The 101,310-nt window shown below is 44.5% G+C and overlaps 3 protein-coding genes across 15 annotated transcripts; 1 reads left to right on the forward strand and 2 right to left on the reverse strand.

The window, feature by feature from the left end:
- The first annotated feature begins 3,327 nt into the window (after positions 1-3,327).
- LOC124236235 (endonuclease 8-like 1) lies at positions 3,328-14,214 on the forward strand. Of its 5 annotated transcripts, none has more exons than XM_046655081.1 (10): positions 5,671-6,241; positions 6,467-6,923; positions 7,090-7,209; positions 7,307-7,370; positions 7,672-7,771; positions 8,186-8,313; positions 8,634-8,661; positions 8,841-8,902; positions 9,076-9,240; positions 14,110-14,214. In XM_046655081.1, the coding sequence occupies exons 1-10, from the start codon at positions 6,142-6,144 to the stop codon at positions 14,152-14,154; spliced, it is 1,269 nt and encodes a 422-aa protein (XP_046511037.1). In that variant the 5' UTR covers positions 5,671-6,141; the 3' UTR covers positions 14,155-14,214. The 5 variants fall into 5 exon arrangements, with proteins under 5 accessions (XP_046511039.1, XP_046511038.1, XP_046511037.1 ...); XM_046655080.1 differs by lacking the exon at positions 14,110-14,214 and adding an exon at positions 9,424-9,816 and having other exon boundaries at positions 5,672-6,241; XM_046655083.1 differs by lacking the exons at positions 5,671-6,241; positions 14,110-14,214 and adding an exon at positions 3,328-3,490 and having other exon boundaries at positions 9,076-9,819.
- Positions 10,262-24,278, reverse strand: LOC124236234 (alpha-mannosidase 2C1). Of its 5 annotated transcripts, none has more exons than XM_046655078.1 (26): positions 22,028-24,278; positions 21,652-21,754; positions 21,059-21,182; positions 19,552-19,622; positions 17,996-18,105; positions 17,500-17,689; positions 16,224-16,330; positions 15,927-16,037; positions 15,471-15,563; positions 15,225-15,341; positions 14,901-14,996; positions 14,656-14,801; positions 14,156-14,279; positions 13,663-13,784; positions 13,451-13,536; positions 13,169-13,324; positions 12,846-12,943; positions 12,574-12,668; positions 12,212-12,316; positions 11,955-12,111; positions 11,695-11,838; positions 11,227-11,336; positions 11,041-11,120; positions 10,763-10,911; positions 10,572-10,681; positions 10,262-10,488 (listed from the first exon to the last, which is right to left on the reverse strand). In XM_046655078.1, exons 5-26 carry the CDS (start codon positions 18,086-18,088, stop codon positions 10,362-10,364), a joined length of 2,616 nt encoding a protein of 871 aa, XP_046511034.1. In that variant the 5' UTR covers positions 18,089-18,105; positions 19,552-19,622; positions 21,059-21,182; positions 21,652-21,754; positions 22,028-24,278; the 3' UTR covers positions 10,262-10,361. The 5 variants fall into 5 exon arrangements, with proteins under 5 accessions (XP_046511034.1, XP_046511030.1, XP_046511032.1 ...); XM_046655074.1 differs by having other exon boundaries at positions 17,996-18,173; positions 21,629-21,754; XM_046655076.1 differs by lacking the exon at positions 15,927-16,037 and having other exon boundaries at positions 17,996-18,173; positions 21,629-21,754.
- Positions 24,279-24,418: 140 nt separating this feature from the next.
- LOC124236233 (paired amphipathic helix protein Sin3a) lies at positions 24,419-92,885 on the reverse strand. 5 transcript variants are annotated; one of them, XM_046655073.1, is made up of 21 exons: positions 92,867-92,885; positions 73,014-73,235; positions 69,208-69,384; positions 64,937-65,043; positions 63,995-64,277; positions 62,737-62,988; positions 62,016-62,168; positions 61,717-61,875; positions 59,828-59,917; positions 57,317-57,435; positions 56,518-56,728; positions 56,095-56,211; positions 52,564-52,802; positions 51,033-51,216; positions 49,229-49,802; positions 46,501-46,670; positions 42,951-43,124; positions 32,277-32,369; positions 31,298-31,392; positions 27,668-27,875; positions 24,419-25,499 (listed from the first exon to the last, which is right to left on the reverse strand). In XM_046655073.1, exons 2-21 carry the CDS (start codon positions 73,200-73,202, stop codon positions 25,269-25,271), a joined length of 3,825 nt encoding a protein of 1,274 aa, XP_046511029.1. In that variant the 5' UTR covers positions 73,203-73,235; positions 92,867-92,885; the 3' UTR covers positions 24,419-25,268. The 5 variants fall into 5 exon arrangements, with proteins under 5 accessions (XP_046511029.1, XP_046511025.1, XP_046511028.1 ...); XM_046655069.1 differs by lacking the exon at positions 92,867-92,885 and adding an exon at positions 92,553-92,626; XM_046655072.1 differs by lacking the exon at positions 92,867-92,885 and adding an exon at positions 90,573-90,596.
- Between the last annotated feature and the right edge of the window lie 8,425 nt (positions 92,886-101,310).

Raw genomic sequence — 101,310 nt, forward strand, 5'->3', positions numbered from 1 at the left:
TAGCCAAAGGTCTGGGAAAGGGGCAGTCCAGCGAGACAGAAGCTTACAGACTGTAACCGCTGTGCTCCAGCCACACACCACAGAGAAGCTGCCGCCCCTTCCACCCCTGCCAGCAAAGGCTAAGTGGGTGCCTAGACTTCCATGTGGCAGTAAGGAAGTGGCATCCCCCTTCCCCACAGGCACTGGGTCAGAGGAGGACTGCTAAAAAAGGAGATTTAAATAAGATCCAGGGTCTCATAATACCCCAAATGTCCAGGATAAAAAAAAATCTTCCATCATACCAAGAACCAAGAAAATTCCGAATGAAAAAAGATAGGTTCCAACACCAAGGTGAGTCAGATGTTAGAAATCTGTGCCAAGGATTTTAAAGCAGATCTGGCAAAAATGCCTCAAGTCTCAGCAAGGAAACAAGATATAAAGAACTGGATGAGAAATTTTAGAACTGAGAACCACAATAGCCAAAGTAAAAATCTCAATGGATGGACTTAACAGCAGAAGAAAGAATCAATGAATTTGAAGATAGATCAATAGAAATTACCCAATCTGAACAATAGCGAGAAAACAGCTTGGAAAACCAAAACAACAATAACAAAACAATGAAGCAGCCTCAGTGACCTGTAGGACTATACTGAAAGGTCTACCATTCAGAATAGTATCATCAAGAGTCCCAGAAGTTGAGGAGAAAGAGGGTGGGACAGAAAAAGTATTCAAAGAAATAATGGTGAAAAATGTCCCAAATATGGCAAAAGACATAAACTTACAGATTCAAGAAGCTGAATGAAGCCCCCACAAGATAAACCCAAAGAAATCAATGCCAAGGTAGATCATAATCAAACTTCCAAAAACTAAAGAAGAAAAAAGATCTTGAAAACAGCAGGAGAGAAACAGCCCCTTACCTATGGGGAAGCAATTCGAATGACAGCATGTTTCTCATCAAAACCCATCAAGGCCAGAAGGAAGAAGCACAACATTTTTGAGTCTCTGAAAGAAAAGAAGTGTCGGCCCAGAATTCTGTATTCAGCAGAATTTACCTCAAGAATAGAGAAGTCAAGACATTATCAGATGAAGAATCACTAATGTAATTTGTCACCAGCAGACCTAACCTAAACGTAAAAAGGCTGAAGGAGGATGTCTTCACAGAGAGGAACAGAAGCAATCTTGGAACATCAGGAAGGAACAATGGAAAGAGTGAAAATATGGATGCAGGAGACTTCCCTCCTCTTGAGTATTTTAATTATGTTAGGTGAAGCAGAATTTCTAACACTGTTGAATGTGGTTCTCAATGTATGTAGAGGAAATGTTTAAGGTTATTATAAACAGGAGAGGGTAAAAGGAGGTGAGGTTTCTACACTTCATTCAAACTGACAAAACGTCAACACAAGTGAACTGTGACAAGTACAGTGTATAATGTAATACCTAGAGAACCACTTCAAAGGCTGTATGTACAATGTAATCCACTCAAAAACAATATAGACAGGTCAAACTGGAATTCTAAGAAATGTTTGAGTAACCCACAGAAGGGCAAGAAAGAAAACAAAAATGAAAAACAGAATAAAACAAAAATAAAATGGCAGACAAAAGTCACAAGGAAAGTTCTAAGTCTCATCAAATGTATAATTCAGCTTGATTTCCCAAGCAGTGCTCCCTCTTCTGTGTTGTCACAGAATCCCGCAGACACTTCTCATTGTTGGTGTAACATTGTGTTGTAATCGTGTATTTACTTATTTGCCTCTTGTACCAGCTTGAGTTTCTTTTTTTTTCAAATTTTTTTATTTTTTATTTTTCCTTCTTCTCCCCAAATCCCCCCAGTACATAGTTGTATATTCTAGTGTGGGTCCTTCTAGCTGTGGCATGTGGGACGCTGCTTCATCATGGCCTGATGAGTGGCGGCGCCATGTCCGTGCCCAGGATCCGAACAGGCGAAACCCTGGGCTGCTGAAGCGGAGCACATGAACTTAACCACTCGGGCAAGGGCCGGTCCCCAGCTTGAGTTTCTTAAAGATAGAATTGTGTTTCCATGTTTGCATAGCCCCAGTGCCTAATAAAGTACTCTTTCAATGAATTGGGGGGAAGATGAGGACTGCAATGAATTTAAAGATGTTGAATGTAAAAAAAAATCCGTAAGTCCATAGTAGAAAAGAGTTCTTAAAAGAAAAAGCCCCCTCCCAAAAACCCCAAATCAATCCTAATTTGTCACCATTGGATGTTGTTATTGCACTGAATTCTTAGTCTGAAGTTGATAATTAAGGGGAAAGAATTCAGAATTTATCCTGTTTTTTTAGTATTTCAAGATAACCAAATAGCCTTAGTCAATGAGGTAAAGCTCTTCTTTACAGAAAAATACCAGCTAATGTAGAAGGATTGACAGAATTAGAAACTAACTATTTTGTAACTCCCAATTAAATACTTGGTTGAGGCAAGGATCATCAAGGATGCTAAAGTCATTAGCTGAAAGGTGGATGTGGTGTGAAACTGGGTATTTGCGTGGTGCTAAAGAATCACCTCCTGTAAAGAACCCAATGTCCCTCAACTGGTAAATGGATAAACACATTGGTACATCTACACAGTGGAATACTACTCAGCAATAAAACGTATTGAACAAAGGGGCTGCCCTGGTGACATAGTGGTTAAGTTTGCATGCTTGACTTCAGTGGCCTGGGGTTCACCGGTTTGGATGCTAGGCATGGACCTACACACCACTCATCAAGCTATGCTGTGAGGTGTGCCATACACAAAATAGAGGAAGATTGTCACAGATGTTAGCTCAGGGACAGTCTTCCTCACCAAAAAAAAAAGTATTGAACAGATAAGCATGACAATGTGGATGGATCACAAATGCATTATGCTAAGAGAAAGAAACCAGATTCAGAAGTCTACATACTAAAGATTCTATTTATATGATATTATGGAGAAGGCAAAAACTATAGGGACAGAAAGCAGATCAGTGGCTGCCAAGGGGTGGGGTGGAAGTGTTGACTACAAAGGCACATGGGCAAATTTTGGGGGGGGGTGACAGAAATGTTTTCTCTCTTGATTGTGGCAGTGGTTACATGAGTATATGTATTTGTCAAAACTCGCACTCTAAAAAGGCTAAATTTCACTATATGTAAATTATATCTTAATTTAAACAAACAACAGGAGACCAGCAAAACAAAGTCACCCCATAGATTACTTAGTGGTCACAAGGTGTGAAACATACCTTTACAACACAGAGGTCTGGCTGCCACAGCCCTATCCATGATCAATTTCAGCCTCACTAAAGTGGGACAACCAGATGCTAGGCGCCTCCTAATGTGATGCAATTTGGAGTGCAGAGCAGCACGTAGGAGGTATCCTTGAAGATACATAGCCAGGTATTCAGATCTGATTCCCAGTGTCCAGGAGAAACTACAGACAGAGGAACAAGTTAACACCACCTGAGGAAACATTCAGCTAATCCAGAATGTGATCGGGCATCTCAAAGGGCAGCTGGCTCGGACTCTTCAGAACGGTATGAAAACCAAAAAAAAGGGGGCGAAGTGGGTTGGGGTAATTCCATCTAGATTAAAAATTATTTGAGAGACATATAATCCTTGATTGGACTATACCTTGAACAAGCCAGCTATAAAAGACATTTTGGGGACAATGAGGGAAATTTAGCTTGATTTCCCAAGTAGCGCTCCCTCTTCTGTGTTCTGAATGTGGACTAGGTGTTAGATGACATTAAAAAATTATTAACTTTATTAGGTATGATAAAGGTATCATGGCTTTGTAGGAAATTGCTTTTCAGAGATGCATGGTAACAGATTAGGGATGAAATATCATAATTTGTCTAATTTACCTAAAAATACTCCTGCCAAAATAAATGAATAAATAGACAAAGCAGGGAGGAAGCAGAAGTAGTACGAAGGGGCAAATTATGGCTACGGGTCAGGCACCAGGCCTGCTACACTGACAATGACATGCAGACACCTTACAGAGGCCTGCCGAGCCTGCCCAGACCTGACCTTGGTTGTGTGTCTTTGATACTGGCTGAATACGAGGTTGACATAAGGGAAACCCTATTGTAGAAAAGAAACCATATTGTAACTTTGAAGGATCTCTGACTAACTAACCCAGCTGGATATGCACCGGCCAGGAGACCCACCTGCTCTGTAGATGTTATGACCTCTGCTTGTGCATATACCTCCCAGGGGCAATAAGATGATAACTTCGTTCTTTTGAGTTCCTTAGGAATGTGATGACCCCCGAACAGAGAGTCTACGCTGATAGCCATTATCAATGAAAAGTGAAAGATCCAGTGTGGCAACTCCTGGGTCAACATTTCTAACCCCTTCTCCTGTAACCCACTGGCCTATATAACTGCTTCAAGATTCTGTTCCCCCCTTGAGATGGTTCTTTTGGACATTAGTCAGCCATCGTCCCTCTTGCTAGCAAGCTGTAATAAAATGCCCTTTCTATGCCACCTTTGTGTGGTAACATCTTCAGGCCCCAGCACACCCCGAGGTACACTCCAGCCACACAGGCCTTCTTTCAGTGGGCCAATCGGTTACCTACCTCCAGGCCTTTGCACTGGCTGTCCCTTCCAGCTAGCATGTTGTCTTGTCCCCACTCTTTGCCAGCTGGCTCTTTCTGAAGTCTTAGCCTAAATGTCATTGCAGAGAGACCCTCCCCCACAGAAACACCTGAAGTGGGTTCTGCTTCCGAGCCTGTTTTTTGTTGCTTGGCTGCACTTCCCACCGGCAGGTGGTGGTGATGATTCTGTTTGTATGTTATGCCTGACTGTGCGTGGATACTTAGCACCACCACCGGGTCTCAAGTGCGCTCCCTGCGCACATCTGCAGGTGCCTCTGCATTGAGAGGTTGCCAGTGTTTCCTGCTGGCAGTGCCTACCCTGTCCCAGACTAGCCAAGTGACTTCTCCCAACCACGCAGACAGCTGCAACCCAGGACCTCAGACCTGACTCCACATCACACCAGCACCGGACAGCAGGAAGCCAGGTTCCTCCACCACTTCCCAGACAGGTCACTGCCCCAAAGCCTTTGCCATACCCCAGACCCCCTAGCTCGGGGGCCCACCCCGAACAGACCCTACCACCTGAGTGAAGAACTACACTTCCCAGTAGGCTCTGGAGGAGCGACCACAGTTCCCAGCATGCTCTTAGCGCACTCCCACCCGGGCATCATCCCTGAGTGGCTGCCGGCTGGCCCAGAGCAGCGCCGGGCGCAGGTACCCTGCGGCGGGGACGGGCAGTGGAGCAGTGTGCAGCAGAGCTGAGGAGAGGATGGGATTAGGGGGCCTTGGGGAGGAAGGGAGCCAGGATTAACCCGGGACGGGCGACGGGGCTGAGGGGCGGGGGCCAGGAAGCGAGCCACCAAGCGCCCGCCCTTCGAGAAATTAGAAATCTAGACTTTCACCTTTCCGGCAAAACAAACCCCTTGCGGGTGCCAGGCCCCAGGCGGCGCTGAGGTGGGGCAGGGGAGTAAAGGAGTTGGCCCAAGTTAAATGCCCCCCTCTGCCCGACACACACCTTCACCTTCGATCTCACAACGTCCTGGGGGAAGAGGAAAGTGACAAACTATCCGCCTCCGCCAGGTGAGGAGGCGAAGTATGCTAAACTCGGACGGAGGCGCCGACTTGGGCATTTCCTACCATTTCCCCCATCCCCCCCCCCCCCCCCCCCCCATAGCCTGGAGCTCAGGGAGCCCTTCTTGGCCCCTCTGTTCTCCTGCCTCAGAGCCGTGCAGACCTGGCTCCAGCACAGATGTACCTGGAGACCCCTGCATTCCCTCCTCCTTATCCTGGCTCTGGTTGGACCAGTGGCTTGTGGCTGAGCCTCTGAGCATTAGTTTTCCCTGCTCCCAGCTCCCAGGCAGGGTCAGGTTCACTGTCGCACGTGGTGGCAACAAGCAGGCCTGGTTCTAAGCGCTCTGGTGGTGAACAAGCAGGGTGTCCACTCTGGGGTGGGAGTGGAGGTAAAGGCAGATAGATAACTTCAGGTCCTGGGAATACCACGAGGGAAAGAAAAGGTGTGTGTGGGGAGGGATGCTACCTTGGATAGGGTGGTCAGGGAGGGCCTCTCTCAAGTGTTCCCAGACTGAGGGGACAGCAGGGGCAAAGTCATGGGGATGGGAAGAAGAGCAGTGTGTTTGGAGCAAGTGAATGAGGGGGAGCCTGGGAAGATATGAGATGACAGTGTGGGCCCAGGAAGGATCTGGACTTTCTTCTAAAAGCAGCACGCATTCTTGGAAGCCCTTCGAAGGTATTAATGATCAAGGCAGAGTCACAGTTCCCCAGTGCCCTGAGCTTTCCCAGCATTTTCAGTTGGGGGTCAGGGGCTGTGGCCACGCCAGCTGACCTTCCTGCCAACTCTAGCTGGCCATGGCTCCTTCTGACCCTCAGGGTTCTCCTCTGTAAAATGGGGATGGTAATTCTTCTCTCACAAGGTACATACCTGGCCCAACCTGCTGTCATCCACCCCCAACAGGGCCTGGCCACCCCTCCCACAAAATGCCTGAGGGCCCTGAGCTGCATCTGGCCAGCCGCTTTGTGAACGAGGCATGTGGAGGGCTGGTGTTTGGTGGGTGTGTGGAGAAGTCACCCATCAGCCGCAACCCTGAGGTGCCCTTTGAGAGCAGTGCCTACCGCATCTCAGCCTCAGCCCGTGGCAAGGAGCTGCGCCTGACACTGAGCCCCCTGCCTGGGGCCCAGCCCCCACAGGAGCCCTTGGCCCTCGTCTTCCGCTTTGGCATGTCTGGCTCCTTCCAGCTGGTACCCAGGGATATGCTGCCACCGCATGCCCATCTGCGCTTTTACACAGCTCCACCTGGCCCCCGACTTGCCCTCTGCTTTGTGGACATCCGCCGCTTCGGCCACTGGGACCTCAGGGGCGAGTGGCAGCCAGGCCGCGGGCCATGTGTCTTGCTGGAGTACGAGCAGTTCAGGTAGGGCCAACACCAGGTGTGATGAATGCAATACTGGTCTCTGGGCCTGGCTCTGTTAGTGCCTCTGTTGGCCATTGAGGGGTGAGTCCCAGCCCCTCCTAGGCCTCCGTCCCTTCAGGGGGTGGGCAGAATGGGTCTCATGTGCCCCACGGCTATGTCCCTCCAGGGAGAATGTATTACAAAACCTAGCTGACAAGGCCTTTGACCGGCCCATCTGCGAGGCCCTGTTGGACCAGAGGTTCTTCAATGGCATTGGCAACTATCTGCGGGCAGAGATCCTGTACCGGTCAGCAGGCAGGCCATGGGCACGAGGGCTGGGGTGGGCTGGGTGTGCCCACATTCCCCACTGCTTAGCATGGCTCCCTCTGTCCACCCCATGGCAGGCTGAGGATACCCCCCTTTGAGAAGGCCCGCACGGTTCTGGAGGCGCTGCAGCAGCGCAGGCCGGTGAGGGTGCAGGGGGGGATGTGCACACACCTGTCAGTGCAGGCCAACAACAAGGGTACGGGCTGGGTCAGGTGTCTCCAGCTTAGCTCAAGCAAGTCCATTCTGGGCTTTGGGCCTCAGTTTCCCCTTCTTTACAATACTGGGGGGGGGGGGGGCGGGGGGGAGGGGGGGTGGTGAATGAACCATCTCTGAGTCCTGCCAGGCTCAGAGGGGGTTGGGTCTGTACCCTAGAGGGTCAGCTGCCTTCTGGGTGACCCTGCCTCATGCTGAAAACCAGGTCCTACCCCTGCCCCTTCTCCAGAGCCCGGCGCTGACCCTGAGCCAGAAGATCAGGGCCAAGCTGCAGAACCCAGACCTGCTGGAGTTGTGCCACTCAGTGTCCAAGGAAGTGGTCCAGTTGGGTGAGGCCCGGGAGGCAAAGATGGCCAACCACCTCTGCCTCAGCATGTTGTGTAACCTGGGACAGTTCCTGCCCCTCTCTGGGCCTAGTTCCCCTCCTGGTGAAGGGAAGTTTCTAGACATAGTTGTTGCTAAATGGACTAGACCTCCTCACTTGTCAGGTGTGTATGTCCTCTAAGCTGCCCATGAGGCAGGCAGGGCAGGGATTCTTAACCCCACTCCAGGATGGGAAAGCCATGGCCCAGAGTGGGGAAGACACCGGCCTGAGGTCACACAGCTGGAGAAGGGAGAGCCTTGGACCCCTGACTCAGTCCATCAGCTTGTATAGCTGAGGTCTGGGCCAGGTCTTACCAGGCTCCCCCTCCTCTCAACCTGAGTCAGCCCTCTGATCTCTGCCTGGTTCCTGTGTCCCACAGGGGGCAAAGGCTACGGGCCGGAGATCGGGGAGGAGGACTTTGCTGCCTTTCGAGCCTGGCTGCGGTGCTATGGCATGCCAGGCATGAGCTCCCTCCAGGACCGGCATGGCCGGACCATCTGGTTCCAGGTTTGGGCCCTCGTGCTCACACAGGGTGGAAAGGCCTGGGTCACAGCAGGGCAGGAGCTGGAGTCTCCCGGGGGTCACACTGTCCCTTCCCTATGCTGCCCTCCCTCCTGAGTCCCAGGGTTCCAGCTAGAGGAGCAGCCCATGGCAGGGGGGACTTGTTGATGTTGGCTCTGACCTGGCAGGGGGTGGGGGCAGTCAGAGTGGCTTCCTAAGGGAGGAGCTACACTGATCTGGATGGATAGGTTTGAGTGCTGCCTCTCCAAGGAAAACTATCCTACCCCAACCAGGTTGATTCCAGAATTCTCCTCATTCCATTTTAGGGGGATCCTGGACCTCTGGCACCCAAAGGTAAGCTACTTCTAATGTAATAAGCTAAGAGAGCAGAAAGGACTAGCTGCCTGCAAGGCTACAGCACCCTTCTCCCAGTCCCTACCCCAACCCTGGAGTCACCCAGAGTGGGAGGGGGGAGTCTGGAGAAATGGGGCCAAGGCCATAGGACCCTGCACTCCAGTGTCAGTGTCCTGCAGGGGGCAAGTCCCACAAGAAGAAATCCAAGGGACTGCAGCAGGGACCTGAGGACAGAACGGAGGTATGGCTCCCTGCTCCTCCCTCTTCCCTGCACTGTCCCCTGCCCTGGCTGCACCTCCCAGGCCAGGCGTTTGGGCAGCTGCCTTCCATTGACAGTGGGGGGCAATAGTGGGTCCTAACCAACCTCTGAACTGCTCTCTGAGCCCCTCATTGACCTGTCTCTCCTCCACCCAGGACCCTCCACCCCCAAGCAAGGCCCCTTCTAGGACACGAAGGGCACGGAGAGGCCTCCCTGAGCAGACTACAGCCCAGCAGCCCAAGGGGACTAGCCTCCAACAGGACCCAGAAGCCCCTCCAGTCACTGAAAAGGGAAGAGGAGGGGGCAACCAGTACTCTCAGGTGGGCCTTCCTCAGCATCCTCCTCTGGAGAGGGAAAGGGCACCACTGAAATGGGCTCTCCAGGAGAAGAAGGGATGGCAGTGTAGGTGGAAGGAATGTGTGGACAAAGGTGGGATCCCGGAAGGCTGTCTGGGCAGTCCTTAGCCTGGGGTCTGAGCTGCCACCTCACCTGTCCCCCCCTAGACACCACAGACCCCAAAGATGAAGCCTGACACCCCACCCTTGGAGCCTGAAGGGACTTCTGCCTCTTAGCAGGAGGGTCTCTTTGCTTGCATCCACCCTTCCCACTGCCTTGCGCTGCATCTGGAAGCCTGTGTGGTTTCCTGGAAGCAGGTAGTGGTTGAAGGGGGCTGGATGACCCTGGCCCTATGGCTGTTCCCTGCACAACTAACTATGATGTTTTTAATTGTACCCCACCTTCCCCATTTTTAAAGCTGATGTGAAAAATGCTGTATTTTTTATAAACTGATAAACTTGAACTTCTTGGCACTTCTTGGGCTGGCTGCAGAAAAGGTCTGGGATGGCCAAGTTGGGAAGTCCATCTCCTCAGCAAGGCAAACTGAGCCCCATCCCAGTCCTCAAGGCCATTGCTCTCAGAGGACAGTCTGCCTCTGCAGGGACAGGCCCTCAGAGGTCGTGCATAGACCCTGGCCCAGGCAGTCCAGGCTCCATAGCTCCTGCAGTCTGGGATTCCTCAGGGCCTGTAGCTGCTCCCCCTGCCTGGCCCTGACTAATCAGTGCTCCTCTCCTAGTGGGGGCAAGCCAGAACCCACCCAGCCCCAGGCCCCCTGCCTGCTGACACAGGGGAGGAGCTTCTTAGCTCGTGGTCTTTTAGCCAGCTGTGGTCACCAGTATCCCCCATCTCTCTCATGGGGGCTGCAAACCAGACCCTGCACACACAGATAACCTTAGATTTTGGCCCTTACCTCAAATGCCTGGGAAAAAGCCTTCTGCCCTCAAAGCCTGAGGATGGGCGCTGAGGGGAGTGAGTAGGGGCTACCAGCAGGGTTCCTGAGCCAAGGATTTATTGTTCAAGAGGTGGCTCATCCTGCTTCAGGCTGGGGAGGCAGAAATGAGGAGACCCCAAAGCCTTCCACAAACAAAACCCCGCCCTCAGGGACTCAATTCGGTGGGGGCTGCAGCACGAGCAACAGGGACCGCACTTGGAAGGGAGAAAAGGTGAGCTTTAGGCGGGCGTCCCGAAGGGGCAGGTGGCCAGCAGGGTCGCGCCGCTCCAGGAGGTCGCAGCTGAAGAAGAGGAGGGTACCATGAGGGCCCCGCGAGGGCAGGACTCCCACTCCCACCCCCATCCCGCCCCGTGCCCCACTCACAGGACGGCCTCCTGAACCGGCAGCGACGTGTGCAGCCAGCAGTCAACGTGGCTGCCGTGGGCCTCGTACAGCCTCAGGACCAGCGTGCGGCCCTGGGGGCTGGTCTCAGCCTGCAAAGGGAGGCGGGCGGTGGGCAGGGAAGTGGGCGGGCCCAGCCCGGGGTCCCGCCCCCGGCGTGCCCCGCCCCTTGCCTGCTTGACTGTCTCCAACACCACCGCGGGCGAGGACACGGAGAAGGCGCTCCAGGCGGCGGCGGGCGCAGGGCCGGGGGTGGGCAGCGCCAGCAGGGGGAAGTTGACGCTGTAGGCAGCGCGGATAACGCCAGCGTCCTGGAAGGAGCCTGGGCGCGGACCAGAGAGGGACGCGTGGTGGAAAATGGGGGTGGGGAGCGGGACTGCGGCAGTTCTCCCCATTGACTGTTGGAAATCTAGGCTCAGAGAGGGCCGAGGCGTCGGGGCACGGTGCTCACCCTCGTGTGGCATCAGCGCGTAGGTGAACTCGTGGCGCCCCATGTCGGCAGTGGCATCAGGGGCTTTAGGCGCCCGCAAGCTGGGGTAGGGAGAGTGGTACAGGCCAGGCTGGAGCTGCTGTAGTTCTGGCCCGGGAAGACCCGCGCCCCACGCCACTCCCCAGCCCCGGTGGGCACCCCACTCACAGTGAGAGGCTGAGGACGCTGCCTCGCACCGACGCGCCGTACTTGGAGTCGTTGAGCAGGGCCAGCCCGAAGCCGTGCTCTGACAGATCCATCCAGCGGTGCGCCCACACCTGCAGGGCAGAGCCAGACCCCCTTGGGGGCCCTGCCTCCTTCCTGTGCTCCAGAGCTCCTATCACTAGAGTGAGGGCAAGCTCTGGGACGACAGAGCTGAACTCCAGCTTTCAGGATAGGAGGCCCTGGGCACCCCACCCACCAGTCTCAGCCTCAGTTCCTCATCTGTGAAATGGGGATCCAGTACTTACCCCACCAGCTGGGTCTGAGTATCAGACTAAACAAAGCATTTAGCACAATGCCTGGCATATGTTAGGAACAGCAAATATTGATCCTCCTCCTCCTCACCTCTTAACCACCAATTAGTCTCCTCCAGCCAGGGAGGATCCAAACCCCCTACCTAACTGGATGTCAAACCTCAAATCGAGCCCAGTCCCAAGAGGTGTTGTAGTGGGTGGGCCGCTGCAGATGTCCGAACTGGACCTCATAGGTGGCCTGGGGGCTCCGCACACGGGCAGGGAACTCCACCTTCAGGAACTTGTGGGCCTCATGCCAGTGCACCTGGGGTGGAGGTGGGGGGGGCGGCAAGGGGAGGCAAAGACACACACAGGCTTAGGGCTGGCCCCTCCTCACCAGCGACACCTGGGGAAGATACCTACCGCCCTGCTCCCTGCTACCTCAGTGTGGAAGCGGACATAGGGGCAACCAACATCTAGCACGACCTCCTGGCTGAGCCGACTGTTGGCACTGATCTGCAGCAGGAACCAGGCGCTGCCCCGCACGCCGCCCTCAGTGCCCACTGCCAAGGTTCCTGCCTGGCCCAGCACTGGCTTCCTGTGGGACAGGAGTGGGAGGTGCTGAGCCAGGGGAGGCTGATGGAGGAGCCCAATAGGCCTGTATTCCCACCCCACCATCAAGTCCTGTCCACCCGCACCGTGTCTCTAGGTGGTAGTCCATGACGTCCCATGCGTCCCAGTACAGGGGGACATCATCAAACAGCACAAACTGGTTCCCCACAGTGCCCTCAGCAATGGCCTCCCTGGAAGGACATGGGGATTGGTGCTTTATAACTGGATGATCTTGGTCTCTCCAGCTGCTTGAGGTGGGGTACGGCAGGGTGAGAGGCCCAAGGAACAGGGGGTACTCCTAGCCCAGCCTGCCCTGTTCCATGAGTTGGTCCCAGCCAAGAACCACTGTGGGCTCCTATGGGCAGTGCTGTAGTCAGGGAACAAGGGAATGGAGTCTGGGATTCACAGGAGAGGGCAGGCATGGGAGACAGCAGTGAGGGGTTGGCACCTGCCAGAGGCCACCAGCACCAGGGATGTCAGGCAGCCAGTCGGGTCCAGCCTCACCCGGATGATGCCGTTGTCCAGAGTCACAGAACCATCAGTCTTGGTGGGAGGGGGCCTTGAAGCTGAGTCTGCAGGGTCTTTCCACAACCAACAGCACCCCACCCCAGCCCCGGCCCTGCCTGGCCACTTGTTTCAGGCTAGGGAGCTCAGAACTCCCTTGTTGTTAAGGTCAGCCCAGGACATCCCCTGGCCCCCATGGGATGTGCCAGTACTTACCTCTTGCACCACGAACACAGGCTGCTGGGGCAGCAGGGGCTGCAGTGAGGTGGGGGCAGGAGCAGGAGCATAGCCCATGCTGGGTACTGTCACCAGGGCTGGGAATGAGGCCTGGGCATCAGTGCAGCCTCCCTGACCTTCCATGAGCCTCGCTTGGGGGGTGAGGGCATTGAGAGTGGATACTACTACTACTCTCCAGCCAGAGTGGATGCTACTCTCCAGCCTGGGGCACCCCAGGACAAAGATCCCCAGGGAAGTATCTCCACCTCTCAGTCTGGCCTTGCTCCCTCCTGCTGCAGGGCAGCCCTTCTCCCAGCTCATACCTAGGCTGTGGGCCCCGCCAGGCCTGGGCAGGGCCAACACTTCAGTGCGCTTCCAGGGCAGTGTGTTGACAATGAGGAGGCCCTTGGGACCTGGCTCTCCAGCACACAGGGCGGCGGCTGCAGCACTGAGCAGTGTGTTGCCATGGGAACGGATGTCTAAGGAAAGACTAGTCAGTCATGGGTGGGCAATGGGCCTGGGATGACCCCTGAGTCCCCCACAGGGGACACCCTGGGCTCGGCCCTGGGTGTTAGAGAGAGCAATGGGAATGTCATGAGCCTAACCTTCATAGTGGCACACGGCTTCCTCCGCCACCAGCTGGATGCAGCTTCCAGTCACCACGTCATGGAACTGGTTCAGGAGCAGGAGCCTGCAGGGGCGAAGGGCAGGGATGGGGAAGGCCAGGAGGGTGGGAGGAAGGAAGGCTGGGAGGGGCAGCCACAGAGGTGTCTGGGGTGAGGTCAGGTGGGTGGCAGGAGGCAGAAGCTGGGCTGACCTCCAGAGGTCCTGCAGCTGGGCTGCCGGGTATAGGAAGTGGGCACTTCGGGCCAGGGCCAGGCTGCTGAGCAGCTCCACGTCGTGCAGGATCCGCTCACATTCCCGGTTCCCCTTCTTGATCTGAGCCCAGGGTGGGGGTTATCAGTCTAGAGTCTGTTCAAGCATCCCAGGACACCTTCCAAAGCCCTCCCTGCCTCAGAACCCCTGAGGGTTCCTCAGGGCCTCCTGGTTAAAGCTTCTCGTGGGGGACCTGTCCCAAATGCCTTCCTCCTCTCCCCTCATTCCAAGCCCCTCCTCCTTCAGGGATCCTCAGTCCTGGCTCCTCCAGGCTCCTGACCCACCCAGCTCTTGCACTTCTCTCCTCTCAGCTCCTCCTTGGAACACAAGCCTCTTCCCCAGGTCTGGGCAGGCTCTGACCCCTGCTTCCTTCTCTGACCCTCTGCAGATCAAGGGCACACCCTCCCTGCTCAGCTGGGCGACCAGTTCCTGACCTGGGCATGTGTGGTATAGGTGCCATTGTGCAGCTCCAGGAAGAGCTCCCCGACCCATGTGCACAGCTGCCCCGAGTCGCTCTCCAGCGCTGAGAAGAGTTGCCCCGGAGAAGACAGCTGCACTCTGAGGGATACCATCAGCCTGGGTCTCCCAGCCTTGAGGGGCCACATGGCTCACCCTTCCTCCACGCCAGAGTGGACAAGAGATTCAGCCGCGACAGAAAGGAGCCACCCCAGAAAGCTCCCTTTCCACACAAAGCCAGTTCTGGACACCCCAAGAGAGTTCTCTCTCTGGTAGGTTTAGGCCCCTTCCCACGCTCAGCTTTTTCCCCACCCCCACCCCCAGGTAGAAGTTGGGAGGAGCCCATGGTCCAGGATTGGAGCAGAAGAAGGCCCAGTGGAGGGATTGGGCCCAGTGGCTGAGCAGAAAGAAGGGCTCAAGGCAAGGGCTGGGGGCAGGACTGAGTGAGCACGGAGGGCTGCTGGCAGGCTAGCCTGACCTGGGCAGCCCATCTGTATTGCGCAGCCGCTTCAAGCGGTCCACCATGGTCTGGGTGGGGCCGCCACCTCCATCCCCAAAGCCAAAGAGAAAAGCACTGTGGTTGGTCCGCCCTTTGTCCTGATTTTTGGTCACGGTCTTCAGCACCTGGACAGGCAGGGACAGGTCAGCATGGGTCAGCCTAGGAAAGGATACCCAGCCTCTCCACCCTGACCCCCCTACCTCAGCTACTAGGTGCTCTCTCACCTCCTCCACACTGCCCTGCATTCCATATGAGTCACCAGGTGGGAAGTGGGCCAGCACACGAGAGCCATCCAGCCCCTCCCAGAAAAAGGTATGGTGCTGCAGTCAGGGAGACAGGGGCAGAGGAGAGAGGCCAGAGCCAGGGCTGAGGCAGAACTGAGCCCTCCAGACCTGCCCCTGCCTGGTGTGTGACCCTGGGGGAGGCATGTCCTCTCTGGGGGAGGTTGGGTGGTCTGTTCGGGACCCCACAATAAGCCTGGGGAAAGGTGAATGGGCCAGGTGGGGACCCAGGCCCACTCTGACCCTGACCCCCTGGGGCCTGCTTACCGGAAAGGAGTTCACCAAGTTCCAGCTCAGCTTTTGGGTCAGGAAGTGCCGGATGCCACAGCTGCGCATGATCTGGGGGAGCTGCGCTGAGTAGCCAAACGTATCTGGCAGCCAGAACTGTGGGGAAAAGGGCCTCTGGGGCATGGGAACCAGGACTCTTGGCAGAGCAGCCACAGCCTTAGCCCCTCATCACACACGTCAAGCTCCAGCCCCATCTGCCTACAGGTGCAGCAGCTCCCAGCCTACCTCGGAGCACATCTTCCCAAACTCCTGCAGGAAGAAGTTCTGGCCCTGCAGGAACTGCCTCACCATGGCCTCTCCACTGGGAAGGTTCCCATCCTGGCAACGAGGGAAGAGGGAAGTGCTTGGGGTCAGCATCAGCCGGCGAACAGGCAGGAACTCAGGCCCACCCCACCCCATCAGGAGAAGCCAGAAGCCTGACATGGGCTACCGCCAGTGCCAAGGCAGTATCCATCTCCTTATTTCAGGCAGGACGGTCTGTGTGCCAGAGGGGAAGTTCCCGGGACTGGGTCATGCAGATAGCCTGTCACATGCTTAAGACCCTCTTCCCCCTTGGCATCCCAGGCCTTAGGATTCCAGGGACTAATAAGGGCTGCCACAAAACGGAGGCAAAGGGCAAAACTGAGGAGGGAAGGCCATGACGCTATGGCCTGAGGCTGAGGGGGTGCAGACTGCACTTACCATCTCCACCCAGGTGCCCCCCACAGGCACAAACTGCCCACGGCAGGCGAACTCCTGGAGCTGGGCATGCAGCCCAGGGTAGTGGCTCTTCACCCACTCGAGCTGCTGTGCCTGTGGGGCAGGTGGGGTGGGAGCTGGGCCAGGAGTGATGAGGACCCCACCCAGGGCTGAGTATCTGGGGCCCAGTGGGCAGCTGAGGGTAGGGCAGAGCCATGACCCTCAGGCCTGAGAAGCCCTCGGAACCTCACCCTCAGACCTATTGGGCTTCAGGTGCCCCCACACAGCTGTCCCTCTGACCTGGGAGCAGACAAAGATGAACTCAGGGTTCTGCTCCATCAGCTGCACGGCTGTCACCCAGCTCCGGGCACATTTCCGCACAGTCTCTTTGAAGGGCCAAAGCCAGGCTAGACAGGGAAGAGGGTGGAGATAAAGGGTGGAGGGTGAGCAGCAAGGTCCCCAGCTCCTCACAGATCTCCAACCTCACCCCTGCCTCCCAGCACTCCAACCAGGCCAAGCCTGGGCCTCCAGAGGGTCATCCCAGCTTTCCTCCCATCCTAGGCCCTTTTCCCTGTACAGCCCCGTGGCATCCCTCCAGAGCTGTCACTTCAAGTCACTCCTGCAAGGTGGGAGGAGAGGGTGGGGAAAGGAGACCCACAGGGCTATCAGGTCAATTTTACAGCTCAGCAGATGGAGGCCCCAGGCCCTGGAATAGCCTCACCCTGAAGTTTAGATATCTCCAGAGAAGATCCTGTAAGAGGCAGCAGGGGTTAACTCTTCCCCTGCACACACGATGCATATCCCAGAACAGATGGGGCTGCCTGAGCCAGCCATCCTGAGTGAGACACAATAGCCTCTCCTGACCTCTAGGCCTCAGTTCCTTCCTTACCAGCCTGGAGTTCCCCCCAGACCTACCCACCCAGCCTTGGCACATCAGAGAAAGCCCTTGTTCTTGTGGCTCAAAAACTTTCGCTGCATCAGATTCAATACCTTGGGGAGCTTGTTAAAAATGTGCATTTCCCATAAGCCTCATAGGTACTGCAAACTCATCAGGTTCAAATCTGAACTCCTGATCCTCCCCAGGAAACCTCCACCTGCACTTTGAGCTCCCATCTCAGTAACTCCCATGTCACTCTTCTCTGAGGACTTGACACCCATGTCAAACTCTTACTCTATCCGCACTCAGTTCAAAGGTCACCTCCTCCATGAAGCCTCTCTTGAATCCCCCTGACCCAGCTGGGTTAAGCGCCTCTTCTGGGCTCTCCAGACCCCTATACTTCCCTCCATCGTGGCACCAACTGTGCCTGCCTATTTTGTGATCATCAGTCTCTATAATCCTACCCTCTATTATCTACCATGGGGCCACATGGGGCATCAGATTTTGTTGAAAGAATAAATGAAGCCACACCTAGCAAAGCCCACAGTCCAGTCCCTTTGCCCCATTTTACAGATGGGGAAAACTGAGGTCCAAGAGGAGCAAGAACTTGCTGAGGATCACGCAGTGCTTCCAGGGCACAACCAGGGCTTCAAGGGCACTCCTGCCTCCCCCAGCTAACCTGGCCAGCTGCTGACCTACCTGTATCAATGTGACAGTGCCCCATGGCGTGGATGGTATGTTGGCTTTCACCTCCACGTTGGCCAAAGAACTTGGAGGCCAGGGCCTGGGCCACGGGGAAGGTCTCAGGCTGGGCAGGGTCACACACGTTCACGATCTGGTTGGCTGTGTATAGGGCCTGGAAGCTGCGCTGGTTGTCTTCCCCGAGGCCCTGCAGGAGGGTTCTGCCCCTTAATCCCTGTCTCGAGCAAGCGGAGTCTACAAAACTAGGCCCTGGCTGATCTCCCAAGGGTTCTCAGCAGAGCTCCTCCCCACCTCCAACCTTTTGCTCCTGCTGGTCCCCCTGCTCAGTACTGTCTACCTCCTCCCTTTCACATAGGGAAATCCTCTCAACACTCAGGCAGGCAGAAACACTCACTATTCTGGATCCCCAGAGTCCAAACTATCTGACCCAAGAAACAATCTCTCTGCAGCAGGGCTCTGGAAAGTGACCGGGTGGGGTGGGGGTGTCCAGTACCTTGGCCATGCCCAGCAGCAGCTCCAGATCCACCAAGAGCTTGTGGACATCTTGGTGGAACACGGCCAGCTCAGCCCGGCTCACTTGGAACATCTTCTCTGGGTCAGGGGCTGCAATCATGGTTCCCTTACCGGCCCCCAGGAGGCCATTGCAGGCTACTTCCACATAGAGGGTCATGCTACAAATGTGGGGAGCAGCCTCAAGTCAAGGGACTGGCAGAGGACTCTGGGGGCTTAGAGTGAGAGGACCAAGGAGGCAACTAGCTGACCCCTCTCCATTCGCCTCCAGGATCCACCACCCAGAGTATCCCACTGCAGAGCCTCAGGTACATGTGTGAGAAGATCACGGTAGAAACACCAGACTGAAGGCATGTTCTGTGGATGAGCATTCTACCTCGGTCAGGGAGAATAAGTAGCCAAGTTTGGAACCGTGTGAATTATGCTGCTATTTAGCCTTTTATTTGCAAAAGCTGTCTTTACAAAGCACTGACCTGGTCTCAGAACCCTGTTTGCATATTATAAACATGTTTGGATCTCCAAGGTCCAACCTTTCAGAGAAAGATCCATCAGCCAACACAGGGCAGGCCACTCCTTGGAGCAGCATGTGGGCTGTGTGCTCTTCTACTCAGTCGTCAGAGAGCAAACGTGACTTCCTTGGGGAAGCCTTCCCTGACCCTCCTCTTACCCCTCTCCCAAGTCTGGAACAGATTTCTCATATCGAGCTCCTAGTATTTTCTTTCAGAGCCCTCATCAGTTTTGTAATTTTTTTTTTTAAAGATTGGCACCTGAGCTAACATCTCTTGCCAATCTTCTTTTTTCTTTCCCCTTCTTCTTGCCAAAACCCCCCAGTACATAGTTGTATATTCTAGTGGTATGTCCTTCTGGTTGTGCTATGTGGGATGCCACCTCAGCATGGCCTGATGAGCAGTGCCACGTCCACGCCCAGGATCCAACCGGCAAAACCCTGGGCCGCCAAAGCAGAGCTCGTGCACTTAACCACTTGGCCACAGGGCCGGCCCCAGTTTTGTAATTATATAAGCATATATGAGTCTCCCTTGATGTCAAAGACCACATACTCACCATCATACTCCTGGTGTCTGGAAGCATTGGGCACACAGCGTTCAATAAATATTATAAAGTAAAATAATGTCTAAGAGGAGTTTTTAATGATGTCATAAAATGCGCATGTTATAATATAGAATCAAAAAAATTAGAATGCAAAATAGCAAAGAAATACAACCTCAACTAGTAAAAACTACACCTGAAAGAATTCCTGAGATGAATGATGAGATGTTAATAATAGTCATCTCTAGGTGGTGGGATAATGGGAGCTGTTTACTTCTTTGTGCTTTTCTGTATTCACCACAAGAAGGCAAATATTATTTTTATAGTCAGGAAAAAAAAATCCTGCTTTTAAAAAACAAACTATGAGATTTGAGGATGGTTGTGTTCAAGGTGGGTATGTTTCTGAGATCACTCTGGGCCTCAGCTCCTCTTCACCCACTGGTGCCCCCTCCCCCACAGCACTGGTCAACCAGGGCACAGGGACTCACTCACCTCCGGGGGTCTCCTTCCCCCAGCCTGTCAGTCAGGACATAGCTGGTCTTCTCCCCCTCTTTGGTCAAACCCTGGTGGGGAATGGAGTGAAAAACACAAGGCCTGAGGCTTTTGGACAGTTCAGGTGAAGTATAAGCTGAGGGAGGCTTATACTCTGGGTCCCCAGCTCTGGCTCCTCTCTCCCAGGCAAGGGCAAGATTGACAAATCAGGGAACCCTGGAAGCAGGGCCCCAACCCCCTGGCAGCCAGTGCCATGACCACCAAATGGCACCTGTTTACCAGCAGAAAAGCCTCTGGTCTTATGGGAAGGGTCTTGGGCAGGCATCAGGAGATCTGGGTGTGGCTTCTGGTGAACTCTGTACCCCTGAATAAGTATCTGAAGGGAAACTCTATGAAGTCAAGTCAGGGACAAGTTGGCCTCATTCTCTGCTTTGTCCTCAGTGCTTAGTACAGGGCCTGGCCCAGAGAGGGCACTCAGGAGACATTTGCTGAGCCAAGGGAGCGAGGGGGCTAATGAGGGAGGGAGGGGGTTGCCATCTGTCCATACAGGAGGAACAGTCCTAACCTGAGACTGTGAGTTAGTCCAATTGGAATGGAAGCTGTGTGAACCTGAGCAAGTGAACTAACCTCTACATAACTCAGTTTCTTAATCTGTAAATGGCGTAAAGACTCACCATATAGGATTAAAAAGATTAAACGTGATATAGTTGGATAGATAAACAAGACATTTAATAGTGGTTATATCTGGAGAATTGGGGTTGAGGCGGTAAGGAGAGATCCATTCCTTCAGGGGAAGAGGACCTAAATTTTTACTTTTTTTTTTTTGAGGAAGATTAGCCCTGAGCTAACATCTGCTGCCAATCCTCGTCTTTTTGCTGAGGAAAACTGGTCCTGAGCTAACATCCGTGCCCATCTGCCTTTACTTTATATGTGGGACGCCTGCCACAGCATGGCTTGCCAAGCGGTGCCATGTCTGCACCTGGGATCCAAACCAGCAAACCCCGAGCCACCGAAGCAGAAAGTGCGAACTTAACTGCTGCACCATCGGGCCAGCCCCAAATTTTTACTTTATATTATCCAGAACTGTTTGAAAGTTTCCCCCTATAAGCATATATTACATATAATAAAACTTAGTTTATTAAGAACTAAAAATAAAAAGTGATATGTCCTGCAAAGCCACTAGTCTGGCACCTGGCACCTAGTAGAGTTAATAAATGCATCTGTTGTACTCAATATTACTATATTTGATTAGTAACTATTTCCAGCCCAGAATGGTAATGTGGTCAGTCAGTGGCAGGGCTGGTCTAGCACAAATTACGTTGAGACTCATCAGCTATCCATTTGACGTCCCAGTATGAGAGGGACCAGTTATACAGGGGCCCAAGCGGCAACTTCCCCATTTCCTGAAATTCTGATACCACCCTGAGGCAGAACCACTCAGCTGTGGCTTCTCCAGAGACCAGGGCTGAAATGTGACCATACCTGTCCCTAGGACAGGGCTCCTCACCTGGACAGGTTCCCCATCGCGCCACACCAGGCCTTCTCCATCACTTTCCCAGCGAAGGTGAACTTCCTGACCCACCCATGCTTCCGGGATAGTCAGCTCCACTCGGAACCAACAGGTCCACCATCTGCAAGAGAGCCACTGAGATGGGCCTAGGGATTGAAGCTCTGTCCTTTTGACATATTTCCTTGGATTAAAGGTTAGCAGGGGCTTGAGACTTTCTCCAAGCATCTGCAGCATCACAAGACATTCGGCTTTGATCCACAAGATAGGAGTAACGGGATGTGCAGCAAGGTGAGGAAAAGAGGCACAGTTGTCAGGGGTCCGTGATCCGTCCTAGAGTGTCCTTCCTAAGGGGAGTCCAGGGACTGGGAGGGGGGGGAATGAAAACTCCCATGAAGACTGAGGGACCAGGGAGCTGTTCCCAGCAGAGGGTGCTGCTCTGCCCCAAGAGGCTTAGGTCCAGGGCAGAGGGCCGACATTGGAGGTGTGGCCCTCGGGGATGTGATCAAGCCGGGAGGGTGACCCTCCCTTTGGCCCGCTGGCTCCGCCCTCCCTCTGAGCGTTACCCACGTGGGTCCGAAGCTGTCGCCGACCTGCGCGGGGCGGAAGTCTTGCTGGACGGCCTCCTGGTAGGGAAGCCTCTCCGGCGTCAAGAAACTGGAGAGCGCGGCCACCGGGCAGCTGTCCCCGAAGAGCCTGGGTGGGAGGGGCCGGTGGGCACGCTCGAAGCCGCCCCCTTTCCGCCCGTAGGCCAGCCGGCGGGTGGGGACACACGTTCCCTTGATTCACCGCCGAGAGGGCCGCCCCACACCACAGCACCCCCCCAACCGCTCCTCTCGGGCCCCTGGCCTGTCCGCTGCGGGCACTCTGTCCCTCAGCCCGGGTGGCCGCAGCTTGAGTTTCCCCCCGGAAAGCAAGGCTGAGACGCGCGAATGCGGCCTGCTGGCGCCCCAGGCGTGAGGGCCACACCTGCCGCGGAGGTTACAGTCGGTAAAGTAGAGCGGCGACACGAATTTCTCCACCCGCTCCAGCGTAGTGCGCCAGTGCTTCAGGGCCGGCGCCGCCGCCATTGCCATCGCCGGGCGCCCGCTCTTCTCCCCGGAAGGCCGCCGGCGCTGCCGGCGCGGTCTACGGCCTGGAACCAAAGGTTCCGGCGCCTTCCAGCCCCGGGCAGCTTTTCTTGGAACACCAGCGGCTCTCTGAAACTCCGCCGCTGTGAACTTTGAGCAGGGAGCTGAAAGCTAAAAGCCGCGCTGCGGAGGTCTTCCTCTATCTTGTCCGAGCTGGTGGCCACTGGGCAAATCCCTACATAAAATGGGAAGTTGGACGCTTAGATTCTCCGAAAGGCCCGGGCCAGAGACAGAGGAATATTAGACACGACGGGCAGAAGCCTCGGCTGCTGCAAACGCAGGTCACCCAGCCTCAGAAGCACGCAGCGGGTACCCCCTTGCCCTCCAGTCTCAGCCCGACCTCTGGATCTGACTACCTCCAAAAACCTCTCTGCTTAACATGGAAAGAGCGCCAGGGAGCGGTGCTTCCAAACTGATCGGCAGACACAGTGATAAATAGAGAGGGCTTTGCATCTAGTAACCTGCTTCCTCTACAATGTATTTTAAGTGTGTACCTAATTGTCGCACATCACCAGAAACTCTGGAAAGATTTTGTTTTGAGATGGCAGATCACAGCATAGCATTCAAGATCCTAAGAGAATAACATTTCACCACACAAGACTGAAGAGTTTGGAGACGCCATAATGCCAGAAACACCACCGATTTCAGTCTCACATTACCCTTATAGTCCATTGGCTGCTTTTCTTCCCTGCTAGGATTGCCAGGGAGTCCTTGTCTATAAAATCATCAGGAAGAAAAATATATACACAACATTAGCCCTGATATTTTAATGGAAATACTGACCAAGTCAAGTTTACAACATTTCATTGCAAATCACATGGAAAGGTGACTAAGTACAGAATACCAAATGTAAGTTAAAATAAAGGTAACTTGCTTCTATAATACAGGCTGGGTTTAGAGCTTGGAGCTCAGATGTCAGAAGGCAGGAGGGATAAAAATGCTGCTTGTGAAAATCCTGGCTGTAGGGGAAGCTCCCCCCGCTTTTTGGTTGCACTGGTGGGTTGGGTTTTCCTCCTGCCCTGCAAGCATAACTACTCTGGACATAACCCTGTGCAGATACAGCAACAGCTGGGGCTGCCCCTGGTCAGGCCCCATAAATCTCCCCCGTAATTCCAAGTCAACAAGATCTTTCTTGAACAAGCACGGAGGATTAGGTGAGTTATTGCTAGGAAAACCTGAGATCTTCCCCCCAAACAGTATGTAGCACTCTACCCCCAAAGTCAGGCACTGCCCACGCTTCATCCCAGGATCTCCTCCCACAAGGCTCTTTTGGACTCAGTCTCCTGGCCTGGATCGCCCTCATCTACCCACCCTCCAGCAACAAACAGTCTAAAATCAGAGAAGTCTGTGTGTGTTTCTAAAAGTCCAGAAGACAATTTGTGGTTTTTTGGTGGTAGTGGTGGCGACTTTTAATTAAAAAGCAAACAAAACCACACAAAATACTGCTGGTTACTTTACAACTATGACTAGGGTAATGGTTGCTGAAAAAAAAAACCCACCAGAGTACTAGGAGGGGCTCAGGTGGTCTTTGTTCAGAAAGTCCAGGCTGACCACATATAAAAATCCTAATCACTCATGTTTAAATGCCTGCCAGTTTAAATTTATGTCATTAAAAAATATTTATATATATACACACACATTCCATTTGTGGTTGCTAATGAAATGCGTCAAATCTTCTCCCTCCCAACTCCATTTATACCACACACCTTACGTACACTTCTTTTAAATACTGATTTGGTATTTAAGTTGTTCACCCCCATTTACAAGAAGGGTAAGAAAAAATAGAGAGACATAAAAACTACATAGCTGAACAACTTACCCGAATATAAAATATTTCCAAACAGTTGAAATAAAGGCAAAAAAAGTACTAAAATAATGAAGTATTCTATTTTAAAAATTTGGACTTTTTGACTTGGGCAAGTGCAACTGATTGCTAACTGAAGCAAAGTCCTGTTTGTGCCGTGGATGAGGAAGTGAAGCCCAAACCCTGCTTCACCACAGGGCTCTGCCGAGGGCAGGGGACGTGGGCTCAGAGTTTATTCCTTAAGTAAGAACCAAGCTTTATTTATTTACAAAAAAAAAAGAAAAAGTTGGGGCAAGGGGGAAGACAAGTTTTTCACAAAAGTACTACAATGGTAACTCCCTTTGGTAAAAAGTGTAATAAATGTCTTGTACATCTGTTCATAGGTACTAAATCTGAAGCCACAGAGAACTATGGTACACAAGAAGCTAGAGCAGTTATGCTAGCACATCAAAGCATATTTCTTTTAATAAAAAATTGACAGTATGTACATTATTTACAAAAAAAAGAAAAACCAAGTTAAAATTGTGTGTGTGTGTCAGAGAGTAAAGCTGGTGGATGGCACTAGGGTAGACTAGTAAAGAAGCAGGTACAAAACAGTTCCACGGGAGCTAAAAAGGACGACTCATTTGAACGTGTTGAGGTTGAGAACCAGAGGAGAGAGTAAAGGGTAGGCAGCAAGGACTCATCAGGAATCAAATCCACAAGATGTTAATCCCAAAGCCAAACTGCAGGTCCCAGAGAAAACCTAATGGGTGATCTAGATGTGCTCGCGTGACCAGGGGGAAAAAAAAAATCAAATCCAGTTTTTTTCCTCTTGGGGGGACAGGAGAGGAGCAGTGACTGTCCGAGTTACAATCCATCTGAGCGTTGAGTCCTTCTCCAGTCTGTCAATGCACGCCCATCCAGTCAAAATGTGAACAGCATCTGCTTCCCTCATTGAAGGTCAGGCCCTAGGAGACTCCAGTCCTAGCTCTGCTGGTGTGTGCAAGCAAGCTACATGTCTCCGTGCTTGCATGCATTTCCTTCCCCCTCCAGGGCAGGCTAACACCCAAAACCCTTTGGGAAAAGTTCCAGCTCCAGCTTTGTAAGGTATCCACGTTCCTTATATATAGCCCACTTGGTGCCAGGTTGCACCAGCCACACACAGATCAGGTGGCCATGTCCCAGAGAGGCCCAGTGAGGCTTGAAAGGCATCTTCCTTGTTTCTTCAGTGTGTGTGAGTGCACATGCCCTCACACACACCACCCCCCTCAAGTTATCTGCTCTGGCTTTGCAGTTATGGGGCTTTAAATACTGTGCCGTATTTGACACGGTACTTGTTAATGCTCACGAAGTGCAGGGTCTCTGTGTCACAGGTGGTGGTACAGGGCACCAGGCCCTCCAGCCCCTCACCCATGAGCCACTTGCTGGTCTCCGCTGCCATTTCACGGGGCACATGCTCCTTGGTCCATTTATCTACCCAGGCCTGGAACCTCTGATGTAGCCGCTTGCTAACACGCTCATGGGACTGCAAAACAGAACAAGGGAAAAAACATGAATCCAGGCCCAAAAAACCCTTCAAATACAAAGCCCAATTCTGTCCTAAAGAAGCAGAGGAAAGATGTGGGCTCAAGTCGCTGATACCACTGGTTAGATAAAAAAAAAAAAATTAATAAGGCAATAGGAGTCTCTGTTTAAAGAAAAGAATTGAAGGAGGTTAAGAACATAGAGCAGGTAAGGAGTTGGGCCCCTTCAATGCCCACACAGGTCTGGGCAGAACGAGCTCAGTGCTTCTCAGTGTGAGCATGCATTAGTATCACCTGGGGGACTTGATACTACGAGATTTCCTCACTTCCAACAATCTGCATTTTTAAGCCAGCAACCCAGCTGATTCTAATGTACCCTCAGTGAGATACAATGAGTTGTGGTTGTCGGTCATTTCTGCCCACATGGCAATCCACTTCTAATATGACAGCGCAAAGCAAAGGGTTTAAAACCCACTCTCCCTTCATGGTAGCACCCTACCCTGCCCAGTAGAGTGCCAGGCACGACAGATCTTCAGTGGAGGTTTACGTTCCTACCTGGATACCATATGTATCCAGCATATGTTTATCAGTGCCCGTGTGCAAGGCAGAGAAGGGGATACAAAGATGAACTGGGTGTTGCCCAGCTCCCCAAATAATTTGAATCAGAGACATACAACATACAGCACCACGAGAGAAGTACGTTAACCCACCCACCCAAACAACTGCCACTTGAATGTTCTGTAGTTCTTTCAAACGTAACCAGTTCAAAACAGAGTGCTTGATTTGCCCTTCAACCTGACAATCCTTTCGTATTAATAGACCCCTAAACTTCCCGTTTACTCAAGAAAAACAAACAAAACCAAAAACCAAAAACCACCAGGCACCATCCCTGATGTTCTCCTTTCTCTTGTCTCCCCACATCTCATCATTACCATATCCTGACAATTCTATCTCCAACCTGTATAATTCTTACAAGTCCACTGCCACCCTGTTAGTCCAGGTCACCAGCACATCTCATCTGGAGCAGAGGAGTCTTCTGAGTGGTCTCTGTCCTTCCAACTTTATGCCCACACTCCCATTCTCCTCACAGCAGTCCAAGCCATCTTTGGCCTCTGAGACTGAGTAATGTGGTCCCTGCCCGCCCTTCCAACTTCGGGCATCCCACTTTCTTTATGGCTCAAGCCACACTGATGTTTTCAGTTTCTGGAACATGCCAAGTCCTTTCCTCCCTTCTCAGCCTTGTACTTGCTTGTTTCCTTTGCTGAGAAAGTACCAACTCCTAACTCTTCAACAGGCTCGGTCCTTATCGTTATTCAGGCCTCAAGCATCACCTCCTTAGAGAAGTCTCCCTCAACAAAAGCAGGGCCTGCATGCCAGTTACCCTTGATCACTTCACCTAGTTTCTTTTGTTGATCATGCGTATCACACTGCCTTGTATGTTGTACTTCATGGTTGTGGTCCCATGGCCTGCATACCTGTACCAGGAAGCTTTCACAATTGAGATAGCATGCAAAAAGAGAATTCATACAAGCAATACCACTTGAAACATAAATGTTGGGAGTAGCTTTAGTGGAAGGTGCCATCAGGTTTTACGGTTTGAATTGTATCCCCCCAAATTCGTATGTTAAAGTCCTAACCCCCAGTACCTGAGAAGGTAGCCTTATTTGGAAATGAGGCCATTGCAGATCTAATTAGTTAAGATAAGGTCATAATGTAGTAGGGTAGGCTCATAATCCAGTATGACTGGCATCCTTCAAAAGGGGGAAATTTGGACACAGACATGTACATAGGGAGAACACCATGTGAAGGAGGAGGCAGAGATCCGCAAGCCAAGGAATGCCAAAAATTGCCACCAGAGGTTAGGAGAGGCATGGAATAGGTGATTCGCCCTCTCAGCTCTCAAAAAGTTCGTACCAATTCTGCCAACACTTAGTCTCAGAATCCTAGCCTCCAGAACTGTAAGACAATAAATTTCTGTTGTTTAAGCCATGCAGTCTGTGGTACTTTGTTACAGCCTCCTTAACAAACTAATATACTCGCTTACTCAACAATTCTCAAATCCAAGAGGAGGTTTTCATAAAGGAAGAAAAACAATCAGAAGCCTCTGGGGTAGGCCTGGTCCTGGCTGGGGAGGGAGATGTATAGAGAAATTCCAGTTAGTGGTTCTTACCTGATGAGCCCGGAGCAAGGCAGTCCTCCGATACATGTAGTCCTCTGACTTGATCACATACACCATCTTGTAGGAATTTAGCTTGAATCTACACTCCAGCTTATCCAGGCTATCCACATTCTCCATGGTCTTCTTGCTGTTTCCTTCCTTCCCTTCTTTTTCCTGCTGTTCTCGACCACGCTGACACTTCCGGATCCGCCGCAGATTCCTACAAAGAAGGAAAGCCCTGCAGGATGAGAGCTTGTCCAGACCCCAATTCCAATGATTCCCCCCTAAAAGGAGTTTTCCTTATTATACACTTTCACAGCACTTTTCACCATTTTATTTATATACATATAAAAAATGTTCAATGGTTTCATTGTTAAAGAAAACCAAAATCTTAAGTGCAGAGATACATGGAATACAAAGTAGAAGTCTTCAAGCATCCCCTAACTCCTGATTCTCCAAATCCCACTTGCCTTGGCAGAAGTAGCCAGTTAGTAGTTTTGACTTAAAATCTTCTAGCCCTTTCTAATTAACATATATAATCACTTGCTACAGTTCTGCTTTGGGATTGTTCTTTAAGACACTATAAGATCATACTATAAATATTTATATTCTATTATTCTCAACTTTTCACTTAATGCCATGAAGATTTTTTCACTTCACTACACACAAATTTGTCTCATTCTCTAACTGCTGCAGAGGAACGTGCCTTAATTTAATCATTCCTTAAAAGGAATCAATCAGGGCTCCTCATCTGAACCACATAGCACAGAAAATTATCTGAATGCTTATTTTTCCAATTCTCCTAAAGATGGTACACAACTACTGCTATCCTACATACATAGGAAAGAAAGGCGGTCACCTAGAGAATTACATTGTTTCCAATACTTTGCTATTAAAAACATTGCTTCAGTGACTATCTTTATATACATGTTTCCTTTAGAACAGCAGTTCTTTGGTCCAAGGATCCTTTGGGGTGCCCAAGACCCTTTTCAGGAGGTCTGTGAGATCAAAACTATTTTCATAATAATACTAAAACATTATTTGCCTCTTTTTCACTGCATTAACATTTGCGCTGGCAGTGCTAAAGTAACAGTGAAGAAAAATGCTGCTGGTGATACTAAACTATCCTTAGAAATCTTTGTATGCTTCTCTGGCCATGCACTGGCAATTAAAAAAAGAAAGCTGGTTTCACTTAAGAATGTCCTTGATGAAGAAATAACATGTTTTACTAAATGCCAGCCCCTCAGTTCACATCTCCTTAATGTGCTGTGTGATAAATGGGAACTACACACACATACAGCACCTCTGTGTGCTGAAATACAATGCAATTCTTGAAGAAAAGCCCTTGAGCACTCGAGTCGTAAGTGGATCACCATTTTTACCTGAAAGAACGACTGACTAGGTGGACTAGTCACCCTGGGGTGTTTGCCAGATATTTTCTCAAAAATGAACAAAGGATGCTGGCAATTCAAGGAAAACAACTGAACATATATTGCCAATGGTAAGATTTAAAGTTTCAAGTAAAACTTTTGAATTTTGGTAAATTGGTATTGGTCACCATGAACTGACAGCTTCCTACTAGTTAAAGATGTGTTTGATGAGCTCAATGAAAATATTAATAAATGTGATTTTTTTGGATATTGCAAAATGAAAATGTGTCAACATTTGGTAGGTCTGCATAACTTAGTTAACTAACATTTTTAACCAATCACAAGAAGTTATAAAACGATGCATGAAAAAAATTCATTCAAAGTACAAAATAAACCAATGGATTTTCACATAACTATGTGAAAAGTTCATTGATATTTTCATTGATACTGCAACTAACCTTTAAGAAACTATCACTTTAGAGAGTTTTGTTGTCATACCAAAGAATATCCACAATTATCTGAAAGGATATGGAAATACTTCTTTTTCCAGCTACATATTGGAGTAAGGCTAGATTTTCTTCACATATTTCAACCAAACAACATAGTGCAAACAGACTGAATTCAGAAGCAGATATGAGAACCAGCCGTTCTATTAAAGCCAGACACAAAACAGATTTGCAAAAATGTAAAGCAATGCTGCTTTTTCCACTAATTTTTTCTTTAGAAATAGCTTTTCACTAAAATATTATTTATAACATACAATGGGTTTCAAATTGTTATTGTGAAAATGAATTCATAAACATTTTAAACACTTCTCAGTTTTAATTTCTAATACAGTGAACATTACTAGATACAATCTACAGAAATAAAAGCTTTTTGGAATACTCAATCTCTAAGAGTGTAAGGGGTCTCAAGGCCAAAAAGACTGAGAACCTTAGCTATAATAGCTATAAGGCAAATTACTAGAAACTAAAGTTCTAGGGTAAAGGTCCCTTACGTTTTAACTGCCCTCACCCCGGAATGATTGTATCAATTTATATTTTCCTCCACAGTATTTGGAAGCGTCTCCCTTTCCCACACCCTCTATAACACTGACTAAAAAACTTTTAAAAACTTTGCCAACCTGGTAAGAAAGAAACACGATACTATGTTTATTGTACTGTTTCATAAGCAGAGACTAAGTGTTTGTAGAGAGAGGGGCCTGGCACAGAGCAGCTGCTTGAAGCCCACTACATCAATCGGTGAATGGAAGAACCTGGCAGGGCCCTTCTGCTGCCACGCCTTTCCACACTCTGATTAGGACTAAGTCTAATGATACTGGGATAATACCTTTCTGGAAACATAAGACATGAGATTTCAATTTTAAACTTTTGGGAAGGAAGAAAGGCACTCGACTAGAGCAAAATCTATTATCTACTTCTGAAACTCTGTTTTCATCCTCAGATAGAGGACCAGCATTACAACTTGCCCATATACTAAAAAACTCTGTGAAGAGAGTTAACATAGCAGGCCTAAGACTGCTATCCTTTGAAAGGCCTGCTTACAAGGTTGTCCCTTGGCTTGAGTTCTGGGATCTTGGATTTTGGGAGAGTCTTCAACATTTCCTAAATGATTAAGAGTGGCTCACTGTACCTAAACTATTTGTACAAAATATACAGTTTATGCTGAAAACCTGCTTTCCTTCGGGGAGTCTGGAATTTTGGTACATGCTAGGCAGAGGGTGCCCACATGACCAGGATCCAATAAAAGACCCTGGCACTGAGTCTCTAAGGATTCAGTGAGCATCCCTAATGAGCTTCCCTGGTAGACAGTATTTCAAACATACTGTCAGAATCCAGTGCTAGAGGAAATAAGAGTGTCCTGTGTGACTCCACTGGAAGAAGACTCTTGGAAGCTTGTGCCTGGTTTCCTCCGACTTTGCCACAGGCACCTTTTCTCTTTGCTGACTTATCTGTGTATCCTCTTGCTGTAATAAATCATCACTGTGAGTATGACTATATGCTGAGTCCTGTGAGTCTTCCCAACAAATCATCAAACCTTAAATCACATTCCTATCCAACAAAGGGAAGTTATTGCTGATTCTCTAAAACTTTCATCTTCCTGATGCTTAGCACACGCACCAAGTTCATGGTATAAGAGCTATATAAACCTTGATTTAGTGTCCTCAGAAAACAGAACAATGAATAGAAAAAGTGAAAACCAAGTCATTTAAGCCTCCATTCCTCAACTGTGCACAAGTGTGTACTGCTGAGACATAACTTGGTTCACTCACCTTGGGAGAAATACTGGTTTCCGTGCCAGATGCTCACGAAGCTCAGGAGAGGTAGTATCAGAATTCATGTATCGCTCCACATAGTCTGACCAGCGCTAGGATTACAAATACAAAATACGGGTAGGGAAAGAGCACAAAAACTGAACTCCATCCTCATTAGCAAATTCCATGAATGTCTGAAATCCTTAAATTTCAACATCAAAAAAATCTTTCCATAATGACAAGTTTATTACTTGGTACTGAAACACAGCTTAAAAATTCTGTTAGATAGCAAAACCCAAAGTTTCTCTAAGATACTTAAAAGTTATCAGAAATCATAAATTGGTAGAAGCTGGCTCACTGACAAGTTTTATCTCCCCATAGAGGGTTTTGTTAAAGAATGAAATGTATGGTGGCAAATGTTTGGAAATCAGTATCTTTCAAATTAAAATCTGGATTTCTGGCATCTCTTAAAAAAACTGGCAACCATAAGCCAATATTCCCACAAACCAGGCCTCCCCTCGATATCCCAACATCATCCATGTGGCTTGCAGCTCTCATTCACATTACCTGCTAGACCAGGCCACGACAGTCAACTCACTCTGTCTACTCTGTGGGGTTGAGAACTCCTGGCTTCATTTATCCCAATAAAAAGTAAACATGACACAGGGTCAAGATGATACTGGGCACATGGCACCTCATTTGTTTCGTATACTTTAGGAGAAAAACAGGAAAGCTGCCAACTATGAGATTTCCTCTGAGGAGACTGCTTTACTCAAGAGCTGGATGAGGCTGCCACCAACCCTAAATATCTACCATCAGGCTGCCCTTCTCTTCAGCTAAAGACAGGGCTGGAATGACCTGTACTTTAAGCATCCAGTCCTGACCCTTAAACAAGCCTAAGGACTACCTTGGCCTTCTATAAGACAGTCACTGGGCAGATTCTCAGAAGAGGACAGTTCTCTCAGCATGCAGTTTCTGCAATATATTTTGTCCATACCTCTGCTTCCACAGGGTCATCCGAGTTCTCCTCTTCTGTGTCCAGAAGCTCTATGGTCAGCTGAACCTGGCCTTGGCTCTGAATGAACATAAGCTGCAAATAAGAAATCTGAGTATAAACAAAAGACCAGCTCCACAGCTATAACCTAGCTGCTCAAGGGTTGGGAGGTGGGGAGGCAATAAGGTCCTAAAGCTTTGCTCCAATCAAAGAGATGAGGAAGATACTCAAAAAGGTTAGGAAGCAGGCGATAAAAAAGGCAAAAGTCCAGGTGACATCAGCATCAAGGCAGAGAGTTCTCCCCATAAACTCCCCCTCAAAGATACAACAAAAAGGACATTCATATTCCAACAGAGGACATCCACACAACACAAAAGATGTCTGAGAGACCCACACAGCCATAGTCGGAAGGTGGATGTGTTGGAGGCCCCCCCGAGGAAGTAGAAGGAGGTAAGAGAACGTCTCTTTTCCTCCCTGAAGGATAGCAACCCAGGGACTGCATGAAGCCTCCAAGAGGAAAGAGAGGAGGGAGTGGCGGCCCTCTGCGGGAGCACCATAGATCTCTCCAAGGTCCCTCACAGCCCATGAGAAAGTGGCCCCACCCCACCAAGAGATGACTAGCTATCATGGGGGTGTCTTCATCAAGCCAAGACCCCAGGAAAGCAGATAGTAAGGGCAGACCAAGAAGCCCCCAAGATCCTGCAGGAGAAAGAGCCCCTCCCCACCGGCCGGCACCTGGGAGCTGTCCCTTGGATTGAGGGGGGCTCAGAATACACAGCTCTTGACCCCCACCCAGTGGCAACAAGTGGAAGTGGCAATCAAACACTACCACAATGCAGAAGCATAAATCTATGCTGTCTAGCAGTATGAAAACATATCTTCAATCTCAGACCAGAAGGAAAATGACAAGTATGCAGAAATCAATCCTGAAGACACAGAAATCTATAACCTAAATGACAGAGAATTCATAATAGCTATCATTAAAAAACTCAAAGAGTTAAAAGAGAATGCAGATAGACAATTCAACAAGTTCAGGAGCTACTTCACAAAAGAGATTAAACTACAAAGAAAAACAAATCAGAAATATTGGAGTTTAAAAACACAATGGATAGGACCAAAGCAGAACATGGATTCCTGAATGGTAGAGCTGATATCATGGAGGAATGAATCAGCAACACTGAAGACAGAAATATAGAAATGCTTCAGATGGAGGAGAGAGAACTAAGACTAAAAAGAAATGAAGAAACTCTGAGAAATATCCGACTCAAATAGGAAACACAACATAAGGATTATAGGTATTCAGGACAGAGGAGAGACGGAGAATGGAGCAGAAAGCTTGTTCAAAGAAATAATAGCAGAGAATTTCCCAAACCTGGGGAAGGAGATGGAAATCCAGGTGAAAGAAGCCACCAGATCTCCTAACTATGTCAATGTAAAAACACCTACTGCAAGGCATATAGTTGTGAAGCTGGCAAAAGTCAACGACAAGGAAAAAACACTAAGGGCAGCAAGGCAGAAGAAAATAACCTACAAAGGAAACCCTATCAGGCTTTCAGCAGATTTCTCAGCAGAAACCTTACAGGCTAGCAGAGAGTGGAATGAAATATTCAAATCTTTGAAAGACAAAAACTTTCAGCCAAGAATACTCTATCCAGTGAAAATATCCTTCAGTATCATGGAGAAATAAAAACTTTCCCAGATAAATAAAAGCTAAGGGAGGGCCCGGCCCCGTGGCTGGGTGGTTAAGTTCAGGTGCTCTGCTTCGGCTGCCCAGGGTTTTGCCAGTTCGGATCCTGGGCGCGGACATGGCACCGCTCATCAAAGCCATGCTGAGGCGGCATCCCACATGCCACAACTAGAAGGACCCACAAGTAAAAATATACAACTATGTACCGGTGGAGGCTTTGGGGAGAAAAAGGAAAAACAAAATCTTTAAAAAAAGAAAAAAAAAAAAGCTAAGGGAGTTCATTGCGACAAGACTCCCCCTACAAGAAATCTTCAAGAAGGCCCTAATACCTGGAAAAAAAGGAAGAAAGGGGTTACAAAGCCATGAGTAAGGAGATAAATAGGTAGACAAAATCAGAAAATTATACCTATTCATCAGAACAGGCTAGCAAAGGCTCAAGCAAAACACTAATGATAAAGGGAAAGAAAACACCAAAAACAAAGATAATCTTGTCATTTTAACCACAAATTCATAAGATGGAATAAGATGTGAGAAAAACAACACAGGAGAGGGAGAGGAAAGGGATTCACAAAGCTTAGTCTAAGGAAATAAGAGGTCATCAGAAAATGGACTATCTCATCTATGAGATTTTGCATAGAAACCTCATGGTAACCACTAAACAAAAAAGTAGAATAGAGACAGAAATAATAAATAAGTAGAAAACTAAGAAATCCAGCATAAAAAACTACCTAGTCAAATTGGTAGTCTGAAGTACACAGGACGAAAAAAAAATGAAATGCAGAAGAACTGGAAAACAAGCAGTAAGATGGCAGCATTAAGCCCCGATATATCAATAATCACTCTAAATGTAAATGGATTGAATTCTCCAATTCAACAGACAGAGAGTGGCAGGATGGATTAAAAAAACAAGACCCAACAATATGCTGCCTCTAGAAAACACATCTCAGCTCCAACAACAAACACAGGCTCAGAGTGAAGGGATGGAAGCCGATACTCCAATCTAATGTGGCAAACAAAAGAAAGCAGATGTTGCAATACTTATATCAGACAAAGCAGACTGCAAGATAAGACAGGCAAAGAGAGACAAAGAGGGGCAGTATATAATGATCAAAGGGACACTTCACCAAGAAGACATAACACTTATCAATATCTATGCACCCAACACAGGAGCACCAAAGTACGTAAAGCAACTATTAACAAACCTAAAAGAGACATTAATAACAACACAATAGTAGGGGACCTCAACACTCCACTCGTATCAATGGACACATCACCCAGACAGAAAGTCAACAAGGAAACAGTGGAATTAAATGAGAAACTAGACCAGATGGACTTAATAGATATATATATAGAACACTCCATACAAAAACAGCAGAATACACATTCTTCTCAGGTGCACATGGAACATTCTCAAGGATAGACCGTATGTTGGGAAACAAGGCAAGCCTCAATAAATTTAAGAAGATTAAATAACAACAAGTATCTTTTCTGACCATAATGTTATGAAACTAGAAATTAACTATAAGAAAAAAGCTGAGAAAGGGACAAACATGTGGAAACTAAACAACACACTTCTGAACAACCAATGGATCATTGAAGGAATTAAAGGAGAAGTAAAAAAATATCTGGAGACAAGTGAAAATGAAAACATACCATACCAACTCATATGGGATACAAGAAAAGCGGTATTAAGATGGAAATTCATCACAATACAGGCACACCTTAACAAACAAGAAAAATCCCAAATAAGCAATCTCAAACTACACCTAACTGAATTAGAAAAAGAAGAACAAACAAAGCCCAAAGTTAGCAGGAGGGAAATAATAAAAATCAGAGCAGAAATAAATGAATTAAAACAAAAAAGACAAAAGAAAGGATCAATGAAACAAAGAGCTGGTTCTTTGAGAAGATAAACAACACTGACAAACCCCTAGAGCCAGACTTACAAAGAAAAAAGAGAGAAAGCTCAGATAAATAAAATTAGAAATGAAAGAGGAGAAATTACAAGAGATACCACAGAAATACAAATGATTATAAGAGAATACTATGAAAAGCTTTATGCCAACAAATTGGACAATCTAGAAGAAATGGAGAAATTCTCAGATGCTTACAACCTCCCAAAGCTGAATCAATAAGAAACAGATAATCTGACTAGACAAATCACAAGTAAAGAGATGGAAACAGTAATCAAAAGGATCCCCCAAAATAAAAGTCCAGAACCAGACGGCTTCCCTGGTAAATTCGACCAAACGTTTAAAGAGGATTTAATACCTATCCTTCTTAAACTATTCCAAAAAATTAGGGAAGACTGAATACTTCCTAACACATTCTATGAAGCCAATATCACCCTGATACTAAAACCTGACAAGGACAACACAAAAAAGGAAAACTATAGGCCAATATCACTGATGAACATAGATGCAAAATATTGGCAACCCGAAAACAGCAATACATCAAAAGAATCATACAACCATCATCAAGTGGGATTCATACCAGGGACACAGGGATGGTTCAACAGCCACAAATCAATTAATGTGATACAACACATTAAAACCACAATGATCATCTCAAGAGACACAGAGAAAGCATCTGACAAGATTCAACAGCCATTTATGATAAAAACCCTTAAGAAAATGGGAACAGAAGGAAACTACCTCAACATAATAAAGGCCATATATGACAAACCGACAGCCAACATCATACTCAATGAGGAAAAACTGAAAGCCATCCCTCTGAGAACAGAAACAAGACAAGGGTGCCCACTCTCAGCACTCTTATTCAACATCGTACCAGAGGTTTCAGCCAGAGCAATTAGGCAAGAAAAAGAAATAAATGGAATCCAAACAGGAAATGAAGAAGTGAAACTCTCACTGTTTGCAGATGGCATGATTTTATATACAGAAAATTCTCAAGAATCCACTGGAAAACTATTAGAAATAATCAACAACTACAGCAAAGTTGCTGCTACAAAATCAACTTACAAAAATCAGTTGTATTTCTATACTCTAACAATAAGCTAACAGAAAGAGAATTCAAGAACACAATCCCATTTACAATCACAATAAAAAAAAGAAAATATCTAGGAATAAATTTAACCAAGGAGGTGAAAGACCTATATACACTGAAAACTGTACGACATTATTGAAAGAAATAATGATGACATAAAGAAATGGAAAGATATTCCATGCACATGGATTGGAAGAATAAACATAGCTGAAATGTCCATACTACATAAAGCAATCTACAGATTCAATGCAATCCCAATCAGGATCCCAATGACATTCTTCACAGAAATGGAACAGAGTCCTAAAATTCGTATGGGGCTACAAACGACCCCAAAATAGCTAAAGCAGTCCTGAGAAAAAAAAACAAAGCTGGGGGCATCACAATCCCTGACTTCAAAAGGTACTAGTAATCATAGTAATCAAAACAGCATGGTACTGGTACAAAAACAGGCACACAGATCAATGGAACAGAACTGAAAGCCCAGAAATAAAACCACACATTCACAGACAGTTAATCTTTGACAAAGGTGCTAAGAACATACAATGGAGAAAAGATAGTCTCTTCAATAAATAGCATTGGGAAAACTGGACAGACATATGCAAAAGAACGAAAGTAGACCATTATCTTATGCCATACACAAAAATAAACTCAAAATCAATCAACGACTTGAAGGTAAGACCTGAAACCATAAAACTTCTGGAAGAAAATATGGATTGTACACTCTTTGACATTGATCTTAAAGGATATTTTCAAATACCATGTCTTCTCAGACAAGAGGAACAAAAGAAAAAATAAACAAGTGGGACTTCATCACACTAAAGAGCTTCTACAAGGCAAAGGAAACGAGGATCAAAACAAAAAGACAACCCACCAATTGGGAGAAAGTATTTGCAAATCATACATCCGACAATGGGTTAATCTCCATAATATATGCAGAACTCATAACTCAACAACAAAAAAACAAACAACCCAATCAAAAAATGGGCAGGGGATATGAACAGACATTTTTCCAAAGAAGATATACAGATGGCCGATAGGCACATGAGAAGATGTTCAACATCACTAATCATCAGGGAAATGCAAATCAAAACTACACTAAGATAGCACCTTACACCTGTTAAAATGGCTATAATCACTAAGACAAAAAATAACAAATGTTGGAGAGGCTGTAGAGAAAAGGGAACCCTGATACACTGCTGCTGGGAATGCAAATTGGTGCAGCCACTAAGGAAAGCAGTATGGAGCTTTCTCAAAAAACTAAACATAGAAATACCATATGACCCAGCTATCCCACTACTGGGTAATTATCCAAAGAACTTGAAACCAACAATTCAAAGAGACTTATGCACCCCTATGTTCACTGCATTATTATTCACAATAGCTAAGACATGGAAGCAATGCAAGTGCCCAGTGACTGATGAATGGATAAAGAAGATATGGTATATATATACAATGGAATACTACTCAGCCAGAAAAAAAGGAGAGAATTGTCCCATTCACAACAACATGGATGGACCTGGAGGATATTATGTTAAGCGAAATAAGCAAGACAGAGAAGGACAAACACCGTATGATTTCACTTATATGTGGAAGATAAACAAACACACCGACAAAGAGAACAGTTCAGTGGTTACCAGGGGAAGGGGGATGAGGGGTTGGGCACAAAGGGTGAAGGGCAGCATTTATATGGTGACTGACAAGAAATAATGTACAACTCACATTTCACAATGTTGTAACCTATTATGAACTCAATAAAAAAAAGCAAAAGTCCAATCTTGCTACCAGCAAAATGAAATGTTACAGCAAAAAAGCACCATCTCATGTTTCATATATCTTGAATTAGCTAAAACTATAATCAATGTTAGTAAGAGTGCTTTAGAAGTATTTTGTTCATTAGAAAGAAATATGGCATAAAGCCAGAACCATAAAATGTCAATGTCATTTCCCACTTGACAATACCATTTCCGGGACTTAATATACAAAGATGTAAACTAAGTCTACAGCTTTAAAGAAAAAAAGGGAAATTTCTCATATCAAAAGTGAAGAGGAAAACATCAAACACAACAGAGAGTAGCAATCGCATTTCCACCCCAATAAAGACCACCCAAGATACCACACACGCCATGGGGTAAGAAACACACAACAGCAACATACTTAGAAGTGATGTGTTGCACCGGTATCAATCATATTTGAAGCTCTTGAAATTGTGAGTTCTGCTTATTTGTGCCATTTTTTAAAAATTCATATTTAAAAGAAATACGCTGATAGAGGCAAAATCAAGTCATATTTTGCACAAAACAAATGTGTGATGTTGCACAACATCAAATGGTGATGGCACATGGAACTCCCCTTTAAGAACCCAGATATTTTCAATGCCCTGATCCTAACTAAGGGCTTGCTGCAGAAAAGACCACTATCCAAATCATGGGGAGAAGATCAGAGCTTAGAAGGAAGCTTGAGAATCATTTATTTCAACCTTGTTCATTTTTCACAGAGAAAAACCTAAAATTCAGAGTTCTGGTTTCTCAAGACCACATAGCTAGTCAGTAAGCAAACAGCACCAGAAGCTCATTCGGTTCCCAGTATCTTGTGGGGAAACTTTAAAAAATTCCTATCTGCTAGTAAAATGTAAAACATGACAAAAAGTTAATACACACACACAAATAAAAACATAGTTACTTCCAAAACAGATTTGAAAAAAACTGCCCCTAGGAGTCTGCTAAAGTCCCTTGGATCTAGGACAACCTAGAGTATCAAGATTTGTCCTCTTGCTGTAAGGAAATCTCCCTTCAAAGCAATATTGAGGAGACAGTCTCCTCTCTACATGCTTAAAACTGAACTCAATTTCATCCCAACAGGCTCCTCCACCTGTCACCTGTCTTGTGAGGCCCTTTAGCACGTGTTCACCCCAGCTCTCTCTTCTGCAAACACTCTCCAAGTCTTGACTAGCTTCATTATAAGACAGCCTACATCTATCACCCACATTTGGTAACTGCCTCCAGTTGTAAACAGGCTTCTGGTTCCTCTACTCCTCCTTATTCAGTGCTACCAAACTGATCTTCCTGAAAGCTGAAATCCAGTGGGATATTTAGTCCTTAAAAATGCTTCACTGCTCACCAACCACAAGAAAATTCAAACCTTTCTCTTACACGGCTATGAAGATCCTCTACCATTTGGATCCCCTTTCTACACATCTCCTTTGCCAATATCCTATATTTCATTCACTCAACACACAGTCACTGAATGTCTCCTATTTATCAGGCAGGGGCACACTCACAAGAGAAGATGATTTCTTGCTTGAAAGAGCTCAATTTAGTAAAGGAAACAGGAACGCAAACAGCTATATTTACATTACAACTAAGTAATCACAAATGTACTATTCTAGAGACATGGTTAATATGCTGTGGGAATAAAAAATCCCTCCCCAGTGAGCTGAGAAAGATTTCACCTCACTAAAGTGACATGCAGCTGGGCAGTGAAGGACATAGGAGAAGACCAATCAATTTCAGAGAAATTACGGCAGAGAAAACCGTATTTAAAAAGTACGTAAGAGCCAGCCCTGATGGCCTAGTGGTTAAAGTTTGGCACTATCTGCTTCAGGGGCCTGGGTTCAGTTTCTGGGCATGGAATCACACCGCTCACCTGTCAGCAGCCATGCTGTGGTGGTGGCTCACACAGAAGAACTAGAAGAACTTACAACTATACACAACTATCTACTGGGGCTTTAGTAGGGGAGAAAAAAAGGAGGAAGATTGGCACAGATGTTAGCATAAAAAAAAGTACATAAAAAGAACTACACCCTCCTCACCAAAAGAGGGTGAAGGACATGAATAAGAAATACAAAGAAGAGGAAAAAGCAATGGGCAACAGTAGGAAACAGGGAAATGTGAATTAATGTAATTTTCTAAGCATCTAATTGGCAAAAATAAAGAAGTTTGATAATACCAAGTGTTGACTAAGGATGGCAAAAAAATGCTCTTATGAAAGCATACAGTGGTACAGCCTGTCACTTCAAAGACTGAAATGGCAATATCCATTAAAATTTAAATTTTAAAAATATGCATATCCTTTGACCCAGGAATTTCACTTCTTTCTCTCCACCCTGGACAGCTACTAACACATGCACACAAGGATACAAGTACAACAAAACGCTATTCAACGCAGCACTATTTGAGAAGGTAAAAAATGGTAGTTGTTTCAATGTTCACCTACAAGGGAATGACTTTTTTTAAAAACCACAGCACGTTCATACTATTAAGTATGACACAGCAGTTGAAAAAATGAGCTGGATCTATATAAACCAAAATAGAGCAAATTCTTAAGATGTATTCAGTGAAAAAGGCAAGACGTAGAATACACACAGTCTAATATCATTTATTTCTAAATATATATGTACGTAAATGCACAGAAAAGGGTCTTAAAGGGTATACAGAGAGCTAAACATGCTTGATTTTTAAAAAGCAGTGCAGAATTTGCATAGAAAAAACACAGGGAGAGGAGGCTAGAGGCGGGGGTGGGTAGGGGATTTGAAGGGCTGCTTAAGTTTAGCTTAATACTAGCACGATTGAATTTATTCTATATGTAAATATTTTAAAGAAAAGGATCCCTGTGGTGACACAATATCCTGGTTATTAAGCCTTTCTTCCTGCTATTCCCTCTGTCACTCTGATAACTCTTCTTATCTATGGGGTGAGTCTACCCATTCCTTCACAGGCCCTCACCACACAATTTAATACGTTGTTAACTCATTGTGTGTGGAGGGGATGGTAATCCTGTTCGCCATGAAACTAAACACACAGTAAACTCATACTAAACATTTATAGTTTTAAAACCCCGAAAAACTCAGGAAATCTCTCCTGTAGTAAGAAAGTCCTCAGGCAGTAGAACGTCAAGATCCTGAGAGAGAACTAGAAAACTCACTTTCAGTTCTTTGATTCTAAATTAAGCAAATAGTATAGCTGATGGATTAGAAACTTGAGAAAAAGCTGAAAAAAGAAGCACATAACTAAGTGAACAATTTGGGGTCAGATCATTAAAGTACATGGAACATACCCAACGAAGTCAAACTTTTATTTAGCTTAGTTCTTTCTGCTCAGCCAACTACAAACCTTATTCCAGGCTACCTGAACCTGCCCTTCTTATATAAATACATAACAGGTTTTGTTCAACTATACACATTTATTACAGAGCTGCAATCAGTTCACATCTTTATCATTTTTTTTGCTTCAGTATTTTTATAATTTATAATTAACTTTTAAGGGCTGCAAAATACACCATCCAGTATTCACACAATAGGCTGCCATTAACCATTCCCATAATGGGTTGGACCTCTAGGTTGTTTCCAATTATTTGCTTTTCTAATTAGCTATTATAATGGTGGAAAACTGGAAACAACCTAAATGTCCAACAAGACCCACATAATCCTCTATAAGATGAAACATCAAATTGTCTTAAGAATATGCTGAAGACCCAGAGGTATTGCTAATTGAATGAAAGAAGTTATGGAACACTTGGCTCAGTATAATTTTTCAAAATATATAAAAGCATAGAAAAATCTAGAAATGTCAGCAGTGATTATTTCTGGGAAGAATTATAGGTGACTATTTTTTCTTTTCTCTGAAGTTCCTACCTTTTCTACAACGATCACAGATTACATGTATAAACATTTTTGAACAATAATATTTACAAAGCACTATAATATGAAAAAATGTTCAGAGGAAAAAACCAATACAAAATTGTAAAAATCATGTATAACAATTTTTTTAAAGGTAAGAAAGTTTACTGTCCACGAAAGACTTTACTTCCACTTTTCCATGTTTTTTTGTATTTCCTCTAAGTGACCTCACAGGAAGTATAAGGAGTTCCAGGAATGGAATCACTGGGTCGAACAAAGTACCTTGATACGTCTTTGACTTCTGGTAGAGACAGTCCCAACAACTTACACTGTCACCAACATGGTCCTTGACTAAATGAGTAACTCTCACCTTAAAGCAATTCTCATCTGACATGAGTTGCTCAGCCTTCCGCTGATATGTTGACTCCAGGAGACTCCTTGAAGTCTGTGTGTTCAGCTGGCCTCCAGTGGCCCCATTATTGTTTTCTGCCAAGTAAAGGTCAGTCACCTGTACACAGATCTCATCACTCACAATGTGCTGCAGCTGGAATCAAGCAAAGGCAAGTCATCAGTGAACTAAGAAACTATTTCTCCCTGTCATACAGTCAACCCTCCTTTGGTAGTTCCAGTCACTCAGCTCAAAAAGTTTTTTCGGTTGTTAATTTTAGAAAATTAACCACATAAAACCACTATTTTATTTTCTTAGAGAAAAACCAAGCTGAAATCTTCACCCATATCACTAGTCCACGAGTAACATTTTCAAATCTGTTTAAAAGCAAAACCATAGGCAACTCAGGTTAATATGCTGCTTTATATTTAAAGTCCTAGGGAACTTAAAAAAATTTTTTTACATGAAAGAAAATTTCCACAGCTTCCTGTTTTTATGGTGCTGCTTCATCATTTACAATTTGCTTTCACACATTCTCATTTGATCCATACAGCTACCCTAGGAAGCAGGCTGGAGGGGGTGCCCTGTTATATATGAGAAAAATTTACCTGTTAGATGAGAAAAATCACTGTGTGCCAAGGCGAGGAGAGGGGCCTTGGAGAACCATGAAAGCAAGATCCATGTCTATCTTCCCAGCCCTAGTACAAAGTCTGAAACTCATTAGGTATTTAAGAAACTGTGGCTGAATTAATTGTCCAGGGGCACTCAGCTGAAGGAGCAGAGTTGGGACTAATATTCAAGTTTCCTCACCCTAGACCAATATTCCTTCTAATACAGCACCTATTTTTTCACATCTAATAGGAAGTATAATACTTAAACTGTATATAATGTTGATTAACTTATTTTTAACATAGGTCAATCAAGATTGACTATTGGTAACTTTCATGACTATCTTATTAAGCTATCTGATGACTACAAAGTTGAACCTTTCAGAGTTTCCATTCTCATCAAGCCATGACAATATTAGTATTGGGAAATAAAAATTCCCTCAAATGAAACTTTACCCATCAAAATGCCCGAGAATGTGAAAAATAGATACAAGATAAAAGCAAAACATTAATGGCAATATTAGTTTGTCTATTTTACTTTAAAATTCTCATAACCACTAAGTCATTCTATTTTTAGGAAGATACATTCTTTTTGAAGTGCTAGTAACTATGACAACTACTTATTCTTAACATTTTAAAAAGTCTTAAATGACAACTATGTGTATTTGTAGATAAATGGACACAGTGCAAGGTTAGAAGGGTGAGTAATTTGACAGCAGTAGAAAAGCCAGCAACAGGAGATGGTTAAATAAATTTCAGTTAGTCCAGACAACGGATTCTAATGTCACCATTAAAATAATGCTTACAATAACTTGATAACATAGGGAAAAGCTTAAGATACAGTGTTTGAGAGAAAAAAAGTACTGTTTAAAAAATGTATATCCAAAGCATAGTCTCTACCAGGAAGACACTTCTGCTCTCTACCTTCTTATGGAAGTAGACCATGTCACTGAGTCCCCCACCCACACCCTCTTCTTGGATATCTGGCCCTTCCTAGAGTCTCTGGAAAAGGCAGCACCACAAATCCAGGGACCACTAGGCAACTCCCACCTCCAAGCTAGGCTGGTCAGATTCTCTCTCCTGCTAATTTGAAATGACACAATGAGCATTTGGTAGAGTTTTTTACAGAGGAGCATCTGGATGGAAAGATCAGGTAATACCGTGGGGCCAGATGCACTGCTGTGGCAAGCCAAAGCCTCAGGGGGTTGGACAAGCCCTGAGTATGTGCCAAATGTCCATCAGCACAGGGAAGCATGAGAATGGTGCAGGTGTCCAGAAAGGCATGAAGGAAACCAAAAAAACCTTCCTAGTCCAATCCTTACATGATCTGGCCTTATTTTGAGTTCTGTACTAGATGTCTGTGAGATACTCTATTGTATTCTTAAGACAAATCCCTCAAACTATTCTGGAAAAGGTAAGATAAATATATGGCTTCACCTTGAAATATATGTTCTACTTCCAGTTAGCAATGAACTCCGGGAGAATACCAAACGAGATGCGGAGAAGGAGAGAAGATATGCCCCCAATTGAAAAATTAAGATGAAAAGAATGAACATGTTTTAAAAACACTGGATTTAGGTTTCTGGATGAAATCTGTTTCCATAAAAAAAGACTGGACATTACATATTATTGACTCAAAATCAGTCATAACCAGGTAATCCAGTAAATGGACTAATCATATGTATTGTTTCAAAAACTTGGGCTTACAAAAAGCTAGTTTCATTGGATTTTTAAGGTGGTTGTGCCAGCAGTATGAAAGACTTTACATCTAGCTATAGCAGCAGCAAACTTGTAAGTGAAACATTAGCACATGGTAACCAGTCTTTACTTTATATAAATTTAGGGAACATTAACAGGGGTTAGTCTCTCAAAAATTATGACTACAGCAGATTGTATCCATATAATGATTTCTGTCAGTCACCATACAGATCCCTTAAGGAAAGGCCTAATAACTTCTTTGACTTTCAGGGAAAAAATGGTCTGCCTGACAGCTTTCCTGAAGATGCCAAGATTCAGTTAGGTTAAATGTTTTTTCTTGACTCTAGTAGATACTGTGGGAGGGGTGCAGAGCCATGCATCCTTCCAAATTCAAGGCAAAAGCGTGGATACTTTGCAGAGGATTTCATATTTTAGCCCAAGAAAGCACTGAGCAACAAGCTTTTCTTTCCACAGCAGCACTGTGGACTCCAGAATTAGAATTTTCTTTTTACAAGTTTTCACTTTAAAGGAAGTAGTACACCACCACCAACAGACTCTGATCCCTTCAGGAGTTCAGAACTCAAGGCACATGAGTAGAAACCTATCTGTAACATGCTATTTGCTACAAAATTATCATTGTTGCAAAGAATAACAAATTTACAAACTGCCAGGGTGCCACAGGAACAAATCACAAACAACCACAAATCTAACTCAGAGGGAACCTCAGACAATGAAGTGGGCAGAGTATTATAAAAGATGTAAACACTTCCTATAAAAAGAACTTCAAATATTAAATGAGAAAAGTTCATAGAATTACCAACACCTATGGAAGAGGAAACACTACCCACTGAGAGCTCACTCCTGGCCGATGAGGTAAGAGCTGGGCCAACAGGGCAGGCAGCTACAGTCAGGACCAATGTCTGCTCCATAGGCAGTCAGCAAGAAAAGGGCAAAACAGCAGGTCTGAGGTAGGCTCATATGACTGTGAGGGCAAACCCAGCAAAGCAAAGGAATCAAGTATGCGGCTGAAGTACTCCTACCTCGTTAACAGGAGAAACCCGACATCACATTAGCCTCCCACTCCCCTCTATAAATCATATGTTCATAAACCGTTAGAGAAAACTGCCTTTCCTCTTCCAACAGACATCTGCCCTGTTCTCTTTGTCTGATCCATCTTTAGGTAAGGACTTCTTCCCTCACCACCCTAGCCTCCACTGTGCCCTCACCTGTCTGACAATGCTCTGGATTAGTTTGTCCATGGTGAAGGCAATGTAGGCATGAATGGTGAACATCTCTCTCAGCGAATCTTCATACTGTGACGAGTCTATATTACCATCCAGCAGGCTCCGCACCATGTCCAGGAAAGCTGGGTAATAATCTTCTACATCAACATCCACTGTGGGAGAGATGGGACAGGTGAGGCCTTACCCTGCTAAGAAAAGATTAGGAGAGAAGGCAGGGCAAATCCCACTGATGGCCTAAAGAGCATTTGAAAGAACAAACCCGAGGTATTCAGAACATACCCACTCAATCTGCTGCAGACAGAGATGAAATCCGACAGGTGGCTACAATCACCAGCGCTGTCTATCAGAGGAGAGTGACTCTGCAACTTTAACAGCGGCTTCTGACACTCTGACTGACCATGCCCAACTTATTTACAGTACAGCTGGCCTCTGCATGATAGGACAGCAAAATATCCCAGGGAAGAAGTTTCTTCAAAAAGTTGTTGGCTCCCCTGCTGAGAGAGGATCCTGCTCTCCCAGCCTGCAAAGAGCATTCCTCACATGGGTCACTTGTTCATAAAGCTATTCTAATGAAGCGTAAAGTGCAGACGAAAAAAAGGCAGACAGAGCCATACTCTAGCACTGGGAAACCTCTTGGGAACAGAAAAATAGGAGCGCAAATTAACCCTCTATGAATAATGAAGTGATCTGCATTTGTCAAAGTCCTTTTATTTAAAAATGGATTCCCAATGTTGTACTTAGCAAACTGCATTAAATGATCTCTACTTGTTGCAACATGAATCACTTCAACCACCAGCTAGAATCTTATCCATTGTCAAACAGACGTTTGGCAACTAGGAGAGAGCACGAGGAGCAGTGAAAGGACCCTTGCCTAGAGCTTACTAAAGACAGACATTTACATAAGGCTCAAAAACAGGTAGCTCTGATCTCCAGTGTCGGCAATCAAGACAGTGGCACGAGGGGGCTGTGGGGGTAGTGGTTATGCTGTTTCTTGAGCAGGTGCTGGTTACACAGGTGTGTTCACTTTGTAAAAAGTCACTGAGCTACACAATTCGGATTTGTATACTTTTCTAGATATATATATTGCATTTCAATAAAATGTTCATTGAAATGAAAAAAGACTACAAAAAGAACTCTTTGTCATCATTTGGTTACCTGTTTGTAAAGTTTACACAAGGGAAAAAAGGCTGAGAGCAAAAGCTGTTTGTCTTCATTCATCTGCAGTGTGATGGACTCATTAAAGACAAGCAAAACAGGACAGTTACTATTTAAAAGAAGCAACTGGCTGGGGGCTGGCCCGTGGGCATACTGGTTAAGTTCGCAGGTTTGGACCCGGGCACAGACCTAGCACCACTCATGGCGGCATCTCACATAAAGTAGAGGAAGACTGGCAGAGTTAGCTTGGCGACACTTTTCCTCAACCAAAAAGAGGAGCATTGGCAACAGATGTTAGCTCAGGGCCAATTTTCCTCACAAAAAGAAAAGAAGATGCAATTGGCTTGAGTTTCATCACAGAATTTCACCTTGTTCAGACCCACAGCATAGGCATGGGCTGTGCTACTGCCGTGAACAATGCCTTTATGCCAAAATAAAGCTGCGAGTGCAAACCACGGATTTGTGCACACAAGCTATGATCAGTGTGAGGCTTGGCATTATCACTTAAGACCAAACTAATAAGCCTCAAACCAGGTTAAGTCAGTGGTCAAGCCAGGATTAGGCCATTTTCTCATTTCTATCAAGCAGATGGAATCACCACACTGAAGTCCAAAAGCTGTCTTTCTCAAGCTAGGATTAATCGAGATAAAGGCTTTTAGAATTAATTCCCAGTGTCATTAGCTCTTCAAGAGAGAAGGTTAGGGCCACACATGGGCTTCTTACATCTACAACAGTTTGAAAATAAAAAAAAAGGAAAATTCACTCCACAGATTGGCTATTTCCTCAAAAGCACAGAAGAAAGGCTTCACGAAAAGGCTTTTGGCTCACAGTTCAAGTACCTAATTTATGAACTCAACAGTTATCTAGAAGCAGCTGGCACAGAATTACTTAAAGCACGTGGTGGCTTCCTTAACCCTCACTGATCTTTCTTTTCCTGAGTTCTCTATCTTCATTCCTATTCTGCCTATTCTACTGTCTCACACCGTCTCTTGAGTTTCAATCTCCCTTCCATAAAGTATTTCTATTTATTAGGAATGAGCCATGGACCCTATTGGTTAAAGAAACGTCCTGCCCAAACATATCTGAGAAAATATGCACCTGTCTTAGGCATGAACAATTAGGAATTTCTAATTTATCATAGAGTGAAACCGACTGTGATGTTTTAGTCCCTCTCTGTCCTCTGAAACATTTGTGATACCCAGAGATCTGCCATTTAGGAAACTGATGGCAACTAACACCCCTTCCCTGGTGTCCACAGTACCAGCAATTGTGTCTCCATGATCCAAGCACTGCACAGGGTGCTGTGCATATTTTCTCCAATTCTCCCAATAACCCCACATGGTAACAAGGAGCACCTCCATTTTACAGGTAAACAAGCTCAAAGAGTTTAAGTAATGTCACACAACCAGTAAACTGCAGAGCTAGATCTGAACCCCGGTCAGGCTCTAAGGCCTGCCTATGTTCTATGTATAAAAGAAAGCAGTCCCAAGTCCAATTAGGCCCTGAGGTCCCCAACCCCTCACATCTTCTGTGAACCAACAGCCTGAGCACTCACTAGGTTCTTTGAGACGTAGCTGGATGGCAGGGCTGTCACTTTTGTCTCGCTTTATGCCCAGCACTTCCCGTTCCCACTCCCTCTCTCGATTTTCTTCTTCAATTTGCCGTTCAGCCTGGGAACAGATCCGCAGCAGCCTCAAGCAAAGAATCTGGTGTAGTCGCATAAAGATATACCAGTTGTTATTAACATAGAAGAGGTTGTATACTTCATCCATTCCTCTTAACTTTTGAGCTGCTGTGTTACTAAACAGTAGCTTGGACTTAGGGGGACTGCCCCCAACACCATTGTGCTTCTTAGTCGCCCCTGTGGCTTCATCTACATCCATCTCTTCTTCTTCCTCTTCCTCCACATCTGAGAGATCCCCTCTCTGAGCAAAGAGCAGATCTGGAATAAAATGATGCATGATTTGCTTGATTTTGTACTTGTCCTCTTTCTGAATGCCTGTCTGCCTCTTCACATGGTGGATAATCAGAGCAGCGGCATCTTCCAGGATCTGTTTGTCTTCATAGGCAAGCGAAAGGTGTGGGCCAATAGGTACACCAGCATTGTCTTCTGTAGCCTGCTCTTGCCTCTAACAGGAGAGAGACACATAATAACGTGACATATCTACAGCAACAACAAACCGTCCTATGAGACTACACCAGCAGTACATTCCATTATTAACCATAATGGCTATTATTTTCCAATCCAAAACTTCTGGAAACAAAAAGGTAATGTGGGAGATATGGTTTGATCCTGAAATATTGGTACCTTCTGGACTCTGAAGATTTATAGGGGACAATGGGACAGAACCGGGATCATCTTTCAAAATTCTGGATTAGTATTTACAGAGTTTACGATATGAATTTACAATATTTTAAAATACTTCAGTGGGAGTGTGGAAAGTGACAGATGTAACAAAATCAGTAAAACACGGATGATTATTTAAGTTTATGGAAGAGCTCATTTTACTATTTTCTCCCCTCTTGTGTATTTTTGACGTTTTCATAATAAAAAGTTTTTTAAAATTCAAGATCACACCACTTTGAGGAGTTCTCAATCACTGTATTTATGTTTCTAGCCTATCTAAGACTGTAAGCTCAAAGAAAGCAGGATTAATTTCTTATTCATCTCTATATCCTAGGTCCAGTACTATATACAATCCTGGTTAAGTATGCTAAATAAACAAGGATTAGGAAAAGTTTGGGGATCAATGATAAGTGTCTAAGTTGTGGGAAGTTAAGATGAGCTATATGGGGGCCGGCCCTGTGGCTGAGTGGTTAAGTTTGCATGTTTCAGCTTTGGCAGTCAAGGGTTTCACCGGTTCGGATCCTGGGCATGGACCTGGCACCATTCATCAAGCCATGCTGAGGCAGCGTCCCATACAGCTCAACTAGAAGGACCTACGGCTAGCATATACAACTATGTACTGGGAGGTTTTGGCAAGAAGGAAAAAAAAAAAAGACTCGCAACAGATGTTAGCTCAGGTGCCAATAAAAAAAAAAAAAAGATGAGCTGTATGAATGAAACAAGGTACCACCTGAGAGAAATAAATGAGGAGAAAAGTGGAAAAGAGAGGTGGTGGGTGTAAACTGAAACCAGGATGGTAAATTGGGAAACCGGTAAAACACCTTAGTGTAAAGGGGAGGCTTAGATTTACAATGAAGAATAGGGGAATACAAGTCTATGACGGTTAAAAAGCAAGAAGCAACAAGTCTTGGAGGGTCTCACTTTCATATAACAAAGGTAATTTCCAGGAATCAAAGCTATGCTGAACATAAAGACTAGAATCCTCTCACAGATGTAGAAACCTCCAGCTTACCTCATCATAGATACTCTCAATCTCATTGAGTAAGCTCTTAGACCTCAGGACCTTGGTGTCATTCTGTTTAAAGTTGATGCCCTGGTGGTCCAGAGACTTCAAGTAGTATTTCTCATTTTGTTCTCTCCACACCTTGTTAAAGCCTCTCTGAGCTTCTCGCCATTCTTCCTCTTTCATCTTCAACCTAGTGGGATGTGATGGGGAGGTGGAAACAAGACGGGAATTCAGATGTAGGAATTATAATGTAGGGAGTCAAATTCCTTGGCTAGGAATCCTGGCTCTGCCACACTAGCCATTTATTGTTTCCTTATCAGTAAAACAGGGATAACACCACCCACTCTCACAAAGGTTTAGAAATGAGAAATACGTCAGGCTTACTTTATTTCAAAAGCCAAAACATATAATAGGTCTGTCAAAATTACTGGCAACTTGGGATAAATGTTATTCAAACCAGTCTTGAACTCTGTTACATGAGGAAATTACTCTCAGGACTTACTCTGGGGAAGTAATTTGTCCCAAACCCAGAAATCTTACCTAGAACAGTTATTTCTCAAACAGCATTCCACAGAATACCCTTAAAAAAGGGGTTCTTTTCCTTGGCCAACTAAAACAAAGTTAAACACCTTTCTTTGCTGCAAGACTTCTAAGAACATTTACTAAGCTAACATAAATGCAAAAGTCCAAGAGCAGAGAACTCGCACAGTATGATTCCTCTGGACAGTTTGGGGAGTTCTGATGAGAATAACTGATCCTAAGTCTCCAAAAGAGGAGAGGAGAGTAAAACCAAAACCAGCACTCAAACTGGAAAATATCCTACATCTTAAAGCCAAAAGTTAAATGCTACTGGCAAGAAGGAACATAAGCTGTGCCAGCTCTTGAGGTCAAGACTAGGGAGGAAAAATAACATCTGGGCATTATGAACTGTGCAGCAGAAAAGAATTCCTTTTCACCAGGTGATAGTGAGAGGAGCCAGCCCTTAGTTGGGATGCAGTGTGGTCCAGAGTGCCATGGACTTGGAGGAGCCTGGGGCCCAGCCCTGGCTCTGGCCTCCTCCTCCTTAACACTTGGCCTTAGGTGGGTACAACAGCCCCTCTACACCTCAGGCTGCAGGCTTAGGAGAAAGAAGACATTCTTGTTACAAATGGCACGCTGTCTTTTTAAATAATACATATCAATTTTACAAAGACAAAGAGTGATTTTTCTTATTAAAAAACAAAGATGTCAACAACACAATACTGAGGGGCAGGAACACGGGTAGTTTTCTTCTTTGTTCTTTTCTATATTTAAAATATCCCATCAAACACACTAAGCATTCCACTATGGACTTTCAAGGTTTGTCTCTACTGCTGGTGACCAAGAACGCCATGAAGAAGCTCCACTATCCCATGATATACCTGATTTCCAACAACCAGGGTCAGGGAGAAATGGAAGTCTCATGGGATAACCAGGTTGAAATGAGAACCTTATTTAATGGGCCACTGAATCTGTCATGAAGCACACTAAAAAATGAAGGGCACATTCGCTCAGGTACCTTTTAAGGACAATTGGGACAGCAATGGAGGGGTTCTTCCTCAGCCCATCAATGATATCAGCCGCTTTGTCAGCATATATCCTCTGGAGGGCTTTTCGATGAATGACTTCTGATGTGCCCCCAAGTGTGTTGTCCAGGCGAAATTTGGCTTGTTCCTCAGCAGACAAGCGGGAAAGCTTCTTCTGTATTGCTTCCAGAACCCGGATTGTTGCCAGATTGGTCTCTAAAACTACATCAAGCTAAAGAAAAAGACGAAGTGTGCTCAGGACCCAAACCAGAATAGAATAGTGGTCAAGAATATAAGGTCGGGGGCCGGCCCCATGACCAAGTGGTTAAGTTCGCGCGCTCCGCTTTGGCCACCCAGGGTTCGGATCCTGGGTGCGGACATGGCACCACTCATTAGGCCATGTTGAGGCGGCGTCCCACATCCCACAACTAGAAGGATCCACAACTAGAATAGACAACTATGTACTGGGGGGATTTGGGGAGGAAAAAAAAGAATATAAGGTGGGGAGTCAAACTACCTGGACTGGAATCCTAGCTCTGCCATACTGGCCATAGTAAGACTGCTTCCTTGTCAGTAAAACAGGGATAACTCCACCTACTCTAATAAATTGTTTTCTAGATTAAACAATACAATCCACATAAAGCGTTTAGCAGAATGCCCGGCACATAACAAACATCCAATAAATGATGGGTAAGTAGTAGGTATTACTTCTACCACCATCACCATGCTTTGCTTAGGACCACTAACCCCAGACCAGAGGGACCTAACAGGAGGGAACCTTACTGACACTTTCTCCTAAACTTTGCTGAATTGCTAAGATCTGTTATAAACAGAAACAATAATTTTTTAAAAAATCCCCCAAAGACTATTCAAGATGATAAACATGAGTAAGGTTTTTCAGAGTTAACTTGAAATATTTAAATATGTAATAGCTTTGTTCTACATCCAGTAGTAATAAGAGCAGTGGCTATCATTCCTTAAGGACTTGAATGTTTTATCTCTGGGTAACCATATAAATTCTTTCTGAACTCTGGCACCTATTTTCTGGCAAGGACCTAGGCTGACCTGGTTAAGGATATGACTTTAACTTTTTCCCTAGGCTTAACACAAGATTCTCTAAACGAGAAACAGAAAATGAAATAAATGAGCAGTCTCAAGGGCATACGACCAAATGTCTGTAGAAGTGTTCCTTAAGTTTTCTAGTTTGGGGACAGTGGTAGCCATTTTGTCAAATACTTCTTGTCCCCCCTTCTCCCCAATTATGGACAAACGATGGATCAATATTCCAGGCTCCCAGTGATTGGACAGGGCCATGTAACTAGTTCTCGCAAATGAGTTATGAACAGGTAAGTTAAGTAATGTTTATTAGTTCTAGGCTAGAGCATTTAAGGGTGCAAAATCCTTCTGAGCTCTCTTTTCCCTCTAGTTTCTGGCAATGGGCAAGATGGTAGCAGTCTATTAGCCTGGGTCCCCAAGTAATTCTGATGAGAATCCCCTGCTAAACATCAATGCACATGTAGCATGATCAAGAAATAAACCTGCTTTTCAAGCCATCGAGATTTGGGGGTTGTGTGTATTGCAGGATTACTAATGTATCCTGATACATAAAAGAATACACCTTCAAACTAGCCCATCCCACTCAATCCTAAGCATATATACACACACCACCCCACACTTCTTTGTCACCCCTATAATCAGAAATGGGAGATAAGGGTGTTGCCTCTCTTTTGCAGGCAGACTAGTTGAGAATGGAAACATCCTGTCAAAAAAAGATGCTCATCTCTGCTTTCTAATTCATCATCTAACCTTACTAAACCTAAGTAACAAAGAAGCACTTTCTTTAGCCTGACAAAACTTTCCAATGAAGTTAACATCTGTCATAATTTAGTTTTCTGCAAATGGTTGAAACTCCTCATCAACACTGGGGCAGAGATGGCCAATCACCTGCCAGTGGCCAAGCAACATGTGGCTCTTCATTCAAAACATGCCAGAGACAGCTGAAACAAGTGTGAACAGGGATAAGTGGCAGAGAGCTAAATTAGTATGAATTAAAAAAAGAGCCAAGATATCTCCCACCCATATGAATAAGCAGAGCCAGTCAGTTTTATATAATAAACACATTAAATAGGATACATGTAATTTTACCTCTTTGGACACATCTAACATTCCCTTTTTGTTGATGTTCTTTTTTTTTTTTTTTGAGGAAGATTAGCCCTGAACTAACTGCTGCCAATCCTCCTCTTTTTGCTGAGCAAGACTGGCCCTGAGCTAACATCCATGCCCATCTTCCTTTACTTTACACTTGGGACACCTGCCACAGCATGGTTTGCCAAGCGGTGCCATGTCCGCACCCAGGATCCAAACCGACGAACCCTGGGCCACCGAGAAGTGGAACTTAACCGCTGCGCCACCGGGCCGGCCCCTTTGTTGATGTTCTCAGTGAACTAGACAATTAAACACATTAGGGATTCTGAGCCCACTTTCAGTACGCCCACTCCTGATATGGGGGCTCTCTGACAGCTCATTTATTCACTCCAGCTCTTCCTTTCCCTACTTGTTGTTGTTATGTGCCATCAAGTTGGCTCCAACCCCTGGCCACCTTATGAATGAGTGATATCTACAATGTCCTGTCCTCCTCTCCTCAGCTCCTGTAGACTCATGCCTGGGGCTTCCTTTATGGAGTCAATCTATCTCATGTTTGGTCTTCCTTCCCTACTACTTTACTTCAACTTTTACTATTTTTACTTTTTTTTTTCTTTTCCACTCTACTACTTCCCTTCTCTACTACTTTAAAATAAAGTCCCTGGGGCTGGCCCCGTGGTGGCATAGTGGTTAAGTTTGGTGCGCTCTGCTTCAGCAGCCCAGGTTTGTGGGTTCGGATCTCCAGCGTGGACCTACATCACTTGTCAGCCATGCTGTGGCGATGACCCATTTATAAAGTGGAGGAAGACTGGCACGGATGTTAGCTCAGGGCTAATCTTCCTCAGCAAAAATAAATAAAAAAATAAAAACAAAAAAAATTAAGTCTCTAAGTCAACTTCCTTTTAAAAGGAGCCAAATCAATATCAGAAACATGAGAGAACTCCAGTTCTCAAAGGACAGCTGGTTTGCTAACCATGTCAAGATACCTGCTAAGAATAGCAATATACACTTGGAAACAAATAATTTAAAACAGCTTCAAGAAAACCAGTAGGCCCTAAGATACTGATTTTATATACCATGTAAAACACAATAACCTTTAAAATGCCGTTAAAAATTCAAACTATTATTATTCAGCCATCAATGGATAATTTCAGTTAAAACGGTTAAAGTGGCCTAGATAAGTCCTATTTGTCATAAAAATATTACTTATATATGTGACAAACTAGTCAGGCATGGTAAGTATGACAAGCATTTAGTACAGAAGAATATAAGCCTCTGGCTCTTCAGTCTTAAAAATCAACCCTCACAGATAGGTATTTAAGATATCTTATCATTTAGCATCTCCCATTTCCCTAAACTTCAAATGATAAAGGAGCTTGTACCTCAAAGCGTTCATCTTCACAACGATAGATATGTTCTTCATACTGAGTTTTCTTAGAACTAACAAAGGTGGAGTCCTCAGACCAAGAAGGGAAGGAAACCCAGGTATCATTTAAAACCTTTGGGTAAAAGAAGAGAAAGTGAAACAAAAGTATAACAAAACTTGCTGGTGATTAAGCATTCTCAAAAAGACAGATAAAACTCTAGGGAGGGAAGAAACAGTTAACATTACAAGTTTCACTTTAAGCAAGTTTACAAAAGATATTAGTAAGGAAAAGGTTCTGAATATAAATGTAAAACATTTTCTTTTAAAAAAAGAGAAGGGTTTTGATTTCCTCATTCACATAAATTCTTGATTCCTGGAACCATTCCCTTCTGGAGGAAGCTGAGGATTCAGGGCTGATCCTTTCTAGGGAAGGCCTTACCTCTTTACAGAGAGGAGTCCGTCCTGTACACTTGGGCTGCTGGTAACTCTTTGGTAGGGCTCGATAGCTGGAGCCCAACCGTTTACAAGAGGCATAATCTATCTCCATGGCAATGCCCTCTGTGGCTCGTTCCTTTGGAAAGGTTTCCAGATGTACAGATTCCTTATAGCCCAGAAAGTTTTTAAACCAATTAAACAGTTCAGGGAATTTCCTGAAGAACCAAACCAAAAACTGGTGAGCAATCAGAAACAGGATGCAGTTATCCTGAGGTCTGACTACACCACTATGGGGTGTTGGATCAGAACTCTGCTACAAGGGACAAATTCCAATGACAATTTTTATTTCCTCCTTAAGAAGCACTGCTTCTGAGTATTTGGCTTCCCTTTTTCTTGTAGAGTGCTCCAAGATCATATAAGGTGGTGATGGAAGAGTTGCACTGAAACTAGGCAATAACCAACCACTCTTCTCATAAAGAATATTGCTTCAATGTTCAGATCATTCTTAGGTTGTCAAAAACAGTCAAGATTCTAGAACCCTTGAAGAGACTGGTCTCTAAAAACATCCAACACTAGTCAGGGGATCAGGAGACCACTGGTCTTGGCCAATGCCCTCTGCCTATTTCATCATCTCTAGATAGCTGAACTAGAAGACTTCCCAGAGCACTTATTTGACACTGACATTTTATGAGTCAACTGACCCATCACAATCAAATTAATTTTGCCTATCATATACTCTCACAAACTAAGCTTTATTTCACCTCCATATCATACATCAGGGCTAAGCCCTACACTCCACTTACCCCAGGAAAGGAGAGACTAACTGCACAAGCTCAGCCCGAGAGATCACCTCCTGGTTAAAGATAACAAGACAGCGCAGGAAATTCTCGTAGGCCTCTGCACTCCGCAGAGCCTTTCGGACCTTATGGAGACAACCAGAAGAGAAACAGTTAAGCCAGGAATCACAAGATCCTAAATCGCTTTTAAAAGATTGGAGAAACTTGAACTGTTATTTGACGATACTAAGGAATCAATGTTAGTTTTTTTTTAGATGTGATAATTATTATGTTTGAAAAAAGACATCATTTCAAAAGGAAACTTAGTAAAATATTTATGGATGAAATAATACAATTTCTGGGATTTGTCTCCAAATAATCTGGGGTGGGTGAGAGTACATATGAAACAAGCACACTGGCTGGGAGTTGGGAACTGCTGAAGCTGGATGATGGGGTACATGAGGAGTCATTTTACTATTCTCTCTAATTTCACATATTTTTAAAATTTTCCATAATAAAAATTTTTTTAAAATGAGATCCTAGAGTAAATAAGACATCTATTTTTTTTTTTTAAGATTTTATTTTTTTCCTTTTTCGCCCCAAAACCCCCCTGTACGTAGTTGTATATTCTTCGTTGTGGGTCCTTCTAGTTGTGGCACGTGGGACACTGCCTCAGCGTGGTTTGATGAGCAGTGCCATGTCTGTGCCCAGGATTCGAACCAACGAAACACTGGGCCACCTGCAGCGGAGCGCGCGAACTTAACCACTCGGCCACGGGGCCAGCCCCTGACATTTACTTTCTCACATGCTTGATTCTCTGGACCGTATCAGAGTTACCCAAGCTTTTGATGCCTCTCCTAACAGAGGTTTACAGCAAGAATCTCTGTCAATACTGTTTTCAAACTCTGTTAATCTTGAATAATGATCTTTTTAAGTAAGATATTTTGTCCTCTAACCTGATCCTTGTCCTTCCACCATTCATAATATTGACCATTTTAACATCCAAAAACCTAAAAATGTTCAATGGCAAAGTTAAACTAGCCTGGCTAGATGAGCAATCTGGAGTTTCCATTTCCAAAGTAAACATTTAGCATTGTGGGCCTTTAGTGAGGATTGTAGACCCTCACCAGACCAAGTGGCTTATCAACAACCTTCTCCAGGCTCCTATATGCTTTTCCTAACTATCAATCAACAGATACTATATGGAATATGTACTTTCAAAGCCAAAGATGAAAAAGCACTGTGCTTTTTGTACTATACACCATATTTATTTACTTTTAATTTTTATTAACTTTTAAACATAAACAAAAGTAGACAGAATAGTCTAATGAATCCCATGTACTCACCCAGCCTCAATGATTAATACAGTAAATTTTGCTTCATCTATACCCATTTCCCCTACCACTGAATTTTAAGGTAAATTCCAGACATTTCATCTATATATACCAGTATATATCTCTAAGAAATAAGTACTTCAAAAATAAAAAAAAAAAAACATCACTCTGAAAAAAATTAACTTATTCAGTCCCTCCTCCCTGACCCTTTCCTTGTCATCTGTTGGTTGTGACTCGGACTTTGACATCTGCCTTAGAAGCATCAAGTGCCCAGGCAACCCTCAAAAACGGTTCAAGTCAGAGCGAGAGACCCTTAACTGTTCCACAGGACAACTCACACAGGCACAACAAGCTAGAGAGAGATCAGGAGGCACCAATCATGGAGATGTTACTGCCTGTTTACAAAAACCCACAGGCGCAAGACAAGGTAAATCACCACCAGATCAACCCAGGTTGGTTCCTGCCAGTGAGAAGTCACACACTTCCCAGCTATCCTGATGAAAGTAGCCTGCTCATCATCGGTTTGACTCCAAAGAGGAGAGTCAAACTATCACACCACACAATTCTGTTTAAACCAATAATCTCAACTCTGGCTGCTCATTAGAATCACCTGGGGTGCTTTGAGAGCATACAATTAAATCAGAATTCCCATGAACCCTATATGCCATACCACAAATAGTTTATCTTTCAAGACTAATACCATGCTTTTTTAAAAAGCTGTCTTCCACCATGGAAAATGCTATATTTTGCTGCAAACTACTTCACAAAACCAAAGCAGACAATGCTCCCACTTCTCTAGCTGTGCTAATAGTTCTAGTAGACTGAAAGGACCTACCACTTGGAAACTATGTTAAAAAGTAGAAAGTCCTGGGACCGGCCCCATGGCCGAGTGGTTAAGTTCGCGCGCTCCGCTGCAGGCGGCCCAGTGTTTCGTTGGTTCGAATCCTGGGCGCGGACATGGCACTGCTCATCAAACCACGCTGAGGCAGCGTCCCACACGCCACAACTAGAAGAACCCACAACGAAGAATATACAACTATGTACCGGGGGGCTTTGGGGAGAAAAAGGAAAAAAATTAAATCTTAAAAAAAAAAAGTAGAAAGTCCTAATCAGCTTGAAGCCTCTAAAACAATCTTCTTGGGGACAGGGTGATTTTCTCTTGGCATTAATAGCCAATATTAAATCTAATTCATCCATTACTCACCTTATCAAAAAATAATGATTCAGTTCCTACACCATGCTTGCTGGCATCTGCCATAGAAGAATCCTTTAGGCTGAGCAGTTTGGGTTTCTTCTGCAAAACCGGAAAAATACAGACACGTAAGATTCAAACAGTAGATTTCTCTCAGTTTTATTTTCATCTGTGGTCAAAGGTTCCATCACTGACTGCCGCTGATTAATAAATTGCAACAAATGAGAAAATTTAAGTCACTAACCCACTTTACAGCCTAAAAGATTTCTACTTGTCTTTTCTATTTCAGTTTGCCTGTTGATTTTTTCCCCGACATTCATAGATCATTTGACTCCCCAAATATTCTCTCTACAATGGTCACAGCATCACTGTGCTATTAGAATTAATATTCTTACTTTTTCCATAGGCCAAAAGTAACTAGCAGAAATCTAATGTCATTGCCTTGTCTTGCTAGCCGTGGAGGCAGAAGAGTGTGTTTGTAAATAGAGAGAGTACATGGCCTGGAGTGGACAGACATCAATCTTTAACCTTTAATTACAGTTCAATTAAAAAAATCATGAAAAAAGCATAGTTTATCTTCCTGACAAGAAATAACTGTCTTCTCAGCAATATCCACTCAGACCAATTTAAGACTGCTCTTTCAAAGGGAATGAATAGGCCATGACACAACTGTCAGGCAAGAATTTACTTTTAAAAAGTCACCTTTCAACTATCTGAGAAGAAAAGCAGACTTTGAGAGAAGCAGCATATCTACCTTTGCCACCTCAGAGTACTCTCTCTTAGGAGCCATACCCTCTGCTTACACCGCCTAAGAAGAAAGCAGGGAGGGAAGTCTAATGACCCAATAGTGTGTTCACCTGTGGGTAATTAAGTGTGGGAGGAGACCAATTCAAGAGTAGAGCCTATCTGCTAACCTGATTCTTGCTACCCATTTAACTAACACTCTTTACTGAAGAGAAGAAATATAAACTATTACTATGTTCAACTTGCTTTCAAAAGGAGAGACCATTAAAAATACTAAAAAATAGTCCTTCAAAAGTGTCAGCAACACTTAACATGTCAGTCAGTCTTTGCAGTTATTTGCTTGTTCACCCCGCCACCTCTTACTATTAGAAATCCCACTAGCTTCTGTTATTATTTAATTAAAATCCTGCAGACATGCCTATCTTTTCCTTGTTATACACTGCTTTAGAATTCACTGAAGCAACATTCAATACATACACCTAGCCCTCTCCCTGGACTACACAAAGAAAAAGGAAACAGGCTTAACTTTCTGCAGGCAGACCATCAGTGCTTACTATAACAAGAAGCATCATGTGACAGGTCACTAACAAGAGTTAAGACCTCCCTCTGCTATAGCCCAAAGGACCTGCCTTGGAAATTAGGATGATACAGAGAAGATCTGGCAACCTAACAAAGAACCTTGGGCAGGATAAGCCTCTAAACCAAAGAGATCTCACAAAGCATATGCAACTTACTCACTTTAGGACCTCAGAGACCACTAACTTATTTCTGAAACAACTACCAAGCTTAAAAATCTTCTTTCTTAGCACAAGGCAGGTTTAAGGAATCAAATCAGAAGAAGAGAAAAATTAATGTCTTAGAAACTCTTGGCAGCAAACAAAAAAAGAGATGTCAGCTAACAGAAAGAAGAGAGAAAATACAGAGAAAACCAAGAACTCAAAAAAGCACAGTAATCTGAGCAATTAGTGGTATTCTAACCTTCTTTTGCAAAGCCAGATAAAAAGCTTTGCACTGAGATTCTGTGACATACACCAACTCACTCTGAATTCAGACTCCAACAGTCAACATGCTTAGGAGAACACATGACCAACCCCAGAGTATCTATCCCCTAGAATTGCTCCTGGAAGTCAAAATGAGCAGCTATGGCCCATTCTCACCTTCACTGGAGGGGTGGCTCCTGTTCCAGAGTGCCTGCGGATCTGGCAGCCATTCTGGCTTGGCCTCTGTGGCTTATTGTTCAGTTGGGGCTTCTTCACAGTGCCTCCATGGTCATTTCTGACAGAATCAACCTTCTCAGCAGTTGTTTTGCTTAAAAGCTGATTAAGACACATGAAAGAAATTACTGTTCTTATCAAAACAAATAAATATACATTTAGAAAAAGTCCCCTTCTGATTCCAGCTTCCTGACTTATCTAAGATAATTCTAAATAGTGTAGTTCTTGTTAATAAAACTTACCACAGAGCTGTTGGCATCTGGTAGGAACTGTCCAAACTCTGACAACAGATCTTCCTGATTTTTAAAAAGACGAGCCACCTGGGCATAGACCTCCTGCTCAGTCAATGCTGGAGTGTAGTTTCCTCCAGCTTCCTTGGCATTTCGCTGCTCTTTCTAATAGGAAATTGCAAATGGGAAGAGATCATATTAGAGGGCCACTATTTTTGAATGACTCATTTTTGCAGATGCTCTAGGACATCTGATAGGAATTCTGTATGTTATCTACTTGGGCTGCACTTAAAGTCTATGTTCTTAGCACCTGTTTTGACTGGAAGCTTTCAAGCTGAGAAAGGAGTGGAAGTTGTGGCCGACAATTAATGCTTTTTAAAACTAGGACAGTGTATGTGAATGCTCAGGGGACCACTACCAACTCTTAAAACACACAACATTAGAGAAATTTCTCCTCCTTCTACTGTGGATTAACTATACTACAGAAATCATCCTCTAAACTTCCAGGATAAACAAGCATTCAATTCACAGGGCGGTAACTTTAAAAATCCTAACTGGCTGCTACAAGGCAATTAAAGTCAGGCAAATCAAACTGGTTTTATGAACACACAGTTTCCAACTGGTTAATTTCCAGTAAGAGTTAGTGGACACAGTAATGGGTATTCAAGTTCTTAGACTAGATGCCCTCAGAAGGTAACCTGGTTAAGACAGGTTGAAAGGGCAACTCTCTTACCTGATATGTGTGCAAAATCTCTAGGAACGCTTTGTAGATATCTGGTTGGCCCTGGAACCTGTTCTTGATCTTATTAACATAGTTGATGGCATGATTAAACTCCACAGGTTGATTGTTCTGCAAGGATGGGGCCGTTCCCAAGGAGATTGTCACTGGTGTGTGAGGCTGGACAGGTGGAGAACGTGGGGATGCATATGGTGGGAGCGGGGGAGTCTGCTGACTGGCTGGATTATGTGCTTGTAGTTGGGAAGGCTAAAAAGAAAAAAAGTCTTTACTCTCCTCAGAAACACAGATAGTTTGACACAAGAAAGAAAGTTCAAACTAAAAAGAAACAAGGTGTCTGATCAACTTATATCCTTTATTCACTCTGGCCACGCCACTTTAGCCCCACTCAAATCACGCTGGGCAGGGGTGAGAAGTATAGAGGTTTCACACATTCTAATACAAATATTTCAGTCTCGAATTTTCTAAATACAACCTTAAAAGTGGCTACATTTTCAATAACAAGGAAGAATTTTTCATTTGCAATTTTTAAGCTCACTAGCTCAACAGGTGGAAATAAAATAGAAAAAACTCATTCTACATAGATCTTTAAGGTCAAAAAAGACAATTATTGCAGTAGCTCCACATAAAAAGGCTTCTAAACCAGCTCTGTCCAATAGAGCTAACGGAAATGTTCTTTATTTGTACTGTCCTATACGATTGCCACCAGCCACATGAGGCTACTGAGCACCTTAAATGTAGCTATTGCAACTGAAAAACTGAATTTAACTAATTTAAATTTAAATATGTGGCTAGTGGCTATGTATTAGACCATGCAGTTCTACACCAAGAATACCCCATCATCATCATCAAGCGGATCTGCTTAGCTTGATATGACTTAATCAGGTAAATGGAGTAACTTTTGTAAAATGATGACCCTGTGGGCAGTAGCATAATCTGATCATAAGATGACCACTGCTGCTTGTGCTGTCAAAGCACTGCTACACAAAGTTGTCATCTGTTGGGATGTTCATGGCTTCAATAAGCAGAAGCTCGGGGAAAAAGAATCCTTGTAGGTTGCTGGTCTGTTGATTTAAACACATATCTAAATATGTAGTATGCAAATATGAACCATTTTATAGGGGTGTGACTACTGCATCTTCTCCAATGAAATCACTGTAACTTGTGTATCTAAGTCTTATATAAAGAGAAAACATCAAAGGAAAAGTCTTTATAGGGGATACATTTCACACGATGTAGTTTTCCAAGTGCTCACCTTGCTGACTTTGGCAGGTGGGGGCTGAGGAGCCGGCTGGGCAGGAGCTGGGGCTGACTGGGCTGAAGGCTGGGAAGGATGCTGGGGTGGTGGTTGAGGCTGGGGCTGGATGCCATGGGTGGGGATCTGATGAACCTGGCCAGGAGTTGTCACATTCACCATGTCATTGGTTTGCACCTCAATCTTGTAGCCAGGGGGCAAGAAGGTATTGAAGCCCATTATCAGGTCAGGGTGGCCTTTGAACAGCTGGGACACACGACTAATCACTCCTGGAGTGTCGATGCTGATAAAAAAAATAAAAATTAAACTGACAAGCTTATAAACACCCTAATAAGAAAAAAAATTCACATTCCAGTAGATTCTCCAAACAAGAAAACAGATTAAAATCAACCTGCATATTACCAAATTAACAACACACAAAAAACTCTGAAATTCCAAAGCCATTTAGCTTTATATTCAAAGAACCTTGGTCAGAATTTTAAACAGAATATTCATTCATGATAATAGTCCCATCAAGTAAATCTAAAGCTGCAATTCCCATGCAAGACCCAACCTTTGATCTATCAGTATAAATCATTATGTACCTACATTGCTCAGATGAGTTACTCTCTTAAAACAGTAAACCACGCCAGAATATTAGTATATCTTAAACCAATTCAAAGAGCAAGTAGCCTAATCATCACCAGTCTACTTCCCTGATTGAGACGAAGTATTAAGAAAAATTTTAGTCAAGAAAAACTTACCAATAGGGAGAAAACAAAGCTCTAGGGACTGTAATTTTCACCAATAAAGCAATACACCAAATAGAAAAGCATGACCCTAAAAACAAACCCCCAAAACAGGGCATCCTTTATCTTTCAGCAGACGAGAATAAGCTATATCCTCCCTCCAAAATCAACAATCCAAGCACACAGCTTGAGTACAACCAGATATATCTTTTACCTCTGGGATTTAAATTCCTTCATGATGTCAAGGAAATCATTGTAGACCTGAGGCTGACTACCAAATTGCAGCTTCACCTGGTCAAGATAGGACAGCGCATCCTCCACCTGAAGCAGGGATAAAGCTCGACGTTATAAAAAGAATAAGCCAAGAGTTACAAAAAAACCACAAATGATTTATGCCTAAATAAAATTAACATAGTAAATAAAACAGAAATATATTGTAAAGATACATGAAAGTATTAAAAATTAGTATAGCAATTCCTTCTTTTTGAAGGATAATTTTAGGGAAGAAAACCTTTCCTGTTTTGGGGCATATATGTTAAGACAGCTGCAGCCACTGTATACGTTGTGTGTTAAGAGTTGACTGTGTCATTAAGTTTGATGCCAATAATAAGACTCAAGCTTAAAATAAAAATCAACTCATAAAATCTGTAGCCTTGTCTTAGATAATTTTGGAGAGACTGATTAGTGAAGAAGGATCACATTAATCTATCATTCATTTATTGGTTCATTGATTCATTTCAGAAATACCTAGTAAGCTACAACATGCTATGCCAGGTCCAATGTGAGGAAGGAGTCAATAACAAATAAGCCACAGTCCACACTCTATAGCAGTTCATTCACATCTAGTTGGGCATCCTAACATAGTGGACTAAGTGGGTGATCACTATGCCCAGAGAGCACATGGGAAGGGCACTCCCCGCAAAAAACCCATTGGGACATAAGGGAAGGCTTACTCAAGAAGTGATGTCTAAACTGAGTCCTAAGGATGAGTACAAGTTAGCAAGAGTAAAGGCCCGTGAGGAAAGTCAGAGGAAGCAGCATGGGCAAAATTCCAGACAGGGCACCATACGGGACATTTGGAAAACTGAAGAGAGTCTGGTTTGGCTGGAGCATTTGTGATGAAGAGAAGGAATGGTGGCAGGAAGGGTGACGAGATCAGACAGGAGAGGAAGCAGGACCCAGATCCTGAAAGGCGTTGTAAATCTTGTTAAAAAGCAACTTAGATTTTTATTATCTGCATTTTAGTGTACTCAGTTTGGCTAGGGTGTTGAGAATAAATAGGTGCAAGGGCAGGACAGATTGAAAGCAGGTGGGAAAACCACTTATGCTATAAAGCCAACTCATGTGCCAACTACTATGGCTTGAATTATAGTACTGACCAAAGGAAGAGAGAGAACAGGATAGATTCAAAAGCTTTTTAGGGGATATAAGTGACAGGGTTTGGGGACTGACTAGATATGGGAGATAAGGGGGAGGGAGCATTCACTAAATTGTAAATTATTTGGGCATTCACAAAGAGGAACAGATTTGAAGGGTTAGAAAGTTATGAGTTTGATTTAGGAAAACTTAATTTTTAGTGACTCAGGAGACATCCAAGGGAATTATCCACTAGGTGTTTCCTATATACTCTGGAATTATTTCAAATTATACAAATATCAACTTTAGACAGTTTCAGAAATATCTGATTTGATAAGCTCTATTCTTGTGATACATTGTGAAATAGGACATTTATGTTCAAATAAACCATTAAATGGTATTTCAAGAGTTGCCCAAACTTCCTATGGCCACAGTTAATCAGAGCATTTCAGTGTTGCTAGAGCACAGATTATACTGTATACTTGGTCAAAAGCCCACTCATTTGATGGTTGGTTTTTCTGTACTTTACAAATAACACAACAATTTCTGCTGAAATTAAATGGACTATTTAATTCATGTTCTGAACGCTCCATACTGAAATGTTTCATTAATGACCAAGTTAATGGAACATAAAACTCATTAAGTTTACAGAAGGAACAAAGACTTTGGAAGATATTTAAGAATAGCATTCACAATCATATGACAAAGGAGAAGTAAATAAACAAACATCCAAAAAAGAAAGAAAGAAGAAATGACTACAGAAAAAGTGCAGAAACCCAAAGGAAAGAAATGGCATGTGATGTGTGTATGTTTGGAAGAAAAAGGTATTTGAAGGTCATAGTTAGCCACTGTTAAAAATTAATTATAAAATAACATTATGCTTTAAAAGTCCAGCATGACATCCACATCATAAAGGAGATGATACTTGCACATAATAGTGAGGAAATTCTTTCATTACCTAAAGTACAGTTCAACTTTTTATAAAAGCATGTCTACAGTTCTAGGAACCAGAGCTTAGAAGAAAACAACTTAGAACTAGTCATTTAGAAGCTACAGATTTAAGGAGGCACTTGGAGAGACCTTTAGATTCTGGTGATGCACTCTCTTGGCTCACTTCCACAGGCATGTTATTAAGGTTCCTAACCTCCTGAAATTCAAAATCTTGTTTGGGAGACAAACACAAACTACTATAAAGAGAACTTGCTGAAGTATGTGCCAAATATCTATGCTGCTGGCATTCAACAAATAACTAAACCACACTAAATATGCCTCAAATTATTCAAATCCTCCTTGTTATCAATCTGCCAAAGACAAAAAAGAAAGTTTAGACAACGTTGATGCTTGAAACAACCTAAGTGTTCTCACTGAACACTTCCTTATTATAGAATATAAACAGCTTATTGAAGTCGATTCAAATGCTTGTAATGCATTTTAAGACGATCCAAAAATGGAAGGCAATGCGGGAATACTGAATTAAATTACATGGAGGCACAAGAAAGCATTTTACCTCTCCTCATTAGAAAGGAAATTCCACAAGTTACTATGCTCAGGAATTATACTCAAGAGCTTGTAATAAAAGAACAGAGCAAGAAGTCCTAAGGCTACCTGTGACTCACTCTATAACCCCAACTCCAAAGCCCTTTCTTGCTTCCTTGACAGTTTCTATAAAACAAAGCACAATTTATATACTCATACCCAAGTGGGGAAGGTGAGTAAAACAGGTGCTGAGCTTTGATAGGGTTGGCTGAAAAAGGCTATAGAAACAAATATACTTTTGTTGGTTTAATAGCAAGTTTATAAGCTCTTTTGCAACATTAAGGTATTAACTGCTGAATATGATATTAATATGGAATTAAATCACATCAAACCAATTAAAAAAAATATTTTCAGGACTTGGTGAAGGGCTAAGTCCATGGCAATAACACATTTTGGTACACAGCCATCATTCTACAAGATGTTTAAGGAAAACAACAATATCGCTTACACAAATTTTCCCAAAGCCAGAGTGAAGTTTCAGGTCCAAATTATTCATACTCTCTTTAAAGGCTATGCTTAACTATAGTCAACTCTTAATTACTTAAGCTAATATAGACAAAGTAAATTTTACAAAATCTCTCTTTCTATATAGGTCAGCTTTGGTATGTTTTATATTTATGTAGCACTTAATTTCCTTTTAGGCCAATATTAAACTAGTTGCTGAGAACCCAAACCAATAAGGGCAAGGGTCAAGGAGAGCTAGTTTAAGTATCGAGGAAAACAGAAGGCTGAAGTATTTACTATACATGGATGTGTCCTGCAGTGGTATATTGTTCATTCCTATCCGTCAAGCTATTTGATATAATTAGGCTGAAATGACCAAATAAAGATTCGACATCTTATCTCTTTATAGTTCTTTAATTTTATATTTCTCACACTCGATTTTAAATTTTACATAAATGTAAAATTAGAAAAATTGAAATCACACATTTTGAAAAGTAACACTCAAGTAAGCAGAGAGGTTAGCTGAGAACACAAGCTTCCCTTCTCCACAGATGCCTCATGAATTTCAAAGCACTTAAAACCTAGAGCACATATTCAGCAGAACAGATAAAAACACTGACACTTCATTCACAGTTATAGTCTTCCCTCAACTTTATAAAGCTTCTCCAAAAAGGAACATGTGTTTTATTAAGGATGGACCTGAAGATGCCAGCTAATTCAGCTGTTTATAAACAGGAATAAAAAGATGAAACCATAACATAATACCGGGCCCAGTTACTGTTCAGGACTGTAGCCAACCATGTGTGTGCTCAATAAAATCTTACACCTTGCTAAAAACTAAGACTTCAAAAGGAGGCATCTAAAATATGAACTTTGTTTATTGCATATGCAAATAGCCCCTCAATCCTGTTTGAGTACCATGCATTCCTACATTCCAAAAACATTTCTTGAATATATTCTCTGGATCAGGCACTGGTGCTAAGATGGGAAATCTAAGTAGGTTTCAAAACAAAAACAAAGTAAAACTTCTTGTGATTCAGCTTCTAGTCTAGCATGTTCAAAGTTTCAACACCACTACTAATAGGCTGAAGCCAATATTGCCAGTTAAGAGAGAACCTTTTTGACAGGAGAAAAGGAGCTGAATACCACCTTGAGCCTCTGAAATTGCTGCTGTCCCTGCACTGGTGCGACCGGTGGGGCTGGATGAGCATGACTCTGGACCACCTGGCCTCCGTGGGGCTGCACAGCTGTTGGGTGATGATGGCTGCTATGAACCGCTGCTATGGTAGGCCCATGACTGCCAGAGCTCTGCGGCACAGCAGAAACCTGGGGTGGACAAAACATAGACAAGAAACTTGAAGGCTTGTGCACTCTTCCCCAAATGTGTCTAAAACACATGTATGCATATCTTTGCATACACAAAGATAACTAATTAGAAACCCAAATTTCCCACAAAAGGGAACTGGTAGAATAAATTATAGCCCAGGGCTGGCCCGGTAGCACAGTGGTTAAGTTCACATGTTCTGCTTCTCGGGGGCCCAGGGTTGGCCGATTTAGATCCTGGTGCGGACATGGCACCGCTTGGCATAAGCCATACTGTGGTAGGAGTCCCATATATAAAGTAGAGGAAGATGCGCATGGATGTTAGCTCAGGGCCAGTCTACCTTGCAAAAAGAGGAGGATTGGCAGTAGTTAGCTCAGGGCTATTCTTCAAAAAAAAAAGCTTCCTTAAAAAAATAAATAAATTATAGCCCCCCCATATTATAACAGAATTCTTGACAGCTATTAAAAATTATATAGCTTGGTACTTCTCAAACTATCTGTGGTGAAGCACCAGTTTTTCTTTTTTCATAAATTCTAATCCATCACAGGCCACTATTTTTATAAAATACAATAAAAATGAATTACTGGAAAAGTGAAATAAAAAATCCATACGCCATCATTTTCATTATTAGATTTTAGAGATATATAATTACAATGTCCAATCACCATGAAAGTTTCTAAACACTCAATTTCTGTACTTCTCTCATTACAGACTAGTAAGAAAGTATACACATCAGCCATCTGTGGACCACATTTTGAATAGCACTGATATAGATGCACATATTTTAACACCAAAAAATGTTCACAATCCATAAATTGAATGTATTCACGTGCTGCTTACGGATTTAAACTTGTAAATAATTTTTTAAAAAGCACATTACAAAGCAGTATATATAACCAATAAAAAGATTTTAAACCCTGGACAACAAATATATAGCAACATGTCAGCATTTTATCTGGTGGTGGTGGGATTAGAGAAGATTTTTACTTTGTTTTGTTTATTTTACTTATCTTTACTCACTACTTCTGAAGTAAAACAAAAATTTCTCCCCTATTGTTAGTGGTTTGGCCTCAAAGATATTTCTTCTCTATTCTCTCTCGCTCTTTCTCATCTTCTTTTAAGTTTAGGAGTGAAATAAAAGCAAAAGCCCCTTTCCTTTTTTATTGCAAGAAATGCTACATAAAATTCCCAAAGCTTTTAAAAATTTTCCTATTTCAGAACTGTTAATCGCTACAGAAGACAACTACAGACAACAGACCTGATGTACCACTTCTCCAAAATAAGGAGACTAAATAACATAAAACCTTCTCTAAACGATGTAAGTTGTGTAGCGTAACTTAAGAAAAAAGACTTTTTTCAAGTCCCCAACAAATTTATAATGACTACTGTGGGCAAAGCAGAAGGTGGGAAACAGAGCAACTCCTTACAGATCCACAGAAACAATACAAGACACATTAGCAGTAAAAAGAAACTAGACAATTCTAAAAGCTCTACTCTCTCTCTCCCAAGAAGTGCTACTATTCTGAGATTCTATACTCCCAACATGCATGTGTTGAACAGGTTTTTACAAAACTTAATTGGAGTTTATAAATATTTGAGATGGCTGGTTTTATGAGCACATTACAGTTTCCAATATAGGAACAAATGTAACTATCCCAAGTGTAGGAAAAGTGTCATGAACCTGTTCAGATAAAAGTTAACTACCCAAGGAAAACAGGCAGTCTTTCTTCCAAGTCCTAACTTACAGATTCATTACATAGCAGTCCTCTGACCATGGCCTCCTGCCCCATATGAAGGCATTATACTGCTACAAGGGGGACTCCTGAAGAAGAGTGACACCTAAGGAATCAACATTTCCTACTTCACCTGGGTTTCCCTCTTCTTTGATTGTTTCTTATAATACATTCCTAGAAATGGAATTGGTAGGTCAAAATAACTAAAGAATATGACACAAACTGTCAAACTGCTCTCAAGAAAGATTATGCCAATTTATGTTCCCAGTACCAGCCATACCTTTTTAAAAGTCACTAACAAGTTAGGTTGAACAAGGCCTCTCCAGACCAGTTAAATAAATTATGGTTCAGACTGACCTGGAATGGAATATTATAAATAGAGTGATTTTTAAAAAATAACTTGGATCAAACATATATATTCAAGTGGGAAGTGGTCCACTATATAAAAAGTAAAAAGAGCAAACAGAAAAATAGTATAGACTGTATGATCCAAATTGTGCAAAAAGAAATGTGCATCTAGATAGCTAGGCAGGTAGATAGAGATATGTATATGCATACAAAATTTTGGATACCCAACAAATGTACCAGTGGGATAAAGTCTGACGGGTCAGAGAAAGAAGTCATCTTACACCATTTTTTTTAAACCATGGTGATATTTACTTTCATAATTAAAAAGGGGAAACAACAATTAAACGTCTTCCATTTTTAAAAAACAGAGTGAACAGATGAGAAATGATCAGTGTTGGTCGGTACGTGGAGCAACAGGAACATACAATGCTGGTGGAAATATAAATTGGTACAACTCCAAAAAGCAATTTGACATTACCTGCTACAGGTGAAAATATTCACACCCTATGACCTGGCAATCTGTCGTCTAGATATACTCAAGAAACTCTTCCTCATATGCCCTCAAACCTGCTAAGTGCTCTGCAAGAAGATAAGGACTCTGCACCAGAATGTAAACCAACTACTTCGATAATAAGGACACTGTTTAATTCAGCTGCTTTTTTTTTTTTCCATAGCAAGACTCTTTTGGCAAAAAAAAAAAAAAAGTGGTGTGTCGATTTAAATGCTAGTACAAACTTATCTTGTCATGGATTGACACTATGAGTATCACCGCATGAGGAGAAACACCAAGAACATTCACAGCAGCACCTTTACAATAGCAAAAATCTGGAAACAACCTGACTGTCCATCAACAGAAGAATGGATAAATTGGATATGTTCATATAATTCATGACAGAGTAAAAATGACTCAATTACAGTTACACGCACAAGTATGGATAAGTCTTGGGAACCACACTGAGTCAGAATATACACGTTTTTATCTATACAAAAGTTCATAAATACCCAAACTAATTTTATTGTCTAGAGATATAAATAAAATGACTTTAAAAAACTAAAGAAAGTCAAGGGAATGAGAAACACAAAGTTCAGATTAGTGGCGACCTCTGAAGGGAGGGAAAAGGAAAACGGATCAGGGAAGGATACACAGCGAACTTCAAAGGTCATGATAACATTTTTGGGGGTGGGGTGGGGTGAGGAAGATTGGCCCTGAGCTAACATCTTTGCCAATCTTCCATTTTATATGTGGGATGCTGCCACAGCATGGCTTACATGGTTTGTAGGCCCGTGCCTGGGATCCAAACTTGTGAACCCTAGGCCACCAAAGCAGAGTGCGCAAACTTAATCACTGTGTCACCAGGCTGGCCCCAACTTTTTAAAACTTGTGTGGTGAGTACATAGTGTACATTGCTTTTGCTATTTTTTATATTTTATACATATCCCATATGTATTTTTTTATATCTGACTAAATGCTTAACAAAATTTTTTTTTAATTGGATGAAATCACTAATGCTCCTCCATGACCCCAAGTCCCTTGGTGGGCTCCAGCTTACCTGATAGCTGGGTGTTACAGAGTACTGAATTCCTGTGGCTGACTGCATGGTCTCGGACACAGCTTCATACACAGGAGGGGCAGGGGCGAGCACCCGGTGCTGGTGAGGAAAAGCCTCTGTGCTACCAGGGAGCCGACGTTGCTGGGCCGCATATACCGGTGATTCCTGGTCATCCAAACGGCGCTTCATTCTGCACTCATGCTCAGGGATGCACTACAAAACCTGCAGAAACCAAAAGCAACGACATGCAAACCAATTCGTACTCCAATCCAGCATGATGAGTACAACTTAGGACCCGTTTAGTATAAGTTTGGTATATTAAACTTACCCAAATTTAGTATAAGCTCAACTCCCATAAGCGATTATCTACTTCATCCTAGAGATGACCACTGTGGTTTCTCTACAGTGCACACTAGGGTGGTTTAAGTGCACGCTTGTACACACCCCCCCCCCCACAGTGAACAGGTTATCATAACTTGAAGCCAAAAATTTAAATAATAACAGAGTTTAAATTAACTTGGTACTGCAGAGTTGAAAACCTCCAATTTAAAAACACACAAATACACCTTTTCTCTATTCTCTAGTCTTCTCAAATGCCATCATTCCTAATATTTACATATTCATATGCTACAAAAACATTCAAGTGCTTCTTCTGAACTCTTCTCAAAACTTAGTACTATAATTGTGATCTAATTTTAAAAATATCAATTGTTTCAACAATTAAATGGTATCATGGAAAGAGCATTGGGCCAGGAATAAGAAGACAATGGTTCTAGATTTGCCAGTTTAAGAAGCTATGTACATTTCAACAAGTTCCTCATTCCATGTGAGTTTATTTCTCCAACTATAAAATAAGAAGGTTGAAACAGGTCATTTCCAAGGTTTCTTCTGGTTCTAACATTCTTTAACACTAAAGAGATTCCAGACTCCCTTAGCTTAGTAATCCCTCTGTGGGGGATACTTTCTTTCCTGCAGGACACAAAAGTCTAGTTATACTATGGTCAGGAATCCAGTCAGGTCTTTTCAGAGCTTCTCCAACATCAGTATCACTAACACAAGCACATCAATAAGAAAGAATGCTCCAGTCATCCCAAGACAAAATGGGGCCAAGTCCTACCACTCTTTCATTCACAGAAAAAAAAAAACTTACAAAGGATACCACTCCTATGGTAAGAAGATAAAAAATACAGTAATAGTAGGACATCTCACGAGCCACAGACCCTCCATCTGAAGCAAGGCTCTTCTTGTAAATGAATAAAAACAAGTCTACCTAATTTCTAAGCCCACCCATCCCTCTTTTTTTTATTCCCTTGGATCATGCAAGCCCTGAAGGGGAAGCAGTCTCATAAGGACTCTCCCAAGTTGCTTCACCTCTTCTCTGTCCTCACCATCATCCTCAACAGGCCTGTTGCTCTATTCCTAGCCTTGAAATAGTGTCTCAGGCTTATCTCACATCTTACAAACCTAAGTTAGACCACATACAGCAGCATAATTGTTTCATTTGCAAGTCGGCCTTTTTTTTAATTTTTTTTTTGGCTAAAGAAGATTGGCCCTGAGCTAATATCTATTGCCAATCTTCCTCTTTTTGCTTGAGGAATATTGGCCCTGAGCTAACATCTGTGCCAATCTTCCACTATTTTATATGTGGTTCGCCACTAGAGCATGGCTGCCAATGAGTGGCATAGGTCCGCACCCAGGAACTGAACCTGAGCCACCAAAGTGGAAGGCACCCAACTTAACCACCAGGCCACAGGGCTGACAAGCCAGCCATTTTTAATATAATCTTTTTGTAATCTCAAGCCACAAATATTCTCTTTCTGTTGACTATAACTTTAGATCAAAGGACTAAGTCTCCCAAATTTATGTGTGATAATATGTTGAACTCAGTTAAGTGGAGTTGAAAATATGCTGCTGACAGCTGCTGAAGGGAAATAATTTAAAATTTCTTAACTGGTTATGTTTCCCTAGGCTTTTCTAGCATGAAGTAGCATGTTTAGCTCAATATTTGGAAACTTTTCAAACATATTAAGAGGTTGGAAATATAGATTGATACATGGTATTTGATACTTAAGAGCCACCCGCCAACTGACTATGAACACTCAATCCTGACCTATTTTGGGATGAGGAAATGGGTCTAAGAAGTGGACAGAGTGAAAAGTCTTAAAGACTTTTTGGCTGCTACTTCTATGTACACCCATGGTCAGGGTTTGGTCTTGGGTTCTGCTTGTTTGAAACCTAGATGCTTAAACTCATCTGAGACTAATTTCTGTAGCCAAAAGCCAAGTCAATATCTCATAAATGGAAAATCAAATTTAGATCAGAAGAGCATAGCATACAACTAGAGTGCCTGTCAAGACCTAGATGCTAGTCCAAACTCTTGATTCGAAGCTATATAACTTTGGTCCTGTTCCCTTATCTGCAAAAGGAGGTGATTAGACTAAATTAGTGATTTGCAAATACTGGTCTATGGACTAGTCTACAGGAAAATGAAAGAGAAAGGGAAAAAAGGGATTGTAATGCATTTTTCATAGGTTAAGCATTAAAGTATTATGCTTTATCCTGAGATCATATCCTGTCGTTTTGCTATTAAAATATCATTTTTTTAAAATAAAATGATTGTGATTTTATAAAGCATTTAACTTTATTAGCCTCTACAGAGTTTGCCTTCCAGACCATCTCCATGACACCAAAGAGGCTGCCTAGAGTCTGTACTTTCTCTCAACCATACTTCAATGTCTTTAACGATCATTACACTTAGTTCTATTTCCTAAATAGTTCTCAAATCAAGTGCTTCTTCTCCAGTCATACAGTCAATCCCTCATTTCAGAATCCCAGTATCCCTCACCCCAATTGTTGTCAACACTCTCCAGCCTTTCTCCTGTCTAGTCTACCCTCTATACTGCTTTCAAAGTCGTCTGCCTCAAATGCAAATCCAGTCCAGTTGCAAATCCATCACTGGCTTCCCACCACTTAACACAGCAATCCAAATTCCTTAGTTTAGCCTACAAAATTCTTCCTTACTGATTGGGGGACAATTTAACTTACCAATTATCTCCTTCCAGCCCCACCCTATCACCCAGGCCTGTCGAATGTCTTCCCACTCCTCTAAATAAGTCTCAAGTCTATAAGCTTCTTCAAGGTAGGATCCTTTTCAACTTTGTTTGCATTTCCCACAATCCTAACACTTCAGAGACAGAAGGCAGAAGGGAAAGAATAACAGTAATAGCTAACACAACAACAGCATATATTGAGTGCCAAGCACCATTTTACACAACTTAAAAATATTAATTTAATCCCCACGATGATGCTGTAAGCAAGGTGTTGTTATTCTCTATTTTATAAATGAGTAAACTTAAATATAAAGATTAAGTAATCTGCCCAAGGTTGTACACGTAATAGGCAAAAGGGGATATGAATCCATAAAATCCTCCTCCAGAGCCGGGACTCTTAACCAACTTACTATCCTACCACTCACTCACAGAAGAAGAGAAGAAACGAAGGAAGAAGGATGAGTCCCTTTACTTTTCTAGGGCACACATGCATGGAGCAACTTCAGCTTTCCTCAACTGCTCACAAAATTAGCTCATTCATCCTTTCTTCAGTCTCAATCCAACAAAAGCAGGCATGCTTTGGCAGTATTCATTCAATTAGCAAATATTCAGTGAGCAGATATAAAAGTGGTAGATGATCCTGGCCCTTGCCCTATAAAGGCTTAAAACCTAGTTGGGAAGACCATACACAGCCTCACTAGTAATCAAAGACAAAAGAAGTAAAATGATATCCCAAAGCAATAGGCAAATATTAAAAGAGAATGATGATATTCAGTGTGGGTGAGGGTATCAGGAAACACTATTGATGGAAGTTTTAATTGGTATATACTATTTGGTTGGCAACTTGTAAGCATCTATTACAATTTTTAATTAAGTTTAAAACATGCTTATCTTTTAATGTATCAATTCTACTTCTAGGTCTCTATACTATACATTTGCTAAGTATTTTTATTGCAGCAAAGTATGAAAAACCTAAATGTCTATCAATAGCTAAGTAAACTTGATACATCCATATTAGGAAAAGTATGTAGCAATTAGAAGGATTAGGGTTCATCTACAAGGAAACCGCTCCAAGACACACTATTAAGTGAAAAGAGCAACTACAGAATACATACAGCGTGATCTCAACATACATAACGTACTTGTAAGATTTGTGCATTTCATTGCATATAAATTTTGCATCAAAAGGAAAAAGCTATAAACAAATACCAAATTCTAGAGAAGGATATACATGCTGAATTACTTAAGTCAAAGTGTACTAACACCTGTAATTTACTTTGAAATACATCAAGAAATTAGTCTGGATTAATAGATGGAAGGATGGATAGCTGGATATATGATAAAGCAAGTACTGTGAAGTGGTAGGGGGCAACTCTGTGGCCGAGTGTTTAAAGTTCCATTCACTCCACTTCAGCGGCCCAGGTTTGTGGATTTGGATCCCAGGTGTGGACCTACTCCATCATCAGCCATGCTGTGGTGGCATCCCACACACAAAATAGCAGAGGATTAGCGTAGATGTTAGCTCAGGGCTAATCTTCCTCAAGCAAAATAAGAGCAAGACTGGCAATGGATGTCAGTTCAGGGCGAATCTTCCTCACCAAAAAAAGAGTAACGGTAAAATCTAGGTAATGTGTATATGAGTGTCCACCATACTATTTTATCAACTTTGCTCTATATTTGAAAATTTTCTCAATAAAATCTTGGAAGGAAAACCTAACAATACAAACCAGTTCACCAGTGATACAATATGTACTAGAAATTTGGAAAGGAGTAGAAAGGTGTACACTGGGAAAGACTCCACAGAGAAGGTAAACATTTACTAATATCTTGAAAATTAGGGACAAATTAGGGCATACGGGGTACACAGGACGAAATTAAAATATTAGAGTAACTTCAGGCCGGCCCCATGGCCGAGTAGTTTGCGCGCTCCACTGTGGCGGCCCAGGGTTTCGCCTGTTCGGATCCTGGGTGTGGACATGGCACTGCTGGTCAGGCCACGTTGAGGCGGCATCCCATATGCCACAACTAGAAGGACCTGTAACTAAGATATACAACTATGTACTGGGGGGACTTGGAGAGATAAAGAAGAGAAAAAAAAAAAAGATTGACAACAGTTGTTAGCTCAGGTGCCAATCTTTAAAAAAAAAGAAAAGAAAATTACAGTAACTTTAGACTTATGAGTGATAAAGAGCTATTTTACAATCTTTACCAATTCATTTATCCCACAAATAATTCCTGAGTGTCTCCACAGGCCAGGCTCTGTGCTTAGCGTTGGGGCTCCACCACTGAATAGGACAGAGTTCCTGCCCCACAACAACCAAATCTTCCACACATGACTGCTACCAGCTGACATGCTCCTCACAACAGTCCTGTCAGATGGGCAGACCCAGATACCTCCTATTTAGAGGGAAACTGATACTCAAAGAAATTAAGTGACTGGTTCAAGGACAAAGCTGGCTAAAGAAGGTAGAGGCTAGATTCTTTCTCCTTGGAATACAGGAGCAATCTGAAGTAGGAATATTGGACAGACTATAGTATCCTGCTTGCGGAGTGGTACAGGGTAATTTCAGACTATGAAGTATTCGAATGCCCAATGACGGAGCCACAAGAGTCAGACACAAAGCTACTTTCAAGCCCTGCTTCAGGTGACATGATTATCATCTGCCACTATGGTCTCCAACTGTTCCAGATTTGGAGCTTACACTGTTATCAGAACTCTAGGCTCTGAGGACTAAATTTAAAAAGGAAAAAAAGCACTTTGAGGGAGAGAAACTAGTGAAGAAAGACTAATGTGAACAACGGCAGAAGAACATTAAAAAGTCATCCAGCCATGTGTTATAATAAAGACTGGGAAAGAGCTCCAAACCATCATGCAAAGGAATCAGAATTCCTGAATAAAGCCAGCAGAGCTGGGTAATTCTGATACTGCAGGGGAGTCTTCTGGAGTAGGGAGGACAACTGGGGAGCAAATGTGACAGATTTCAGACAAACGTTTCAAAGGGCAGAGGTAAAAGCTAACGCTTTCAAAAGAAGAAAAATAAAAACGAAATTTTCTAGTTCTACCACCTAAATATGTCTTCAATCACAATAAAGAGCTGGCATCCTAGAAATCCAGACATTTCTCCATTATTAAAATCCAAATGAAAAATCCAACTTTAAAGAATCTTATCTTTTCATTTAGATTAAATGCCACAAATTGGCTTAAAGAGACCACAGAATTATTTTAGTCAAGATCAGCTCAAAGTATATTGTGTGGAACAAACTGCCCTATTCTAGAGTCTAAGACAACTAAGTATACAATACTTTCTTTTTGAAATACATTTAATTTATGACTGACTCTCTAGTGCCTCAATTTTGTATTGATATCATCTTGAATTAGACACATTTTTAAGTTCCTTTATTTATATAATAAAAAAAAATCCTCTTAAGTCATTCTATCTTATTGGTGGTCAGCATTGCATAAAATTGCATAAAATATGTCCTGGTCAGTTTACTTCAATAAACACTCTTCAAAGCAAAGAAAGTTTTATCAAAGCATTAAGCCAATGTAATTACTTCAACCCAGTACAACTGCTCACCATAGTCTACTTCAAAACCTATTCAAAAGTCCACCTCTGGATCTAAATCTGCTGGAAAATGAAAACTATTCCAGAATAAAAGAAAAAGGCAATCTGGTCAGATTTCCCCTATTACCTAGAAAAAAAGCTCAACAAAATTAACATGCCAATCTTATCAAAACATCACAAGATCTAATACCCAAGCCTCCCCTAAACTCAGTTTTAGATTCTTCTAATGAGGTGGTCCTCACTCAGGGGATATTTTGCCCCCCAGGGCACATCTGGCAACATCAGAAGACATTTTTGGTTGTCACAACTGGGGGTGATGGGCGTTAGTGGCATCTCATGAATAGATGTTCATAGGATGTTGCCAAACATCCTACAATGCACAGGACAGCTCCCCACAACAAAAAATTATTCAGGCTAAAATATTAATAGTGCAAAGGTTGAGAAACCTTGATCTAATATAATGATAACTCCATTTGGCATATACCTTTTCTGAGTTTTGGTGGGATATGTCATACTGTTGCGTGACAACAATTTTTACCAATGTGGCTCAGGACAATCATCTTGGTTATGCAAAAGATATCACTGCTTTCTCTATGCCATGTGATTCACCTTTACCCCTGAGTGCACAGAAAAACTTATTATCATCATTTACCATTTGGGTGAAAAACAACTTTATTAGAAATTTTAGTAAGAACTGAAATAGCAAATCCAAATTTTTATTCCACATGTTCCTGCTTTTGAAGATATAAATACCCAAAATAGGCAATATCCTTTAAAATGCAACTGGCTAGTCATCAATTGTCATGCATGAACTTGGAACAAAGCCATTCTGTAAATTTTGATTCCAGACTTCAGGTACATCTCTAGTAAAATTCTAGCTTATTGTCACTTTTGGGTCTTTTTTTTTTTTCCTTTGCATCATCAGACACAATAGTTTCAAAACTTAGTTTTTAATTTTGTTGAAGAGCGGACAATCATCTTTGCTCTATAACTTCAAGCATTCTCAATTTGAGAGTAATAAGTGTCAATTAGAATGATCAATAATTTTTTTCATTTCTGCATCATGTTTCCTTCCAATCACCTCTGTACACACATCTGCTTTTGGCATCTTCCACTTAGAAACCATATCAAGTAAGTTTTGGTAAACAAACATCCTAACATATTTACACTCATAAATTCTTCAATTTAAGAAAATTCACCCAGAATATTGTCATCTGAAGACTCACAGTCTGCAACTTGGCTCACACAATCCATTTTACCATCATCACTACAGTCTAGAGTGTTCCTCTACTAGTTTCTCTAATAATGTATAATGTCTTCCTCTTAGTTTTCTTCTCTTTGCCATTACAGGAAGCAAATGGAAATTATGGATTATCAAATATATTCAATGAAAGCTTTAAAAAGTTGTAAAAATAGCATAAGAATTGTCATATACCCTTCATCCAGGTTAGCCAAATGTTAACATCCTATGTAATGCTTAAGATGGTCTTCCCAATGTCTTTATACTTTCTCAAAAGATGCTGTAATGCTTTGGGTAAAGCAGTAAGAAAACTGAAGTATAAATACAGATTATTTACTTTACTACTGTATCAACTTCCTAGGCACTTCTATCATTCTTCTGTTTTCTTATTATTTTAGTCTTATAGTTGGCAATAATTGATGAGTAATGATGAAATACGTAGGATGATGAAATACCAAAATGCTTCAAGATATAGGAAAACTAAGATCATTAAGATCTCATAATATAGCTCAGATGTATAAATGATAATAGCTAAAATGAATTTATTCTATTAAAAAGAAACTAAGTATATTTTCTCTTTGTTCTTTCAAAGACATCCAAAACAGAATAAAAGTCATGAAACATAATATTTACTAGTTACCACTGCTCAAAAAGAAACTCAAAAACTAAAATTGAGTCCAACTGCCACTGTTACACAGAAAGTTCTTATCGTTATAGGTAGAAAACAAACAGGAAACTATTTAGTTCAATTCAAAAGGTAATAAAAAGTACAGGAATGTTAATTTTATGATTTAGATCATTGTATTACAGTTCTGTAAGAGGAATTTGGGAAATCTGGGTAAAAGTTATATGGCAATTCTTTGTATTATTTTTGCAATTTTTTTTGAAGTCTAAAATTATTTCAAATGAAAAGTTAAAAAAAAGTTTAAGTATTAATAGCAGCAGAATAAAAAAGAAGGAAATCAACACGTACCCCTAGCCTCAAGGACATTAACACTTAGTTTGGGTGACAAGGTTTCTATAAATTCACTGAGAGTGATATAAAACAGACTTAAGTGTAACAGGAGACACACTAAAGCTATAAGCATTATAAAGAAGAGGACAGTTCTTAAGAGGACAGACAGACGTGTCACTTACCTTATACCATCTATATCCTATTAGCTATATTTCTGCCCCCACACAGACATGGGCACACACATCTTTAACCATCTTTGTATCCCCCAGTGTGCTCAGCATACCACCTTGTCTGTGGTGGAAATCAAATCATTCATTCATTCATGTGTGCACCCTCTAATATTTACTGAGCACGTACTACATGCTGGGAGTTGTTCTAGGAACTGAGGATAGAGCAGTAAACAAAACAAAAATCTCTTCCCTCATGAAGTTTACGTTTTAGTGGCAGAAATAAATAGACAGTAAATAAGACAATAAACAAAGTGCTCAGAATATCAGTCAGTGACAAGTGCTAAGAAGAAAGAGTACAGAAGGGTTTTTGAAATTTTAGGTAAGAGTGACCAAAAAATATCTCACTGATCAGGTAACTTTTGAGTAAAGGAAGTAAGGAGCTAGCCATGTGGAAATCAGTGGGGGAAGCATCATAGGCAGAGGGGATGGCAAATACAAAGACTGAGGCGCACATGTGCTCCATATTTTCCAAGAACAGCAAAAATACCGTGTAGCTGGAGCAGAAAACAGCAAAAAGACCATTTAGCTGGAGCAGAATGGAGCAAAGAGAGACTAGAAGGAAATGAAGTCAGAGAGGTAATGGGGTGGGGGCAGTAGGTAGGGAGCATATCATGTTCATTCTTGTAGGTCATAGTAAGAACTCAGACTCAATCGTCAGGCTGAAATGGGAAGCCATAGGAGGGTTTGAAGCAGAGAAGCGACATGGTCTGACCTAGGTTTTAAAAGAAACCAGGTGGGTTACTGTGTTAAGAATAGACTGAAGCGGGACAGTAATAAAGCAGAAAGAAGTTAGGTGCTACTGAAATAATCCAAGCTAGAGATAGTGGCACTCACTGCTGTAGTGGGGGTTGGGAGTGGTACTAAGTGGTCAAATTTTGGATAGTATTTTGAATATAGAGCAAATAGAATTTGCCAACAGACAACATATGAAAAAGACTACTATGAGAGAAGTCAAAGATGTCTATTAGATATCCAAGAGGAAATATGAAGAGCGCCTCTGGATACGTTAGTCTATAGTACAGGGCAGAGGTGCCTAGTTAGAGAGACAAATTTGAGCATTATCAGCATTGTTTGGATTTTAGAAAGGTAATAGAGTGCACAGGATAGCTTTCTCCATAATCAAGCACATTCACAATTTCTGCACCAAGTGGGACAGCCTAGATCAGGTTGTGCCCCCAAATTAGTTGTGGAATGAAACTTACTAACAAACAGACAAAAATTCTTCCATTTCAGAGTTACAGATAAGGTATTGTGGACCTGTATATCCTGTATAACAGCCCGCAAGTCAGCAAGCCTATCCTGGAGGATACCAGCAGGACTGAGGTGGTGTCCACTACCATGATGCTGATAAATACAAATAACATACAGGCACACAAGATAGAAAGGGGGTGAGGAATACAAAAGCAAAAGAAGGGAAGGGCAAAAAAAAGGTGTATCAGTTAGAAACTGCTACCAATAAATGCTTAACTAACTCTAAAGCCAAGTGCCACTAAACAGAGGTAGCCTCTAGTTAGTAAACTTTAAAATGCCATTAGAGTTCAGCATGTAAACTATTTATTTATCACCTACTGTGTGCCAGAACTGTCATAGGCACTGAGACCATCAAGAAAGTTAAGTCCCAATCTAGATGGACTGTGAGCACAGCTCTCCCTGAGGAAAACCTGTATCAGGTAGTTGCCTTGCAAATATACGAGGACAAAAACTTCTACGTAAAATCTTTAAAGAAAAAAAAAAAAGGGGGGGCTGGCCCCGTGGCCGAGTGGTTAAGTTCGTGTGCTCCGCGGCAGGCGGTCCAGTGTTTCGTTGGTTCGAATCCTGGGCGCAGACATGGCACTACTCATCAAACCAGGCTGAGGCAGCGTCCCACATGCCACAACTAGAAGGACCCACAATGAAGAATATACAACTATGTATAGGGGGGCTTTGGGGAGAAACAGGAAAAAAATAAAATCTTAAAAAAAAAAAGAAAAACTTCTACGCATTTGCTCAAAACTGAGAACAAATCCCACTGGGTATGTCTTCTGAAGAAAGAGACCCAAAAAGAAAATTACATAATTAAAAGAAGTCAAGGGCTTTTTAATGTGCTGTTAAAAAACAACTGTCCAAAGACAATTAGAATTCATAATTAAAAAGAGAAATGTCTGTCAGGAAAACAAAATTCCTTGAAGTATTTGGAAAGAATAAATAAAATAAAAATAAAAATAATAAATAGTAAATAAAAATAAATGAATAAATAAAGTAATATTGGCAGAACCCTGATTCAGACTACCCAAGTGTGCTGCCAGATAGGTTTCATTATTTGACTTTAACCTCAACAAAAAACAAATATCCACAATTATTTACTTAAACTGCAATGAGAAAAAGATAAAAAGTCTAAGATTACTTCTACTACTCACTTATCAGAAAATAGGAAGGCATGTGAAGGAAAAGAAGTATTAGGAAACAACACTTGACCATATTAATAATAGCTCTTGAGCTTGACAGGGTAACAGCAACAAATATGCCAAGTCCATAATTTCTTCACTGTGATTCTTAAATATCTTGCAAAGCAATCTTCCAAACAGGTCTGCAAACTGAAGAGAACAGGATTCACAAACTCTGCAAGAGAGACTACAATTCACCTGACAATTTCAGCACAATGCAACCCCTTCTAACATTTCAAAACACTCTCTGAGGGTACTTTGAGTGAGATGCTGATATGAACATGGGTGCATCTCAGCATCTCATTTAACAACCTGCTTCAACTGGATTTATGATTTCAGGTGATTTAACAACTCCCTTCAACTGGATCTATGATTTCAGACTTTGCCCTCCTGTTTCTTATCCAGCGTCCCCTCTTCCTCCACCCCAATGCAGTAAAATCATGTGTTTATTTGCCTTTCCTTCTAAGAATGTAAACTTCTCGGGGACAAAGACTCTTCCTATGTCAGTCCAGAGCTATTTAAGGAGGTGGTCAATAAACTGGTGTTGACTCAATTCACCTTTAGAATCTGAGTCCCAATCTTTTCTCTGAAGCTACTTTCAAAAGCATACTGCTGGTTCCTCAACAAAATTAAACACAGAACTACCATATGATCCAGCAATCCCATTTCTGAGTATATATTCAAAAGAACTCAATGCAAGTACTTGAAGAGATATTTATACAACCATATTCATAGAAGCATCATTCACAATAGCTAAGAGGTGGAAACAACCCAATGTCCATCAACAGATGAATAAACGAAATGTGGTTTATATATAATGGAATATTATTCACCTTTAAAAAGGAAGGAAGGTAATTCTGACACACGCTATGACATGGATGAACCTTGAAGACATTAAGTGAAATAAGTCAGACACAAAGTACAAATACTGTATGATTCCACTTATATGGCATACTTATAGAAGTCAAATTCACAGAGACAGAAGTGTGACAGCGGTTGCCAAGGGCTGGGGGGAAGTTTAAGGGGGTTGATATTGTTTAATGGGTACAGAGTTTCAGTTTGGGAAGATGAAAAAATTCTGGAGATGGGAGGTGGTAATGGTTGCACAACCATGGGAAGGTACTTAATGCTACTGAACTGTATACTTAAAAATAGTTAAAATGGTAAGTTTTACGTTATATATATTTTACCATAACAAAAAACAGCAGACTGCTCCTTTTCTGTTTACTATTCTTGGACCAGAAGCAGCTTTAGTGCAGTTAAGAGCATGGACTCTGGAACCAGATTGCCTGGGTTCAGATCCTGGCTTGGCCACTTACCCTCTGTCCAACCTCTCTGTGCCACTGTTTCCTCATCTTCAAAACATGGATTTCATAGTACCTACTATACAAGGTTGTCATGAAGATTAAACAGGTTAATAAACATATAGAGCCTAACTCAGTGCCTGGGACATGGTAAAGGCTCTTACCACATAAGCTCTTATTATTACTATGCAAGGAGACAGTGGACGTAATTTGGAAAAAGTAACCATCATTTTTTCAAGAATCTACAGAAAGTAAAGCTTAACGAGCTCTTGGTTAGTGGAGTTACCCAGAAGAGTGAGAAAGTCTTTTAAAGCACTGCTCTCAACTCGTCAATGCCACAGACATAATATTTTAATTCCAACTAAAATTCACAGGCATTAACATCTGCCTTGCACAGCTCTCCAGTATCCTGTCTGTTTGCACTGAAAATGTAAAGAGGACTGTGCTTTGCCAGGAATCAAATTATTACACACCTCCTTCCTTATCACACACCTCCTTCTCCAATAAAGAAAAAAATCTTACTCTTTAGATGAAACGTTCTTAATTACAAAATGCCCATCCATCTAGGGTCTTTAACTCTGACAACAAACTATAGCATATAATACTGATATTTGAAGAGATAAGAAGCATTTATGAAAACTTTCGTAGTATAGTATATCCAGGTTCTTACTTGAATCCTTAAAGCCTGGCACACCGATAGGTAACATATTCTTTAAGAGCATGAATTAGGTCTTCAATGTGTGCCAGCACACAGCACTGCAAGTGGTGGAACAAGTATGTGTTAACCAAACTTTCCTCAATGGTAAATTCTCCACTATCTTGGTCAGTTTATAGCATCAAGAAAAACACCCAGGTTTTCTGTCTCCATATCAATTCTATTACAGCCACTATTAATCAAACTAAAAAGCTACTGTCACCACTGCTACTTTCTTAGCTGAGAAAGTGAGACTTACTCTCTTCACATGAGTATAGCACAGGGCACCAAACTCTCAGTCCCAACTGAGCAAAGCATAAATCTAGAATTTAACTTCAGATAATCAGCCAGAGGACTTGCTCAGATGTTAATGCATAAACAAACATACTCATACCATGTTTATTTTCTCATGAAAACTATCAAAAACATTTTAGCAATTTGTCCTAATAAGAGAATGTATCAAGTCAGAGCAAAAACCTCAATTAAAATGGTTCATTAAACCTGAAATGTCCTAAGATAACTCCTTAATACAGGTTGGAGGACAATTCTACATAAGTCATATACACAAGGCTACACTAGTCCCTGACTTCATCATACTATCTGTAATATAACAGGGCAAGAACACTACATTTCACACAACATAAATAGAAAGTAGTGTAGATGTTCAAAGAATTACATAAAACCAGAAGAGAAGACTTTTCAAGAATACCTATACGCGTAGTTACCTAAATTGCAACTTATTTCTTTGTGAAATTAAGCTTATATAGCAGAACCATCTGTACAATCGAAATTTAAAAATGCAAGAATCGAAGAAATCAGAGTATTTTATTCAAACTCTGAGTTTTTTTTTAAATCACCATCTTTTACAAACAGATTATTTTTAAGAGTAAAATGTAAATCCAACTCTTCCTTTTATAAATCTCAGTTTTGTGAAGAGCAAGACTGGTTTTGAAGTCCTCAAGCACCGAAACAGTGGTGAAGTCTAAGTAACTACCCACCACCCCATTGGCTCAAAGGAAGCCCCGCCCCGGACAGCCACTGTAACTAACAGCAAGGGAACTCCAGGAAAGGTTGTCCCTGGCCACATTTCTAGTTTCTGACGACTCTCCGCCCCTCCCCCGACCATCACCGCTGCGGAAGCATGGTCACAGCACGAGCAGCATTCCACTGCTGACTCCAACGAAAGGACCTTGAGCACCTCGCCCCAATAATTACAACCAAGAGAGGAGGGACAGTGACCACGCTCCCATTCTCCGAGCTGCACAGTGCCATCCACGCTGCATGGAGCAAAACGGAGACAACTGCTCTGGCACCGGGCCCTCGCGTTCCAGGCAAAAGGCATGGGTAAGCCATAAGGGTAAGTCCGGACACCTCCACAGCTCTCAGTCAGCTGGGGCCCCTCCAACCCCACGGAGACGTAAGGCGGGTCGGATCTAGGCGCCGAGACTCGCTGCAAGACCCGACAGCGGGCTTTCCCGAGCTCCGCCTCTCTTGCCAAGGAGGCGGAAACCGGGGGGAGGGGAGGACGGCCAGGGGGAGTGGCATCGCCACTCTGAACGCCCCGTCTGGCCAACCGGATCCTGAGAAGGCGGAGGAAGGTAGACTTCACGCCCCCTCCCTGCCGCGCCCCGAAGCCACACGCGGGAGACCCCCTACCCGTCCCCCTACCCAGTCGGCCAGCGCGCGGCCGCCGGCCTAGGCCCCGCCCATGCCAGGAGGGCTGGAGGGGTGGTCGGCCGCAAACTGCACTTAGCGCAGGGCCGGCCCCGCCCCTTTCTCCACCACCGCACGCGCGCGCCGCCCCGCCCCTGAGCGGCGGCGCGAGAGCCCGCCCCCTCCGCGCGCACCGGGACTACGCTCTCCTCCCCCTCCCGCACGGAGCTACCCTGCTCCGCCCCCCACCCCCCCCCCACACATCCACACACCTCCCGCCCGCCTGCTCTACGGGAAGCCGAGGAGGTCAGCCCCCCTAAAAATACACGCCCTCGAGTCCGGCGTTACCCGCCACCAGGCACCCCGCCCCGACCCCGGCCCGGCATGCTCTCACCGCAAAGCTGCTTCAGCCGCTCCTCACTGCGTGTCCCTCTCCGCGTGAGCCTCGGGCTCAGCAGGGAGGCCCCGAGAACGGCGCGGGGCACAGGCCCGCCGAAGCGGACTGGCAGCCTCCTCTCCGCTAACGAAGCGGTCACAGGCCCCGGTGCCCAGACTGGGAAGGAGGGAGGGAGGGAGGGAGGGAAACTCCGAGGGGGGAAGGGGAGGGGGGGAAGATGGAGAAACCGTCTCCGCCGCCTCTACCACCGCGGCCGCTTCTCTGTTACCCGGGAAATCCCGCCCACTCCCCCGGCCCGCCCCGCAGAGGGAAGACTCAACTTCGCTCCGCTACAGGCCGCATTATCCGCCCGTCAAAGGTTTAGCCAATCACTACGCTCTGTCTGCCGACTGCCCGCCCCTTCCCCCTCGGCTGGGAGGGGAGAGCCGCTCACCTTCTCCACGCCCCTATTGGCGGGGAGCGTCCCTAACTCAGCCCCGCCTATTGGAGACAAATTGCTGATCCCACCCCCAAGCCGCAACACTATTGGAGGAAGCAGGGAAGCTCTTCACGTCTCATTGGAGGATTCCACATATCCCGCCCCGTACTGTCTCAGCCACAGGCCCAACAAGTCGGCTCCCGCCCTCGCCGGTCATCGCATTGGAAGGCTACCCCTGGCTCTCTCGCTGCCCCAGGAAGGTAAGTAACCGATGTGGGGTAAAATGTCCGTAAGTGAGACAAGCTCCTCCTACCACACTGCCGGGCCAGGCCCCGCCCCCAAGTATCCGATTGGGTATCCTAGCGCCGGTAGGAGCCTCCATTAGCCAGGACGCCCGTCTAGGAAGGAGCTGACTCCGCCCTGAGCGAGGAGGCTGAACCTTAGCAGTCCTTTTGTGGAATGTTTACACTAGAGACTGGAGCGGAGAGTTTCAGGGCCCGAAACAAGAGGTTGTGCGAGCTCAGCAGCCGAGATCCGATGCCCTGGGATTTGAAGGGGAGAGGCAGCAGCATAAAAAAAGAGAAAGAGAACCTCAGCCTTCCTATCCAGTTCTCTCTTTACAATTTACATTTCCGCACGCTGCGTCCTCGTAAGCACAAATATCTGGAGCAGCCGACAGCTCCTTTCAGTAAGTAGAGTACAGAATTAAGGACTGGAGACCAAAGCCGAGAAATAGCCGCAGGGGTTGCCAGCTCGCAGCTAGGGGGGCGGCACACTCCTAACACCGACACTCCCTAAACCTGAATATGCAGCTAAGAGGGCGGAGATAACCAAAATAAAGGCAGGGCCCTAAGAGCCACCGCCCTGGCAAGCCTCGCAAGCCTCCTGAAGGCGGAGCGTGAGGCTTAAGGCACTCGCGATCTCCAGGGTAGATTTGGAGGTATCCTCAGACTCGAAGAATTGAGGAAGAGACCAAACAGGTCACAGGATAAATAAACCTTCACCTCACACTTCAGAGAAGGGATAAAAGTTCCAGAGCTGCGGACAAAAGAACGGCTGGTCACTTCCTCCTTGGCCAAGGAGTAATAATGGCAGTCCCTAGGCCCTCTCTGTGTAGGTAATAGTACCTCGAACATACAGAGACAAAGTGCTTGCAATATCTAGGTTGTTTTTATCTATTCACCAAATAGGGCAGAGAACTGACGCTGACCTTGCTTTGGGGGGCGCTCACGGAGCGCCAGGAGACAAGAGGGCGGGACTAGAGTTTTCCCGCTCTCTCTAGCAAAAAGGCTACTCCCCCAAGAGAGGCTAGTCAGTCCCCAAGTGGCAGGTCCCAGGCAACCCCTCCTAGGTCGTATCTTGTCCTCCCTCCACAATCCAGCGAAGACGGCAAGAATCGAGCGCTGGCAACAGGTAGGTCTGACTCCAAGGATGGCTTTGAGCCGCAAGGACGAGGCAGCGTACTGTGAATTCCATGAGTAACCGACAGATGGGAGCAGCCTCGCTGAGGGCCAAGCCCCGCCCCAGAACGGAGTTCTAAAAACAAGTCACAGACCGAAGCGACCCCCGCACCAAACCTGTAGGAGGTTACGAAGAAGCAGCACTTCTGGAGAACTGCTGTAGGGCTACCTTTAACGCTGGGCCGTCCCCAACTCCCTGTACTGGGTACCGCACGGCTCTTCCACCTGGGCAATCAAGAACCACTTCGAACCCAAGCGGATTGGGCCACCCCCTACTTCTCGGTCAACAGGGGATGAGCTGCCCCAGATCTTGCCTAAGGCATCCAAGCCAATCCTAGTTTGCTCAGAGTTTTAGATAAAGCCAAGGACACCAGCTGCCTTGCGCTGGGAAGAAAACATACGGCCAGCGTCGGCAGCGTTCTCAAGCTTAAGCTCAGGGCGATGTCCGGGAAGTGAAGGGGCGCGGGAATAGTCAGAACTTTAGTACTTGGCTAGGAAGGAAAGATCCCGCCCCCTCCTCCCAAACTCTGCAGAACCCCGGAACTAAGCTCTCCAAATTCACTCCACACCGTCAACCCTGGTTGACGCAAAGACTACCAGATCTTGAGCTTGGAGGAATCATTGTGTGCCTTCTTGGCTCTCTCCGCCCCTCCCCCGCCCTTGCTAAGGGCTCCAAGCCCGGGACTTCCGGGCGGGAGGACAGTTCGAAGGAGAAAGGCGGGCCTTACACATGTGCGGAGCGCGCACACAAGCAAGGGGAGGGGGGCGGGGAACAGGGGTAGACTTCCCTCTCCAAGCTCGCCCCGCCAAAGCAGGCGGGACTACCCATCTCACCAATCAGAAGTGGGGGCGGGACCTTGCGCCACACGTAAGCCGCAGGAATCCACCGCCCTTCACGGAAAAAAATCCTAGCAACTTAAACTCCAGCCCGGCCTCCGACAGGCGGAGCTCGGGGGAATGTCATCCAATCGACAGCCGAGAAGGAAAAAAGGGAGTTTTGTCTGGCCAGTGGAAGACAAGAGAAGGCGGGCCCTCTGGAGGAGCCCGAGGTGGGTGGAAGAGACAGGAAAAGGCCCCGCCCCTCAGCTCCCCCCGGGGCGGTTGCACAAGCCGCCGCCGGAATAGATAGTAAACAGGCTAGGCCAAGTAGTGGAAGTAAGGGCAGTCCGGCGCTCCGTGGACCCGGGCCCCTGCGACTCCTGTCCCCGCGCGCCCTGCCCGACCCCGCGGTTCACGCCGGCGCCCCGCCTTCCAGCCCGTGGCCGCCATCCCGGCTGACAGGCGCGCCCCCCGCGCCCCTCCCCGCCCGCTGATGCATTTCCTTTTCCCGATTCCGAGCGTGCAGACTGTTTTCCCAGTTTCCGACCTTCACTGCCCCTTTCAGGCAACCCCCTCGTGGGCGCGCTCACACGCTCGCGACCCCGCCCCCGCCCCATCCGCGGGCAAGCTGCACGGCCGGGGGGTTAGGGGGAGGGAGCCGCCGCCGCTGCCGCCTTAGGGTGGGCGGGGAAGGAGGCAGCTCCATGTTTGCAAGAGGATCAGCTGGGGCAGTGGGTCGAAGCAGCCGAGTTCCTAGAGGTTTTCCACAACCCCAGGTCGAGTTCCGCGCGGGCTCGGGGCCTGGCGGGTGCCGGCGCTGAATGTTGGCTCTACTGCTACGGCCCAGGAGCTTGACGAGCCCAGACCGGCACAGAGGGCTAGTGCCGAGGCGCGGGGGTCTCTTTCCGGTGGCCTCCCCAGCCCCCGGCAGCCCCTCCCGCGAGTCCGGCGTTGCCCCCGCCCCCAGAGTCCATAACAACCGCGGGCCCACAGCGCCCGCGCCTGTCTGGAGCGCGCCCACCGCCCCCTCCGACAAGTTTGCGAACAGAAACAAAACCCTCGGGGCGCCTGCCGCCCTCGCCCGGCGTGGTTAGCGGGGAAAGCCGCGGGCCCCGGCTCGCTAGCTAACTCCAGCCCGACCAACTCCAGGTGCCGCCGGCTCAGGCCGCCGCCCCCTGCCAAGCCCGCGCGCCGCAGCCCGGGCCCAGTTCCAGTCGGTGTACGGAATCTCCCCTTTTTTCTTCTTTACCATAATTTTTTTTAAGGCATTCCAGGAGCGGGGAGGATTTCCTCCTACCCGCCCCTAACCCAGTCCGCCGCCGAAACCTACCGAAACCGACTGCTCGGTGAAATAAACTAGGCAGCATGGCCAGCGCACTGGCGACCCCGGGCCGGGCCGACCCCCTCCCCACAGATCCGGCCCGGCTTGGGAACACACACTGGCGTGCGGGCGGCGCCAAAAGCTCTCCTTCCTGGCCTGCTTCTCGCCTCCCTCGGCCGCCGGACTCCGAGCTTCCCCTATCCCCAAACCGGGGCCTTCGGCGCCCGCACCGTGGCGGACTGGGCAAAACGACCGGCCGGCAAACTAGCCCCCCAAACGCCGGAGATTGGGGAGACCAAATTAAAAGCAGCTGTTTAACATACCTTCCGAGCCAGGCGAGGAGTCCTGAATGGGAGGGAACGCCCCCCATGGGCCATTGGCTCCCTGGCACTCGCGTCAGTCACCCTGGGCCCGCCTCCTCCCCTCGCTCCACCTCTTCCCCTTCATTGAACGCCCCCTACCTCCAAGAATCTATAAATAAATTAATTAAACTAGCCGCGCGTGGGAGGCGCATCCGTGGCAGAGGCCCCTATCTCCCCGGCACCGCCGCCTCGAGTTTCTTGAGACCACTGGACTGGAGGGGGACCTTCTGGGACTCGGAGATCTGCAGGGTGGACCCAGAGGAGGAGCTAGCGGGGCTCCCGGCCCCAACTTCCTTCACACACACATCCCATTTGGAGCCTGGCAGAGCGAGGCGGGTAGGGACACCCTAGCGACTGGCTGGAATGTCCCGACTCCCCTGGCTGTGTAACGTAACCGTGTCTGGCCCATTCTGTTAAGGAGCCTGCCTAAAAATGAGCAGTGTAAGCGGGAAGTCCTGCGTTTAGGGCAACAGGCACTTGTCCTGGGCACCTAATGTGGGTGAGGCAGACACATTCATACCGCATCTGCTGCTGGGTGCGATTACAGAGACTGAATGAGATGCTCTGTACCCTCCAAGGGCTCCACACCTAGCCGTGGATATGTTACAGAAAGAGCTAAGGCAAATACACATCCATAGGAGCTCAGAGAAGGTGGATTCTTTCTAGCTGAGGAAAACTGGGAGTCTTCATGGAGGAGGCGGCACTCAAGTTGGTTCTTAAAGATTTCATCAGGCAGAAATGGAGGAGCAAGTCATTTTGAGCAAAGGGCACAAAGGGGTAAATGCAAAACATTGTTAAGGACCTTCAAGTGTGTCTATAGTAATGAAAATCAGAGTTGGAAGGATGGAATCAAACAGTGGAAGACTTTAATAACTGGTTAAAATTCTTAGACTTGCACAATGGAATGTGCAAGCAGCATTGTCACAGGACCACAAGCCCAAAACTATGGTTTAAGATGTCCAACATCCCAGCAGCTGGATGGGTTCTGAGAGTGGGTTGAGTGAGGAGTCCCGACAGGAAGGAAGGTGAGGCACAAAGGCTGTTGTAATACTGAGTTTGGAGATTACAGAGTTATATCTTCTGGTGGAAGGGGTAGGTGGGGGCAGCTAAGAGGTTTCTTTTCTCTCTCCCAGCCACCCAACCCAGAAAGACTTCTCTACCTTCAGCATCCCTCAAGTCAAAGATCTGACTCAGATTGTTCCCTGAATCAATTGCAGTGTTTGTTATAACTTTCTCCCAAAAGGAGTTTCTTGGGGGCAAAGGCTACTCCACATGTCTGGGCTAAACAGAGCTGAGCCTGGGGCCAAGGCACACAATAAACAAGCAAGAAAGACCTGTTAATTGAGGCATCCAGGAAAGGAAGTTAGTGTGGATCAGGTGGGGTGTGCAGAATGTGAAGGACCTTAGAGTCTTGTGGGCAGAATGTGGGTCTGCTGCCAGATTAATCTGTCCCAACAATTAAGGTGAGATGTAGTGAGGACTTGACCAGGGTAGTGGCAATGGGTAAGCAAGAATAGAAAAGGAGAGATGTGTTTAAGACTCAAGGGGACTGGGTGACTGATTCGGTGTGGGTACTGGAGGGAAAGGAGTCAGAGGCCTGCTGTGTGAAAAGGTAGAAAGCATGATGCTAGTGCTTGGGTAATCTGCGTTCTAGACTTAGCATGGCCAGTGACTGGTATATCCTTAGGCAAGTCCCTTCCTCGCTCTGGACCTGTTCCCTCCACCCCACCCCTGGTGAAATAGGGGTGGAAACTGGAGTACAAAGACAGGCTCTAGGGACCCTTCCTTCACTCAGAGTCACTGGGGGGGACCAGCTGGGGGGTGTGGTGAGGAGGGAAACTTGCCACTAAGGAGGGGGCAGATGGGAAGAAATACTGATTTGGGAAGGGCAGCAGATCATCCCAGGTAGAGTCGGGACTAGAATTTGGGTAGTAGCTTGGTTGATGGAATCACGGAAGGCCAGGGTCTGGAGGGGAAAAGGCCAGATGAGGATTGTGTGGGAGGCCCAGCACCTGGCAGGGCCATGGAAGTTGAGGTTCATTCTCAAACTGTTCATTAGAACAGAGATTCCCTGTCTGGAGCCCCATCTCAGATTCCTGCTCTATTTCCCAAGAGGTTCTGCCCTAGATGAAGGCATAACAGATACTGTGAATGTGAGATGAGGCAGAGTGTAGAGCAGAAAGAATATTAGTCTAGAAGTTGAGTTCCAATGGTTCCCACTTAGTCTCTTCTTATCTGTGGATCAGTTTCCTGTCTTATACAAGAGGATAACATAGCAATCCTTGCCCTGTTATGTGGAGGCCAACAGCCTAAGCATTTGACTGTAAGCCTGGACAGCAGTATACTGTGGATGAAGTCACTTAAGGAACATTTGCAACTAGAATAGTTACTCCCAAAGAACCAGACTTTGCTGACACTTCATACCCTCCTAAGTGCACCATCCTCGTGGAAATCCCCTCCTGAACACCTCCTAGACTGAGCTCCTTGAGGACAGCCATTCTATCTAATTTCACCTCTGAGCTCCCAGTGCCCACAGCTGTCAGGCACAAGAGGTCCCTTGGAAGGGGTCCTGTGATTGTTTCTGACTCAGTATTCTGACTGCACGGCACAGCCAGTCCCAGACTTTTTGGGAAAGTGAGTATTTGATTTGGCAACATTGGCCCTCCAGGTGCACTGAAGGTTGCATCCACCCCACCTCTTCCCTACACTATCAGTGAGGATAAAACAGTGAATGGATCTGGGTGAGGGCTTCCTTAGAGAAGTCACATTGGGAAGCCAGGTTCTGATTCCCAGGAGGCCTCTTTTGTGTGATTTAGGGATTATTTTCATATTTGTAGTTGAGCAAACTGAGGCTGTGCAGTAGAGTGATTTGCCCAAGTCAAGTAGCCATGGCAAGTCTGTCTGGGCCCAAAGCCTGAGCTCTGTCCATTCGCCCATGTTCTGTCTCTATACATACTAGGGTACCATGATCCAGGTTGCGGCTTCTGGAGAAGAACAGTCTCCCCTCTTGCTCCACCCTCCCTACTTCCCTAACTCCAAGAACAGTTTGTCCCCAGATAGTTCTAAATGATTTCTAGCCCTCTCCAAAAAAACAAAATTATCCTCAAAGGAGCAAGGTTTGTCTCCCAACCACATCTATGTGTCCTCAACTCATGACATACATACAGTACTCAAACTGTCACACCTGACACCCTGTCTCACAGATATCACACACACACACACACACACACCCTCATTCCCAAGGACTCATTGTTTTTTGTTTTTTGGGGTTTTTTTGAGGAAGATTAGCCCTGAGCTAACATCTGCCACCAATCTTCCTCTTTTTGCTGAGGAAGACTGGCCCTGAGCCACCATCCATGCCCGTCTTCCTCCACTTTATATGTGGGAGGCCTACCACAGCATGGCGTGCCAAGTGGTGCCATGTCCACACCCGGGATCCAAACCAGCAAACCCCGAGCCGCCGAAGTGGAACATGGGCACTTAACTGCTGCGCCACAGGGCCAGCCCCTCATTCATAGTTCTTTAGGGTGCTTATGGGCGGTGATTGAGACACACTTAGGGCCTGCACTTCAGTGACTCTGCCCAAAAGTTGTCAGTGTCAGTCCCAGTGCCCTATTGACAGAACCTCTGCCAGCTATAGAAGACCACTGCCAGCTTGGGAACATCCAGATGAGGGGCATCTGAGACTTGCTCCTCATCTCCAACCCAAAGTACCCTATAGGTTCAAGGGGAAAAGCTAAAGCTATTGGTCAGAATCCCAGTTTAGCCACTTCCTGCTTGGATGTCTTTGGCAAGTCACTTATCTTTCCAATTTCCTGGTCTGTAAACGAACAAGAATACCTACTTCAGTGGGTGTTGTGAGATTAAAAATAAAGTATGCCTAGCATTTAGTCAAGAGTTCTCAGACCTTTTTCTCCTTTATCTCGCCGCCACACCCTCTTCTCCTGGCCTTTCAAACGAGAAGTCTCTGGTGCTGCAGTCTGAGAGAAGAGCCCAGGGCAGGCCTAAAGGACCCAACAATCCCACTGTGTGAAAACTCTATTTCTTTGGCAACCAGCTGGCTTAGATTGTACATATTCCATATTTCTGATTTCTGGGTGGCTTTTGAGGCTTGGAATTTTTTAGTGGGTTTTAGGATTGCTACTTACTGCCTTGAAGTGTCTTCCCCTCACTGAGTATTAATTTACCCCTCTGGGTCACTTCCAGCCCAAATCTAGAAAACAGATATAACAAATATGTTCTCCAGTTTACCTGGCTTTATGTTTTCATAGAGCTTCCTTTTGTATATCAGTTGTTTGGTGATTTCTTTTTAAAGTAGCAGGTTCCTTTGTTCAAATGAAATCCTATTCGGAGGCCTAATATGTAAGAGATAAAGGTGGACCTTGCTTTGGTTGAAGTGGAGACAGCCCCAGCACTGCAGTCTCTATTTCTTCACCTCCCATTCTTGCCTCCTCCCTGTCAGCCCCTGCCCCCAAGAAGACCACCAGTGAACCTACATTTCCAAATCCTGTTCATTCATCTCAGCCACTCTCACAGTCTCATCAGTCCGTGTAACACAACTTGGCCTGTCCTCAGTTACCTCTGCCTATTAATCACAATACTTCACAGGTTTTTCTTCCTCAATCCTCCCCTAAATGTTAGTGGCTCCCAGGGATCTCTCCTGTCTTCTTGCTCTCCTGGTTCTCCTCTGTTCTCACCCACTTCCAAGGCTCCTAGCTTCTATCTAAACTAAGTCCCCATTTGACATGCAGCACAGTATCTGCCCTGAACATCAGATTCCTTAAGTCCCCTGGCTGCTGGCCACAGAAGAAGTATTCATTAAAGGTCAAGAAAGTAAAACAGAGACCCCACAGGATGAAATGGCTGACCTAGGCTCAGCTGCACATCTGGCCAGTCTTGAGGCCTAAGGTCTGCCATGGGGGAGGGGTAGAAGGAAGTGAGCCTGGAGTGGGGGAGGCGGCGCAGCGCCTTTTTTGACTACCTTCTCTCTACATCTCATTGTCTTGCTTTCCTACTTTCATCTTCATCTTAGTCCTAACAACTATCATGAACATATTACCTTAAATTGTTGAAAAGGGATCACTGCTCCCAATCTCCATCCAACACTCCTAGCTAGGATTCTGGTGTGGTTAGCTATGTTCACCTTGGCCTTAGCCAGAAAAAATATGGTTATTTTAGATGGCAGCATGCCAGATTTAGCTTAAACAGAAGGAAGGATTTTATGAAAGCTATGGTGAGGGGTGAAGGGAGATTAAACACTGCAACAGGTTTCTGGGAGCGCTAGATTTCTATTTGTGGAGAAGATTCAGTCTTTTTTGTGGCCAATTAAGAGTAGTGCAGTCCAAAACACTTGATATTCACTACTGTTGAGTGATGGTAACTATGGGGTGGATACCTCACAAGACAAAAATCTGGTTCCCAAGCTGGTGAGAGCTTTAGCTTCTGACCAAGGCCTGAGACAAATCTACGGTCTTGACTGGAGCTCTGGGACCTTGGTCAGTTCATTCCTTAACTCAGAGTCACCCTCTCTGCCTCACGTGGAGCAGCACAGAAGCCTTAAAGGCCAATGGGTTGGTCTGGGGTTTACAGGGGAGACTTGACTTGCTTTCCAAGTTGGGGGCCAAATGGGAAGGGAACTGAGGGAATATAGAGAAGTAGCAGCAGCTTGAAAGAGGAGACTTTGAAAACAAGTCAAACCTGGGGATTTCAAGTGGGAGCTAACCCAACTGGAGAAGGGCCTGCTGGTTCCTTTACAGGCATTTGCACTGGCTAACAAAGAACTAGACCCTTAGAGTCGGAGGGCCTATAGCAGGATCATCTAATATAGCCCCTTCTTTTACAAAAGGAAGCTAGGACTTGGCTTGGGTTGAGTGGTAAGACCTCAAAACTATCAAAGAGCTAAGTCACTCTAGGAAAGCTTTTTTACCTGGCCATACCACCTGGCCCACTTCCCTCCAAGTCTCTGATTTGTGGGTTTCCATATATGTGTCTGGTTGTCCCTAGAGAGGGGAAGCCTTTCATGGCAGGAGTCTCATCTTCCTCAATCTATGATGCTAAATAGTCTAGTCTCCCAAGAACCAGTCATTTACCTGCACATGATGACATGGAGACTGACAATGGTGGGCCTCCTAGGCTGAGGATGCAGGGGCACCCTTCACCTCAGGAGTCCCATCCTAGCTGACAGGGATGGGCAAGGATGAAGGGACCAAAGGTAGAGGGAGTAAGTTAGGTGAAAAAAAAATAGCAGTCAAAACAGAAACAGAAGCCTGACTTAGCCCATGAGGCTCTCTCACCCACAAACACTTTTTCTTCATCTTATGTTCTCAACCATACAATCTAGCATTTGATTGTGGGTTCTCTTGCTTTGTTCACCAAATCTTCAGTGTGAAAGCCTTAACTTCCTAAACAGATTCGGGGCTCCTTCTCTGTCTTCCCTTTACCTCTTTTAACACATAGCACAGGTAGGTTAACACAGTATTGATTATCTTCCCAATGGTAAAAGGTAGAAGGAAACTGTGGCAGTAAAGGGGAAAGCTATTGATCCCTTTCTCTCAGATGTAGGAGATATCAATTTGCTAATCTTCCTCAGAGTCAGTGGACTAAGACAGTAGTTCTGAAACCTGGCTCATCCTGTCACTCACTTAACCACCTACTGGTCAGGACCTAAGAATCTGCATTTTTATAGAGCTCTTGCAAATGATAACCTCACCAATCCTCAGATGTGTAAGGAAGAGCTCATGTATAACTTTTAGATTTACAGAGCAGTTGGGTTACAGCCCTTTCAAATAAATGACAGTTCAAGACTACCTTCTCCAGATCTTTTATCATTAATCTTGTTTCCTACATATTTCTCTGATTTCCCAGATTTCAAGTATCTCTGTTCACCTCTTATGCTTGCTTACCCCCAAGAGAACAGAGGCTCTCCAGGGAAAGAACTGGCTTAATCTTTTGTTCTACACTTCACCTCTTGATTAAGGTAAGACACTCAGGAAAAATCTGTTGGCAGATCAGGAAATGGATCCTTAGAGGAGGTCTAGTTTAAGAGTTAACAACAGGTACTTTGGAGTCAGATGGTCTCGGTTCTTGGATGCGGCAAAATAATTTTCCTGTGCCACAGTCTTTTTCTTCTGTCAATACCTACCTCAAAAGGTTGCTTTAAGGGTGAATGAAATAATACTTAGAAAGCACTTTGAACAGTACCTGGAACAGAGTTAAGCACCCAATAAATGTTAGCTGCTATCACTTTTATTAAGAACACCTCAATATTTTGCACACTCTCCAGGCCAAAACTGTCCCAACTGGGCAAGGTGTCACTGGTCACCAGGGAATAGCTACATGGCATGGGAAGTGGTCCTATGTGGACAAAACTTCTCGTTCCATTCTAAGAGATGCAAGTAACTTTCCACAGACACCAGTCTACCCATATGTATGAGTTTCCCTGGGAGAATGACCCTTTTGTACTCTGCAATCCTGAGGACACTACACCAGGATGTCCTACCTGGGAGAATCAGTCACCAAATCCATCACCCTTCCATGCAGCATGGACTCAAGATCAACTATCTGGAATTGAAGAACTGTTTATACTCTGAAAGGAGAGCTACAAAAACCTCTGGTTTCCAAAGACAACACTATCTTGACCCTTGAGAGAGAGCAATGCAGTGGAGGCCAAAGGCTTTGTAAGCAGACCAACTTGAGTTCTAGTTCTAGAGCAAATCACTGTAACCCTCTGGACCTTACATTCCTTATCTGTATAGAAATAGAAGGGTGGGAGAATAGTACCTCACAAGACTGTAGTGAAGTTTGAATGAGGTAATGGGGGAAAAGCACCAAGCATAAAGATTGGTATCCAGCAACTGGTACTGATTCCCTTTGTCTTCCCAGAGTTACGGCCATGGCCTGTGGACAAGGTAGGCGCCTCTCAGAACTGAAAGTCTCAGATACTTAGGCCTTAAGTCCCTCCCTACCTCCCCATCCCTCCCAGATCAGCTCTTGGACCCCCTCCTCACCTTCCCAGCCCCAGATTGCTACTACATTGATGAAGCTAAAAGGGTTTGATCATGTCAGTATATTTATATGTAAATACAAAACTGTATCGCTGTAAGATATTGAATATGAACATTTACAATTATTTTCTGAATCTGACTCAGTCCATTGATGTTAAATACAAAATGAAAAATTGTAAAAATAAGAATATGTACATTCAAAGAGCTTATTACAGTATAAAATTATTGAGGTCTGATCAGCTGCCAACCTCATCTGTGATGGGGGAGGAGGTTTAGAGGTTCCTGGGATTTTCTTAGGAATGTGGAGTGCTGGGGACTCTTGATTCGATCCCTGGCACATCAGGCTGGGCAGGCTTGGAGCAGACAGGGATAGGGTGGATGAGTAGGGGGCAAATAGTGATT

Source organism: Equus quagga, chromosome 2, assembly GCF_021613505.1.
Source record: "Equus quagga isolate Etosha38 chromosome 2, UCLA_HA_Equagga_1.0, whole genome shotgun sequence".
Classification (NCBI taxonomy): Eukaryota; Metazoa; Chordata; class Mammalia; order Perissodactyla; family Equidae; genus Equus; species Equus quagga.

What these genes read in the sequence shown, in the direction of transcription:
- LOC124236233 (XM_046655073.1), bottom strand. Translation starts at nt 73,202, where the DNA reads ATGAAGCGCCGTTTGGATGACCAGGAATCACCGGTATATGCGGCCCAG. An exon ending in AAGGAATTTAAATCCCAGAG is followed by an intron (nt 64,278 to 64,936) that starts GTAAAAGATATA and finishes TTTTTTTATCAG; the next exon opens with CATCGACACTCCAGGAGTGA. An exon ending in TTAGTCTCTCCTTTCCTGGG is followed by an intron (nt 56,729 to 57,316) that starts GTAAGTGGAGTG and finishes TTGGTTCTTCAG; the next exon opens with GAAATTCCCTGAACTGTTTA.
- LOC124236235 (XM_046655079.1), top strand. Translation starts at nt 6,142, where the DNA reads ATGAGGGGGAGCCTGGGAAGATATGAGATGACAGTGTGGGCCCAGGAA. An exon ending in TGGACCTCTGGCACCCAAAG is followed by an intron (nt 8,662 to 8,840) that starts GTAAGCTACTTC and finishes AGTGTCCTGCAG; the next exon opens with GGGGCAAGTCCCACAAGAAG. An exon ending in GACCTGAGGACAGAACGGAG is followed by an intron (nt 8,903 to 9,075) that starts GTATGGCTCCCT and finishes TCCTCCACCCAG; the next exon opens with GACCCTCCACCCCCAAGCAA.
- LOC124236234 (XM_046655074.1), bottom strand. Translation starts at nt 22,134, where the DNA reads ATGGCAATGGCGGCGGCGCCGGCCCTGAAGCACTGGCGCACTACGCTG. An exon ending in TGCAGGGCAGTGTGGAGGAG is followed by an intron (nt 14,802 to 14,900) that starts GTGAGAGAGCAC and finishes CTGCCTGTCCAG; the next exon opens with GTGCTGAAGACCGTGACCAA. An exon ending in GGGACTGGGCTCGATTTGAG is followed by an intron (nt 11,337 to 11,694) that starts GTTTGACATCCA and finishes TCTGCCCTGCAG; the next exon opens with GTGTGGGCGCACCGCTGGAT.